Raw genomic sequence first — 144179 nt, forward strand, 5'->3', positions numbered from 1 at the left:
AGAGAGAGAGAGAGAGAGAGAGAGAGAGAGTGCTGTGCAGAGAGCCCAGGGAGGGAGGCGAGGGCTGATGTCGGAGTTCCCCCGCCCCCTACCTCAGGACTGGCTTCTTCCTGCTGCTGCCTGAATTTACAAGACAGCATGCTGACACACACTCTGTCCCCCAAAACACAGTCTCTCCCCCCCTCATACATACATACGCACACCTGTCACACAACCTTCCCTCCACCCCCACCCCTTCAGTTGAAAAGCAGCTGGCAATGTAGTAGAATGCCCCTGGAACAACGGGATTGGGAAACCTGCATCATGTGATACTGTGCCTGCCCTATGAGGCCTTGCAAACCCTTCCCAAAGCGCCCTGCGTCCAGTTGCACAGTGGGATAGCTACCACAATGCACTGCTGTCTTTGCCGTTGCAAGAGCTGCTAATGTGGCTGTGCTCCAACATCACACAGAGCACAGTGTGGACATGAACAACGGTTTAATTCCAGCGTTTTAATAAAAGTGGTATAATTTGTGGCGCAGAAACTTGCCAGTGTAGACATACCCTCAGAGATCTTCTGACACCTCAATGTGACTGGAACCACACATGCTTCTTTCTGTGCTAGAACAACTCTGAGTACAGTCTGCACTTCACTTTCTCCCCTTCTGGATTGAGATATTGAAGCTACGTTTCATTTGAGCATGCTGCCCCTTTTGGAAAGGTTGTACATAGGATCACAACATGGAATATACCATTTTTCCACACGATTTTTTTCTCTCAATCTCCTAAACTTTGAGCCTTAAAGATTCACAAGTGTCTTCAGGCCTCCTGGTGTAATTATGCCTGTGACACTTGGGGGTCAACCCAGACTAGTAAGGGGTTCTGTCACTCCCTTACTGTGCAACTCTGGGTGCCTTCAATATGCTATGCTGATGTGGCTCAGCACTAACAGCCAGAAAACAAGCATGCAGGTCATACCCTGGCTTTCACCACCTGGTTACTTTTTCAGAGTGACCCCAAAACCTTCAGAGTCCTGAATTTCCCCCAAACCACCTGCCCATGTGACCATCTGCTGAGGTTCCCAGAATTGTGAACTAGTCTCAGCCTCAGCAAGTAAGAGTTTTGCTGTGTAGCAACTCCCTGCCACATCAACTTCTCTGCCTTGTCAGTAAACCCTTCAGGACTCTGCCCATCCAAACCTTGCCTTGCAGGTAACAAACAGTGAACCCCAACTCCCGAGTGTCCCAGAGATGTCTCCTTGTAGTGGCCAGCCCTCTCCTGGAAAACTCACAGAAATTAAGTTTGTTGCCCCTTAAATTAATGATCTTCAGTGTGTAGTCTATTTAAACTGGGGTTTGACAAACACTCATTTCAATTACAGCATTGAACTGGTTTATGGTAAAAGTAAAACAAGTGTATTTAACAAAAGGACATAGGATTAAGTGATACCAAGTATAAGGAATAAAGATAGAAAGGATTACAAGCAAACAAAAGTAACAAAATATGCTTCTAAGACTAAAACATAATTTCAGCAAGTTACAATCTTTGCCTAAGAAGATTTCTCATCTAAACTCAGTATCCAGAGACTTCAATCCCCTGGGTTGAAAGATCAAAGGTTCTGTGATTTCACAAGCTCTTGTCCCTTCCACTTTTTGCCTCTTTGATATCGCTCCAACGTTCATTGTCTCTGTTTCAAGAGGAAAGGAAGCTTCCTGCTGTTCTTCCTTTCCTATGGACCTTAATCCCCCTGCTGATTCATATGAAAATTGGGCTTCCGTTGTTTTGATTCCACACGGATTAATTTACATTGGAGACAGGTAGATAGCTGCCTTCTCTCCTGTCTGAGAGAGAACCTGTTTCTCCCTGTGTATGGTCAGCCTTTAAAGCGTAATATCGGTGAGTAGCCACAATTCCTCCTATCGTGTTAATGCAGACATTTCACAATTATCTCAATCAGCAGTGTGTCACTAGCTTTCATAAAAGACCATACTTGATACACATCTATATGGCAATGTTGCTTCAATTGCTTATCATTTGAAGTTCTACCCTCTGCATTTACAGTTAAGAGGCTATCTCCCCCCAGTTACTAGTCTGATGGTTTTGTTTACCTTTTATGTAAATGTACCTTTATTGTCTCTGCCTGTTGACCAGGCTGGTCAGACAAGCCAAAACCCATTCCTTTGCCAAAGCAGATTGTGCTTATGTATTGCTTGCCAAACACATTTTAAGAACATAATTCTTTGTACACATCACATATATACAGCACATAAGAATATTAATGATCAATGAGTTATTAGTTTTCTAATGATATATTACATGCAACTTTTTGAGTGTAAGGAGTATGTCAGACCTGACAAGAATTGTTGTCAGAGTAATGAACCACAAATGAGTCTCTGTGTCACAATACCCTTAAACGCTCCAAGAATAGGGTCTTCCCCTTCTTTGAATTACTGCCTAGATTATCCAGGATTTTCCACTCTCCTCCTGTTGAGCTGCCAGCCAAGGCACCTCAACCTCATTTGTCTGATCTTCACTCAAAATCAAGTGCCAACCAGCTGGCCATAAAGTACTCTAAAATTCTCCAAATGTCATCTGCCTTTCAACCTGAGCAGCCTCCAAACCCATTGGTGCCCCAGCCTTCAAGTCCGAGCAGCCCTTAAAGGGCCACAGCCATCCAGCCAGCAGCAGCCATTTGTTCTAGGCAAAAGTTTTAGATGAAAGGTGTTTACCCCATATTCTGAGCATTGTAAAATTGTCTAAAAATAGTGGTAGAGGATGAGGGACTCGCCTTTCATCTCTGGAGAATGGTTCAATTCTTGGCTCAGATCACAAAAGAAGTGAGTTTGGGGGAGGGGGGTCTCATCCTTGTGTCTACAGTACATTAATCCAGATCACCCTACTGCCTAGTTTGAATGGCAGTCCGCTCAATAGAGTCCATGGACTGGGTTATCCGGGAGGGCTGCAGATGAGGATTGACAGGTATTGGCAGAATGCAGAAGGGCCCCAAGACTGGAATAGCAGGAGTCTGTGGTTTAGGATTGAAGGGCATTGGCTAAGTTGTTTGCAGAGGGAGATATGGGCTAAAATAGGGAACCTGGATAGAGGGGCATTGGCAAAGGTATGTGTCTGGGGAGGCTGAGAGTCAGTATTGAAGGACATCAGCAGAACTGGGGCACAATACTTGTCTAAACTCTTTCTCATAGTGTAGTACAAAATGTAGAGGTTTACACTAGGTTCTCTGCGGTTATACTTCAGTGATAGCTCTCTGGCATTGCTATACAAAAACGGTTTCATTTGTTCTTTTTTTGATTATTGGGTATATTTTGAACAGAATGAACCTTTGTCCCTTTGTGGTGTTTTTTTTTTTTTGGCAAATTGCATGGGTCACTAATCACAAAAGAGCACTATGAAATGCAGTCTGGCGTTTTGTTAATGATACACCATATATTTGTTCACTCTCTTTAATCACATGATCTGTTGCTCTATAGAATATCCTGTCTGTCCGGCCTAAACCAGTTTGGAGGGGAAGGTATTTTGGACTCAATCCAGATATATACTGTATGTTTTGGTTTGGAAATTGTTTGTCAGTTCTAAACCGGTTGGTACAGTTCATTTTAACTTTTATTTACTGTATTCTCAACATTGTCTTCACTGCAATAATATTTCATCCCCAAATTTATGTTAAATAGACCACTGAGTGGCATAACTTGAGCTATACACCCAGGATATATGGTTTGGGGGTATTTCTGGCTACTAAAAATTTGTTCTAAACCTCTCAGATTTATAATACACAATATTTGAGAGGGGTGGAACATGTTATGAGAAAAATTAACACCAATTTACTAATGCTGCAAATGGCTCGCATAAGGTAATGTTGCCAAATGAACTGATAACTGTCACATCAATGATGGGCCTTATTATCCATACACCTATATCTGGTCATTGTACACACTGTACGCTACTGCAGTGAGAGAAGGGAGTATTCAGAATAATATAGGATCACCTATGTGTTTTCCTCCAGCTCATTCATGTTTTCACAAACTACCGCAGATCATTATTCATCTTGGTCATTCCCTTTCTTTGATATTTTTTTTTACATCCAAAAATTCCTTAGCATCATAATTAAGTAAGACATATTAGTACAGAAGGAGTGTATCACAAAGATTGGAATTGAGCCCATCGAGTTAACATTTTTCCTCCTAACCTGTGTAGTCCATAGATAATGAAAAATGTGTACCTGCATATATGATACCAAATTTTCTCTAGATTTCCAAATCTCAGCCATGCCTCATGATTCCCCAGGAACTCAAAAGTTCGATTTTTTAAAAAAACTAAGAAGGATCATTACTGGGAATTCTAAAGATGTTAACAACATTTGGCAGTTAAGATTTCTGAGCAGTCGCAATTCTGTTAATAGTCTAAGAAAATTTGGTTCCAATTTCCAAGTCTCTTGTGAAGTCTCATTGTGCAGCCCATCCAGGATCTCCGTAGAGGTGTTCCGTGCTAGAGTTATTTCAGTTGGCAGCATGACATTCAAGGGCACTTCACAGAACCCAGGGGCTCTTTCGGAGATTACTGTTGAGATTCTGTGCTGCACTTGTAAAAGACTTAGCACAGAACGCGCAGTTCAGGAGGAGGGGAAGAGTGGGGTTGAAGTAGCTTTAAACCACCTTTGTAACCTCCCTTCCAGTTCTGGGCTGCTCTGGGGACTCGCACAGCCCCGAGCAAAACTTAGGGCTGCCAAAGTTATCCAGCCTGTTCCTGGCTGTCTATAGGACACAGTATTGCACAGAGTCTCCACAGGACTATCTGCAGACCCTCCCACAGATGTAACCCTCTCCCCTCAGACATGTTCCCTGCATACCACCTGTGCTGGGGAAGGGTGGAGTCCTTGAAAGACATCCTGCAGCTGTCTTCTCAGTTCCTATGCTGGGGGAACTCTTTCCTGGTGTATCAAAGGCTTTTCTACCCCCTTTACATCTCTCCAGCTGTCTTACCCAGCACACAGATACACAGTGAGGTTGAGAATCTCACCCCAACTCTGATTTTGCAAACTCCAATTTTACAAACAATAATAATTTTTTAAAATGCCTCAGTCACTTTGCCCTATAATCTGCCACTGCCAAAGGAAGCCCGGAGCCTGGGCTGCCAGGTGGACGGGGGAAGCAGTGCTGGGTGGGGGAAGTCCCCTCTCCCCAGCGGCCCCTGACCAGCAGCCATGGGATGGGGGAAGCCCCCTTCCTCTACAGCGCTCCCCAACCCTGACCCCGTCCCCCGCCACAGCCGTGGGACAGGGGAAGCCTCCCTCCCCCAGCAGCGCCTGACTCCATCCCCAGCAGCAGCCGTGGGATGAGGGGCTCCAGCGGCCCCCAACCCCATCCCTGGCAGACAGTGCGGGACAGGGGAAGCCCCCCAGCAGTGGCCCCCAACCCTATCCCTGGCAGAATCTGCAGGGGGGCAGAGCAAGCCCGCGTGCCCCAACTGCTCTCCAGCAGAAGCATGAAGTGGGCAAGGCGGGAGAAGCCCCAGCGCCCCAACCCTGGTCCCCCGCAGAAGCACGGGGGTGACAGGGGAAGCTCCAGTATCTGGACCCCGCTGCGGCCCTAGGACTGGAAGAGCTCTCACTCCCCACTGAAGTCCCGGGGCCGGGGCATGAGGAGAGAGCTTCTCTGGTCTTGGGGCTGCAGTGGGGTGGGTGGGGGCGTGGAATGGGGAAGACCCTGGGTGGAACAGGGGCGGGCCCTGGGGAAGGGGCAGAAAGGGGTGCGGCTGTAGGCACTTGAAAGACCATGGACAAAACTACCAGTTTCAAGGACTTTACCTCCTGTCTCCAAGGAAGCAGCAAGCTGTTTTCCCAGGAGACTAAAGAGTTCAAAGCCTCTGAGGATGGAGAGTTACATGTCCAAAGCTGTCTAGTGGGACATGCTGACACAGAGGGAGACTCTGCAAAGAAATTGGGCCTTCCCAGATCCAGAGAATGGTAAGCCTTAGGATAAAGCTAGATATTCATACAGTCTGTTTTATTGTGTTTAAGAGATATTTTGTCTTAAATGCTTTTGTCCTAAATAAATGGTACTTTGATTACTACCATCATTGCCCCAAAAGGAACAGAACTGCAGCTTCTGAGCCTAAGTCAAACCTGCTGAGACTTTCGTGGTTCGTACCAGGGGAGTGCCAGGCATGGTCAGTCTGAAAGTGAGGGAATCACATGATTCCATGCTGAGCCAGGTGATGGTTTGAGTCATGAGACCGGAAAAGGTGGTGCTCTCGATCGGACCCCCAGAAGGAGTCAGAGCTACAGGTACAGTTATCCCAATAACTGTGACAGCACATTTTTAGGGCTGAAGTCTAACTGCTTCCACAGTTTACTCTGGAGTCAAACCTCGTGGTAATGTTGGTGACTTAAAAATTCACTCATAATACTCTATATTGAAAATTAAGTAAGTACTTGAGAGTCCTTCTGCTCTCTGACTGTGAGAGATCTGCACATCCCATGTAACAATTCTACTTCGTACAGGACATTACCAGGGACCCAACAACACGCTACTTGTGTTTCTGACTAGATGCAGGTCTTGCCCTCTGCAGGGCATGGCTTTCTTCTGCAGCAGATCCATTAGCATTGCCAGTGAAGAGGATTTATGCAGGGAGAGACGAGACTAGCATTCATCCCACAATAAGGCCGATTGTCCCAGGCTACCACATTCAGTTAAATGTTTACTTTTTTGTTTCACAACTGAACAGGAAGTGAAAGGTCAGAGAGGCCCAAATGCAGTGCAATGCCTTTTTCATTCATCTATTCACCTCTGGCCAAGACTCCAGCAGGAGACCATTGCTTTCCAGTCTTTTCCAGGAGGCTGACGCACCAGATAGTAAATTAACACTCAGACAGTTATTCCAGCCTAGTTTTGCACTCCTGTAGAAATCTCAGAAATCTGAAACTATTCTGACAAGATTATATAAAGAGGAATTATGGGAATATTTTTTCAATCCTTCCCCTTTTTAGCCGGGCCTCAGGGTTTGTTAATGGAGAAACTCTGACCTCTTGGAATTGCCCCTCAGGGCTGACCTTTTGGCCACACTTGAAAAAACTTTTTTAGCAAAGATAAAAGCTATTAACATGCAAAGCTTTCCACAACCCGAGATAAAACTTTCCCCTGGCCAGTCACAATGGTTAAAATTGTACCCACAGAAATTCAGACTCCTTCCCAGTGGAATTTACAAACATCTACCAAGTGCAAGTGAGACCAGCAATAGAGGCTCAATGGGAATGGGACTCCATGGCCTACCCACTGGTTATGAGATAATTAATTGCTTTTTGCTCCTGCAGAACTTGAAACATTCATCAAGCTGCCTATTTGTTTGTGAGCAAAGCCAAACTGCTTGGACAACTAGTCTAGTCACATGGATCAGAAAGAGCACTCTCTCTCTCTCTCTCTCTCCCAACTGAACTCAGATAAGAGAGAAAATAATTTAATTTAGTTTACTGATGACCTCCCAGCATGGTTGGTAAGGTGTTTCCGAGGGAGGATATACAGTATACCTCTACCTCGATATAACACTGTCTTCGGGAGCCAAAAAATCTTACCGTGTCATAGGTGAAACCGCGTTATATTGAACTTGCTTTGATCCACCGGAGTGTGCAGCCCCGCCCCCCTGGAGCACTGCTTTACCGCGTTATATCTGAATTCGTGTTCTATCGGGTTGCGTTATATCGAGGTAGCGGTGTATGTAGTTATTAGACAGACTGGGACTGTGTAATTTCTAGTAGTGATTCTCCAGCAATTTGAAAACACATGGTTCAGCATGGTGGTGAGAACCCAGACTGTATAGTGTGGCTGTGAATGACTGTATGGGGTAGACAGGAGGAAGAAAAATATAATTTATCATTTGTAAATGTGCTGTACAAAAGAGAGTATCAGTAAAAATTTAAATGTGATGATTAACTTGCAGCTGGGCTCTACAGAGACCAAAAGGAACCTTCCATTCACCTTCAGTTAACTTAGTTTAGCTGAAGTACAGGAGACAACTTTCAGATTTTGCCAGTGTGTGGAATGTCCTGAATCACAAAGAGGCAGCAAGGGAGAAGTACCAGTCCCAGTCTTCTGCATCTGTCATCATTAAGTTATGCAATATACTTTTTTTTTGGCCGGGGGGGGGGGGGGGCGTGTTATTAAAAATCTCAACTGAGCCATCTGTCTGGAGTAATAAACAGAAGCAGGAACTGATTTTTGAGGATCCCAAACCTTCTGTGTTAGGCAGGACAAGAAATTTGTTCTTTGCTCTGTGATGCTCTCAGTAGGGAGTTCAACTCTGGTGAAACCTGGACTAATTCCTTGATCATAGTCTGAGTGGGGCATTGCCTCAGGATAGAGGTTGCTATAATCTATTATAACTAGAATGTATTAGTGCCGTCATTTGCACTCTTCTCCAAGGGCCCACTTGTGTCTCACTGAAGCTGGGTATTAACCGGGGCAGGGCCAACCCTATGGGTGGGTGATGTGTGTGACTGCCCAGAGCGCCATGGTCAGGGGATGCTGTTGAGTGCCGCAAGCTGGTGGGCCTATGAATGCAAGTGAGCTTAGGGCTGGAGCACCTGGCCAGCTAGGTGGGGGGCTGGTGATACCACCTGGAGCTGCCAGCCTGGTGGGGAAGTGCAGGCAGCAGGGCTTGCCCTGGCGGAGCCAGCAGCCCAGTCCCTGGTCCCCCCTTCCTGTGGGCATGGGTGGTGGCCATGCATCTGCTTTCCTCCAGGTAGGTGGTCAAGGGGTATATGGATGGGGAGCAGAAATTCTTCCCTGTGCAGCCTGGCCAGGCTCTGAGGCCAGGTGCTGGTCCTCCCTGTGCTGCACGCTGCTGTTCTCAAACTCGCAGGAAGGCACCAAAATACAAGTTCACCCGTAAGGCCGACCAGGAGCGTGAGAACTAAGGGTGCTTTGAAGCTTCCACCCATTGACATTCCAGACAGGAGGAACAGGAATTGAAAGTCTCCTGTACATCCCCTGGCCAATAAAGCTGTCCTTCCTCAGACATCCAGTGCAAGGCAGTTCAGGAATCAGTCAGTTGCAGGATCCCAAGAAATCAGGATGCCAGTAACTGATATCAGACCTCTCCAGTTTGGGGAATTTGATCTATTTGACAGAGCATATCCCTTCACCGCTCAAAGTGGGGTTATTGCTGTATACATAAAGAGAAATTCTGAAATTGGAAGATGAAAACTCTCACTCACATGATAGAACCATAATGGAACCATTGTTTTTGTTTGTTCTGTGACAGATTTAAGTCTTGGAGGCCACACACATGCAGGGAAATGACCAGTGCATAATTCTGAGTCTACAGACATAGTCGGATCCTGGTCCCATTGAAGTTGGTGAAAGAATTACAGGTCTGTCTCATCTTACACTGGGGTTATATTCCGCAGTCAGCGCCTAAAGCGAAAATCACATATAGTCAAAATTACATTGAGTGTAATGGCGGGCGAAATCACCCACACTACAGAAACAGTATTTAAATTGTTATTTTTCTCTTTGTTTTTTGTTTTGTTTTTGCCGACCATGTAAAGCTGAAATCGCACATGTTAAATGCGCCTAAGATGCGACAGACCTGTACCATTAACTTCCATGTCGTCAGGATTTGGCACACAACTGGTAAAATTACAAGCTTCTTGAGGGTTGTGTTCAGGGATTGCTCAGTTCTGAAATAGGCAAGATGTGCAAATTAAGCATATGTACAAAACTACTTGGTTTGGGAGTTAGGGGCATCTCCCTCTTGCAGGTTTGTATCTAATGGCTCCTGGCCAGTCATGCTGGGTTCCTCCAGCTTTCATGTTCCTCTCCAAGCCCTCAGCCCCTGTCTCTTGTTAGAATTTGTAAGCAGACTGTTTCTCTGCAGAGAGACCTGACTCCTCTCCAGTATGCTGGGCTCAGCTCAGCTCAGGTCCTTCCCACTTTCCTCAGAAAGGAAATGATGATGAGCCAGGCTAGGCTACCATGCACACCTGCAGCTTACTCAGGGCTGGTGCTTCCACTAGGCGACCCTAGGCGGTCGCCTAGGGCGGCAGGATTTGGGGGGCGGCATTTAGCCATCCTCGGCGGAAATTTGGCGGCGGGGGATCCTTCTGCTCCGGGTCTTCAGCGGAAATTCGGCGGCGGGTCCTTCACTCGCTCTGGGACCCACCACTGAATGCTCAGAGGAGGAGTGCTGCCGCCTAGGGCGGCAAAAACCCTGGCGCTCCTCCTGAGCTTACTGCAAAATAAGCTTTGCTGCTCAGTTCAGTGGGGAAGAAAATCATCTTTGACCTTCTATAAATATTTTGGCAAAGCAGCTCTCCTGAGACAAGATTTGTCTTTCCAAGTCAATATTACCATGTGGGCAAAGACAACACCTCTTCCTTTATTCATAAAGTTTTTATGTTCTGTGTGCTAAGCTGTCTTTGAGGCCTGAAAAGAACAACGCTGCATTTTTATAACACTTTTCATTTGAGGATATCAAAGTGGTTTAAAAACATATTAATGAACCATTTCAACCCCACTATATCACTCCCATTGTACAGACTGGGAAACTGAGATGCAGAGGCGTTAAGTGACCTGCATGAATGGTTTTTACATGATTGAATTTTTAGTCTTCCATTACTTAAAAAGGAACTAAGCTCATGTCACAAAGATGAAGCAATTGGGTTTGGAATTTACATTTTGCATCAAGGAGGTTATTGTCTCAGACTTGTTAAGTCTCTAAAGTTTGTGCACAACATGAAGTGTACATCTCAACTTTTCTCCAGCTGACTCAGAGAACCACCTGCCTGTGCCACAGTTAAACCATTCTCAGACAGCCAGTCCTAACTGATGACATAGGGATTTTACTAAACTAATCAAGAGATTTGGAAGGGACGCAGCCTTTCAGCTAGTACAGAATTTAAATGGAAATCTACATATTGCTCTTTAAAATATGCTCCCAGTAGTTTGTGCAAAAATTAGAAGGCCAAGCCCTCTGCTTTATGTACAGGGGTATGTTCAGTGTGACTGGCTGTATGTATAACAGTGCAGTGTAAATAATACATCAGAACTGAGTCACTTACAGCTCAGTGACACTGAATGAAAAAGGAATGCCTCTCAGGCTGGTCACGTTGCCTAATATGGATGGGCAGGTAGATGTTACTGCAAAAGGCAGCATCAATGACCCAGATGAGCTCCTCCCCATCAGGAAATTGTTCCTGATCTTCTGGACAAGACAAGAAAGGGGATTTGGGAATAATTTTCTCTGCAGAGTCATCTGTAGTAGAACAGAACAAGTATAAATTCAACTTTGTGAAGGATCTGCAGAAACCCCAAAGCGATCTAGCACAGGAATTCTCAAACTCATTTGAGATATTGTAAGGATTTTTCTCTCTCTAAGTGTGGTCCTCTATCTGAATCTATTTCTGATGGGATACCAAATCGAGAAAAGGTTTGTTCCAGTAAAACACGAGTGGTGGTCAAAGCCGTTGAATTTCTCGTAGGATAGGCCTCCATCCACCGTGTAAAGACATCTACCACTACTAGACAATACAGGTTACCCTTTTTGGACCGAGGGAGTGGCCCTATGAAATCAATTTGAAGGCGGTACCAGGGACTGTCCGCCAGATGGTGATACATGAGATGCTTGATGGGCCTGGTATCGATGTTGTTCTCCGCACACCGAAGACATGATCTAATATGATGAATTATTTCCTCCTTCATGTTAGGCTACCACGCCACTCTGGAAACCTATTCCAAAGTTTCGGATGCCGCATAGTGTCCCTGGCTATGAGCTAAAGTTACTAGTTCTTTTCGTAGACTTACTGGCATAACCAGTACAGGTAATTCACAGTTCGGTGATGTTGCTATAATCAGTCCATTTTTGTCCTTACATATATTATATTCTTGATGTTTCCCTGCTGTTAAAAGAGCTTGGAGATCTTTATCCTGTTTTTGCAGGATCAAGATGTCATGGCCTGCTGACACATCTGGGAACGGCATCTTAACTACAGCAGCTGCAATAGGGGTCTTATCCCATGTATATTCTGATCCTAGCCTAGCAGCTTGTTTTGCTAGCTGATCAGCCTGATTGTTAAGCATGGCCAGAACCGACCCCCCCTTTCGTATGGGCTTTTACTTTCAACAAGTAGGTATGACCCTCTCTTGATGAAGCTAACTGCCAAGCATGGTTTAAATAAGATGCATATTTGACAGACTTCCTATCTGTGGTGTTCATTCCTCTATTCTTCCAGATGGGAAGCCAGCTAGTAAGGGCTTGAACCACCCAACTAGAATCAGAACACAGACAGATATTTTCCTCATGTGCTACCTCAGACAATACTGCCAGTACCGCAATTAATTCTGCAGCTTGTGCTGACGGCGGCCTAACTGTACCCTGCAACACTTGCTGTGTCCCCTCCTTGATTGCAGCATACCCTGCAACAGGATGCCCTTCATGGTAATAAGCACTCCCATCAACTGCCCAGAGAGTTAACCCTTCTCCTTGTACTTCTTCCCAGGATGTTGCTAATAAGAATGGAGATAGTAAGTCTAAATCAGGATCTGGCAACGGACATTCATGCTCATCTCCTTCGGTAATCAGAGCATAGGGAAGAATTCCCATATGGGGGACCTTCTCAGTACGTATATCCCGACTGATCAGACTTAGAGTCCATCCCGCCAGCCGGGGTGAGGATACCCTGTCCTCATTAATTCTTCCAGAGATGACATATTTTACTGGAGTTTGGCATGTCCTCACCACAATGGGAGCTGTGCCAGTTAGATACTCCCAATGTGTTAGGGACCATACCAGGGTGAATACCTCGCGTTCACAAGCTGAAAACCTCGCTTCCACCTCACTGAGAGTTTTGGAACCATAGGCCACTAGTCTCAACTGGCCAGCTTGTTTTTGCAGCAAAACAGCTCCAATGCTTGCCGGAGTAGTTGCCAGGTGCAAGTAAAACGGCAGGCCTTGTTTTGGATAGGCTAGCGCTGGTGCAGCCGCTAGAGCCTTTTTAAGATCATTAAAAGCATTTTGTTCTTCTGTTTCCCACCACCAAGAGGCACCCTTTTTAAGGAGCTGATTTAAGGGCTTAGCAATTCCCGCATAGTTCTCGATGAATTCACGAGAAAACCCAGTTAATCCCAGAAACAACCGGAGAGCGGAAACATCTCTAGGGACTGGCAGTTTGGTAATAAGCTCTACTCTGTTCTTATTCGGGGACTTCCCTTCTTGACCCAAGATAATACCCAAATACGACACCGTTTGTTGGACCAGTTGTGCTTTTTCAGGGTTCACTTTAAATCTGGTGTTTTGAATCGCCTTTATAACTTCTTCAAGGGCAGATAGATTTTGTTCCCAAGTCTCTGTGGCTATTAGAATATCATCGGCGTAACTTAAGACGCTCCTACAACACTCCAATGCCTGACACATAGCATGCACCCGCTGGTGACAGATAGTGGGGCTGTTCTGAAACCCTTGGGGAATACGTGTGAATGTTAGTTTCTTCCCTTCAAAGGTAAAGGAGAATTTATGTTGGTCAGCCTCCCTGACCGGTATGCTAAAGAAAGCATTTGCAAAGTCCAGGACACTGAACCAGCGAGCACCTCCATCGATGGTTGCCATCAGCTCTTGGTATTTGGCTACCACTGGTGCTAAACATGGGGTTACCCTGTTTAATTCTCGATAATCTACAGTAAGCCTCCACGTATGGCCATCTGCTTTTCTTACTGGCCACATTGGGGAGTTACAGGGACTATTTACAACTTTTAACACACCTTGGTTTTCCAGTGACACTACTATCTTTTTGACACTGGGAATGGCTTCCTCTGGGAACTTATACTGTTTTAATGATCGGGGACCTGGTCCTGGAATACTGACCTCCCCTTTTACCAAACCACAGTGAAGCTTGTGCCTGGCGAAAGCATCTGGGTATTTAAGTAGAAGCTTTTCTACTTCAGGTTCTTGGGGCGGTGCACTATACCTCTCTGGGGCTTTTATAGCTGCTACTCGATGTGAAGCAGGAACAGTTGTTCCCACTTGGTCAGGACATTTTGAAGGTAGCAACTGGCAATTGGGCAAGTCAGTTATCACTTGTAACTGTTTTAAAAGATCATTGCCCAATATGCCAGTGCCCCCTAAATGGTGGATGCCAAACGAAGCTGTGACAGTGAAAGGTCCCACTGCACAACTAATTGGTACAGTAAATGGGATGGTGGTGGAATCCCCTCCTGCATACCCTTCCACAGTCTGTGAAAAGGCCACAGGATTTCGTCCCACCATGTTGTTTCCATCTTTGCAAAGAATGGACACCGCTGCCCCAGTGTCCACCAGAGCTTCTTGTTTTAGACTGCCAAATTCCCCTTTTGACAACTAGCGAAGTGACCGGTCTACCTCAGTGGTCGTTGTAAATACGGGCAGTATTAGGGGTGGCTAGGGAATTGGGCAAGCATCCTAATAGATCGGGCGGCCCATCCCCCTGTGGTTTCATGGCCCGCTGCTGATGGTTTACGAGCCGTCTCGTTAGCTCTGGAGTGGGAAGGCCATTGATATCCTGCTTGCGCTCGAACGCCAATAGTTGTCCCCACACCAGCCTATGAAAGGCCTTCCGATCATTTTCAGGTTGTCTTTGTGTTTGATATCGGGGTTGTTCCTTACGGAAACCCCTGTTGGACGGATATCCTTTCTGTTGGACGGATAGCTGGCCCTTTCTTTCCCATCTTTGGGCTACCACCCCCCTCCTGTTTGCCACTAATAACAGCTGCTATCCTTTTTCCTTTTGGATTAGAGAATGCACCCCTCTGCAACTCATAATCCTCCCTCAGTTTATTTTCTATTTCACGGATGGTAAGAGGGTAGTGATCAAAGGATCCTACCGCAATCCGAAGGGCTGGTGCTAACCCCTGGACCACGGAATCCTTGAATTCATGTGTAACCCAACCATTACCGCCCACTAATAGATATAAAAGTTTTTTCCTCCCCAAGTAGTGCTCCGGCCGTTCTTCTACCCTCTGTTGTTCTGAATAGAACTGACCTATTACACTACTTCTGGGATAAAAGAACTGGTACAGCCCCATGTACATTTGGATTGGAGTTTGCACGTTGGCTGCCTGGATCTCTATTGGGAGGCCCAAATACTCCTCTGGATGAATGCATTCTCTTATTAGAGCGGCTATGTCTCCCACTACCAGATTAGGGATGGCCGCTGCTCTGGCCATCCAATCCAAAACTGTTTCCCTAGTTAACAGGCCCAGTGATTTTCCCAGAGCACGCGCTTGTTCAGGGGAAAACACTTTGCTCTGTTGTCTCGTTTCTCCACCTTGGCCCTGCTGACCGTCTCAAGTCACCACAGTAGTGGTGATCGGAGCCAAGGGGAGTGGTGTGTCCATTGCCATAGGGCCTGATGGTACAGCCTCCCTCTTTGTAATATCTTTGTCTCGATGAAACTCGGGCATCCACCTGGGATTTCCATGGCTCTCCCTTTCACACTCATTCTCTGAGGAACTAAGCCTTTGAGGGAGAGGATCAGCTTGGAGGGCCCTGATAGTTCCCTTAGAGCGGGCCAATCGAGCCCTCAGACGCGCCTCACGTCTCTGGCAACTCGAATGATTTGCTGCCTCACTCATGCCTTCCTGCATAGTCTTAGTTAACTGACGCAGAGCAGCCTGAGTTTCCTCGAGCTGCGTATTAAGGATTGTAACCTCCTGTGCTTTTCTAGATAAACAATTGGCCAGGTCTTGAATTTGACCGGTTAATCTGCCTACTTGTGTCACTCCCACGGAGGCCTGATCGTTTAGCGTCTCAATTCGGGAGGACAGCCTACCTACTTCAGCTTCCTGTGCTGATGTCTGAGCTTTAGCATCTGCTATTTGTTCGTCCTGCGCAGCCACCGTGACTAACAACTCCTCAGTCACCGCTAAGAGTCCAAACAGCAGTGCTTGTTTCTGTTTCTTGTGAGATGGTTTTGGTCGTCCATCGACAAAACCCACCAACAGTTGTTGTAAAGTATTCCAGGCTTCCCACCCCTGGAACACTCCTAGCCTCCAGGGATCATTTCCCTTCACTAGTCTTTTTACTGCCGCCCTAATAGGTGTGTCTCCCTCTGATGTTACCCGCGACCCAAAACAGTTTACCCAAGTGCACATCTTAGTTAATGATCAGGTAAACTCTGGTGAAGTGTTTAACAACCCCCTTAAAGGAACCTTGGTTCCTTCCCAGCAGGTTTTGTTGTTACTGCGGCTATATGAGAGAGGTTCTCCTCCTCTCAGGCCTTTGGGATTGCTTAGCGCAGTGGGGAATGCCCACTCACACCCAAACTAAGCGACAGCAATGCTGTGCTGCCCTTGAGCGCCCCCTACTGGACCCTGCGCTAGTATCGCACTGTGTAATGAGGTGTCACCCTCACCACCCCTCCTTGGGAGCGAGAGACCTCTCCCGGTTCCCCGCCAGAGAGTACACATGCTCCTGAGGATACGCTCACTCAAACCTCCAACAGTCAACCGCTATTTAGCTATTTGTCGCTGCAGAGAAGCTGCGTCCTGGGTAGCTAATCTGATCAGCAGTACCTCACACAGCGTCCCATCTCCTGGGCGCCTCAACCCAGCTGAGAAGTTGAGACCTTAAGTCTCAAAATGGTGTCGCTGCGCCAGATCTACTCTCCCAGCCCTGTTTCAGAGGGGAAGATCCCAAGGTGGAATCACCTCAATGGGGTCTCAACAGTACAGCGATTCCCTGCGGCCAAGCTGCTTACTGCCCCTCCGTACTGCCACCCACTGTGGCCTACCCCGAGCAGATTCAACAGCCACTGCCACCAGCTGCCTTGCCACTTCCACTCACTCCCAAATTCCACGTGCGCTGCGGAATGGGACTCTCACTCTCCTCGCACTCACTAACTCACACAGCCCAAGGGGGTCTCGAATCTCCAGTGATAAAATAAAATGAACAGGGACAACTGAAATAAGGGGAAGGGAGTCCTATTGACTGATGGAAAACAAGGAATCCCAAAACAAATGTATTAGGGATCCCTTCGTGGTCGCCAAATCTGTAAGGATTTTTATCTCTCTAGGCCGATCTGATCAGAAGATCTCGGGGAGCCTTACAATTTACCTCCCGCTGAGTCCCCCTTTTAAGCCCATCTATCAGAGCTGACTCCAAATGAATAACACACGCACAAATGTAAAACAACCAACAACACTTTATTTGCTAAGGGGAGAGGAAGGAAGGGAAAGGGGAATGTATTAATGATTTTGGAGATTCGGAATAATACACAGGCACACACATGCACTTATAATACAAGCTGTTCTTCTACCTTTACAGACGTCTGCGATAAAGGGGCTGCAGGATCCAGATGACAGAAGCCAGCGATGAACACCGACTGTGGACAACAGATGAAATAGATAGGTACATATCCCTATTTTAACTCCCACCCTAACCCGATTTGCATCGTCCTGAGTGCACGATTGATCTAACTAATCAGACCAGATCCGTGTATGCAAGTTTGCTTTCCCAAAACAACAAACAAACAACCCCAACTTAACTAGTAAGTAACTATTGCAGGCCAATAGCCAGTGCCAAGATTGTACTGCACTATGAGAGCGAGCTAGACACCTGAACCTCTGACAGCTCAAAATCTCGGAGCCAGGGCCCCTGGCCCCTCCCCTCACTGGTCTTTATAGGGAGCTGTTGCTGGGCAAGGTCAGATTCCTGCTCTTTCCATTTTCCCGCCTTTTCCGAGGAACAAGAACCTGACCCAAAATGGAGGTCGCCTTATCCTTTTACCAAAACAAAATGGCCTTTTGATTTACAGAACTTATTTTAACTTTTATACATAATAATTTGGCAAACATGTAAACTGAAATTAACAATATGGACCACATCCCAACTGAGAGCTTGTTATGGAGTAACAGCCCCTCCCATTTGGGACACCACAGACTCAGCTACCTCCCACTGATAGTTACATCACTGTAGCACCTGCATCAATTGCTTTCATGGAAAACTCACATTCGGGAAACATATAATCTATTTTTAGCTTTTAATGCAATTTAGCATCTGGAAATATCCTCCAGGATCAATGGGTTTATCTCATGAGAGTGTTTCTAATTAAGCCAATCACCTGTGACAATCTAGTTAATTGCTCTTGAAGTCAAAATGGCCAAGAGTTTGTTTCTGCAACTGAGGGAGAAATGACCACTGAAAACTTGTGAAAAGGCTATCTTGGTATTCTGTATGTTAGCGGTAAATGTAAAATTGGTGCCTGGCATGTCCAAACATTGTCCAAAATTGCTTAAGCTATCCTCCTCATCAGGCAGTTGAAAACCCTGAACATCAATATCTGTGCCTTATCTGAGCTGCACTGGCCAGGAAGTGTAGAAAACAAAGTTGAGTACTATACATTTTTGTTCTCAGGCAACCCTGCTAGATTCCTTGAGCAAGTGTAGATTGTGGTACTCTCACCCAGTGGCAGAGAAGAATTGTAGGATTGGCACATGATTAATGAGCAATTTATCAGTGTCTGATTCTGTACTGGCTGCAGGCATCATACCATCATCTCTGTTTATGGTCCCACCAACACCAAGATCAAAGATACAGCTGCAAATAATTATCAGCAATTGCTGACAATTGATAATGAAATCTTGATAAAAGACATTGTCACAACAGTGAGCAACATTAATGCACAAATAAGAAAGGATAATGCCACCTGGGCAAATACGCTCAGGAAGTTTAGTATGGGACAGAAGAACAGGAATAGGCAGGTATTGCACTGTTGTTGGTCCTAGGGAAAACCTTTATTTCTGAGATAATGTCTCAAATCAGTATTGCACTTCATGGCAAAGTGTGGCTTAGGGCACCTTTAGACATGGCCATTCCACTATCAACCAAATCTTTTCTTTGAGAGAGCTTTTTGAGAAGAAGGGTGAATTTAATAAGCCGTACAAAGCACTCATAGACTTTCCTCAGGCCTTTGAGTCACTGCATGGAGCAAGTTTATTGGATCCAATGTGGCAACTTGGCATCCATCCGAAGATAGTGTCCTTGATAAACGAGCTCTATAATGGAACAGAAAGCAGTGTTCAAGTCAATGGTACATGGCATGGTTTCTGGCCGCACAGGAGTTCCTCAAGTCTGCGTTTCAGCTCCACTGTTGTTCAATATTGGCATGTATTGGTTGATGAATAATTTTGAGGAGGCAGCTGCTGGTGGCAATGAACTGAACACCATTTTACTCTGAGCCCTGAAATGCATTAATGACCTTGCCTTGTTGGCTCAGGTGGGTGACTGCTGGAGCTGATGGCTGATCTGGTCAGGAAAGAAGTAGCATGCATTGGTCAGGTTATTAATCTGGACAAAACTAAGTCCCTGACCATTACCATCAAGCAGCATCCAATGCTAGATTACAACCTGTTCAGTAGTAACCTGTCCAAAGAGGATATCGCACAGGTAGCAGCTGTTAAGTACTTGGGTAGCATCATAGACAGGGCTGGGATATGTTCAAAAGATGTGGATATTCATATAGCAGCTTCTGCACCATATTCTGCAGCTTCTGTGGAGATGTCAGAACATCAGGTTTACTACAGTGCTGTGGATATATAGAACCACGATTATACCAATTCTCTTGGAAGGCAGTGAAACATGGGTGCTAAGAAACACTAAAGAACAACAAATTGACATTTTCAGTTTGTATTGTTTTTGTCAGCTGCTCCATATTAAGTGGTAGGACAAGATCAGCAATGAGGATATTCATAGCCAAACCCAGCAACCATCTCCATTAGCACTGGTTTAATTTTTACCAACTTTCTTGGTATGGATATATTACTAGACCAATGAATTATGAAGTGCATTTGCCAAGGAAAGCCGCTATGCAGTCAACAATCATACTATTGCCAAAAGTCTTGAAGGTGTGCTAAGCTCACTAATGACTGAGGTAGACTGAAAAGCCAGACAGACCATTTTAAGGACCTAGCTAGAGATCAATTCAGGTGATGCTTGATCTGCAAGGAGGTTACGTCCCTTTTGGGTTTGTCTTGATGATGATGTGCATTTGGAACTGAAGAGGAGGAGACAGCAGAGTGTGACCAGCCAGCTTTCTCCATGGAGCAGTTTGAGAACCTCTGCTCTAGCAAACACTTCAGAGTCACAGGGGTTTGATGCTTGATGCATAGAAAAGTAAATTCCAAATCCTCCAATGACTTCCAGGAGCTCACCAAGCGTTTCTGCAGTTGCCTAGTTTTTTTAAGCTCTTCCACACCACCTTCATATACTCCCTTTTCCCATGCTCCCTATGCCCTGATCTAGGTTTCTTAATTTGTCCCATGGTCCTCTATCTCTGTTTGACTCCCCAGTACCATTCCCTTGATCTTCCATGCTCCTCTTTCCATGATACTTCCACCCTCTGTACCTTTCTTCAACACCCAGTGCTCCGACAGATGTTTTTGTAAATGCACCTTTCCCTCATTCATGATTCATTAACATCCAGTCATGGGCTACAGAAAAGATGCTGGCTCCTTTCCTTCATGTGATTAAAAAAGAGCTGCTAGAAATTGGAAAGTGGTTCATTTACTGGAGATGGGCAGTCAGAAGATTGGGACATGACTCACTTAGATGACTCCAACCATTTGGACTTTCCAGGACATCTTCTAGTCACTGGGCTTCATACCAAGGCCAATGCTGTTTCTAAACCTTATTTCTTTGTTAAATTTAAAAATTTGTTTTGTAAAATGCAAACAAATGGAAAAGAAAATATATAGAGATAAATATGTTATGTAATGAGAGAAGGTGGGGTGGGGCTGGTTCACACATGTGCTGCATAAATATCCATATTTGGTTTTATAGATTTATGTAAAATACCAAGTGTTAATTGCTTATTTATTTTAATTAAAGTAATAATTCACTGATGTCAGGATACTAAGTGAAGGCTCCAGTTTGTTTGTAAACATAAATCCTCTCAAAATTGTATATTACAAGGATGGAAAGTATCCAGTGTTTCATAAGTAATTGAGAAGTGCTTGGTAAAATAACTTTACAGATATATTGTTAATAGATATTAAAAGTTTCCTCATGTTCTTAGTTTGTTTTTTACTGTAACTGATCTGTGTATTAATAAAGAAATATTCAGTGTTAGATTGTTTTCTCCGTGTTGAGCATTGCAATAGTAGGTTGAGTATCATCCCTTCTACGTAGAAGTCATAGACAGCACATACTTTGCTAGTATTTTACAGTACATAATCAGTTCACGATCAATAAACAAGTTCTACGTAAACTGCATTTCTCCCTGAGAGTTTGACTGCCTGGTCAGAGAGTTGAACAACCAGACCAGTTATGGCCTCTGGAACATCATAACCCATGGATGGAATCTGGACAGGAAAGGCAGTCTCTTAGTCATGGGGACACAGTGTGTTGTGCAATTCATTTAATCATTCATGCATGCCCGGAAGCAGCTGGATGAGCATGGGCATGACTGTAAAATAGACTTTCTTTTATAATTTTCAGATAGGGTTATTTCCTGCCAGCAGGAAGGAGGAGCCAAGTGCAGCTGTCAAAGCCCATCAGAAGCTGACATAGGAGTGAACCTCCATCTAGCCAAATAAGAGCAGGAGTATTCATGAATGATTCATAAACTGGTTTTCAAATGATAAAAGACAGTTATGACTCATGGAGGAAAAGCTTTAGTGCCCTAAATTCTGACGTTTCTGGGATCTAGACTAGAGTCTTACTGTACTAACTCACGTATGCCACTAATTAGCATATTTTTACTCATCTTGCTTCTAGTAACCACAATGTGGTATTGATGTAATATGACACATTTTTCAAAACCTCGTGTTTGACAATATTTGTTAAACTGCCAAGTTTGGCTACACTTTTCAGCATGAATCACCAGAAAACATCTGGTTTAAAAGTAGATGCTACAATTATAGCCACAGCTGATATACTGAGCAATGCTCTTGAGATGGCTTCCTTGTTCTAATGGGTGTGTTTGCTGCTGAAGGCAAACGGACGTGAAATTGAACAATATAGGCACAAGTGCAAATTGACACAGAAAATGCCACCAATAATCTTGTCAGTCTGCTCTCCCGACACAAAACAAATGCTGAAATAGTATTTCCCAGCATTTGTGATTTGGTACATTGTCAAATAATCCAGAGGAGCAGGATTCACCTAGAAAAAAACACTGCATGTTAACAAGTCTCAGAGGGCTCCTGTCTCTGGACGGTCCCACAGGGAGACACCAAGGCCTGCATGTCACTGGGCTGTGCTAGAGCCCAAGCCCTGTCTGAGATTTACCCTGTGGAAGATCAGCAATACCTGCCGCCAGGACCTAAGGGACACGGCACCTTTTATTTAGATTTTCCTTATATCAGTCTGTGGAAGGAATATTCTCAAGCCATTTTTCACTCACATTTAACCACTAGTGCAAACAAACATGGTCAGTGTATTTAACAGGGCAGCTGCCATAACCTTTCACTTTGTAGCATGCCACCTCCCCTTAATGAATCCTATACCTTACTCCTAACAACATCAATGGTAGTGACACACACACACACACACCCTACCTGATGTCTTTAAGATAATCAAATGTCTTCATACTGTCTTTTTCCACAGCAGCAGCTCTTGAATGGATAGGACAAGCAATTCAAAATCTCTCTGAAGTATTTGATTTTCCCCAGTAATGCAGTATTATTTTCCCCCATCTATCAGAATCTGTGCGGTTGCTACATGCTGAGGAATAGATTAATAGATTCTAGGACTGGAAGGGACCTCGAGAGGTCATCGAGTCCAGTCCCCTGCCCGCATGGCAGGACCAAATACTGTCTAGACCATCCCTGATAGACATTTATCTAACCTACTCTTAAATATCTCCAGAGATGGAGATTCCACAACCTCCCTAGGCAATTTATTCCAGTGTTTAACCACCCTGACAGTTAGGAATTTTTTCCTAATGTCCAACCCAGACCTCCCTTGCTGCAGTTTAAGCCCATTGCTTCTTGTTCTATCCTTAGAGGCTAAGATGAACAAGTTTTCTCCCTCCTCCTTATGACACCCTTTTAGATACCTGAAAACTGCTATCATGTCCCCTCTCAGTCTTCTCTTTTCCAAACTAAACAAACCCAATTCCTTCAGCCTTCCTTCATAGGTCATGTTCTCAAGACCTTTAATCATTCTTGTTGCTCTTCTCTGGACTCTTTCCAATTTCTCCACATCTTTCTTGAAATGCGGTGCCCAGAACTGGACACAATACTCCAGCTGAGGCCCAACCAGAGCAGAGTAGAGCGGAAGAATGACTTCTCGTGTCTTGCTCACAACACACCTGTTAATACATCCCAGAATCATGTTTGCTTTTTTTGCAATAGCATCACACTGTTGACTCATATTTAGCTTGTGGTCCACTATAACCCCTAGATCCCTTTCTGTCGTACTCCTTCCTAGACAGTCTCTTCCCATTCTGTATGTGTGAAACTGATTTTTTCTTCCTAAGTGGAGCACTTTGCATTTGTCTTTGTTAAACTTCATCCTGTTTAACTCAGACCATTTCTCCAATTTGTCCAGATCATTTTGAATTATGACCCTGACCTCCAAAGCAGTTGCAATCCCTCCTAGTTTGGTATCATCCGCAAACTTAATAAGTGTACTTTCTATGCCAATATCTAAGTCGTTAATGAAGATATTGAACAGAGCCGGTCCCAAAACAGACCCCTGCAGAACCCCACTCATTATGCCTTTCCAGCAGGATTGGGAACCATTAATAACAACTCTCTGAGTACACTTATGCACCCTGAGTACAGCCAGTTATGCACCCACCTTATAGTAGCCCCATCTAAATTGTATTTGCCTAGTTTATCGATAAGAATATCATGCGAGACCATATCAAATGCCTTACTAAAGTCTAGGTATACCACATCCACAGCTTCTCCCTTATCCACAAGACTCATTATCCTATCGAAGAAAGCTATCAGATTGGTTTGACATGATTTGTTCTTTACAAATCCATGCTGGCTGTTCCCTATCACCTTACCACCTTCCAAGTGTTTGCAGATGATTTCCTTAATTACTTGCTCCATTATCTTCCCTGGCACAGAAGTTAAACTAACTAACTGGTCTGTAGTTTCCTGGGTTCTTTTTATTTCCCTTTTTATAGATGAGCACTATATTTGCCCTTTTCCAGTCTTCTGGAATCTCTCCCGTCTCCCATGATTTTCCAAAGATAATAGCTAGAGGCTCAGATACCTCTTCTATTAGCTCCTTGAGTATTCTAGGATGCATTTCATCAGGTCCTAGTGACTTGCAGGCATCTAACTTTTCTAAGTGACTTTTTAACTTGTTCTTTTTTTATTTTATCTGCTAAACCTACCCCCTTCTCATTAGCATTCACTATGTTAGGCATTCCTTCAGACTTCTTGGGGAAGACCGAAACAAAGAAGTCATTAGCATCTCTGCCATTTCCAAGTTTCCTGTTACTGTTTCTCCCTCTTCACTGAGCAGTGGGCCTACCCTGTCTTTTGGTCTTCCTCTTGCTTCTAATGTATTGATAAAAAGTCTTCTTGTTTCCCTTTATTCCTGTAGCTAGTTTGAACTCATTTTGTGCCTTTGCCTTTCTATCTTGCCCCTGCATTCCTGTGTTGTTTGCCTATATTCATCCTTTGTAATCTGTCCTAGTTTCCATTTTTTATATGACTCCTTTTTATTTTTTAGATCATGCAAGATCTCGTGGTTAAGCCAAGGTGGTCTTTTGCCACATTTTCTATCTTTCCTAACCAGTGGAATAGCTTGCTTTTGGGCCCTTAATAGTGTCCCTTTGAAAAACTGCCAACTCTCCTCAGTTGTTTTTCATTGGCACCCTGACAGCAGGATTGTCTGGCTATGTAGACTCTCTCCTCAGGCCCTACGCTACCAGCACTCCCAGCTATCTTCGAGACACCACTGACTTCCTGAGGAAACTACAATCCATTGGTGATCTTCCAGAAACACCATCCTGGCCACTATGGATGTAGAAGCCCTCTACATCTAAATGATCAATTTTAATTTGCAGTGTAGTGTTGGCTTTTTTTTAATGGGTAAGAGGTTACTGCAGTCAACTGCTTGTATGGCTCTGCCAGAATGTTCATAGGCGAGGAGCCCTCAACTCTGATGCAATAGCAGGCCTTGTCCAGGGAAATTTTTCATTCTAACCCTGGAGTATAATTATTGTGTAAGACAAATAGTAATGGATAGTGCCAATAACTGGGAGAACTACAGAAGATATTATCATGTACAAGGCCAATAACTTGCCAAAGACAAGGCTGGCAAAGGGTCAAGAGAAAATGTCTATTCTGACTTTTCCACCTGCATCTGGGAGCTCAGTTAAAATGCACTATCACTATCACTCTCTCTGATAACCCAGTTCATCTGGGTTCTGTTGAGCTGCACTGATTCTTCACTGTATGGACAAGACCAGTGATTCTCAAACTTTTGTAGTGGTGACTCCTTTCACACAGCAAGCCTCTGAGTGCGACCCCCCCCCCCCTTGCAGCTCTCTAACACCACATTCTACAGGCCTTTACCCTCTGATCCCACTGAGGGTTACCAAAAGAAACTACACCATCTGCTCAAGAAACTCCCTGAAAAAGCACAAGAACAAATCTGCACAGAAATACCCCTAGAACCGCAACCAGGGGGTATTCTATCTGCTACCCAAGATCCATAAACCTGGAAATCCTGGATGCCCCATCATCTCAGGCATTGGCACCCTGACAGCAGGATTGTCTGGCTATGTAGACTCTCTCCTCAGGCCCTACGCTACCAGCACTCCCAGCTATCTTCGAGACACCACTGACTTCCTGAGGAAACTACAATCCATTGGTGATCTTCCAGAAAACACCATCCTGCCACTATGGATGTAGAAGCCCTCTACACCAAAATTCCACACAAAGATGGACTACAAGCCGTCAGGAACAGTATCCCCAATAATGTCACAGCAAACCTGGTGACTAAACTTTGTGACTTTGTCCTCACCCACAACTATTTCACATTTGGGGACAATGTATACCTTCAAGTCAGTGGCACTGCTATGGGTACCCGCATGGCCCCACAGTATGCCAACATTTTTATGACTGACTTAGAACAACACTTCCTCAGCTCTCGTCCCCTAACGCCCCTAATATACTTGCGCTACATTGATGACATCTTCATCATCTGGACCCATGGAAAAGAAGCCCTTGAGGGAATTCCACCATGATTTCAACAATTTCCGTCCCCACCATCAACCTCAGCCTGGACCAGTCCACACAAGAGATCCACTTCCTGGACAACTACTATGCTAATAAGCGATGGTCACATAAACACCACCCTATACGGAAACCTTCTGACCGCTATACTTACCTACATGCCTCCAGGTTTCATTCAGACCACACCACACGATCCATTGTCTACAGCCAAACTCTAAGATACAACCGCATTTGCTCCAACCCCTCAGACAGAGACAAACACCTACAAGATCTCTATCAAGCATTCTTACAACTACAATACCCACCTGCTGAAGTGAAGAAATGGATTAACAGAGCCAGAAGAGTACCCAGAAGTCACCTACTACAGGACAGGCCCAACAAAGAAAGTAACAACACCATTAGCCATTACCTACAGCTCCCAACTAAAACCTCTCCAGCGCATCATCAAGGATCTACAACCTATCCTGAAGGACGATCCCTCACTCTCACAGAACTTGAGAGACAGGCCAGTCCTCGCTTACAGAAATCCCCCAACCGGAAGCAAATACTCACCAGCAACTACACACCAAAAACACTAACCCAGGAACCTATCCTTGCAACAAAGCCCGTTGCCAACTCTGTCCACATATCTATTCAGGGGACACCATCATAGGACCTAATCACATCAGCCACACTATCAGAGGCTCATTCACCTGCACATCTACTAATGTGATATATGCCATCATTTGCCAGCAATGCCCCTCTGCCATGTACGTTGGCCAAATCGGACAGTCTCTACGTAAAAGAATAAATGGACACAAATCAAACATCAAGAATTTTAACATTCAAAAACCAGTCGGAGAACAATTCAACCTCCCTGGTCACTCGATTACAGACCTCAAAGTGGCAATACTCCAACAAAAAAACTTCAAAACCAGACTCCAGCGAGAAACTGCAGAATTGGAATGAATTTGCAAACTGGACACCATTAAATTAGGTTTTACTTTGTGTAATGACCCATCTACTCCCAGTCTTTATTCAAGCCTATTTCCCCATGCTAATTTTTCCCCTACTGTTACTCACACCTTCTTGTCAAATGTTGGAAATGGGCCATCCTGCTTATCACTAAAAAAGTTTTTTTTCCTCCTGCTGATGATAGCCCACCTTAACTGACTACTCTCGTTATAGTTAGTATGGCAACACCCATTTTTTCATGTCCTCTGTGTATATATATCTTCCTACTGTATTTTCCACTGCATGCATCCGATGAAGTGGGTTTTAACCCATGAAAGCTTATGCCCAAATAAATTTGTCAGTCTCTAAGGTGCCACAAGTACTCCTCGTTCTTCTTCGAGTGCTTGCTCATATCGATTCCAATTAGGTGTGCGCGCGTTTCAGAGAGGTTCCAGTTCTGTCAACTGTTTTTGAACCCTGCCCTTTAAACTACTACAGACTAAGTTACTGAGGACTAGATTTGAATTGCATTTAAACAAATTTGCAAACAAGGTTCTCCCATACTGAAGTAGGTCACAGTGAACCCAGAAGGGAAAATCCTGCCTTGGCGAATAGATGTTTCAAGACTTAAACTTGTCTGCAAGAAAATATTTTCTGCATGTATTAAAAGAATGTATTGCAAAATTGCTAAGGAATGCTCCACATTTAGTGTAGATTTTTCCTTTTGTTTAAAAGTATAAAGGATTTTTTCCCCTCGAAATCACAAACTTGCAGCAGCTCTGGGATTCAGCAGAAGCAGCATAGCCCAGATGTGTATCATTGCTGTGCTTGACTCAGAAATTCTGGAAGCATGCCTCTAATTAGCTGGGTTAGGAAACAGGCTCAGACTGAGAGTCAAACAGGAACCAGTTTCTTCATTTTCCCCCTACTCTCCAGGCAGCCAGTGTGGGTGCTTAATAGTCACTTGATCCAATGAACCCACCCTTTATAGAAAGGAAATGACCAATCCTCCTCCAGTGAGAGACTGCTAGGTCTTTGGGATGCTATAAAAAATCCCCCTGCCTGCTAAATAGAAAGCTGCTAATGGGATATAAATGCTTCAGCCAACAGAGAGAGAGAGAAAAGATTGAAGAGCAATAAATAGTCCCTGTAAATTACACAGCTACTCAGAACACTGATCATAACAATAATTGTTAAAGTCTCACATCCCTACCCCAAATACCTGCACCTTAAATACAGTAACTGTCAGAGTATAGCTGAAGCCAAAACATTTTCAAGAACACGCAAAAGGAAGACTGCATCTCCACTCTGATGCCTTTCTGTTGTGCCTAGCTACTGTAGCCCATATGTTCCTTTGTCAGTGCCTCATACATAACACATGAGGAACAAAGTCCTGGCACAATCCGGTTTCTCTTAATGTAACAACCAATAGCAATGCTTCTCTGTGTTATTTCCTTTACTGTGATTCTTCTGTGCGTGCTTTTTTCAGTGGTCCAGTCCAGATTCTTCACACTACATACACATATTCTCACTGAAACCCAAAGAGCTTTTCTAATGAACTCCAAATAGAGGCACCCATGTGCACCCTGTAGGGCAGGCATCCCATTCACATGATTGGGATGTGGTAAAAATAGGGTTGCCAATTTTGGTTGGATGTATTCCTGGAGGTTTCATCAGATGACATAATCTTTAATTAAAGATTATATCTTTAATTCCTGGAGACTCCTGGACAATCCTGGAGGGTTGGCAACTCTAAGCCAAACAAATCCAGAGAACAAAGATCCTACTATTCATAGACCAATGCGCTCCCCAGTTACTGTGAGTCATGTGCATGCCTGAAAATGCACAGAGTCAAATGCTGAAGTTCTTACTCACAGAAAATTTCCATTCACTTCCAAGAGACTCTGACCAGGGTAAGGACTTAACGATATGGTCCTCACTCACACATTCACAGCATGTACTCTCTCTCTCTCTCTCACACACACACACACACACACACACACACACACGTGAACATACATACACACACAGAGCACAGAATTTCTCTCTGGGAAGATATTCAACCTTATTAATTTCCCACTGCATTTGATGATCATTCTTGCCATGCAAGTAGGATTTATAAGCAGTACCAGGACAATGGTGCCAAGGGGGCCGTGCCCACATGGGGGCTGGGGGGCCTGGACTATGGCCCCGCCCCACCCTATTGCTCTGCCCACAGTCTGCCCCAAGGCCCTGTCCCCACTCGGTCTCTTCTCCCCGAGGTCTGCCCACTGCTCGGTCCTCTCTGCCCCCTTCCGTTCTCACTCCCTGCTCACTTCTCTCCTCCCCCTTCCCCCATGCAAGCAGCAGGCAGAGCCTTGGGGGAAAGAGGGCCAAGTGGGGTGGGGCCACGGTCCAGGTGCCAGGGCCCGCAAAAGATTAATCTGGCCTTGTTCATATGATGGGACAGTTCAGGCTTCAGGGGCTTAAATGGTACTTCAGAAGATGTGAATTTTTTCATAGATCTTGCCCCTGTTGAGGCCCACTTTACTTTTCACTCAGCAGCACTGCTAAGAGAACATCCTCTTTCTAAAATGTAAGGAAACATTGCTGTGAACTAACTTGTTCACGTGGTAGCAGAAAAAGGGTCATAACTCCTTTATTGCGCTTTGAAAATTAATAGCTAAAGGCAGGACTGAGACTGTTTCGAAAACAGGCTAGTGTCTAGGAGTGCAAGGGTAGGGTAGGGCAGGCAGCAGAGGAAAAATTTTGCCTGCATTGTCTGCATGGATTCAGAGTGCAAAAGGTAGAGAGATTAATGTAAATGGATCATCAGTGCCGTCCCTTTGGGGTTGGCAGGCAGCAGGCTCTTGTTCAACAACATTTCTCTCCCCGATCAAAAGAAAGACACTGTGTCTGACAAAGACACAGGCACATTGTGTTAGAATTAGGAGGGGGGTGTAGTTTTCTCTAGTGTCTTTTATTGTGTGGGACCCAAAAGCATGTAATACAGTAGGAAAGAGAATGAAATCCTGGCTTCAGTGGCGTTAATGATACAACTCCTATTGACTTAAATGGGGCCAGGATTTCATGCAGAGGGTGGAGCCTCCCAGCTCTCAGCCAAGAGACTGAACCAGGTTGATGTTGTTCCAGCTGACCACAATCAGCCCTATTAGACAGGAGACTTTATCCTCCAACTGTAGAGAGGCCCAGTGAGTATCTGGCCTTGGCTACACTGGCGCCGTACAGCGCTGCAACTTGCTGCGCTCAGGGGTGTGAAAAAACACACCCCTGAGCGCAGCGAGTGCAGCGCTGTAAAGCACCAGTGTAATCAGCGCCTGCAACGCTCAGGGCCGGCTCCAGGCATCAGCTTGCCAAGCAGGTGCTTAGGACGGCCACTCTGGAGAGGGGCGGCACCTCCAGCTATTCGGCGGCAATTTGGCGGATGGTCCCTCACTCCCACTCGGAGCGAAGGACCTCCCGCCGAATTGCCGCCACAGATCGCGATCGCGGCTTTTTTTTTTTTTCCCCCCACTTAGGGTGGCAAAAACCCTGGAGCCGGCCCTGGCAGCACTGCACGCTTGCTCACAGCACTGCAAGCTCTTCCCTTCGGAGAGGTGGAGTACATAGAGTGCTGCGAGAGCTCTCTCGCAGTGCTGACGGCACGTGTGAAGTCCCGAGTGTAGCCAAGGCCTCAGTTTCCTATGGGGTGTGGAGGTGAAGGTAGCTTCATTGCCAGCTGTAGAAGTCACTTAGTGCTGGGGAAATGGAAATGTCCTGCCACCCAGCTATTGGGAGCTGGAGAGATGCAGGGAAAGGGTGTTCAGTTCAGAATGGGACGAAGAATGAGTTTTATTTGCTCAGAATTAACTCAGTCTGTGTATTGCTAGTCAAAATTCAAAAGGAAAGTATATTATCTTTGTCTCAGGAGTGAGCATCCCTCCCATGATTTTGCAGACATGTGTGTTATGATGGGTGGCATAAGCTATGTTCAGTTGTAAGCCGTGTGAGGACCTGCTTTCTCAGGCTGGTAACCTCAAGTGACCAGGCTCTTTAAAGCTGTCTGCTATTTAAAGACACGGTGTCAGCTATGCCATAATAATCGAGCTCAAAGAGGGACCCACTTTTGAACAAACATCTCAAGGTGCACCTGCCAGTTTGGTGCTGTCACCCTTTTGTGATTGTAAAATGGACATTTGTACATCTTGTAACTCAGTTTCTACCTACAGAGTGCTGTGAAATATATAAATTGCTCTATGGGAGTAGGATTGTTATTAAATTATTCTGCATAAAGGTCTATATGAAAATTTGGCCCTAAAACTTCAGCTTAATTGTGTAGCTGTATTGTATTTATCTGATATTGCACTGGGCTTTTCTATTGTGATGCCTATGCATATGCCAACTACACATCTCTTCAAATATGTACCCCCTAAAATAACTGCCCCTCTTATGATATGTGTGTTTATTACTATTACAGACTGCGATCTGTTTCTGAAAAGACTCAGTTGTGACAGAAATGCCTAGAAGAGACCAAGTAGTTGTGTGAAACTCCGTGATGACTAGAATTATTTGCTACTGGTGAGTGATTCCAATAAAGAGCATGTAGTGCACACAGAAGAATGAAGCATTCTGAAACAGTAAAAAAGACTGCAGGATACGTGCCCTTATACTTAGAGACAAGCCAATGCGAGAAAGTCATTTTCCTGTTTGGTACCCACAGCATGTTGCTTTGCAGATATTCAAGGGTTTACTGCACAAACAGTCACTCAAAATAAGATTCTAAACGATAATGTGTTTTCTGATCCATAAAAATACAATCTCTTTCTTTAAAATGTTTTTGGTAACATCTTCTCTATCCTTGCATACCCAGTTCTCCTTTCTATTGAATCTGGAGGGTGCTAGTGGGGTCTGTAAGGACTCTCCAAACCATTCACATACAATTACAGACATAGGCAGGGCGTGGGGGCTCAATGATTAAGGCTAAGATTTTGTCAGGGATATTTTTAGTAAAAGTCACGGACAGGTCACAGGCAATAAAGAAAAATTCACGGAATGGGGAGCCCAGTTGCGGGGTCCCCACACCACCTGCAGAGATTGGGCAGCTATGGGGGCCACTCCAAGGTCTGGGGACCCCCACCGGCTGTGGGGGCTTGGAGCTCCAGGGTACCCCCGCCACCCACGGTGGCCGGGAGCTTTGAAGGACCTCAGGGACCCGCAGCGGCTTGGAACTCCAGGGGCCTTACTGCCCTTGGCGGCTCAGAGCTCCGGGGTACCACTGCTACCCAGAAGCTTCAGGGTACCCCTGCTGCCCATGGCAACTTGTGAGCTTCAGGGTACCCCCACCGCCCACAGCGGCTTAGAGCTCCCGGGTCCCCCTGCTGCCCACTCCTGGCCTACAGGGCTGAATTCATGGAAATTGCTGGAAGTCAGGGAGTCTGTGACTTCTGCAACCTCTGTGAAAAAATCATAGCCTTATCAATGACCCACGAGTTCACTGCACCTGACTGCATTATCTGAAGTGAGGAGGTAACTCACAAATGAAAGGAGTATAGTGAGTTCAATATCTCCTCCAATGGCTTTTCATATACATCAGAAAACTATCTCTGGTATCAGGTACAACTGCCAGTGATTAGTGCAGTGGAAGTGGAACAGAAGGGGTTTTGTTGGGCAGGGTTAAAGTGCTTTGGCAGAACTGGGCATCAGGGTCAGGAATGGAGTTGTAGCCGGTCAGGAGAAAGATGCAATAGCAAAGTTTAGGGATAGGAGTGGATAGGCTCAGGACCAGTGCAAAGTTCATATAAAGCCTGCTGCCTTCACATCCAAGTTCATTCGATTATATTATTCATTATTACTTAGATGGTAAGCTCTTTGGGGCAGTGTAGTGGGGTGGTCACCTGCTCCTGCCCTGAAGGGCTTGAAATCAGCCCTGGGAGAGGGCTGAGGCTGCGAGAAGGCTGCTGCTAGGAAAAGCAGCAAGGCTTGGCTGATTGGGGAACCAGACACAGATGCGGCCACACCCCAATCAGGTCCCAGCTGGCCTTATAAGAGGGCAGTGGGCAGGAACACATAAAGACTCTCTCTAGATATGGAGAGGTTTGGCTGCTAGGAGCTGAGCAGGGTACAGAGACTGGAGTAGGGCTGGGGGGAGGCCAGAGGAGCTGGGGAAGCTCTGGCCTAGAAACCCCCCAGGCTACAGGCCTTGTTAAAGGCCAGAAAGGGTACTGGGGTTGCAGAGGGGGCAGCCCAAGGGTAGGCAGAGGCAGCAAGTCCAAACCCCCCTTGCCAATGATGAGTGGCACTTACACTGTAGTTTGCCCCAGTGAGCGGGGGCTAGGTGATGACTGGCAGTGGCCATAGACTGAGGTGAGGTGGGGATAGAGGGTGGGGGTTCCCCAGGGAGGGGAGACCCAGATCTGTGGGGGTACTGCCAGGGGGCAGCACCCCAGCCTGAAAGAGGCACTGGGGTCCAGGAGGGACTCGGGCCCAGCGGCAAGCGGGACACCGGCCTGCAGTGGGCGCTCCAGAGGCTGGAATCGCTAATTCCCTGGATGACCAGGAGGAGGCACCGCAGGGGTGAGTCCCGTCCTGTGACAGGCAGCGACCATCTCTTTTGCTCTGTATGTACAGCACTGAGCACAACGGCATCTTGAGCCCTGATGGGGGGCTTCTAGGTACAGTACTACCATAATACAAATAAATAATCATTATAGTAATAAAGGTTACAGACTTTTAAAGTCTCCCTGTCTCTGGCAGTGGAGATAAATGTGTCAGGTGCTGATTAGAAAAGGGAGTAGGCTGTGCTGTTGCCTGGGCTGGTGTAGCTGATACAGTTTCCTCATTTAATATTGTTTAATTGCTAAATAAACTGATCTAATGAGTCAGTTGCTGCAATAAAATGATGTAATGTGTAATAAATATGAACTAGTAACTTCTGGTGTTCTGTCTGAATGCACAGCAGTAACCTTCATGTTTGCTTCATGTCTTCCTTGTAGACTCAGAAGCAAGAGAAGTGGCTCTGTGCCTTCAATAGATTCATATACTACTGATATAGCCTAGATGTTAGAGAGACAATGTGGATGAGGGGTTCTTTTATTGGACCAACTTTTGTTGATGAGATTGACAAATTTTTGAGCTTATACAGAGCTCTTCTAACAACAGCATCCTGGATGATCATTCTGAAAGCTGCAGACTCCCTCTTCTGAGAGGGGAAGCATATAGGGTGTACAGACCGTGCTGGTTTGGGGGAGAGGGGTCAGTCCTGGTTTCTAGAGCTCTTCTAAATGTAGTCTATGGATATACTCATTGAAGGGTTTGGGTGTTAGGGGAACACACCCACCCTTTTCTTTCTGTCTCCTACAGAAGAATGCCAACTGTGAACATATTTAAAGTGTTCTATACAAAGTTCAAACCCCACATCCAACTTTCACTTTGCTCTGGCTTTCTTTACTTTGTGCTTAAACGCCTCAGTCAGAGAATTTCTAGCAGAAGCAAAACTCCATGACCTGGTGCAATTTGCAGGCAATCTGCTGCAGTTAGAAGTAACTGACTGACACTTAAGCCATTGAAAAATATACACAGAGGTGTCTTCTATTTTATCTCTCTAGACAGAAATGGTTTCAGCCAATACTTATATAAGGGTTGATATGTTTGAAGGGTAGAGGTCAATAAAACTGCACAGGCTGTATATGGTACCCACCAGTGAGATGAGAGCATGAGGGAATTTAATTTCCAAGAATAAGTGGCCTGATGCCCTGAGTGCAGTCTCTGAGCCAAGCAACTATTTTACACAAACTAAGTATTTACCAAGCACTGGGTTGAAAATTATTCCAGATAGAATCACTGAGCAGTTCTGCCAGTTGAGCACTATTCAGTTTATAATTAGCATATCCAACCCACTGCACATGGCATATGTCATTTGATATGCCAAAGGAGTATGAAACTATGGAACACAAATTCAGTAATAAAATTGCATCTCAGCAACCATTATAGGAAATGATCAGATGGCTCTGCCAGTTTTACTGGGGCTGTGTCAGATCCTAATTTGATAATGAGCATGTGAAACCAGAGGCAATCAGGAAACAGAGGTGAGCCTACAGCAAATTCCCATGCAGATAGGAGCAGTCCTGTCCTTTTTTTTTTTTTTTTTAAATAATGGAGATAGGATATCTCCTAGACCTGGAAGAGACCTTGAAAGGTAATATTGAGTCCTGCCCCTGCCTTCACTAGCAGGACCAAGTACTGATTTTGCCCCAGATCTCTAAGTGCCCCCCTTAAGGATTGAACTCATAAGTCTGGGTTTAGCAGGCCAGTGCTCAAACCACTGAGCTATCCCTCCCCCCCTCCAATGTGCATCCTGCCACAAAGGCTCTAGTATAAGGTAACTCTGTGCAAATGGGGTCATACACATAAGGCAGAATGGAGAAGGACGTGTAACATGTAATCAGGACAAACAGAATCCTCAGCTATGTGACCTGCATTGCATGGATCTGATTCTTTGTGAATTGAACTCCAATATTCCTCTTCAAATTCCAATATAAATTAAGAGAGTTAAGGCACTGGCTTTAATGAGGATTTCCTGTTACACTGTTTGCAATGCAGTAATATGCCTAGGTAGACAGTTTAGCTGTGCCTCTGAGAGCTCACATTGGTACTTGCGATCAGCATATACCAATGATCATAATCACACTCCAGTTGTGATAATTTGCTTCTCTCTCACACACTTTTCTAATCATTCACCTAAGGAGCTGCATGTGGCTAAAGAAGAAGACCAGGGCAGAAGTCCCATGGCTTCTTGTCCTCCCATCCCTTTCCAGGATTAGTAAGGAATTAAGTGGCACTTCCCATGGGCCAAGCACTGGAATACTCATCTATATAAGCTTTCTAATGCCTCAATGTGACATGTAGGGACACTTAACTTCACCCTCTTATTGGGGAAGTGGAATCAGAATCTGCTTCTGCCCACTCCCTTGTTCTCTCTGGCTCCTCACAGCTTCAGGAACAGAGATGCTAGAAGAGAAATGCTATTTTCCCCCCTCTATTCTGCCCAGTCTTTGCCATGCTGTTTCTGTCCTAAACTGCACATTGTTACTGAGAGTCTCCATAGTGTTAGTGAATTACTCTTTGCATTCTGTGCTCAGAACTGAAGAATCATCATTTGCTGCTCAGGACCATGGTTACAGTCTAAAGAAACGGAGAAAAATCTGCTTGAGCACCTACAGCTCCATATGCCCCATTTTGAGAACAGCAAGGAAGACAAATGGGTCCCACAGGCCCTTCACGTTGAGTGGCTGCTGCCTTTCCCTTCATTAATAGTGGGCCATTCTTCAGGGAAATAGCTGGGGTCTCTTGACCAACCTGTGCACAGCCTCAAAGATGCTGGAAAACTCATTTATGGAATATAACTGAAGCTCATCACATGAACAAGCAAGGAATCCCTGTACCTGGGCTGCTTAAGCTTTAAAGGGACTTGGTGAGAATAACAGGGGATTCCTCCTGTCTATATAAACCTAAAGCTCCCAGAGTCCCAGCGGAGTAATCATAGAAATGTAGAGCTGGTGCTGACATGAGGCAAGTTCTCACCACATAAACTGCTCACCTTGAAAAGGGATGGAAAGAAAAGTCTCAGCATTAGCTAAATTCCTGCTTCCTTCTTGTTTTTAGTTATTTCCTAAAAGCTGCCAAGTGCAGAAGTGTGACACAAACTGTGCTTTTCCCTGGCCCCACAAATTGGCCTGTGAAGTCCCACTCTTCCAGAGATTTAATCCTACATGCTGATGCTTGTGATGTGGAGATAAGGACATTTAGAGAAGGCTCCTGCTAGTATATTACTAATTATGTAGTTGAGAGTTTGCCTCTGTGAGGGCTTAAGTTTTGTGCTGATGGTTTTCTAATGTTTGTACAGTGAATTAAAAACATCTTAAGAAAACAAAGAACAACCATTCCTCATGGGTTTAAAATGCAAACTCTAGGCTCATGAAGGCAGCAGGCAGTTTGTTTTGCTTCTGAATAACTAAATGGCATTTAGACCCAGTTTATGCTCTGTAGCTCTTTGCAGTGACATCTGGCCAGCTGTTACAGTAGGTGGTTTGCAGTATCCTGTGAGTCACACATGAGTAAAGCTGCAGTTCCTTCACAGTACTGTAGGCGCTAAGATCCGGTATTTGCTACAGAACCGTGGGAGAAAAAACTAACAAGGGAGAATAGAAAACAGATGGGAAATGAATTCCCTTCTGATCAGTATCCAAAGGACTACATCCATCACCTCCTACCCTGGAAAGAAAGGAGGCCCTGTGAATACTGTGGCTTCCTCCTTCACCTGGAGTCTGCTCTTCTTTGGTTTATATTTCTCTTTTACATGTCTCTCAATTTATTTTCCGCACTGGTGACTTTAAAGACTTGGTCTTTCTTTCCTGGGGGCCCATTTTGTTAACTTAATTCCTATTGATGTTCAACTTTACAGATCAATCCATGCAGTCTGGTCTCTAGGGCTTTGTATTTTCCTTTCTTGATGCAGATGTACGGGAGAAACTTTCCCAGAATCCTCCATTTCTTAGATTCTTAGGGGCTGGAGGAACCTGATATTAGTATAGTGCTTCACTGTCATTAAATTCTGATAAAGCAACAAAGCATTTAGCAGCCTCCCTGTCTGTTTCTTGCATAAAATACCATTTCCCCAGCCTTAGAGGTTGTTGGCATGTAAACAGAAAATTGAAATTATTTGTTCAAAGTATCTTGAATAGCTAAATAAATGCTTCCAATTTTCCTTTGATCCCATTAGCTCATTTCATATCCCACAGGATTTGGACTCTGCTTTTCTAGGCTGGTGCAGATTACTTTCTTGATGAAGAACAAAATTCTGTATGTTCTAAAGTTACTCAGAATGCTAAAAGAAGCAATCAGACACAGTAAGGGACTTTCTTGCTTCTGCAGATTAAAGAAGTATTTATTCAGAAAGCAACATACAGGAAGTGTCTCCCTTTGTGGGTGTCATCTACATTGTTACTGATAAGGCCTCTCCTTGAGCAACTGCTTCCTCTTTCATGGTGTAGTCAGAGTCTGGAGCCAAGGAAATTATTTTAATGTCAGTTTCATCATCAATTCTCAAAGATCAAATGAAAAGAGAGACTGAGCTGTGGGGAAGAAACTTGCAGATTAAAACACAAATATCTGTGATAATCAATGCAAGCAGCAAAGAGAACTTTTGTTGGATTCTTCCCCACTTTGAAAGCCCTGAAGTGCATATACTCAGTTCTAACTACACACAGCAGATACCTGCACCAATTTTCTATAAGAGGCATGTTAAAAAATGTCAGTTACTGTCTAAAGCACAGACAGAGAAGAAAAGTTCATTACTGGTAGACGAAATATAGGAATTGTGATTCTGGACCAAAGCATGGTTCCATCTAATCCAGCAGCCCTGGGTGAGCACTCAGCCAGTTTAGCACAGATTTGAGTGACCGTCTGTCTGCAAAGAAGTGACAAATAGAGAGTCACGACCAACTGTGGCCCCTTTGCCAGTAAAGCGACTCACTGGAGCACAAATCTGCAGGAAGTTTTCTGAACTGATGTCACCACTTAGATCACCTGCAGCACACTGCATTTTCAAAGCTCTGCACAGGCAATAACTGTTCTTTACAATGTATCTGTGAAATAGGAAAGGAATTACAGAGTCCTCGTAAACTCCCAATCCTGTTCTCAGACCACCAGACAATGCTGTGTCAAATATTCAATCCTCCAGGTCTCAATCCTGCTGAAGGAGTAATGGACTCTTTTATATAATGTAATGGGTGCAAGCCACTGTCAGCTTTGCAATTAGTACACCCTCTGTACTATGTAGGGTTACCATACGTCCGGATTTTCCCAGACATGTCCGGGAGGAAATTCCAAAAAGCCGGACATGTCCAGGAAAATAGGGAGGGGTCATGGGGCTTGGGTCCAGGCTGGAGCCACTGGGAATGGAGCCGGAGCCGCTGGGGCCAGCGCTGCTTGGCCGCCGACCGGTGCCGCTCAGCCAGGGCCGGGGCCCGAGCCAAGCCAAGCCGGGCTGGAGCCGCTGGGATCGGGGTTGGAGGTGCTCAGCAACCAGCCAGCGCCACTCACCCAGGGCCGGGCCCGGGCCGGAGCCGTTCGGCCAGAACCGGGGCCGGAGCCGAGCCGGGCCGGAGCCGCTGGGACCTGGGCTGGGGGTGCTCGGCCGCCGGCTGGCGCTGCTCACCCAGGGCCGGGGCTGGGCCGGAGCCGCTCGGCCAGAACCAGGGCCCGAGCCGAGCCGGAGCCTCTGGGACCTGGGTTGGGGGTGCTCGGCCGCCGGCTGGCACCCCTCGGCCGGCGCTGCTTGGACGGGGCCAGGGCTGGGCCGGCGCCGCTCGGCCGGGGCCGGGCCGGAGCCGCTGGGACCAGGGCTGGGGGTGCTCGGCCGCCGACCGGCGCCGCTCGGCCGGGGCCGGGGCCCGAGACGAGCCGGGCCGGAGCCGCTGGGACCAGGGCTGGGGGTGCTCGGCCGCCGGCCGGCGCCGCTTGGCCAGGGCCGGGGCCGGAGCTGCTGGGACCGAGGCTGGGGGTGCTCAGCCGGGGCTGGTGCCCTGGGGCCTGAGCCGAGCTGGAGTTGCTAGGGCCAGGGCTGGGGCTGGAGCCGCCGGGGTGGGCCGCCGCCGCTTGGGCCCCAGGGCCCGAGCCAGGCCGGAGACGCCGGGGCCAGCCACTGGAGGGAGCCGCTCGGCCGGGGGGGGCGGATTAGGCCGCGCCCCCGCCCCAGCCTACCTGCTGCCTGCCTGTTTCAGGCTTCCTGCGAACATTTGACTCGCGGGAAGCAGGGGAGGGGGAGGAGCCTGGGGCGGAGCGTTCAGGGGAGGGGGCAGAGTTGGGGCGGGGACTTTGGGGAAGGGGCGGAGTTGGGGCGGGGTCGGGGGCGGGACCCCGTGGTGTGTCCTCTTTTTGGAGTATTAAAATATGGTAACCCTGATACTATGGGAAGCTCACTCCTGCAGTGCATTCACTACAGACATCGGTAAAGCAGACTGGGCTGTTGCCTCAGACTTTCTTAAGCTGAAAACATTACCTCTGAATCTTCCAAGGAAGGTGCTGAATCAGCTGCAGTGAGCAGCACCATAGAAAAGGCCAGAAGCATTCTCCCAATGCCCTTCCCAACCCAGAAAAAGTTCATTTGACTGTCACCTTTCCTCCTATAAGCCTTTGCAAGAGTCTGGGCAGCTGACACAAGCAGTGCCGTGGCTGGGTAAGGACAAGTTTCCAAAGCAGGAGAATCTCTGTGAATGAGTTGGGAGAGCTGATTGGTGGGAGGGAAAGTAGCCTAAGGAAGTGCCAAAGCCTGAATAACAATATTTTAGATTACACTCTGTCATTATGCGTGTCAGACAGGATTTTAACTGATTGGAATACTGATTTGCAAACCAGTTTGTTCTCCTATCTGTAAGGCAGGAAATTCCTCCAGGAACTCTGGTGCCTAGATACCATGGTGACTGATGCACTAATTATACATACAGATCTGTCGCATCTTAGGCGCATTTAACATGCGCGATTTCAGCTTTACACGGTCGGCAAAAACAAAAAACAAAACAAAACAAAAGAGAAAAATAGCAATTTAAATACTGTTTCTGTAGTGCGGGCGATTTCGCCCACCATTACACTCAATGTAATTTTGACTATACGCGATTTTTACTTTAGGCGCTGACTGCGGAACGTAACCCCAGCGTAAGATGAGACAGACCTGTATGTATTATGATCCTGGTCTGGAAAGGTGGAACTATACAAAGTATCAAGTAGGGATTAGGTCTAGTACTCATCCTTCTGGAAGAAAAACCTGTGGGAGTGGTAATATGCAAAGAGACCTTTGTATGGTCATCAGCACAGAGAGCAAAGCAGATTCTCACCTCTGGGGCGGGTTGGCAGCCAAACAGGGCAATGAGAGCCTTTGTACCTTTGTAAATACCCTGGGTCTGTCCACAGCACAAATGCAATAACATCTGGGAATATGATTACACCACAGTTTCCCCTAACCCAGTTATAGCATGGGTCCAACCTTAAGTATAGACTGGACCTCAACTATTTCACGGCCAGGCTACTGTATGGGTCATGGCCAGGCCATCGAGTTCACTCTCTTTCATACACACATTTGTTTTCCAAAAGGGCCTCTTCTGGAGGGAGGGCAGCCTAGATCTAAAGTACTTTAAAAAAGAAGCAGCCTCCCCGGATTCCAGCCCAACCTGAAATACAGGATCTGCTGGCAGAGGCCTGCTTGAGGTTGCACTTGTAACTGTCATACCACATGCAGCGCCTTCACTTAACCACTTCACTTCCTCTTGTGCTGCCAGAATTAATTGCACAGGTTTGAAATCTTAGCAACAAAGAATTAATATTTTCCTCCCTAGCTGACCACAGCTCACATAATGCTTTCCAGCCAATGCAGTCAATAGAATCCTTGCCAAGCTCTGAGTTCTGAGTAAGACAATGGGACATGCTGCACACTTCTCTGGTCACCCAGGACTATGCCAGCTTCCTTTGAGGAGGATCCCTGCAGTTTCCTCACCTTTGACCAAATGCTCAGTCTGTTATTTCTCTCCTGACTCAACCTCCTCCAAGGCCGGAGATCAGGTTCTTTGCCTCAGGAGCATCCAAACATCCAGTGCAAAGCTCAGTTGCCATGGGACTGAAAATAGAGAGCAAAAAGGCAATTTAAAAATTAGCAGAATAAAATCAAAGCTGGAGTGCCAGTATGGGCAGCTAGCTGGGCCTGACCTGAATTACCATCAGTTCAGCAAGATGGACCCTTACACTGCACTGAGTTTTCTGTCTCTTTCTACAGCAGCATCACTTGTTCCTCCCCACTCCTCTGTGTCTAGACCAGTTGCTGTGTAACTGGAGATCCTCTGGTTATAACGCTGTGAGATTGTCAGCCAAGGTATTAAACTTCCTAATCAGTATGTTAGACTTTACCTCACTTTTCATTTCAATACAATAGGTCAAGGGCCGGCAACCTTTCAGAAGTGGTGTGCCGAGTCTTCATTTATTCACTCTAATTTAAGGTTTCGCGTGCTGGTAATACATTTTAACTTTTTAGAAGGTCTCTTTCTATAAGGCTAGGTCTACACTACGGGGGGGGGGGGTGTCGACCTAAGATACGCAACTTCAGCTACGTGAATAGCGTAGCTGAAGTTGCGTATTTTAGGTCGACTTACCTGGCTGTGAGGACGGCGGCGAGTCGACCACTGCCGCGCCGCTGTCGACTCCGCTTCCGCCTCTTGCCGCGGTGGATTTCTGGAGTCAACGGCAGAGCCATCGGGGATCGATTTTATTGCGTCTTCACTAGACGTGATAAGTCGATCCCCAATAGATCGATTGCTACCCGCCGATCCGGCAGGTAGTGAAGACATGCCCTAAGTCTATAATATATAACTAAACTATTGTTTTATGTAAAGTAAATAAGGTTTTTAAAATGTTTAAGAAGCTTCATTTAAAATTAAATTAAAATGCAGAGCCCCCTGGACCGGTGGCCAGGACCCGGGCAGTGTGAGTGCCACTGAAAATCAGCTCGTGTGCCGCCTTCAGCATGCGTGCCATAGGTTGCCTACCCCTGCAATAGGTTTTGGTCCCGGATTGAAATCCCCAGAATTCTTCTTTCAATCTGTGACTGAGTCCCCAGTGAAGTGATCAGACATCAGAGTGGATTACAGGACGTCGTTGTGGGAAGCAGGTACAGTAAAATGCAATGGGCCGAGCATATAACTAGCCTCGCTGACAATCAATGAACTACAGCTGCCGCCAAGTGGTACCCACGGGAACTGAAACGACCACTCGACCGACCTCCAAAGAGATGGCCGCACATGGAGAAGAATGGCCAGGATAAGAGAAGAATGGAAGATGTGTTGTGATCAGTGCAATCTATATGAGGGTTGAAGGACCAGATGGATCAAGGTGACAATAGCTTTCAATATAAAACTAAAATAATTTGTAAGTTGTGACCTATTTGATTGAATTCAGACACCATAACTCTGTTATTTTCTCTCTTATTAGACTGGTGCATAGTGTTGCATTTCAAAAACTATTTGCAGTGTTGTCAGCTTTCATGATTTCATCACAAGTCTCCTTTGATGAAAAAATATTTGATGTTTTTCTTTCAGTCAGAGCACCTGGAATTCTGTGCTTTTGTGAGAATATCAGATTTTATTTTTAATATATTAAGTTTCCAGCCCTCAAAGCTCAAAACTAAAGGCAACTAGGGAACCTAATATATTAATTATATTATGGTGGTTTTTTTTAATCTGATGATATTTAAGTCAATCTAATGATTTTGGAGTGCCTGACTGATATTTTTTGTACACTTTTTAAGTTCACCCATCCTAGAGAACGTTTTTGAATCTGTGTAAGTGGATGGTTGAAAACACAAACGGCCAAAAACAAAGTCAGCCCCACAGCGAAGGACTTAATGGTTATCTTTAATATCTTGGCTCTTTGGAAAGGGTCTCCACACCCCATTCTGTGTCTGAGTAAACATCCTCCCTTAGGAGTGCCTCTCTGCTATCTGCAAAAACACTTTCAGGCACAATATTAAACTTGCTAACATTTATATAACAAATTCAGTTCATACTAAAAATGATAATCATATGAGCCAAGTCCTGCAGTCTTTATTCAACCAAGTCCCTGTGAGCAATCCTCTGAACTCAGCTACACTAGTACAACTCCATTGACTTAGTGGGATTCTAGCCTCAATAAGAATGAAAACAGACTGCAGTATTTGTACATAAATCTGATAAATGTTTTCCTGACAGGCTTATTCTTATACTGCAATTTGTGATTGCAGATATTTATATAAAAGTACACATCTCCCTAACCATCCTGATAGCTTGCCAACTAGAAAATTCTAGGGTTCTATGTCTTGAATTCTCCTGGTAGCAAGTGTTATTTGTGGCAGCTAATTCTGTATTTACTCGCTTTCAAAGGATATTTTGAAATTTGCAAATAGCAAATAAAAATGAACACTGCAATTCTACCCACACACTTGCTCTGAGCTAAGTTGTTAGCATCACACCCCGCTCTCCAGAAATCAGGATCTGCAAACATGTCTTGTGGCAGAATAAAAAGGGACCCAGATCAGTGGAAGAAATGGCAACAATTGCAGTATTCCACTGATTTGCAAAAGACAGTGTTGGTAAGAGCTAAATGGCTGTTCTGTTTGACTGTGTCCATGAACCCTTGTTATTACAAATGTATGTGAATGGAGTTTTGTTCACATGAATGTTTGGGAAGGCTCATGTTTATACAAATATCTGTTTGAACAACAGTATTCACTGTATATATGTGTATGCTATTTACTATTCATTATTATGCTTTTAATATTTCAGCCCTCCAGTCAGGGAGCAGAAATAATATATCATTTAGTGAACTAAACATCCAGTGTGAATGAATCTAGTGAAGCAAACTGTCTGAACAATTATCAGGCTATGAGCTATAGTCATACACATCAAGATCCTTAAGTAACTGAATAAAATGCAACCAGTAGTAACAGCATCAGCAATCAACTCTCCCACATTTTTTATAAGACAGTGGTTTACTGTGATCTTCTGTGAACTGTTATTTTACAAACTTATCTTAGAAGCAGCAACAGTCTGTCACGCTTAGTTCCCTCAGGACAGAGACTGTTTCAGAGAAGCAGAGCACGGACGATACATATCGCCTGTCTCTGAATGATCCCAACAACTTGTCCTGGCAGTAGTGAGATCCCTTGTCTATAAATCCCAGACCTTACTGAATCCTTGTCCTTTGCTCTCTGTTAAGTCAGTTGCTTGTTTCTGAAATAAAATAATTACTTTACTCATGCTGAGGAAACTGGTTGTGTCAGTTTTAATTGCACAGCTCTTCACTTTTAGGCCTGGTCTACACTAGGAGGTTATGTCGAATTTAGCAGCGTTAAATCGAATTAACTCTGCACCCGTCCAGACAACAAAGCTATTTAGTTCGACATAGAGGTCTCTTAAATTCGACTTCCCCAACGAGAGGAGTAGCGCTAAATTCGACATGGCCATGTCGAATTACGGTAGGTGTGGATGGAAATCGACGCTAATAGCTCCGGGAGCTATCCCACAGTGCACCACTCTGTTGACGCTCTGGACAGCAGTCCGAGCTCGGATGCTCTGACCAGCCACACAGGAAAAGCCCCAGGAAAATTTGAATTCCTTTTCCTGTCTGGGCAGTTTGAATCTCATTTCCTGTTTGGACATCGTGGCGAGCTCAGCAGCACTGGCAACGATGCAGAGCTCTCCAGCAGAGATGGCCATGCAATCTCAGAACAGAAAGAGGGCCCCAGCATGGACTGATCGGGAAGTCTTGGATCTGATCGCTGTGTGGGGCGATGAGTCCGTGCTTTCCGAGCTGCGATCGAAAAGACGTAATGCAAAGATCTACGAGAAGATCTACGAGAAGATCTCCAAAGCCATGACAGAGAGAGGATACAGCCGGGATGCAACGCAGTGCCGCATGAAAATCAAGGAGCTGAGACAAGGCTACCAGAAGACCAAGGAGGCAAACGGACGTTCCGGATCCCAGCCCCAAACATGCCGTTTCTACGAGGCACTGCATTCCATCCTAGGTGCAGCCGCCACCACTATCCCACCACTGACCGTGGACTCTGAGAATGGGATATTGTCGACGCTCGCTTCCTCTGAGATGGTAGTGGACGGGGAAAATGAGGAAGGAGATGAGGAGGACGAGGCAGTTGACAGCGTTTACAACGCTGATTTCCCAGACAGCCAGGATCTCTTCATCACCCTCACAGAGATCCCCTACCAACCGTCCCCAGCCGTTAACCCGGACCCAGAATCAGGGGAAGGATCAGCCGGTAAGTGTTTTAAACATGTAAACATTTATTTTAAACAGAACATTAATATTAACTGTGGGTTTTTCATGATTAGATTGTCCTAGGCACTTAAAGGTTTAGTCTGTGGCAGTACAACTGCTGCAAAAAAATCTAACAATGTCCGGTATATCTTGATTGGTTTGCCCTAGGCGTTCTACTGTTTAGTCCTTGCAAGTGCAGCTACAGTAAAATTCGGTCTATATGTCCGGGGATAGAGCAGAAATCCTCATGGGACATCTCCATGAAGCTCTCCTGGAGGTAATTGCAAAGCCTTTGCATGAGGTTCCTTGGGAGAGCGGCCTTGTTGTGTCCTCCGTAGTATGAAACGTTTCCGCGCCAGGCTATCTTCAAGTACTCAGGTATCATTGCCTTGCACAGCATGGCGGCATAGGGCCCTGGTCTTTGCAGGCTTTTCCGAAGCATGCGTTCCTTGTCGCTGTCTGAAATCTGCATCAGAGTGATGTCGCTCATGGTGACCTGCTTTGAATTACGGGAATGTTAGTATTGGGACTGCTTGCCTGTTCCTTTACAGAACTGTAACCGGAGGTTTACAGCCATGCGGTGGAGGCGGGAGAGGGGCAGCATAGAGGGATCTTTCCCGGGGACAGCCGCGAGGGGGTGGGTCAGGGGCATAGTTCATGCTTGCCGGATTGCTGGCAGCAGGAACTGGGCAATGCTAGGAGCATTGCTTTGAACGTGAAAGTAGGGCAGTGCTTTTATTAAAGTTTTAAGCTGCCACAAGTCTACGGCTTACCATGTCAGCCCGCTACCCAAATTCCGCTGTCCTGTTCCGCTTCTGTGATCTGCACTGCAAGACTCCAGGGACTGAATGCGAAGGCCGAAAATTCGACCTTGTCCTGAGTGCGCATGTGGTAGGTGCTGTGCATGGTCTTGTTCACAGAGAGAGACTATTTTCTTTGTTCACCAAAAAATTTATCTTTCTGAGGAATTCACTCCCTTTTTCTCATCCCACAGCTGTGACTGTCTCCCAACCTACCCGGTCATCAGACTCCCAGAGGCTGGCGCAGATTAGGCATAGAAAGAAAAGGACACGGGACGACATGTTCTCAGAACTTATGGGCTGCTCCCGAGCCGAGGCAACCCTGCAGACTCAGTGGAGGGAGAACATGTCCCAATACCAGCGAGCACACAGCGAACGGGAGGAGAGGTGGCGGCAGGAAGACCAGCAGGCGACTCAAACGCTGCTTGGACTAATGAGGGAGCAAACGGACACGCTCCGGCACCTTGTGGATGTTCTGCAGGACCGGAGGCAGGAGGACAGAGCCCCGCTGCAGTCTATCAGTAACCACCGTCCCCCGCCACAAAGTCCCATACCCCCCTCACCCAAAGTACCAAGAAGGAGGGGCTCCAGAGTCCGTGAAAACTGTCACTCTATCCCTGTAGACTGCTCAAGTGGCAGAAGGCTGTCATTCCCCAAAATTTGATAATTCCTTTCCTTCCCGCCTCACCCAAGCCCCCATCCCAGTTTCATCCCCTAACTGTCCAGTTGCTAATAAAAAATATGTTTCTGTTAATTACTGTTTCCATCATGTTTTTTTAGAGGACAGTCTGTTTGAAGCGGGGGGAAGGGGGTTGGTACAGACATGGGGGCAGGTTCAGCAGCAGGTCACACACACAGTGCAGTCACTAGGCACCCTGGTCAGTCTGGGAGGTGGTTTTCATTGTCTGTGGGGGGGGGCTATGTGACTTTGTGGCGCGGGAGGGCGGTTAGAGATCTTATGCAGCGGTCCTTATCCTGGATCACAGAGCCACGCAGCAGCGGATCTGTAACCGTCCTCCCCCTGCCACAAAGTCACATAGCCCCCACAGACAGAGTCCCGAACAGGAGGGGTGGCAGGCTCCGTTGAAACAATCAGTCCACCAGTGCGGACCACTGTAGAAGCAGGAGCCTGTCATTCCTCGAGTTTAGAAGCGTCCTTTGCATCACTACACTACACCCGCTCCCCACCGCAGTCTGCGTCCCAGTTTCAACACTTTACCGCAAAAACAGTAATAAAGAAAACGTTGTTCATTAACAAATTTTCAGTGATTTTATTATTAAACGTGGGTTGGAAGGGGGTGAACGGGGTATGAAACTGGAGAGGATAGTGAACATTCACTGGGTAAAGAAACGGGGCAGGTTCAGCTTCTCTGTAAACAAACTAAATAGTCACAGGCTACCCTGCTCACTGAGGAACCTGGCTTTCAAAGCCTCCCGGATGCACAGCGCGTCCCGCTGGGCTCTTCTAATCGCACGGCTGTCTAGCTGGGTGTAATCAGCAGCCAGGCGACTTGCCTCAACCTCCCACCCCGCCATAAACGTCTCCCCCTTGCTCTCACAGAGATTGTGGAGCACACAGCAAGCTGCAATAACAATGGGGATATTGGTTTCGCTGAGATCAGAGCGAATCAGTAAGCTTCTCCATCTCCCCTTGAGACGTCCAAAAGCACACTCCACCACCATTCTGCACTTGCTCAGACGGTAGTTGAAGAGTTCCTTTTCACTGTCCAGGGCGCCTGTATAGGGCTTCATGAGCCAGGGCATTAGCGGGTAGGCTGGGTCCCCGAGGGTCACTGTAGGCATCTCCACATCCCCAACAGTTATTTTGTGGTCCGGGAAGTAAATACCTTCCTGCAGCCATCTAAACAGACCAGAGTTCCTGAAAACATGAGCATCATGAACCTTGCCCGGCCATCCGACGTTGATGTTGGTAAAACGTCCCCTATGGTCCACCAGTGCTTGCAGCACCATTGAAAAGTAGCCCTTTCGGTTAATGTACTGGCTGGCCTGGTGGTCCGGTCCCAGGATAGGGATGTGAGTTCCATCTATAGCCCCACCACAGTTTGGGAATCCCATCGCGGCAAAGCCATCTATGATGACCTGCACATTTCCAAGGGTCACTACCTTTGACAGCAGTACATCAACGATTGCGTTGGCTACTTGCATCACAACAACCCCCACGGTAGATTTGCCCACGCCAAAGTGGTTCGCAACTGACCGGTAGGTGTCTGGCGTTGCAAGCTTCCAGAGGGCTATGGCCACTCGCTTCTGGACAGTCAGGGCTGCTCACATCCGGGTGTCCTTGCGCTTCAGTGCAGGGGACAGCAACTCACAAAGTTCAAGGAAAGTTCCCTTCTGCATGCGAAAGTTTCGCAGCCACTGGGATTCATCCCAGACCTGCAGCACTATGCGGTCCCACCAGTCCGTGCTTGTTTCATGTGCCCAAAATCGCCGTTCCATGGCATCAGCATGACCCAGTGCCACCATGATGTTCACGGCGCAGGGTCCCGTGCTTTGCGAGAGGTCTGTGCCACTCTCAGACGTCATGTCCTCATCGCGCTGCCGTTGCCTCCTCTCCCGATTTCTCAGAATCTGCCTCTGGAAAAGGTGGCTGATAAGGTGCAAGGTGTTGACAACGGCCATAACTGCAGCGATGGTCGCAGCGGGCTCCATGCTCACAGTGCTGTGGCGTCCGCGCTGTCACTCAGCAGAAAAGTGTGCGAACTGATTGCCCGCCGGCGCTTTCAGGGAGGGAGGGCGGGAGTGACGGTTGGATGACGACAGTTACCCAAAACCACCCTCGACACATTTTTTCCCCCAGCAGGCATTGGGGGCTCGACCCAGAATTCCAATGGGCAGCGGGGACTGCGGGACTGTGGGATAGCTGCCCACAGTGCACCGTTTCCAATGTCGACGCTTGCCCCCGTTAGTGTGGACTCTCACAGTCGAATTACTGTCCTTAGTGTGGATACACATGTTCGACTTTGTAATATCGATTCCACGTATTCGATTTAAGTGAAATCGAAGTACTCTCGTAGTGTAGACATACCCTTAGACAGGGCCGGCTCCAGGGTTTTGGCCGCCCCAAGCAGCCAAAAAAACAAACAAAAAAAAAGCCATGATTGCTATCTGCAGCAGCAATTTGGCAGAAGGTCCTTCGCTCCGAGCCGGAGTGAGGGACCGTCCGCCGAATTGCCACCGACTAGCTGGACCTGCCGCCCCTCTCCGGAATGGCCACCCCAAGCACCTGCTTGCCAAGCTGGTGCCTGAAGCCGGCCCTGCTTTTAGAAGAGACCTTTCTAAAAGTAATAGTGCAGTTTGTTTACAGATATTTAAACAGAGGACGTGTCCTACCCAAAACCACATATGCACATGCTGTACTGGGTCTCCTGAATAGACGGAATTCAGGTCCCTTGGTAGATGAGAGGCTGAGCTGGGATTTGAAATTAATTTCCAGCGGGATATCTGGAATTTGCAGCAGAGAGCTGGCTTCTGCAGAAATCTTTGTCAATGTCCTGATCATCTCTACCGTCATATCTATAAGTTTGAACCTGCTCCTCCCTGCCTCCTCCTATGCCCCTCCAGCCTACACAAAATCCACTGTAAAAGTAATCCTCCTCTCCCACTTCTCTGTCTGTCTTTCCACTTCCTTGATTTCCTGTCTTTTACAACAGTGGATCCAAACTTCCCCAACCGCATCTTCAAGGCTACACAAAGCCTCATCACTTCTACATCTATTCTGCTTTCATCTTCCTCCTCCCTTCACTTGCCCAGTCCTCTCTCCTTTTACTGCACCTTTCATCTGCCTTCAACTCTTGGTTTTGCACATTCCTCCATGATACCTCCTACACTTGAAGCAGTCTCCCATTTCCTATCCAGTAAGATCCCTCTCTCTTCTCCAGGACGCCTCTCTATGGTACCCTACACTTCCCACCAGTAAACTCTCCAAATTCTTACTGAGCTAAGCTGCTGTTCTGAGCCTTGTGTGTATTCCAGTCTGTAAGCTTCTCATAGCAGGGAACATGCCCAGTTGTATGTAAATAATAATAACAATAACTGATTATACAAGTGACACACACAGGTGATTTTACAAGACTAGCTCTCAGTTATACTCTGATCCCACAGGTTGCAATGATCCTACAGGGGAGAGTGTGCAATGTACAGACCTAGTCTGACAGTTCTGCACTACACCATGTAGGGAGATTACTGATGAACCCAGGAAGCTAAGCAGCACATACCTCCTTCTCAGCTGCCCCGGAACCTGCATGGCGCGTAATAAGCAAAAACTTCCCCTGTAAACCCCACAACTGGCATCTGGCGGCCGCAGGTGCACTAGGGGAGGCTTAGCCTGCCCTGGCCTATTATACCCGCCATCTATGGCAGACAGGAGGGATTTTACTCTTCATGCTAAACAGTCTCATTCTGTTTTGAACATGGAGTTTTTGTAGGTATTTGGAACTCCCATATTTGTCACTAACTAGAACTGAACTGAGCAGATGAAAAGGAATGACCATGTCCCTGCACTGCTGAGAGAGATATTTGGAGGTGTGGAGAAGAAAGACTAAGACCCCACTAGTGTGGAAATGGGGAGACAGGTTTCCCTCTGGCAAATGAATGCTGAAAAGCTAAAGTTCAGAAAAGTGATTAAAAGAAAGCCAAGATTAAAAATCAGAGCAAGTCAAACAGCCTCTTTCAGGGGAAGGTGCCTTTATGGATACTGTGTGGGGAGCACAACCCCAGATTATTTAGACTGAGGAAAGATACAAAACAAGCTTAATGATATCTGTATAATACTGGATACCAGCCAGGTGGGTCATCATGGATATTATAGATGAACAAGTCTATTGGGTTGCCTTGAGTTGAAGAATTGTTGTCTACAGTATGTTCACAAGGATCCAATTGTCACTACATGAAATTGGTGATCTTTCCTGACTAGTTCCTTTTGAAAAGACAACTGTCACAGGAATATTTGGTCCCTATGTCTGCATTGGCGCTAATGGTAAGAAGGCGCTAGTGAGCTGTTGTCCATAATCCCATGCATATACACAAAGAGGAAGAAACTTTTAAATACTTAAGTACAACTGGAATCACAAGAAGTTCCTGCCCCAGTTCCACATTGGGTATTATTTATGCAGTTCCATAGGTGTAGGTAGCACTTTACAGATATATAAAAAGAGGCAATCCCTGCCCTGAGGAATGTACAATCTAACTTGGATTGTTATAGACAACATGGGAGTTGGAGAGAAGGAAGGAACTGAAGGGTATGTAATTTAGATTGTTAGGTTAGGCTCACTTATTATTGCAAGGGTTTTCTAAGAAGTTCATGAAAGAAGATCTTGGAAAATTTATAATTCTGATGTAGGATAGGAGCAGAAGCATGGGCAGCATTAGGCAGCATGCTCAGTTGATTTTCTCATGTTGTTTCAACTAGACTTTTCCACTTCCTCCCTGAATCTGATGTCATTTTTCTACATGCTGTTAAACAGTTGCTACCTTTGTCTCCAGGGGAGGCTGCATATCAGTGTGGGTGAAACAGTTCCTTTATGTCTTGTTAGTAAAGCATTTTGGGCTCCTTCTGGATGAAAGGCACTATAGAAATGTTAGATATTATTTTTATTTTAGGTGATTGAACTACAGATGGTGGGTGTGACAAAGAAATAAGAGTAAATACATAATTTAGAAATGATGCAGAATCCATCTTAGCTGAAAAGCTGTTCCTGAGATATGAAAAGAGAGTCTATGGGTAAAGTTTGGCAGAAGTGGAGATTTCCTGCTTGAGCCCTTAGGTCCTTGCTTTTTGACGTAACTTCTAATTTTTTAGTCTGAAGTCTTCTGTGTCACAGAGATTTCTGTCTGGTGCAAAGATAGTTATGGGGATTTCAGAGATATCCAAAATTTAAGAAATTACTGGGCAATTTAAAATGGGGAAAGAAGAAAATATAAATAAACTAAAGTTCAGCAGTTGCTCAATTTTCCCCTGGAAATTTTCTGTGGTGACCATACTGACAGACCAGTGAACAGTGTAACTCTGCAGAGTGCTTTTTCGTGATTGGGATGGTGACTGCAGGGATGGAAACTAAGGCTATGCCTACACTGCGCACCTTACAGCGGCACAACTGTGCTGCTACAGCAGTGCCACTATAAGGTACGCAGTGTAGCCACTCTTTGTTGGCAGGAACTGAAGCTCTCCTGCTGACAAAATAAAATCACTCCCAACGAGGGGCAGAAGCTTTGTTGGCAGGAGAGCCTCCCACCGACAAAACACGGTATACACTGGCATGTTTCATCAGTAAAGCTTTTGTGGGTCTGGGGTGTGTGTTTTTTTCACTCCCCTGACCGACAAAAGTTTTACCGAAGACAATGCAGTATAGACGTAGCCTAAAACACTCCAGTTTTCTCCTGGAAGGACAAACTCTGCTGGTCAAAGCAGAAGTCCTAATCTAGGGCCATATTCAGTAACTAGTTAGTATGCACTTTTATAATGATCTTCCACTGTCAATGAGGCACTTTGTTGTTCCTTAGAGATTTCTTTTCACAGAGGAAAGCTAAACAATTTTTAAAATAAAAGTACAGTAGAACCTCAGAGTTATGAACACCCTGGGAATGGAGTTTGTTCGTAATTTTGAACAAAACATTACGGTTGTTCTTTCAAAAGTTTACAACTGAATATTGACTTAATACAGCTTTGAAGCTTTACTATGCAGAAGAAAAATGCTGCTTTCCTTTTTTTTGTTAGTAGTTTACGTTTAACACAGAACTGTACTGTATTTGCTTTTTCTTTTTTTTTTTTTTGATCTATGTTGCTCCTTGATTGTGTACTTCTGGTTCCAAATGAGGTGTGTTGTTGACTGGTCAGTTCATAACTCTGAGATTCTACTGTACAGCAGTTTGAAAGGGGCAGGGTTTGCTTCCTTCCAGATGAGCAACTTAGAAATCATAACCAACCAATGTAGATAATTGGGGAAATTATGGAAACATTCACAAGCAACTTTAATAGTTGGAAAAATTACTCCTATAACTATGGAAAGTTTAGTTCTATATTTACTTTAAATTTAATGCTTATTTTCCACATAAAAAAAATCTTTCCTAATTTTGGTCTAAGGTTGCTAAATTGCACAGCTCACCAACCCAAACCATAAAAATCAAGAAGATAAGCAGTTAAGTCATTCAACACTACATTGCACTCCACTAACGAGTCCTCTTCTCAACCACCTTGTAGTGAGGTGGACACCTGCTCCTGCCCTGAAAGGCTTAAAACAGCTCTGGGAGAAGGCTGTTGCAGGGGGAAGCAGCTATTAGGTTGATTGGGGAAGCAGCTGCAGCTGGGCCATGCCCCAATCAGGCCTCAGCTGGTCCTATATAAGAGGCTGGGAACCAGGAGCTTGACAGTGTCTCTCTGCATTCAGAGAGAGAAGGGCCTGACTGCAGGGAGCTAGAGACAGGGTACCTGAGTGGAGTAGGGCTGGGGAGCTCCAGCCTGGAAAGCCCCAGGCTGTGGCCTAGCATAAGGCCAACAGGTACTGGAGGTTGCAGAGGGCAGCCTAGGGTAGGCCAAGGCAGCGGGTCCAAACCCAACCTCTGCCTGTGATGCATGGCTGATACTGCTGTCTGCTCTACTGAATGGGGCTAGATGGAGACTAGGCAGTAGCCAAGACTGAGGCAAAGTGGGGGTAGTGGGTGGGGATTCCCCAGGGAGGGGAGACCCTAAGACTGAGGGGTTACTGCCAGGGGGCAGCACCCTAGGTACAAGGGCACTGGGGTCCTGGGAAGGACATGGGGCTACAGGTAAGGCAGATAACCAGCCTGCAGGGGTTGCTTTGGATGCTGGAAGAGCTAATTCCTGGAAGTAACCAGCAGGAGGCGCTGCAGGGGTGAGTCAGCTCTTCCTCACACCCATAGTTCATCCTCCACAGATCTCCAGGCCTCTCCCAAACAACAAACTCATAGATTTAACTCTGGCCATGTTTACTAGTTAGACATTCATTTGTTTTGATAATTAATTTTCTGTTGAAAGAAGAACAGGAGGACTTGTGGCACCTTGGAGACAAACAAATTTATTTGAGCATAAGCTTTCGTGGGCTACAGCCCACTTCTTTGGATGAAAGCCCACAAAAGCTTATGCTCACATAAATTTGTTAGTCTCTAAGGTGCCACAAGTCCTTCTGTTCTTCTTTCAAGAAGTAGTCCTGTTCTTTTAGCGGATACAGACTAACACGGTTGCTACTCTGAAGCCTGCCAATATTGGGTTGGTGTCACTTTTGTTGTAGATAGCTCTGTTCCTGCTTTTGTTTTCAGATTAAACATGGGTTCTAGTCAAACTAATAGATAGCACTCCAGTTACTCCTCAGTAATGATGAGCACTGTGACGTGCACCATTTGAATGGGCAGTATAGCCTTATGTATATATACTAGCCAGCTCACCTTAGCCCTGCCCTAAACACAGCAGAAATATTTTCAGAGGTCTGTTCTGTGTGTGCATAAGGTTATTGTTAAAATTATACCAGCTGGATTTAAGAGAAGAGGGGAGGGGGGGTTCCCTGTCATGTGAGAGCCTAGTCTTGAGGTAACCTTAAAACACTTATCCAACTCACTTCTGCTGCATAGAAGATAATGTGTTTCTAGGCCTTATATCACAGCACATAGTTTCCTGGAAGTATTAGTGCTGAGCCTGGTGATCTCAGGAAGAACAAGAATGAAGGTACTTGGCACCAAGAATAGAAATAGCCAATGCACCAATTTATTAGACTTATTTATTCACCTCAGTTCCCCTGACTATTTCAATAGTGGACTCTCAGTTCAACTTATTTTCAGGGTTTTTTTAGCTTGTCCAAACACAAGTCTGGCATTTGTGGAGCGGACAGCTTATCTGAGTAATTTCTGAAAATAACACATAGAAATAAGCATTTAATACAGATGATTATTTAATTTAAATTATTATCACTTATGCTTTGATTCTAGCTTCACACTAATAATATCTCTGCATCACTGTTCTTAATTACACTCTGTATTTCCTTCATGATTCACCATTGCATAACAAACTAAGATAGAAGCTTTATGGATGTACTGCAGGTTTGCACAATCAACTGAGTTTGTTGGACTGTAAATGATGATTTGTACTAACTGAAAGGGCCATTTGGCTGCATAATATGTGGGTGTTGGTTTATTAGAATAGAGAGTGCCAATCAGATAGGGGAAAACAAATATAAACGAATTATGTTTTAAAGAGAAATATCCAAGACTGCTTGGAAATCAGTCACTCAGGGAGAGAATTCCTCATTGTTAACCTATAAGGAAATAAGTACCAAGTTGCTCCTCCAGTGTCTATACATGCTCAAGAGAGGAGGAGGAAACATGGAGGGCAAAGGAGAGGACACAAAGGAGATAATGAGGAAGGGATAGGAAATGGATGCTCAGCAAGTTAGTATACTCTGCAAGGTCAAAACTGGCCCCTCTGCATTTAAGGACAGCATCATTCTTCATGCCTAGGCACAAAAATGCCACTATGCCACCCCTGATAGTTTGCTTCACTTCATTAATAATCTGTTCTGTTCCTCACTGCAGAATATGAAATGCCCGGAGACAATCTCAATAGACTCAGTCCAGGAGGGAGCCAATGGGCTTCACCAGACAAATTCTAGCACTCAAACTTCTATTGTCCCTCTGACTGTTAATTAATTAAGGAAGGGCATGTGGTCTAGTGATTAGAATAGGGAACAGGAGTCAGGACTCCTGGGATCTATTATTGTCTGTGCCACTGTCCTTTAGTAAATCACTTAACTACTTCTGTATAAAACAATGAGAATTATCTTGACCTCCTCTCCTCTGACACCTTCTCCTGCTTACTATACTCCCCCCATGCTGCTCACCTGTCCATGTTTTTTGGCTCCTTCATCCATTCCCAACTTCATGTCGTCTTTCATGCTGCTCTATGCACCTGCACCATTCTCCCAATTAATGTCTGCCATGCTCCATTCCTTCCTTCTTTCAAACAGCTTTTTTAAATCCCCCATAATCCATGACACGGTCTGGTTATAATGCCCATTGAGCATCCTGTGTTTATACTGGTTTATTGTTTATCATACCCTTGCAGCTGCTGTTCAGTTAGGCTATAAACTCTATCTGCTCATAGTTTATCATGCCATGTGCATTGATGGCACTTTATAAATGAACAACACAAGTTGCATGGAGTAGATCTGGCTAACACCATCAATCCACTTTCAGTCAAGTCTGCTCTCCAGTTATGAAAATAGTTTGCAACTCTGGGGTCCTCCTGGACTCATGCTAATGTGCGATGCTGCCCTGGAGCTGATACACCCCATAACCCTTTGGGGGCAATGGAGAGGTGCATTACAGCACCACCGTTAGTCGGTAGAACTGCCCCGAGTCTCGGGGCTGAGTGGCCCTGTGGGTTTAGTCAGTAGCCCGGCCCTTGCTATTGGGGCAGTATGGCCTAGTGGCCAGAGTCTATAACCCAGCCCCTGCTATCAGGGCAGTATAGACTAGTGGCCAGTGAGTAGTACTGAGGTACTCACCCAGGGCAGGTGGTGACCAGGATAGTGGGACCCAGGCACAGCCTTCCCCTGCCTATTACGGGCGCTGCTCATGCCCGTCACAGATGCCCAAACTGAAAATGCTCTTTTCCTTTATAGCTAGCCAGGAGTCTGTGCCCCATGCTGACAGCCATGGACATGGCCACAGTGTAATACACAGATCTGAGACTCCTAGGCTTGGCTATTGCAATACACTGCCTCCAGATTAATTCAATGGATTTTGGGCTTCTCCTAGTGCACCATACTGCAGTGCACTTGCTAAGCATCAGATTATTTTGGTCATCTGCTTGCTCCACTGGCTTCCCATCCAATATCTGACCAAATTCATAGTCCTTGTGCTGAAAAATGTTCATGGTTCTCTGTGGGATGGGCCTAGGTTACTGCAGGGATTGACTCCTTACAGCCATGACCTACTACAACAGCTTCACTTTTTGAGAGACGAAAACTATTGAGACTTGAGCGATCAGGGAACAGAGGCAGAGTCTGGACCATGACTGCAAAATTCTCTCCTAGAAGAGATTAAAACGATTGTGAAGCTCTCTCCTTTCAGATCACATGCAAGAGCCATCTTTTTGCAACAGGTTGCAGATAATTTATAAAGCTTCATTCTGGTCTAGGCTGTTCACTGAATCTAAATCTTGCTCTGTGTCCTTTTTCATTCTGTTGCTTTGAGTTAATGCTCATGCCAGGACTGAAAAAGTCTGAGTCTGTGATTACCAAGCCAGGCAGCATATCTTTAGAATTACTTTTTAATCAAGATTCTCCACTCCCTGACATGGACTGGCTTTTAGAGTGTGTCTGTATTTGTTGTCTAGACAATTGCATACGCTGCTCTCTAATTTAACCTTCTTCCTTGACCCAGGTATTGCCTTTGTTTTGTGGGTTTTCTGGATAGACAGACTGGAAATGCAGCATGCTGATTCTGCCCAATGCATGTCAGATTCTTGTGGATGCAATTACACCGGGCCAGTGAAGTATACATGTTCCTTAAATACAGAGACGGTGACTCCTAATCCTAAAAGGAAACTGTCATCAGTGCCACTTTCTGCTGATCCTGCCCACTTACTTGTTAAAATATTGGCTCTCTAATCTGTGAAACAAGCAGGGTCCGCTTTAGGCAAGCAAACACCTGGTTTAGACAGAGGCCTGACCTGCATCATATATAAGGGGTCGGCCAGATCTGTATCTTGTGATAAAACCCGAAGATGATGGGAGGATGTGTGGGGAGAGAGATTGTCAGCTGTAGCAGAATACTAATGAGCATCAAACACCTGAGATGTAATCAAGGTGCATAGTATGAGGGAGCTCACACAAACCAGGTAGCCTTTGGGCAGCAAGCTTGTACTGTATCAGAAATCAATTCTGTGGACCAACTACTGAATATGATGTCAGTTGATCCAGATTATCTGAACACCTTCAACACCATTATGGGGAAATATTAGTCATACATGCAAAGCCTGACTTGTGGGCTCTGTGTGAAGGTACGTTTCAGCAGCACACTGGCACAGCCAGTCCATTGCCATTGCTACAGGCTCTGGGCACAGCCAGGGGCACCTGCACTCTCCCTCTGCCAGGTTATTGGTCCATGGATGTGCATAGTTCAGACCAATTGGCTAGGTCCACAGTCCCTCTTGCATGGCTACAGTAACTTCCTCCACCCACCACTGCTCCATGGTGTTCAAAGCCCCCCCTCATGGCACACCATGGCCTGCCACCACTACAGCTGTTCTATTGAGATGTATTTTCCCGTGTTTGTACGTCATGATTTCAATATAATACTGGTGCCCCTGTTTGATCTCCCTTACTTCAGAGCAGTATAAGCTTGGACCTGTATGTGATTAGGGAGTGTATCTTACTATCTGTATACTCTGTTCTATTCAGGTTCTTAATACGGCTCCCATCACCATGGTACCTAAAGGCCAAATACATCTCTCCATCTTCAATGTCCATGAGCAGATCCGCTATGCTGGACTCCCTTCTGTGTGCCTGGGAGCTCTGCTCTAGAAAGAAAGGCATTCTTTGGATTTTATGAAATGTGGAGATCGTTGGCATTAGGATATTCCACTGAAACATGCAGTATAGGAACCTAAATAGAATAATCATCATCATCGTGTTCCTATTACGCCTCTGGCGTTTAGGGCAGTGACGAAGCTCCTCCACTCCTGTCTTTCTGGCAAGTCTTTCAATGGTTCCCCAGCTGTGCCCCAGGTTTTTCAGGTCAGCTTCCACAGCTCTTTGCCATGTTTTCAGGCGATCTAGTTTTCGCTTGCCTTCAGGTGTCCATTTTATTGCTACTCTGGCAATGATGGTGCTCAGATCCTCTTGGCTGCACTGTGTCAACAGATCTTGGTTTGAGATTGTTCTGGGGCAAAAGATACGGAGGATTTTTCTAAGGCAAGTTATATAGAATGAAGACAGTTTGGACATGTCATACTTTCTCATTCCCCGGCATGCTGCACCATAAAGTGGTGTTGAAAGTACGCAGCTCTGATAAATATTGAGTTTGGTTTTGGTGTTGTATTTTGATGATTTCCAGACTGTATTTAAGCTCCTGAAGGTGTTCCTGGCTTTATTGATTTTGTTCCGGATGTCCTGGCTTGTTCCACCATCCTGGCTGATGGTGCTGTCCAAGTATGTGACTAGAATAGAATCCCTGAATTGGGTACAGACAATCATCCTCTGTATTATAACAGTCTTATTTTGTTATTTATGGTAGAGGTATGTGAGCTGGCTCATTTTCTTTTCCTTTGGGGTCTGAGGCTAAGACGAATGGGCGTGGTTTCAGGCTGATGAACAATAAAAAAGGTGGGTTTCAGAGTTGGGCCAGTATTACCTATTAGATGATGGGAAAGGTTTTGTGCTATATTGTCCCATATTGGGTTTGATTCTGTTCTTGTTAAAAAAACCTATAAAGGGAGCATATCAAATAACTAAAAAGACATGTTTACTTTGCAAAAGGATCTTCAAATGAAATCAGACTCTCAGGGTTGGATGGGACCTCAGGAGGTCATCTAGTCCAACCCCCTGCTCAAAGCAGGACTAATTCCCAGACAGATTTTTGCCCCAGATCCTTAAATGGCCCCCTCAAGTTGAACTCACAACCCTGGGTTTTAGTAGGCCAGTTCTCAAGCCACTGAACTATCCCTCCCCCTAATGTAAATGTGAAAGTGTCTGTGTACATGGTTGGTAATAAAGATAAAGGTGCCAAGGGTTGCAGCATAACTGTACTCAGGGAACAACTTGTATCCATTTCTTATCATTTGGGCAATTTCTCATTAGTTTTCTTCACTGATGACTTATCATGGGCAGCCTTTCTTGTCATTAAGAAGGTGGTGAAGAAAGAGTAAAGAATGGCTAAGCTGCTTATCCTTGCTTAAATAAGTAACCAGCCATAATTCACACTCACCAAGATTCCGAAATAAAGCCCCAAGCCCCTGTTCAAGGACAACATCTCCCATGAACAAACCATGCAAGGCTCAGAAATGTTATAGCAGCCAGTATTGCAAAACAAGGAGATTACTATTGATAGAGGCTTGATCACAAAGGAAATTGTCATCCACAGAATTAATGTGCAATAAGGTATATGTGACATCCTATATTTTTAAAAAGAGAAATGAGGTCAGAAATATAAAGCTTTCTACTTCCCATGTTAAAGAACTGTAATCTGGTAGAAAAATTGGCTTTGATTCATCATGTTGCAATCTTAAAAGAGATTTTAGCATTTATTTTCAAACACTCTTAAGAGTGCTGTTCAGATTCATGAGGCATCAGAAATGACTAGAAGTGGCACATGAAAATTCTGCTTACAGCCAGCACTTAGAAAATGGAAAAGATCTGCCCCGTTAGTGAGTCAGGAAAGTAAAAATTAGGGAATAAACAGCAAGGATTTGACTGTGATGAAATGAATCTGGAGCATGGCTAATCAAAGTAGAGGGTCAGAAACAGTGTTTCTACTATCTTCAGCAATTACAACACTTAGGGTCAGGGACATTATCATCCTCTTCAGCAGAAATGGGAGTCCAGGATATTGCCAGGTTTTGTAATAATAAAATGCCTGTGAATTTTAACTAAAAGGCAAGTAACTGCAAAATAACCCAGATATGGGACTTAAAGCTTCCTTCTACACTATCAAACTGCTAATCAGAAACTGTCATTAACAGCATTAACAAACCATGCTGTTCACATACTTAATGCAGAGTTCAAGAGACAGGGAAATTATAGAAATATGGAGTAGTTATAACCATTGGGTTTGCCCCTAACATAATTTGATAATATGGTGATAAGTGGTTTATAAATATGTATAGAGTTATGAGGAAGATAAGAGTCTTGAAGTATTTTTACATTGCAAAAATGCAGTAGAGACAACAGTTCTTAACTTTGTCATCTGAACATGCAAATTCTTAAGCATCACAATAACCATGGTGACTCAGAAAGAGTGGACATCTCTTGTATGAGGGTTACCATATTTAAAAAATAAAAAAAGAGGACACTCCATGGGGACCTATTCCCTGCCCCAACTCTGCCCATTCCCGTCCCTTCCCCAAAGTCCCCGCCCTAACTCCGCCCTCTCCCCTGAGCACCCCGCATTCCCCCTCCTCCCTCCCAGCCACGCAAAAAGGGCTGCCCGAGCGCTACCGGCTTCACGGTTTGCCGGGCAGCCCCCAGACCCTGCGCCCCCGGCCGGTGCTTCCCCTCCCGGGCTCCAGCTGCTGTGCTCCTCCCCTGACTCTTTGGCTCTGTTTAAGAGCCGAGCTGCCCGAGCGCTACCGGCTTCGGGCAGCCCCCATGCCTCTGGACCCTGCGCCCCCGGAGCCTGGGAGGGGAAGTGCCTGGCCGACGGCTCAGGTTCCGGAGGCATGGGGGCTGCCCGAAGCCGGTAGCGCTCGGGCAGCTCGGCTCTTAAACAGAGCAGAAGAGTCAGGGGAGGAGCACAGCAGCCGTGGGAGGGGAAGTGCCCAGCCAGCGGTATTTTTCCAGGACATGTTCAGCTTTTTGGCAATTCCCCCCGGACAGGGGTTTGATTACCAAAAAGCCGGACATGTCCGGGAAAAACCGGACATATGGTAACCCTACTTGTATGTTCCAACAATAAGTGGTGTCATCACTAAATGTCATAATCCAGTAAAATGGAAAAAAGCCCCCAAAGCCCATTGCCACAAACCTGTAATCAGGACTTTGTTAAAGATATTGAGGGCCCAAAGCAGAGAAATTTAAGGCCATACCCAGTTGGCTCCTAACTATCCTAGGGTTACCGTATTTTGAGTGTCCAAAAAGAGGACACTCCACGGGGCCCCGGCCCCGCCCCTACCCCCGCCCCAACTCCGCTCCCTCCCCTGCTACCCGCGAACATTTGATTCGCGGGAAGCCTGAAGCAGGTAAGGGGTGGGGTGGGGGGAGGAGGCGTGGCCCAGTCTGGGCCCCTCTCCCCCCCCCCCCCCCCGGCATCTCCAGCCTGGGTCGGCTCAGGTCCTGGGGTGCCGGCCCCGGCCCAGCACTGCCGCCCCGGCCCCTGGCTCAGCACCGCCGGCCCCGCATGTCCCGATTTTCCCGGACATGTCCGGCTTTTTGGGATTTCCCCCTGGACGGGGATTTGAAGCCCAAAAAGCCGGACATGTCCGGGAAAATCCGGACGTATGGTAACCCTAAACTATCCTCTAAAATGGCTTAGAAAGGGGAGTGGACCCACTGAAAAAGGTATGGAGACCTTGCAGGGATGTATCCAGGAGAAAGTCCTATCAGGGTAAAATCAGCACTCTGAAGTTCTAAGATGTTCTATTTGCACTGATCCCTGATAATAGTACTCTAGCCATTAGCACCATATGCAAGCAAGTACACATTACAACTCTTTGCCTAATGCATATATGCAGACTGGGGGTTGGGTGGGGTTAATTCCTAGTAGTGAATTTCAGATTACTCAAATCCCCCTCAACAGAAACATGTAGTCACCTGACAGCCCCCAGTGTAGTGCACCACACCTTAGTGCAATGCTCCATTCATAACAGAATTATTTGCAATCCAAGTGCAGTGCACCAGCAGTAAATAGAATACAATTCCTGCAGTGCACCAAACCTTGCTGCAATGTACTATCACTAACTACATTCCCTGTAATACAACTGACCCCCATGCAATGCAGTGCACTGCAGAATCTCAACCCAGTGCAGTGGACCAACCCCCACTGCACCTCACCATAGTGCAGTGCACAAACACAACTGAATGCCTTGCCTCACCGTTCTTTTTCTCTGTTAGGTCCCATCTTTCATTTTTCATAAAGTAAAACCAGTTCGCTTGCTCGTGCACACACCCAGCTTTAGAGAAATTCTTCATTATTTCTCACATGCATCCAACTAACTTGAAGAAAAACCCTCCCGCACCCCCCCCCCTTCTCATTAATAACTTTATTTTTATGGTGCCATAGCAGCAGATCTATGTGATAAGGACTATAACAGAGCCATCCACCAATAAAAATGAGAGTCTAAGCAGGACGTCTGTTTCCATTGAAGGGAAGCTATATAGCAGGGGTAGGCAACCTATGGCACGTGTGCCGAAGGCAGCACGCAAGCTGATTTTCAGTGGCACTCTCATGCCTGGGTTCTGGCCACCAGTCTGGGGGGCTCTGCATTTTAATTTAATTTTAAATTAAGCTTCTTAAACATTTAAAAACCCTTATTTACTTTACATACAACAATAGTTTAGTTATATATTATAGACTTATAGAAAGAGACCTTCTAAAAATGTTAATGTATTACTGACACACACAACCTTAAATTAGAGTGGTTAAATGAAGACTCGGCACACCACGTCTGAACAGTTGCCAACCCCTGCTATATAAGATGCCCCAAAAGGAAGATGATAAAAGAGAAACCAACTGCAGATTTGCACAGTAAAGTTGGTTTCATTGTTCCTCTTGCCTTTATATTACAAAAGGAGATCAGGCAGTCTTACCTCCAGGGGGTATTTATTACCATTTGGAGTTTTCTCTGGATCAAATAGAAGCTAGCAGCACTTGCTGGTGGATACCATTTTGTGAGTGCTACCTTTTATACCCTCACATACATTTGGCTTTATACAAGGAAATGGCCAACCTGTTATTTGCTGAAATGCTTTCCAAATGCCATCACTACTAATATCCAATTCATTAATATTTGTAAAGCACTTTGAGGTCCTCAGATGAAAGTTGCTGTAGAAACGCAATGTGTTGTCATTAATCATTGTTCCACTGGGTCTGTCTACACAGACATCCTAATGTGCCATATAAGAATGTTGACACAACATTCTTGAGAATTCCTGTAGGATTCTCAATACAAAGAATTCCAACAAAACTTTCCATGTCAGTATGGATTAATCATTGCATGAAACTTTGGGAAGTGGTGTCCAAGCAAGCCACTACAATGATTGTGGAAGGCTCCCAAGGGTAGCCTCTACATGGCAGTGAAGCCAGAACTCTCAAAAATCCAGGAACAGATGGGATCCGGCGACATGCATTTTCCTTTTCAGGAACTTATATGGTACCATTAAAAACAAATAGTGTTTTCTGTTATGGCAACACTCAGGGTATGGCAAATTAACAAAAGAAACAGTTTAGGATGGTTTCCTCCCTTAGCTCACTTTCTGCATGTACAAAAGGTATGCTCAAATTAATTGTTAAATGTAAAATTAGGCAGCATACCACTCATTCAAAAAATAGATAGATATGTATGAAACAAATAGCAGGGTGTACCAGCCAAAACTAGTTCAGTTTTCAGCAAGTTACTATGTAGGTAAAGTCCAGGAGGTGTTGAGTGCTCAAGATTCCTAACTCCTCCCAAAAATAAAATCCCTTTTACATACTGTGGCCCCAACACAGTTAAGATTTACATTCCTGGTCGGTAAGTGTTATGATGCTGGTTAGTTAACTAGACATTTTAAGCCTTGGATTTCTTCCAATTCCTTAATAAGGAGCTCATTCCATGGACAAAAGAAACACAATACGGGGAAGTTTAATTGATTAAACCTTTATGAGCACACAGTTTCAGAAAATTAGTTGAGAATAAAACCCTTTGGTTTTCTTTAACTGTAAGAAGAAATAACCTAAGCTTTCCTCACTATCACTGAAAGAGGGAGAAAGGAGACAGACATTGAGAGCATCCTCAACATACTTCAGTCCCATGAGTTTAGGCCCTTGTTGGTTTAGTAACCACAGTTTAAACTTCTCATTTTCAGTGTCTCAGTAGCATGAAGAAAACAGAGGACCCTTCAGAATTATATTTTATTGCATAGAGAAAAAAGCAAATTATTCTAAATGAACAAAATCAGTTTTTCCAAAGATAAAGCAACTGTTACTGTGAACAAAGCATATGAAATTCACAAATGTCCCATCCCTTTTGTGATGAGGTCAGTAAAGAGAAATATAACATTCCCCTCTAGATTGGATGGACAGACAGATTACATTGTGTATATATTCCATTGCATTGTGGGCCTTGAGATTGGAATTTTTGGAATCTCCTAGTGAAGGGTTTGCCATTACTTAGGGAGAGTGAGCACACCCTGGTGGCTTAACTAATGAGTCACAATACAGGTTTCTGAATAGTCTTCAGGAAAGATGCTGAGTAAATAGGTTAAGTATTTTTAGAGGGCAGAAATACTAACTGTTTTTGCAATGAGACTTACAGAAATTACTTTCTTGGATTTTTGGGGGTAATATGAATCTACAGAGCCATCAATAAATAATCTCTGCATTTCCCCATAATAACTAATAATGGTTATTAAGTTTAACACAGGAAAAAAACAGTTCTGGAAGTGAAATTAGGAACTAGAGAGAATTCCAGGAAATATGTGTTTGGTATCTGGCAATATTCACTAGGAAGAAGTCAGGAATTGGATTTGAGTAAAGAAATAAGCCTCAAAGGAAAACCAGAGAACTGAAGCTACAGTGGAAGCAAATGATAAAGACAATTGAGAAACACAAGGAGAAATATCAAACAAATGATTAATCCAGTTCCAAATTGCTTTCTGTCTGTTGGGACAGACTTCACTGAACAGAGGATTCAAGGACAGATCATGAGAGAGGAGCAGCCGGGTTTGGAGGTAGCAAAATAGTTACACATATGTCTTTGGTGATGCCTTCTAATTTAGGTGACAGTTGTCATCTCAGTTAAGCATATAGCTGTGGCACAGAAACAGTGAAGGGGGATTTTTAACACAATTTAACAAGTTGGGAGGTAGGGCACTGTCCCTTCCCACAGCCTTATGAATGAAAGAGATAAGCACATAAACTTAAAATCATATTTGTGGCTCTCCATACTTTTATAAAAAAAAAATCCTGTAGAATTTAGTAGGGTTTAACAAATAGGATTCTATAAAAATGTAATAGGTGCTACAGAAACAACTTTAGAACTTCCTACAGAACTTAATATAAAATGCTAACCTTGATTTAGGTTTGTTAATTATTTCATAGAAATCTGTAGAAGGGATATAATTTTCTGTGTAATATAGTTCATTAAATTCCAGAGGACTTTTCTGTAAGTGTGTGTATTCATGTGTGTATATATACTCAAAAACCAGCTGGAAACACACAAACTAGTTCATAATTAAAAGTGTTAACTCAAACAACCTGCAAGAAGTTTGAGAATTATTTGACCTATTTCTTTAATAACCTCTTTAAACATTTACTGTAGCATCTTTCTCTAGCATTGTTGATTAATGTGGATTCAGTTGCAGTGAATAGTAATTATAAATGTCAAAATATTTCAGAACACCCCACTGCAATATTAAAAACCCTTTAACAGTGTTTCTTAGATGAGACATAAAACTTAGGTCCTGGCCACCTGGGGTCATTAAAACTGATGTACTTTTTTGTAAAGTAAAAAAAAAGTTGTTTAACCAAGCTTATTTTGCCCATCTGAAATTCTCTGTGAATTTCAACTGGATATTGTGTTGTCCTTCATTCCCTACCCTACCATGTTATGTAGTGTTGCTGTGTTTCCTACAGTGATAGAGAAGTGATTCCTAAATATGGTGCCTTTCAACAGGAAATTTTCCTGAGTAAGGACTGCAGGATCACACCCAGATTTGTAAAGTACTTTGGGATCCTAGTGGATGAAAGGAGCTATTGAAATAGAAGAGCGTTATTACTAAACTTGACATTTAGAAGCTTTAATCATTTTAGTTCTTATGTTCAGAAAAGACGCAGCTAATGTTGCCCTAGGGGACAATTCTCAGGACATTAGCAGCTATTGAAGGCTGCTGACTGTAAAATATGACTGTATAAAGTGCAGCTGAGTAGAGGAAATTGTAAACCAAGGTCAATACAAGAAATTGAAGATGTTTTCTTAAAATATCCAGGCTCTCTCAACGTACCCCTGAGTTGCATGCATGCCAGTCTGCTAGGAGACCAACAGTTTATCTAGTCTAAAGCAGGATTAACTACCTTTATTAGTATCAATGGACAATCAAGGTGTGCTAGGCACATCAAGGGGATAGCGTAAATGAAGAAAAATCCTCAAAGTGGAACAATGAGGCTTCTGTTCCCTGGGTTTCATGGAACATTCCCTTCTCATGCAGGTTTTCCTGAAATGAGCTTGCACAGTAGTTCAAGCGTTCAGTGTGTATATATATCTCCTCAATATATGTTCCATTCTATATGCATCCGAAGAAGTGGGCTGTAGTCCACGAAAGCTTATGCTCTAATAAATTTGTTAGTCTCTAAGGTGCCACAAGTACTCCTGTTCTTTTTGCGGATACAGACTAACACGGCTGCTACTCTGAAACCTGTCACAGTAGTTCAGTCAGCTACTCACTTGTCTCTACAGAAAAAAGAAAAACAAAACCTAGATTCAAGGCCTGGTCTAATAAACCATTACCTGCTGCAACAAATGATGCAGTTACCCCTTGGAACTTAGACAGCTGACTTCCCAAAGGAAGAAAATTAAAAATGATAGCCAAGACTATTAAATTAGAAAGTCTCTACTTTGTTCTTGTGGCTCTATCCATTGTTCCTGCGTATATTTTTTGCTAATGTGATACTAGTTCTCTTCAGTGATAAGCTCCCAAAATCCTAAGAAACGGTTGCCTACTGGGTCCTCGGTGGCGGGAGGGGGAGAGGTCTTCACTTGCTCCGGGTTTTCGGTGGCATTTCGGCGGCAGGTACTTCACCCAGAGCGAGTGAAGACCCACCACCCCCCGCCGCCAAAGACCTGGTAGGGAACTGCGCGGTGAGTACAAGTTCCACATGCCTGTCTCTCACACACCCATCCGACCCCAACCCACGTCCTGCCCTTGACTGCCCCCCTCAGAACCCGCAACCCATCAACCCTTCCGCTCCTTGTCCCCGACCACCCCTTCCTGAGACTCCCCATCCTAACTGCCTCCCTGTTCCCTGTCCCCTGACTGCCTCCCTCAGAGCCTCTGCCCCCTCCAACTGCTCCCTGCACCTTATCCAACCCCTCCTCCCAGCCCCGGCCTGGCCCCCTTACCATGCTGCTATGTAAGGATGCCGCGCAGCAACTGGAGCTCGCAGCCCTACCCCCTTACCATGACGCTCAAAGCAGCAGGAGCTGCTGAGCTGCCTAGAGCGCTGGCACCTGCAGCACGGCATGCTGTGGCTCTGCAAGGAGAGGGGCCAGGGGAGCCTCCCCAGCTGGGAGCTCAGGTGGGCCGGGCAGGACGGCCCGCGGGCCAGATGTGGCCTGCGGATCGGAGTTTGCTCACCCACCCACCCCTTTAGGAACCGGTTCTACACCTGCTTCTAAATTTAACAACCGGTTCTTGTGAACCGGCTCCAGCTCACCACTGGTTATCTTTCTATTTCTAACATTCCCATTGCCATGGCTTGTAGTAACTGAATAAAGGGTATGCCATGATATCTAGAAGCTAAAGTTGTCCAAAGAGACCTGACCCTCTCCAATCCTCCATGCTTCTTTCATTTTGTTTTTCTCTATTCATCATCTTCTTCCTAATTTTTTCCCACCTTATTCTCCGTATCTGGTCATGTGAAAAAAAAAAAGTAGTTTAAAGGACAGCGGGGCATTTTCTCCAAAAATTGCATTGTGTTCTGAAAACACTGTTTGGTCTCCTGCAGTTATGAGTTCCATTGTCAGGAATCTTCTTACTACTTATTATTTATATTACAGTGCTATTGCCCCAGTTAGGATTGGGGCCACATTGTGCTGCCACTATACAAACATAAAATAAAAAAATCCCTGCCCTACAGAGATTGCAGTCTAAATGACCATCAAGAAAACTCTGTCCCAGGGTCCCAAGAGTCTCATCTTGGCTCTGTCAATTGCAAAGTTCTTCCAGAATGCAATGTTCTCAGTGGGTAGCACTGGAGAGGCAATCTCTAATAACCATGGCCTACTTTGCCCCCTTATTCACAGTAAGTAGTGCCACTGAAAGCAATACTAAGGTACTACACAGTGTGAGGATAGCAAAATGTGTTTTAGGGGATTTCTAGATTGGGATGAGGATTTCAATTTGGTATGACATTAATAGAAAGTGGACCCAGAAATAAATAGGAAGCCAGTGGATCATGTGGTGCTTAGAGTGATGTGCTCTCAGTCTCTTAATGTGCCAGTGGCTATATGTTATACATGTTGAATGTCCATAATGCCTTTTCACCACCAGAAATCTAAACTGGAACTGAGGAAAGACATTGATCATGATGGAAAGGTCATTGTCTCAAAGGGCAGAATATTCTGGCCACCTGGAGATGGGAGAAGGTCATCCTCACCGCTGTTGCAGTCTGTGTTGTCCAGCAACAGAGAAGAGTACAGTATGATGCACACCTACTTGATGGGCAGATGACTTAGAATGTTATCCTCTATTGAGGACAAGGTTTCAGTCACCTCTCCAGAATGTCTGTCTCTTCCTACCAATATCAATTCTGTCTTACCTGGTTTAGGCTTGAGTCAGCTGTTTTTCATCCATTTATTTAAGTCTTTTAATCAAGACTAGAGAGCTTTCTAAAAGATATGCTAGCTGTAGCTCAAGCAGAAATTATGGGACTGATGCAGATTTTTGGGGCGTTAGGTACTACGGTCTGTGTTATGCAGGAGTTCAGATGGAATTATCCTAATGGTCCCTTCTAGACTTAAAATCTATTAATCTATTTTTCTTCAAGGCATTATGAGATCTTGGTCATATCTGTAGAAAGACAGATGTTAAGATGGGAATTATCAACATACTATTGATTCTGAATTTGTCCACAAAAATTATTAGAAAATATGAGGGAAGATTGAAAAAATTGGGTTTCTTCAGTCTGGAGAAGAGAAGACCAAGAGGGGACATAACAAATTTTTAAATACAGGAGGAAAACTGTTCTCCTTAACCTCTGACAGGACAAGAAGCAATGGGCTTAAATTGCAGCAAGGGAAGTTCAGGTTGGACATTCGGAAAAACTTGCACTCAGGGTGGTTAAGCACTGGAATAAGTTGCCAAAGGAGATTGTGGAATCTCCGTCAGTGGAGATTTTTAAAAGCAGGTTAGACAAACATCTGTAAAGGATAGTCTAGATAATACTTAGTCCTGCCATGAGTGCAGGGGACTGGGACTAGATGACCTGTCTAAGTCCCTTCCAGTGCTACAATTCTGTGTGTTAACAGGGTCAAATTTATGAAATTCTATCCATGTCTTTATCCTCACTAATGCTGTAGCTGAGCATTCCACAGGCTACCGTAGGGTCACTCAACACCTGTCCGATTGGGCACTGCTGTTAACCCTGTTCCTCAGATGGGGAACGGAGGCACAGAGAGGCTAAGTGACTTGCCCAAGGTCACCTGGCTTCTGTGGCAAAGCAGAGCATTGAACCCCACTCTTCTCCCCTACCCACTAGGCCATCCTGCCTCTAGCCCCATAGGCACGGAGCACGGGGGCAGCGCTCTGAGCATTAATCCCTTGCACAGCAGTAGCACCCACGGGCCGGCTGTGCAGGGCGCTGCACAGAGGCAGTCCATGCCAGCAGCCCTGGCGCCGAGCAGGACAGGGCTGTAGCGGAGGAAGACGGCCAGAGGAGGAGGCAGCCTGCACGCCAGGCGCCGTTGCCAGCGCAACCCTCCGCCCGCGCAGCTGCACGTGCCACTGGCCGACCACGCACCGACGTGACCCTGTCTCGCGCACGTCAGCTCGCCTCGGAATCGCACCCCCGCGCGGCGCCCGCCATCGCCCCTTTAAGGCTTATCTTATCTCCGAGCCGTGACGGCGGGGGGCGCGGCCCGGCCGGGGGCGTGGTCTGCAGCGTTGGGCCAGTATAAGAAGCGGCAGCGAGCCGCGGGCGGGCAGGACTGACTTGGAACTTGCTAGCGGGGTCTGAGTGCGGCGCACGCGCAGTGTCCCCCAAGGCGGGCAGGGATATGCGGAGCCGGGGCCCCGTCTGGGTGAGTGATTCCCGTGGCCGCCGGGCTGCGGCGGGAGGAGCCGAGCCCCCCCTCGCCCCCCGCGCGGGGCGCTCCAGGGCTGCCCCACCAGCGACCCCGGGCTCGGCCCCCACTGGCGGGAGCGCTCGTTGCCATGGCAGCCGGGCCCTCTTGCGAGGCGCGGGGGCCTCTGGCGCCTCGAGCCTGCGGCCGCCGGGACTGAGCAGTGGCGGCTCGGGGAGAGGCCGCTCCCGCAGCGCGGCGGGCCTGGAGCGAAGGCGCGTCGCGCCCCGCGGCTGGCAGGGGCTGCGCGCCTTGGCCGGGCGATGCCAGCGCTTGGGGTGGGCGAGCCGCGGCGCCGGCCGAGCAGCTCCCGGGGCCGGCAGGCCCGTGACTGGCGGGTTAGTCACGCACCCGTGGCTCGGGCTGGGGCCGGAGCTGTGCGGAGGCGTTTGGGTGTTTTCAGGTGCACCTGCCAGCCCGGTGGGGCGGGACTGGTGACCAGGCGGCTGTCGGGGGAGGGGAGGCTGAAGCCCGAAGTGCCCAGCGGCTTCCGGGCCCCCCGAGACAGGCGGCGCTCGGCGCTGCGGGTCAGGGGCCGTTTAACGCGGGGGCTCTTCAGCGTCGGTTTTGATCCAGGCTCTAGCAGAGCCTTCTGGCTTCCCGCAGGCTGGACTGCGTCCTAGGGCTGAGAGTCTAGAGATGCCGGAGCTCGTGACTTTTTGTTTAAGTTGTACTTTAAGTCACTGGTTCTCAAATGTCATTGCACCGAGACCCCCTTCTGACAACACTAATGACCTCAGGAGGGAGGACTGGAGCCCGAGCCCCACCGCCCTGGGCTGAGGGGCCAAAGCTGAAGCCCAAAGGCTTCAGCCTTGGGCAGGGGGCATGTAACTTTAGCCTCCTGCCCAGGGCTGAAGCCCTCAGGCCTTGGCCTTAGACCCCAGCAAATCTAACACCAGCCCCAGGGACCCCATTAAAGTGGGTTCATGATGCACTTTAGGGTCCTGACCCACAGTTTGGGAACCTCTGCTTTAAGTGCTTCCCTAAGTTCAATTACAGATACTGGGCTCATAGCACAGCTTGCGGCCTGTGACTAAAACTTTAGCTCCAAGTTCTCTGGAAGGCAAGGGAAGTTTTTTAGTCAGTCTTAACCATTAATTGTTTACCTTATTTCAGACTAGTCACAGTGGTCCTGAAAGAGAAAAAATAAGTTTGTAATGATAGGTTATAGGACAAACTAAGTTACAAAATTACCTAACTTTTGAGTCACCTGCCAGTATTTGAAGACAAGATGATTTGGGTCCAAAAATTAGTGATTTTTACTTTTGTTGATCCAAAAAAGATGACGCTTGTCTCCTTTCTACCCTTGCTTCTCTTGGTCATAATTATTACTCTAACTTATTATTTAATAAGGTATTCAAGTGCAATGGTTAACTAAATTATTTGGATTTTAGAATGGGATGGGGAGACATTTTCCTGAAAATGTTTATTATTTAACCTGGCCTCATACTGGATGTTTTAGTGCTATTTGAGCAACTGCAGGCAATTTAATTACATTAATTTTGCCAAGTAGTAAAATTCACAATATATAAAAGTTGCAATTTTAAGCCATGATCTTATATCACCTAGGCATATGTGTAACTTTACTCACATCAGTACTCAGTGACTTCAATGTGCTTAAGTATTGCACCAGCATTGAGGCCCCCATTCTTCATCCTAAAATGTTGTTGGCACATTAACAAAACCTTTTCTTCTGAATGAAGAAACTGAGACAGAAAAAGATAATTTATTTTTGTTTCTTTGAAAGCTAGTAATTGAAATTGCAGATACAGCTTTACATGAAGAAGAATAGGAGTACTTTTGTGGCACCTTAGAGACTAACAAATTTATTAGAGCATAAGCTTTCGTGGACTACAGCCCACTTCTTCGGATGCGGGCTGTAGTCCACGAAAGCTTATGCTCTAATAAATTTGTTAGTCTCTAAGGTGCCACAAGTACTCCTATTCTTCTTTTTGCGGATACAGACTAACACGGCTGTTACTCTGAAACCTAGCTTTACATGAATTTGCAATTGACCACTCGATCACCAAGCTGTAGGAGTTGCAGAGCAAACCAATGTATAGTTTAAAAGTCTGCACCAATATGTACACTTTGTAATCACCATAGAAAGGACGTTGTTTTGGAATTTAGTTTTATAAAAACTAGTTACACTTCACACTTTTACTGTCTAACTTATTGCAACATACTTTAATGTGGCTAGTTATAGGTCTAGTATTTCCATTACACACTTCTGTTTTCAGGAGTTATAACTCTGCCATAATTTTTTCCCCCTGGAGTGAACCATCGGAGTGGGTAGTAGCAACTTTTTCCTTCTAGTTGATTTGTTAACGTTTAAATAAACTGAAAGCATTTTGTGGGTTCAGATGCGTCTTTTTGCATACTAATTTAAGATGACTTAAATTTTCTTAATCACTCTAGCTCTTAACATGGGCTCATGGCTTTGTTTTTGTTTTTTCAAAATAGCCCGTTTGTAATGTTCAGAACCAAAGACAGCACTGTACACTTTGTGTATAACATATATCTTCATTCTGTACACTTCCTGTGAATGCACGCTACTCTAATTGCACAATATGAATGGTGTATAGTGGCTTTGAAACTTCAGTGGTCTCATGGAACTTATCCACAGCTCGAGGGTTCTTATTTTTTAACCATGATCTGTTATTCCTGGTCTGCAGGTAAGGCTAGTATATTGGATGGCAAAGGCCCTGAGGGACAAGGTCACTGGCAGACTTTTGAATCTTTGTCATTCCAAGGTACAATGCTGGAAGGATGCAAACCAGTGTTCAGAGGCACTCTTTCCACCAGCTCTGAGTGTTCTTCTCATCTGTGCTGCTACAGCTGCGCCACTAAAAGGCGCGCAGTGTAGCTGCTGATTGTTGGCAGGAGAGAGCTCTCCCACCCATAGGCGCAGACTCCATGGGTGCTCTGGAGCACTGACGGGGGGGAAAAAATGGTGGGTGCTGAGCACCTACCGGCAGTCCCCCTATCGGCACCTTCCCCTCCCCTCCCTCCCACTGGCAGGCACCATGGATCAGCACCTCCCCCTCTCTCCCTGTGCCTTCTGCCCACCACAATCAGCTGTTTGGGAGGGGAGGGGAAAAGAGGGAGAACATGGTCCCCTCAGGAGAGGGGGTTGGAAGAGGTGGGGTGTGGCCGTGAGGAAAGGGTGAGAGTGGGGGCGGGGCCAGGGTAGAGCTGGGGGGGGGGTCGAGCACCACCACCACTCCCCCCCCACCCCCGGCACAGTGAAAAGTCTGTGTTTCTGCTGACAAAACTCGCACCCCTGTCAGCAGGAGAGTTCTCCTGTGGGTAAAGCGCTATTCGTTGGCAAAACTTTTGTCTTTCGAGGGGTGTTTTTTTTTTTTTTTAACACTATTTTGTCCTTCAGTTGCCAATGTAGACGGCCTTTACCTTTTGAAAAGATTGGAAATGCTGGATCTGACTTTCCTAATCTTGGCACAGGGAGGCAGGGGAGTGGGGGCTTGCCTCCGGTACTTGTTGTGAGCTCATACACATTAATTGAAGGGGCGGGGGAAAAAGGAGGAAGAGGAGAGTGTGAATCTTTAACAAAGACAGCCTTTGTCCCAAATACTGAATAGACACAGGAGTTAAAATAGGTAGTAGCAAAAACAAACCTACATTTTAAATAGCCAAACTGAAGTCTCCCCACTTTTAGTCTCTTTTGATGTTATTTTAGTAGTTCTACCACCACCATAGAGTTCTCCAGGGCAGATGTGGTCTGCATTTCTCGTGTAGAAAACAAGCAGAATATTTTAACCAAGCCTCTTAGGCTGCCTTTATGTACCATAAAGAAGCTAAAAAGGCCACAAAACCCATTTGTCTGTCCTTTGCAAGTTGCCTTTAAAATTCAAATAATCTAATAGGCTTTCATCAAGTGTGCCCTGGACAGAAAGCTGACAGGTTTCTTTAGGGCTTAGTTAACACCTTTCTTTTGGAGAGAGAAATTAAAGTTTTGATTCAAGACCCTCACCTTCCCTCCTTCCCAGCACATAAGGTATTGTAGAAGTGAAAACTCTTAATTCTGAATTTCTGGTACAGTAATGTGGAATTTATCAAATTTAGTATAGTTATTTAGGTGTTAAGTTGTGGTGGTTTTTTTTGTTTGTTTTGTTTTTGTTTTGTTTTGTTTTTTTTAAATGTGAGCTGGCTATATCCACTGTAAGACTTCATGATACTATATAGCAGTGGTTGTCAACCAGGGGTACACATAACCCTAGTAGTGGAGTGGGGGGCAGCAATAGAGATCTTCCAGGAGGTATGTCAACTCATCTAGATATTTGCCTAGTTTTACAACGGGCTACATAAAAAGCATTCGCGAAGTCAGTACAAGCTAAAAATTCATATAGGCAATGACTTCTTTATATTACTCTATCTACAGTATCAATGTTTCTCAACCAGAGGATGGGTTTAGGGTGGCTGCAAATGCAGGGCCTGCATTAGGGGGTGGCAAGAAAGGGCCCCGTGAAGCTAAGATACATGCTGAAGTCCAAGCCCTGCCTCCTGGAGCTCCAGCGAAAGCCCTGCCGAAAGCAGAGCTGAAATCAGACTCCTGAAAGGGATAGAGTAGTTGAGAAAGGTTGGGAACCACTGCTGTATATCAAGGCTGAGCACGAGACTGAAATCTGACAAGCAGAGGCAGGGCAGTCATTTGACTACTTAATTGTTAGTTTTTAGTCTACAATTTAGAAGTTCCCCACAATACTGTTTTTGGATCACCAAATTAAGTACAGTTAAACCTGGGCTAAGTCCCCTGTAGATGGCGAATAGAAAAGTCCCTTCAATCTATCCAAAAATCACTTTCTCCCACAGCTGTTCTAGTTGCTTTAGCTGTTCTTCTGCCACAACTTTAAGCTTCGGCACAACTCCACTTCTGCCCATCTCTGCTTTTATTTCTACCTATTGTCCATCATTTTCCAAGCTATTTGTTCCTTTGTCATCTTCACCCTACTTGCTGCCCTTTATGCTTTGATCAGTCTTCCTGTCTGTGTGCACCAAGCTACCACTCTCTTCACTCAAATCTCTCCCTAAAACATGATTCGTCCATGAAGCTTTTCAAGATTGATGAGACAAAGCAGGTGCTTGAGAGATCAGTTTGTCCAAGGGTTATCCAATATATTTTAAGTCTGTTTTGTTTATATAATGTTCCTAAAGATTGATGCTCAGAGTTGAAAAATCCAAATAAAGGCTTGAATTTTTAGTCTGTGAGTTAGATCACAGCTGTGGATTAGAGACTGTCCTGTTATTCTGAAAAGCACTGAGGACACTTATGGTGCTCTACAAATAAGATACAATTATGTATAAAACAAATAGTTTTAAATAAGCTATGTTATTAGGATTGTTTGCCGGATGTGGGTTTCTTGGCATTATATAATGACCACTGGAGAAACTAGACTTTCAAAGCCTAATTACAGTCTGCCATGAGTTTCAGGAAGTAGATTAAATAGTAACAGCAATAGGCTTTCTAATTAGGATCTGAAATGGTTAAATGTTAAAAACAGCACAAAGGCTTAGCTATCATTCCAAATTAACAGAAATCTCCTTCTAAAAGTATATTATAGGAGGAAATTACATCATATTGTCAAATAAGGAAGAGCTAAGCTGAACGAATGACTTGTATGACAAAAATGTGCCCCTCCTATGAATTGCTTCTGAGATTCGTTAATGATACGTGGTGGCAAGGTGAGCAAAATTAGGTTAAGAACATGTGTTCTTACTGCTTTTAAAGGAGCAATTTTTTTCCTTCTGAGAATGTATAATAGATTGATGCAGCTTTTAACTCCTTATGTCATAGAGCATGATCAGCAGGTAGCATCACAGAGTGTAATCACTGTCCAGTTTTTTTGTAGGCATTCAACAATTTTCACTGCAAATTGCATCCAATTCCATTACGTGTGGTGCATTCTTAAGGCACAGTTTGACCTCTTGTGCATATCAGAATAATTTGATACTCTTGAGGGAATTCTGTGATAACAAAATTAATAATTCTGTGCACAATATTTTAAAATTCTACCAGTTTTATTTGTCAATAAATAAATGCAGAGGCTCCAGCATGGCAGTGAGGAGCAAGGCCACTGGCTGCAGGAAGGTGGAAGATTACCCTGCAGCCGTCCCACTCCTGGGACACGACTCAGCGGTGAGGCTGCATCTGACCCTGACACAGCACAAGGCCTGGGCTTGCCCCAGAAACACCCAGGGACATGCCCTTCTGTGCCAGGTGTGGGGCAGGTAGGCTCAATCAGGCAGGATCCAAGTGTGGAGGGATTCAGTGTGGGGTGAGGATTCCGTATGGGACAATCTGGGTGCAGGCAGTTCAGTGGGGGGTCTAGGTGTGGGGGGATCTGGATGCACAGAGGCTCATGGGGGAGGGGGTTCCAGGTGCAGGGGCAATGGGACTGTGCTGGGGCTTCCAGATGAAGGTTGTTGGGGCTCAGCGGAGGAGTCTGGGTGTGGGGGTCTCAGCGGTGGGAGGGGGGGGGCGATCTGAGTGCTGGAGAAATGGGGCTTGGTGGGGTGGGGTCTGGATGTGGGGGCTCAGGTTGATGGTTTAAGTGCAGGGAGCTCAGTGTGGGATGATCTGGGTGCAGGGGTGCGGGTCTGGAGGCTGGAAGTCTGGGATCAGGGAGGCTCCAGATGCAGGGGTTGAGGTTCAGTGGGGTGGGGTTTGGGCATGGAGGGCCAGCGGGGTTCTGGATGTACCGGGTGAGGCTTGGCAGGGGAGTCTGAGTATGGGAGGTCTGGATGCACAGGGGTTGAGTGGATGTGGGAGCAGTTCCCTGTACAGTGACCCCTCCCCCACAGCTGAGGAGTGATGGGGGCAGGAAGCAGGGGAGGATGTTGAGTTTCCTGCAGCTGGGGGAGGTTTCTGGGGGTTGGTCTGACACAGCCCTAGCTACTTCTTGCAAGGGAAGAGAAAGTCCTGTCCTCTCCTGCCTCCATCCAAGCTAGGACTAGCAGCTGATCCTGGCTCAGGGTAGGAGCCACTGGGTGGGGTGCCCCAGTCCCGCGGTGATTTACCTCTCAGCCGGCTGCTCTGGGTGCCTGAAATGTTGTACCTGTGCTGCTAAGGAGTGGTGCATGACTGCTCTTGCAGCTTCCTTTTGCTTCCCTGTCTGAAAGTCATTTTTCTGTGGGGAAGCAAAGAAATCTGTGGGGGTCATGAATTCTGTGCACTCACAGTGACACAGAATTCACCCAGGAGTAATTTGAGTACTGTGATGATGATTGCCTGACAGTAATGCCAGTAAATAAATAACTGAGGTATCTAAATATTCTATAGCTTTCAGAAAAAATGGCTGATAAAACATTGCTGCAAGATCACAACAGTAGATTGAGTTGGAGCTGAGAAATGGAAATTCACATTTTAATTTCTGTTCAGATATGAAAAACAAATTGTAGCTGCAATATAATTGTAGTATGTGCATAGATATATTTTTTTCAGAAGGAGAGTTGCTAAAAAAATCTACATAGGGCATGCCATATATTGTATGCTATCGTAACATCCAAATATTTATACTTGTGGCAATATGGTCTGGGAAGAATGTTTTTAAATTTAATTCTCTCCTTGTACAGTTACATTGCTAACCAAACTGCCACAAACTCATTATTTTGCATTGCTTTAGCTTGGGTCTGCCGAGTTTAGTGATTGAAGCAAGAACTAATTTGTAGTTTTCCTTTATAGTAATTTAGCTTCTTGACTAGATAAAAGCCTGGGAGGACCTGAAAATTATTATAATTTGTGTATCTTTCTAATCACTTTAGTCTATGCAAGTAGGGTTTATCCGCATAACTGGGAAACCCATTGTGAAAACCAAACTTCCTAACTCATTCATTTGCACAACAAACATCATAAACCAAGGAAATGGTAGTTTGGTTACTTTGATAAGTGCAGTTTAGCTTTATTTATGGTCTGGATAGCATATCCTATTATATTTTGTAAAAATGAATTAAATTGTCATGTGATTTCATGACAGTACAATACTTTATTAAATCTTTGCTAATCCACAAACTCAGTAACTGTCACATGATAACCCACCTTCTCTGTAAAATGAGTTTCTGCTGCAAATTGATGATGTTCATAAATCCATGAACAATACTGACTTTCAAATGTATTCCTCAGTAACCTTATTGAGAGTGTACCATCCAAAACCAAGAGTTAATGCAGCTGTCTTTCATAGATTCTCAGGGCTTGCTCTTTACTAAGCTTCAAGTTCACAATGCTAAACAGTTTGCTACGTATTTTAAAATACATAGCAAACTAAAATATATGCATCCGAAGAAGTGGGCTGTAGTCCACAAAAGCTTATGCTCTAATAAATTTGTTAGTCTCTAAGGTGCCACAAGTACTCCTGTTCTTCTTTTTGCGGATACAGACTAACACGGCTACTACTCTGAAACCTATTTTAAAATAGTAGCACAAACTCTTTAAACCCAGGGTGCAAAAAGGTAAAACTGACTTGGTAGTTAGTAAAGAAGAACATGCAGTTATATTGCCCTTTGCTTCCCCTCCTACTCCCACTTCAAGAACGTAGGAAGCTGGGACAGTTTCATAACAGTCCATTCACATTTCCCTATTGAAATGTAGAGGCAGGTCACCTTCTGTGAATTCACAAAGAGATTATTGTTAGAAGTGAGTAGGCTATATGAACGCACAAATTGTCTGAATTTTTTTAATTCAGAAAACTAGGTGATGGAAACAATGAGAAGTACCTTTTTGAGTGTAATATTTAAGTGTCTATTGAAATGGAAGCTTAGAACTCCAAGGGGATTTCAGAGCTGGCAATAGTTGCACAATCACTCTGAAAGCTGAGATTTAGACAGCATTTTAGGAGGTTGACACACACACACTAATTACTACTAGTGGTTTTGGCATGGGAGCAGGTGGAGGCTGGTCCTCTTACAATCCCTGCAGGCTTTTTCATGTAATCGGAGCAAGCACTCTACTCTACATGTGCTTTCAAACTATTTAAACACCAGTCTCCTTCCTATTTCATCTTTTTTTTTTTTAATACTGCAACAGACACTTTCTCTGTGGTCTTGCCGGTTGTTGTAAGCACAATAAGGTGAAAACACTGGGGTAAATCAAATCTAGTGTGAATGCTTGGACCCATTCTTAGTATTTTAGCCTACGGATTATTTTTAAACTGCATTTTCTAATTCTTGCCACTTCTAACAACTTAACAAGTGTGAAGTAGCTAGTAAATTGAGCCCTTACCTGTCCTCTAGGCAACAAGTGAAGACTTAAAATGTTGACACATCTACATGACATAAGCAGCCAAACTCCAATTGGAACAAACATTTCTAGTTTAGGACACTTGCCCAATGTGATATAAATTGGCCTGGATTGATGTCTGTCTTTAATGCTACATGAAACTGAGTTTGAGGATCAGTGTCCTACTTCAGTCTCAGCCCCGTAGTGGATAGCCCTGTCTGTCCTTGTACAACTGAAAGAATGAGAGGTTAATACTTTAACTGGGGTCTCATCTATCTTCAACTCATTTGCTAGTTATCGGCTAATAGAATGGCTTTAATCACTTTCTGGAATTACATATCCATGTATTTCTTAAAGAAAATTTTAATCTTATTGGTTGGTAACCATTCAAACATGTTGATTTGGAACTAAATATAGCCTTTATGCTAAATTTGGTACTTTTTGCTAACCAGGAGGATACACTGTAGCAATGCAAGTTTATTTAAGCAGCGTAACTCATTTTATTCAGGTTGTTAATAGCTTTTACTTTTTTTAATATATGCCTTAATGTAAGTTATCATAATTTCAAATTTAATTTTAAATTGGTTTACTTTTAAAAACAAAAATGTATTTAAATAAATCATTTTTGTTTATTTTTAAATCATAGATTTTTATCCACTCTAGCTTCCATTGTTTGAGGAGTGTGTCTAACTTGATTTAGTGGTGTAAGAATTAACTAGATAAAGTTAAAAATAAATGCTGCTTTGTAGTGTCTCGTAGTTAAGAAGTGTATAGTCTATTTCAATAGAGTATCTATGAAAAGGGAAAAGCTGAAATAAAGATTTTTTTTTTTTTTTTTTTTTAAGACCATGGTGCGATCCTGTCATAGAAAAAATGGCAGAGTTTGAGTCTTGCACAATTCCAGCAAAGCTGATGTTCTCCCTTCTAAATTCTGGCAACATGTCTGACTAAGAAACGCTTGGGTTGAGAGAGAAAGAGAGAAACAACCTGCACTGATTGCATTGATGCAAATGTGTGCATGGCTATTCATGGTTTGTAAAAACTTGTGCACAAACTGGCTTTCTCTAGACAGAGAACAGGCAGGTTCCTTACTTATTCTTGAACACGCTTTCTAGGGGATGGAATAATGAAAGGTAGAGGAGGTGGGAGAGAACCAAACTAATCAACAGTACAGGGTATTCATTGTGTATCCCTTAAAAAGCATGCCAGAACATGATCTGGTCCCTAACCCATGTCTGGTTTTACTTTTTGGAGAGAATTTCCTTTCAAGTACCCAGTGATGTGGAGTGTAACAGATAGATCATGTTCAGTAAACATCTATCTCTTCATGATCATGTAAATGTCATCTTTATCTTTCCCTAAACAGTACACTGTACTCCTTGAGCAGGTAAAGGGTCTGTTCTAAAGTGATTTTTTAGGGCATTTAGTGTCTGTATACAGGTGAGGAGACTGAGGTTCTCCTGCCTTGTTATATTTAATCCTCCTCACTTTATGCAGTCTTGTTCCACTGAGTTGCAGTTTCTCCACTGTCCAGAATGTACAGCTGTTCTTTCAGCAATTGGGGGGGAGAGTCGGTGGGTTCACACAAGCAAAACCTTGTAAAGCAGCATATTCGATATATTACAGTTTCTAATTGAATTTCAAGTGTTTGCCAGAACATCTGTTTCCCAATGTGAATGTGTCTACTAAACTATTGTGCACACATTCAAAACAGGCTTCATAGAAAAGGATGACTCTACTTTGTTTAGATTTGCTCAACCCCATAGCTTGGAACTGTTGTGGGATACATGCTAGCAGGAAACCTTGTGAGACCGACAAATGAATTTCTAGTAGCTAACACTTAAAGTGATTATTCAATATAATGATCTTATCTGAAACACTTGTGAATTGATCAAACCTTTGATTTAAGCAGTCACTTTATATTCAGTCTATTAGAATGAGTCTTTGACAAGATTACATTTGAAGTCAGGCTATTGTGCTTTGGCTTCCTTTTAGGTTAAAACCCTTGGCAAAGTGACTCCTTATCACAATAATACAGAGGGAGGTTTGTCTAATACAATGTTATACAAAGATTTGTATGTTTTGGCAAAATTGGTGTGTCTGAGTAACTGTCGGTATGTGTACAAGGTCTGAATTTGCTGGCATAAAACTTCTATTCATCACCTGTTTTACTGAAACTTGAAAATCTTTGGATTGATGTTTCCCCAAAAATGAACTCTTACAGAACTTATTCTAATTGTTGGATTTGTTTTTACAGTCGAAAGTGTTTGCCCTTCTGTTTCTGTGATGTGTGAAATATTTCCTTCTTTTCAGCAGGTGTTTGGGCCAGAGGGGCCCTCGCACAAAGGAGTCACTGTAATTCAGAGAGTTGGGTGGCATTTAAAATGGGAGACTCACTCATGTTTGCTTAGTGGTACTTACACCCTCCTTTCCTCTAAAGGGAATGAAAGCTGCAGGATACCTGGCGAGAACTGTGGATTTTTAAAGTTTGGCAACATTGCAGAGCAAGGCACAATGTCAACAGCAGGAATTGCTGCTCAGGAGATGAGCGGTCCATTAAAGACTGGATTTCTTCACAATGGCCAAGGCATAGGGAGTCTGAAAACCTGCTGGAGTGGCCACAATGGGTTTGAAAAGTAAGTGGGGAGAATTAACCTTGCAGATGGATTTGAGAGTTCTTACCAAGCATGTGACATAGGTGGACCAATAACTGGTTCACTTACTCAGAATATTTTTTCTTTTCTTTTCAGGACTTATTTTAATGTGGAACCTGTAGCAATGGCATATAATCTGAATCCATCAGCACAGCAAAATTGTACATCTGTTGGTATGTACACTGAAGATTTTGAGATGTATTGATATAAACTGTTTAGTGGAAGTGGTTTTGGAGACAATCTGTCCCTTTTAATATCTACAGTAGGGGAGACTTTCTGAATTTAGACACCAGGCTGCCCTCTAGTGACAGAATTTAAACACTACTTTGACTCTTTCCAATGTATTTCTGACTTTTTGCCTAGTATCTTAATAGTATACTTTTATTTGTTCTGAGGAAAATATTTAGTGTAAGTGTGTAAGAAGCTGAGTGTTGTTAGATATTTAGCTAAACTTGCTCACAAGGATAGAACTCTGTGGAAATAGTTGCAAAGTGGTTGGGGCAAATCAACTGCATGTTAAAACACCTATCCTGGAGACAGCCCTGTTTTAATGTAAGTTGTGCCCTGGGTCTCTAATTGTCTTACTTAACTGGAGCACTGCTATAATACAAGTCTTATATATATTACATAGTGTTGAATATTCTCCCTTTGATACTCCTGAGGGAATTCTGTGCCTAAAAATTATGGACACAATATTTTAAAATTCTGCAAAATTCAGCAAATTTTTATTTGTCAATAAATAAATGTGGCTCTGGCATGGCAGTGGGGTGCACAGGAGGAGCATTGAAGTGGGAGATCACCCTGAAGCCCCCACCACCCCCCAGTACAGAAACTCGGCAGTGAGAGGCTGCACCTGACCCTGACACAGTGCAAGGACTGGTCCTGCCCCAGAAATGCCCCAGGGCCCTTTCCCTTGTGACAGGTGCACCAGGTGTGGATGGGCAGGCTCAGCCCAGCAGGAGCCAAGTGTGGAGGGACTTAATGTGGGGGGGGATCCAGGTGATGTTTCTGTGGGGCAATATGGGTGCAGGTGGCTTAGTGGAAGAACTGAATGCACAGGCTTGTTGAGATGTTCCAGTTGCAGGGGCAATGGGACTCTGCAGGAGATCCAGGTGAAGGTAGTTGGGGCTCAGTGGGGGGTTTGGGTGTAGGGAGATGGGGCTTGATGGAGTGGAGGTCCAGGTGCAGCTGGTGGGGGATCAGTGGGGTGGAGGTCTGGGTGTGGGGGACTCATTGGAGGGATCTGAGTGTAGGGAGGTAGGGCTTGTCAGGGTGAGGGTTTGATGGGCCTGCTTAACGGGGGAGCCCCAGCTGCTGCTGAGGGGACACCGCATGTCGTTGCACATAATAGAAAGCAGGAAGGCTCCCAGCACACAGAAGGGGAGCACGACTGGCAGTAGGACACTGGAGGCAGCATTCAGCTGCAGAGTCCTCAGAGCCGAGACACAGCCTCCTTCAGCTGGGCAGCTCTGCGCTTGCAGAACAAGGGGTGGGGCAGTGGCATGTAACCCTGTGTGCCCCCATGCCTCGCCTCTGTTTGGAGGGGGGCAATCCCCCCCCCAAAACTGTGACCATTGTCACCCTCCCTCCCCCCCGCTTCCCTGCCGTTTTCTGTAGGGAAACACAGGAAATCTGCGGGGGGAGGAAGGTCACTTTCTGTGGGTGCACAGTCTTGCAGAATCCCTCCAGGAGTACTCTGAGGATGCATGCTGTGAAGCTTGCTTAGGAATGATGCATTGTGCTGTGTAAGGCAAGCTATATGTAGGGGACAACAGCTGGCTGTTCATAAATGTATTGTTATGCAGGTGTGTTTCAGGATTACTGTAGTTAATACCTTAATTAACAAAACTCTTAAGGGTGCATTTTTCCTACTGCTGAATTGTGGGCAAATGAATGGCTAGATCGTCTGCCATAAATTCGTGGTGGGTATGTAGATGGACATTCTTAACTTTATTTTCCCATCCTAGGGCACATTTCAAACCCTGTACCAACAAATGGCTACTGCTTTACTGAAAGCTGTGTCAGGGTCCCACCTCAGAAATCCAGCCCATCTTCTCTTAGTCCCAAAAGTGAGAAGCTTAGTTCAAAGCATGAAGATCATCTTGTTCCTAGTTTCAGCAAACTGTCGGTAACTGTGGGCTGTGTTTCTGACGAGATCCCTCCTCATACACCAACAAAGAGTGGGCCACCTCAGTTTTCTTCTGCATCTTCCAGTGACCGCAGCTCTAGACCACTACCTCCACTGCCCATTTCTGAGGACCTCTCTCCAGATGATGTCGATAGAGAGGTGGAATTCTTAACGAGTTCAGACACTGACTTTTTGTTAGATGATTATGGACTTCCTCCTTTTAAATCCAGTGCTCCAAGTAGGCGGAGCTTTAGGGGCTGCGGACAGATCAATTATGCCTATTTTGATGCCCCAGCAGGACCGAAATCAGAAGATGCCAACTCTACAACTAACCTAAATGGATGTACACAAACCCCATGTCCTCCTCCACAACAGCAGCATCGGCGTTTACGAAGGTCTCATTCAGGGCCAGCTGGATCATTTAATAAACCAGTAGTGAGACTATCTAGCCACTTAAATAGGGCTTCTCCCAATTCTGATGAAGACAAACCAGAGGTCCCCCCTAGGGTTCCCATACCTCCTAGGGCGCTCAAACCGGATTATAGAAGGTGGTCAGCAGAAGTCGCTTCTAGTGCATACAGTGATGAAGACAGGCCTCCCAAAGTGCCTCCGAGAGAACCTTTATCACGGAGCAATTCCCGTACACCGAGCCCTAAAAGTCTGCCATTGTACCTCAATGGGGTCATGCCTCCCACACAGAGCTTTGCCCCAGATCCTAAGTATGTCAGCAGCAAAGCTCTACAAAGACAAAACAGTGATGGATCTGCGAACAGGGTCCCTTGCATTCTTCCCATTATTGAAAATGGTAAGAAGGCCAGTTCAACACACTACTATCTGCTGCCTGAAAGGCCTTCATATCTGGACAAGTATGAGAAGTTTTTCAGAGAAGCAGAAGAAATCAGCTCAAACGCAGAAGTGAAGTCCTGGTCTGGTGACTGCACCACAGCTATTGCCACAGCAAAGCAGGACTCAGAAGCTAGAATGGACATGGTTGGCCCCGTGAAACAAAAACACCTGTCTTATGTGGTTTCTCCATAGATTCTTGGAACATGATTCACAATAGTTGCTTAGGATGGAGTAGATCTTAACCATGTTGCTAAGTTTGAGATCCAAGGAAAGGTTCTCAAATAATGAAGTAATAGAATTCTTCCCGTTTCAGCAGAAAAGTGGGGTATTAATGGTAAAGTCATCTTATGCTGCATATCTCTCTGAATTGTTTGTCTGGACTAAGCCTGTCTTGGTCTGTATAATGAAGACTGTAAAGTGTTTATACAAACATATGGAGTAACCATAGCCACATTGGCCAGTTATACACTATCCTAGAGTAATATATTTTGTAAAGGCATATTAAGAAAAAATCCAGTTTTGATGTCTAAAACCGAAATCAGGGAAGAAAGTGCAGTACAGTATTTTTGTTATATCACAGGCATTTCCAAAATGATAGGCTTGGCATTTTAAAATCTCTTGCAGAAGATGGCATTGCTGGGAACAAACCCTGTTCTCTTTAGCTAGGATGTGCTAACCTGGCTAGAAGGAAATTGACATCTACTTAAAGACTTGGAAGTGTATTGGAAAGTGTTTAGACTTGTTTTTTAATATCTCCAATATTTTGAAAACTTAGTAGGATATAAGTAGAATTTAGTGAAGTAGCTTCCAACAGGGGTTAGACTTCTGCTTTTTTTTATGGTGCCTCTTGGATTCTTTCACCCACTAACAGGCACGTGGCAGAATTCGGCAGATTTACCTAGCAGAGACTTGGACCAGCTACTGCTAACCTTCACCCATTGTTATCTCCTTAAGAGGTCCAAGGAATGCATGTTAGTGTCCTAAAATTGACAGGGGAAAGAGATCTATCCATAATTGCTAGTAAATGGACAGCAATGACTACATCCTTATCTAGTATACAAATTCCTGACTGTATTATAAACAGAAACACAACACAAGCTGGTCTTGTGTTCTGGTTTCTATTCAGTATTTTCTGGTTGTGTGGTCTTTTTGTTTTGTTTTGTTTTTGGTAAATTAAACATGATTCCATTTACAAACCGTGTCAGTCACATCTACCTTTGCTTCAAATACTGCTTCTTTCTGTTTCCGTTTCCCCCATCCCCCCATAGTCTGCCTCACTGTTCCATTTAGGTCCGGGGAGATGCAACACTTGTGCATTAGCTGTTTCTTGTGCATACTTCCACATATTTATCCTTTTATAGATAAGCACAGGAGAAGAGGTGCTCATTAATGGAGGTCCATTACTATAATGTTCTCCTCCTCACAGAAATGAACAAGCTGTTTACAGTTTAAACTGCTGAATGAGCTATTTGAGCTATTTTAAAGCTTACTTATGTTTTAGTACAAACTAAATGAAGGTGAAATACATGCTATAGAAAATGCACTGATATTTCTGCATCATGTGTACAGTATTGAACAAAAGGATTTTATTCACTTTGTTTTATTTTGAATATTGTCATGTCTTGAATTTAATAAAGTTATAATATACTTATTTATGATACATGTAATGTTTCTTGATTTATTTGTGGTTTATATAAGTCTCATGCATTTTAGTTTTCAGTGTGTTTTTTTTCTAAAATTTGCATAAATGCAGACAATGTTAATACAACATTTTAAGGCTTCACAGTTAACTTTTGCAATTCTTGATCTAATCTTAAGGTTCCTACAGCAGTGTTTACTCATTCACGTTGCATACCATCTTCTGTTCTGGTTTCATTTCATTGTGTAGCTTTGCCAGCCTATTTTAGGGTGTGTCTAACTTATGTTGGCCAATAAGATGTGCCATAAATTCATGATACACAGACTATCAAGATCAGTAAACCTATTATTATTGATTGTTTCCGGTAGCACCCACAATGTGCTACCCACTGTAGCGAACACAAAAGAGCTCAGCAGTGTTCCTGACCTGAAAAGCTCCGAGGCTAAAAAGCTCAAAAGTGGACAGAGGGAAGGTAGGGGAAGGGATGTTTTTTCTAGGTGAAATAAAGTATAACTCTATAATCGAACTAATTTTTCTGTTCAATAGGAAAGAAGCTGGCAGCATTGTTTATACAACACAATACTTACCTGGTGCATGAGCCCTGAAAAGATATTCGAGAAAGTACATAGCAAGTAGTGAATAGACAAGCATGCAGATAGTCCCTGACTTAATGATCTTGTAATCTAAGCACTTTAGCTATTAAATCCAAATAACCCTGTGAAGTAGGCTAGTGATATTTCAAGATAAGTAGGGCCCGTGTTTATAGGGGTTCCATATCCACTGAATTTCCACACCTAGGGCTTTTTATTTTTGCAACAAAAGCTAATTATTTAGCTCTTATGGTTAGAGAGACCTCTAGGGTACACCTGCATGAAGAACAGGAGTACTTGTGGCACCTTAGAGACTAACAAATTTATTAGAGCATAAGCTTTCGTGGACTACAGCCCACTTCTTCGGATACAGAAATGGGCTGTAGTCCACAAAAGCTTATGCTCTAATAAATTTGTTAGTCTCTAAGATGCCACAAGTACTCCTGTTCTTTTTGCGGATACAGACTAACATGGCTGCTACTCTGAAACCTGCATGAAGCTCTCTTAAAAATCCCCACCATTGCTGTAGCTCTGGTGGCATAGTGATTTTACCACAATCTCCTCTAACCTGTTCAGAGCTGTTGGTGCCATCATCAGGCTAGTCGCATATGTACTTGCAGGATCACTGAGTACCAGTGGAGCAGTGAAGAGAAATGTGGGTCGCTGGGCTTGTGCTGTCCTTAGAGCCCTCTGCAGTGAGGGTTGCTGTGGAAGCCCAGAGGAAAGATAAGTGGCTTTCAGGTAACCACTTGCCTCTTTTTCCAGTCCTATTGTTGTCTGCTCTGGACCCACCCAGGTGAGCCTGTTTCCCCGCTAGTTTGAGATCTACTGGAATACATCATCTCAGCAGTATTCCTGTGCTTGGTTTTCATACAGTCTATAAGAGCACTGGGGCTTTTGTGAATTCCTCTTAGGTAGAGTATGAATTTAGGAATTGCCGCTACAGCCTGTCATTAAAGTGGAGCTGTATTTAATCACATGCCTGAACACACCACACGTTCTCACGTATCTTCTTGCAGTAGCTGACAAACCAGCTGCAACACTAAATTGCAGCCGGTTTTCAGTGCTGATTATCAGCCATGCTGTAGCCTAATGGGTGTCTCTTCACTAGAAATGTTTCTCCTTTTGCTTCACCCCCTCACCCTGTCTGCTCCACCCAAGCTGCATGACTAACCACCCCCTTCATGTCCTCCTCCCACTCTTGTCTCCAGGCCTTGTTCCATGTGGCCCCAGGTGCCTGGAAACCCCTCCCTAACCCAGTCCGTCATGCCTTCACCTTTTCTTTCAAGTCTCTCCTTTAAAGCTCTCTGCTCCTGAAAGATTTGAGAGCCTTAGCTCTGCCTTCAGCAGAGGTTTATCAGATGAACAAAATACAAAACTAAGGTAAAACTCAAATTAAGAAGCAGATATCTCTGTTCACTCATAATACTACTGCGGTTTGTCATACCAGTCTTTGGCTGTGCTATCTCTTTTGACTTATGAGTTCCGCAGGACAGAGACTTGGTCTTAATACTGACCTAAAGTGTCCAGCACACTAACAGAGTGACCTTAACTTACTTTATGAGAGGGATAGCCTAGGCATCAATAATTCTATTTTATAAGGGGTAAGAGAAATAACTTCTGCTAAGAAGGATGCTGAATTTTAATCAAGCAATTAAAGTGTGGACTCAGAGGCCAACATTATAATGTTATGTGGTGTCCTTCATGGTAGTCATAAACTTTTTATTATGGTGACAGAAGCATATTCATTTTCAGGTGCTTATAACTTTGTTTTTTGGGGGTGAGGGAAAGGATGGGGAAGGCAGAGAAGTCCTTTATCCTCTGGGCTGAAATGTCTTCTGTTCATGTAGCCATGTCAATTTTCCTCCTCAAGCTGGAGGCTTTGTGTATGGGCCTGTTACACTTGCTTAGTAATGAAGTTGGGAAAGTTCCTGATTTTTGTGCATCTAAACTCTCTAATCTTCCTTTCACTTTCCTTTTCTCCCTCCCTCCCCCAAATTTCCAAAATTTTGCATGGTTTTAGTCACCTAATACCTCTTGGCTTTAACAGGAATTGCACACTACAAGCCTGTGTGACTCTAAATTTACGATCACTGGTGTCTTTCCATGATAGTGCAAACCCTTTCTCTCCTGAACTGCTACCATTCTTGTTTGTCAACTGAAGCATAGACATTGGAGCTGAACTGCGTGAGCTAATGGGCTTTTTTTAATTTCATCAAGGACAGTGCAGGATTGTTCTATACGGGATGCTTTCCAGTGCTGACCACTTTCCTGCTAAAAAGCCTTATGGTGGGTGTGGTGGGGCCAGGCTACCCCACCTTAACCCGGAAGGAGTTAAGCCCCAGGGACTGGTAGCGGAAGTCCCGCCTCCCTGGGCGGACTGAGCATGCTCCAAGTGCTATAGGAGTATAAAGGGAGGGAGACCAGCTCATTCTGGGTTGGAGCCTGTAGGAGAAGGACCTGCCAGGGAAGCTCCTGCGGCGGACCAGCCACAGCCGTTGGCTGCACCGGGAAGAGGCACCGTCCACAGCCCGGCAGTTGGAGGAGACCCAGGGGACGACCGAATTCGCCGAGTACCAAGGACCCAACGACTCCTGGGAGACCCCAATGGAGAGCCTGGTAGGAAGGGACCCTGGGAGGGTGACAGAGTGGTACCTCCCCCCCCCCGGGAGAAACTCAGCGTGTTTTGGTCGGATCCCCCTGCTGAGTTGGTGGAAAAGCACTACGCTACTGTTAGGGCCCCGGGTCGGGGTCCCCCTACTGGGGCAGTCACACCCCAATGACATGGCCTCTGGCCGCTAGGCCACGCTACCGTCCACCCAAGGGTTGCTTCTGGGACTCTGGCCGATAGGTCCTACTGCCCGGTAACCGAGGGCTGTGTTACAGACTCCTGCCGTCAGGCCACGTCCCCTTGAGGTAAAGGGGACGTCATAGACACTGGCTGCTAGGCCATACTGCCCTGGACTGAAGGGCTATTTGACGGATGGTGGCGGATAGTCCACGCCGCTCGCAACTGTAGGGGCGTGGACCGTCACAGCGGGGTTTCCCCAAGTACCCTGAACCTATTCCATGGCTTAATGCTTCTCCCTAGCAGCAAATTTAGGAGGGCACTGGCCAAGGAAGCAGGGAAATCTTGTGTACATCCCCAGACTGTTTAGGATTCCTCTATATTTTCAGGGATAAATCCTGGGTGGGTCGCAAGTCATGTTTCCAGCTACCCCGATGAGTAATCAGCCTCTCTGCTACATGGGCAGCTCTGCAGGCTCCAGCCAGCAGAGGTTCTTCTGTTCATCCACTGGCACATAAGACTTGCACAAGCAAGATGTGATGCCTTGATAAGAGTTTCTGATCATATGTTTGAATGTGCAGGGGTTGGACAGCATGTGTTCACCAGGGCAGAGATTGGCAGAGGTCAGTACTGTGTAAAAGGAAGCCCCTTGCTAGACGGGAGGTCTGGTCAGGACAAGCAGATTGCAAAGTAGACATGCCTAGAAATAGAGTCCTCTTAACAGTTCAGGAGTATGCAGATTAGAGCAAGGTGCATTTTAGAATGGAAGGAGGGGGATATATGAGTATGTATCAATACCACTGACAGCTTCTTCAATAGCTGGGGTAACCTTATAAAAGGTCTTCTCTATGGATACATACTTAAGTGCTATACAATAATCTCCCAGTGGAAGTTTTGGAAGCCCCACTGCTTGATGGATTTGAAATCAGAAAAGGGAACTCTCCTGCACTGGCCCCTCTGATGGATTAGATGTGATTTAACATTTCTAGACTCCATGTCTATAGTTGAGGGATAATAAATGCTTCTGCCATTCCTCCAGAATCCCTGCCTCATCCATGAGGGAGACTGGGTTGCCTACCAGGTGACATATTGCTCTCACTTAACTATGAGCCCTTTCCCAACTGTATAATTTGTCATAAAGCAGATGACGCTGTGAATTCTCGGCTCTCTGTGAGCTGAGGGGTGAAAACATTATCTACTACCTGGTCACAATGTTAGGCACCTTCTACCAATGGTTTTAGAGGTTTTTTTAAACATCCTGAAACTGAACCAAAGCAGAAAGTAAATCAGATTTTGGGAGTGCCGACTGACATTGTTCTAAACTTTCTTTAACATCTTAAAAATTTACAGCACCATTAACAATTAGCAATAACCTAGTGTTCCCAAGAAACAACAGAGGGTCCTGTGGCACCTTTCAGACTAACAGAAGTATTGGGAGCATAAGCTTTCGTGGGTAAGAACCTCACTTCTTCAGATGCAAGTAATGGAAATCTCCAGAGGCAGGTATAAATCAGTATGGAGATAACGAGGGTAGTTCAATCAGGGAGGGTGAGGTGCTCTGCTAGCAGTTGAAGTGTGAACACCAAGGGAGGAGAAACTGCTTCTGTAGTTGAAAAGCCATTCACAGTCTTTGTTTAATCCTGATCTGATGATGTCAAATTTGCAAATGAACTGGAGCTCAGCAGTTTCTCTTTGGAGTCTGGTCCTGAAGTTTTTTTTGCTGTAAGATGGCTACCTTTACAATTGCTATTGTGCGGCCAGGGAGGTTGAAGTGTTCTCCTACAGGTTTTTGTATATTGCCATTCCTGATATCTGACTTGTGTCCATTTATCCTCTTGTGTAGTGACTGTCCAGTTTGGCCAATGTACATAGCAGAGGGGTATTGCTGGCATATGATGGCATATATAACATTGGTGGACGTGCAGGTGAATGAGCTGGTGATGTTGTAGCTGATCTGGTTAGGTCCTGTGATGGTGTTGCTGGTGTAGATATGTGGGCAGAGTTGGCATCGAGGTTTGTTGCATGGGTTGGTTCCTGAGTTAGAGTTATGGTGCGGTGCGTGGTTGCTGGTGAGAATATGCTTAAGGTTGGCGGGTTGTCTGTGGGCGAGGACTGGCCTGCCTCCCAAGGTCTGTGAAAGTGAGGGATCATTGTCCAGGATGGGTTGTAGATCACTGATGATGCGTTGGAGAGGTTTAAGCTGAGAATTGTAGGTGATGGCCAGTGGAGTTCTGTTGGTTTCTTTTTTGGGCCTGTCTTGTAGCAGGAGGCTTCTGGGTACACGTCTGGCTCTGTTAATTTGTTTCTTTATTTCCTTGTGTGGGTATCGTAGTTTTGAGAATGCTTGGTGAAGATCCTGTAGGTGTTGGGCCTCTGTCTGAGGGGTTGGAGCAGATGCGATTGTACCTCAATGCTTGGCTGTAGACGATGGATCGTGTGGTGTGACCAGGGTGGAAGCTGGAAGCATGAAGGTAAGCGTAGCGGTTAGTGGGTTTTCGGTATAGGGTGGTGTTAATGTGATTTATACCTGCCTCTGGAGATTTCCATTACGTGCATCTGAAGAAGTGAGGTTCTTACCCACGAAAGCTTATGCTCCCAATACTTCTGTTAGTCTGAAAGGTGCCACAGGACCCTCTGTTGCTTTTTACAGATTCAGACTAACACGGCTACCCCTCTGATACTAGTGTTCCCAGGAATTCCTAGGTGGCAACAGGCACTGGTCCCATGGAAGTGCAATTACTGCAGGCCTCCATACCTGGAGTTCACATTTTCTTGTAGTATCAACCTCGGTTGTATTTCTGTGTAAAGATTTGGTGATGCAAATCCAGGTTGGAAATGAGAGAGAAATGACACCTTGCACAAAGATGCCATTTTGGATGGGCACATAGCCTAATTGGTGGCAGATTCCTGTGGTATATGTATCAAGGCAGCCTTGTCAAGAACTCGGGGTTATGCACAGGCTAAAAGCTTGGTCATGGTGTGTTTCTTTCTAGTGGAGTAATAATTATATTACCAGAGTGCATAAAAGTCCTGGTCCTAGACCACAACCCCCTCCCATGCTAGATTATGCACAAACACAGAACAAAAAGACTGTTCCTGCCCCCAAAGAGTTTATAAACTAAATATAAGAGAAGAGACAACAGGTGGCTACACACAGACAACTGGGAGTACAAGGATCATGTTCCTTTGGAGCTTGCAGCACAACATGAATGCTTATCTCCCTCAGGCAAATGTCAAGAGGAAAAAGCTTAAACAGAGGATAGCAAAAGATGATGTGGCATGTTCTATGTAAAACTGACTCATTTTCTGGAAGCATTGTGTTCAGTTCTTGATAACATTTTCTAAGTGGCAGTATTAACAAAACATAGTATTGAACTATTGTTTTTGGCAGCTGTTTTTCAGCTGTCATTTCCACAGGAAATTTAGTGCATGGTTTTAATTCTATCATATGTACTTAATATTGGTCAACTATAATTGCAAAGAATTCTAACTAGTAACATTGTGATTAGCCTTTGTATAGACTGAAAAAGGTGTTAACCTTCCCCCGCCACACACACCCATCCGGCATTGTAATTCTGGCCTTGCTTAATCCCTGCCCAAAATGCCTATTTTCATCCACACACAACTTTTTTTTTTTTGTGAGTCATACATGAAAGCCACACCTGTGGTTGCTCATAAAATGTTGTTGGATGACTTAAACACTGGGATGCACTAAATCTAGCTGTGGTTAATTTTGCAAAGGTGTTAGCTGCTTCAAATCTCAGATAGCAACTGTCATCAAAACTCTGGAAGCACTGACACTATTCATTTTTACACAGAATGATTCAGGCAATGTGAGGCGCTTCTTTGCTTAAAGTCTGCAGCTTCCCTTTGAGCCCCAAACATGTTATTACCACCTACACATTGTTACCAATCTTTCATTCTTGGCTCTAACAGTGTCCTATGGCCTTGGCTACACTTGCAGATGTACAGCGCTGTGAGTTAAACCTGACTTAGTACAGCTGAGTAGGGAAAGTGCTGCAGTCTGTCCACACTGACAGCTGCCCAGCGCGCTGTCATGGCTACATTTGCGGCAATTGCAGCGCTATTGGGAGTGGTGCATTATGGGCAGCTATCCCACAGAGCACCTCTTCCCATTCTGGCGCCGTGGGTTGTGGGAAGGGGGCAGTAGGTGCGGGGCATTCTGGGTCCTGTCCCGATGCATCGTTTCTCATCCCAGAAATCCCTTTGTTTCTGTCCACCTTTGGCACCATCTTTCAACGGTTTCTGTGCAGCGCGATCTGTCTGTGGGAAATGGAGCCCAAACTGCTGAGGCGTATGCTGACGAATCTCGCCAGCACGTCACGTTTGGCTGTCGAACTATTCCTTAAGATCCAAAGTGACAGTGAGGAGTCCGACAATGCTATCGAGCCGCGTACGACACAAAATTGCTTGTGGCATTCACGGACATGCTCAGCACTGTGGAACGCCGCTTTTGGGCTCGGGAAACAAGCACCGAGTGGTGGGATCACATTGTCATGGAAGTCTGGGATGATGAGCAGTGGCTGCAGAACTTTCGGATGAGAGAAGCCACTTTCATGGGACTGTGTGAGGAGCTCACCCCAACCCTGCGGCGCAAGGACACGAGATTGAGAGCTGCCCTGTCAGTGGAGAAGCGGGTGGCTATTGCAATCTGGAAGCTGGCAACTCCAGACAGCTACCGGTCGGTCGCAAACCAGTTTGGAGTGAGAAAGTCGACCGTTGGAATCGTGTTGATGCAAGTTTGCAAGGCCATTAATCGCATCCTACTCAGAAGAACCGTGACTCTGGGTAACGTGCAGGAAATAGTGGATGGCTTTGCACAAATGGGGTTCCCTAACTGTGGAGGGGCGATAGATGGGACGCACATTCCTATTCTGGCACCACCCCACCTAGGATCCGAGTATGTTAATCGGAAGGGGTATTTCTCTATGGTTCTCCAGGCGCTTGTGGATCACCGTGGGCATTTCATTGACATTAACACAGGCTGGCCCGGAAAGGTGCATGACGCACGCATCGGAACATTTGGCTGTTCAGGAAGATGCAGACCGGGACTTTTTTCCCAGAGCAGAAGATCACGGTAGGGGAAGTTGAAATGCCCATTGTGATCCTTGGCGATCCCGCTTACCCATTAATGCCGTGGCTCATGAAACCCTACACAGGGAGCCTTGACAGCAGCAAGGAATGGTTCAACTACAGGCTGAGCCGGTGCCGAATGACTGTGGAGTGTGCCTTTGGCCGTTTAAAGGCCCGCTGGCGATCTCTGTATGGGAAGCTGGACTTGGCTGAAAACAGCATCCCTGCGGTTATATCCGCGTGCTGTGCCCTCCATAATTGTGAAGGGAAGGGTGAAAGCTTCACTCAGGCATGGACCTCTGAGGTTAAACACCTGGAGGCTGAATTTGCACAGCCACAGAGCAGGGCTATTACAGGGCCCAGCGTGGGGCTGCAAGGATTAGGGATGCCTTGAGGGAGCAATTTGAGGCTGAAAACCAGCAGTGATATCTGATGCCCTGCACGGGAGTGAAGTGCAGTAGTTCCAATCTTTAGGCATCAGTGTTTGCTAAGCAGACTTGCAGTGCCTGTTTATTTCCTGTGCTAAGGAGTCTTTTACTTTATGCAATAATAAAGAATGTTTTCAAAGTCAATTTTCCCCCTTTTCAATAAATGGATTTTTTTATTTATTGAAAAGAAACAAGGGGTTGGAGTGGGGAACAGTACAATCACAGATTCGCGTCTGTCCTGTCTGGTGTGCTGTGCAGTGAGTGCTGCACTTCAGGGCAGCTATACTGCATGGTGATGGGGGTTGAGTGCAGAGGGTAAGGGTTGTGGTTTTCAGGGCTGGGTGGTGAAGATACTGGTGTTGGAGGCAGCGGGTGGCAGGAAGAACACGGAAGTTGGGGAAAGTGGGTTGGAGATGACAGTGGGGCACAACAGAGAGTTTTGGGACAAGGCCGTAGGGGGGGTGGTGTTTGCGGTCCTGCTCCCCTTTTCTGCATGGCTACGAGCTCCTGGATAGCGTCTGCTTGGCGCTCCAGGATGCTTATGAGCCAATCAGTGCTTTGCTGCTGGTGCGCTACATTTTCCTAGCGGATCCTGCTTTCTCTCTCCCTCCAGTTCTGTGTTTTCTCTTTAATAGATTGCCACATCACTTCTTGCAGCATGTCTTCTTTGCTTTTTCGTGGTCTCTTCCTGAGTCTTTGCAGTCTCTGAACAGGCGATAAGAGGGACGGCTGAGGTCTCAAGGTTGATGCAGGTATATAGGCAAAATGCAACATTTAACAGAGGCAGCATTGTTTATACCAGACAGAGTAATGATTCCCCCCGCACTTAAGGAATAGAAAACACACAGGGTCTACACAATAGCATAATTTTCCCGTCCGAAACAGAGCGCACATAACTCACGGGAGCCTCAAAATGGTGAGTAAGGGGGACTGATTGTTTCAGGGCTGCACTGTCCTCTGGGTTTCTGTGCCTTGGGGAGAGCCAACAGCTTCAGGGGCCACCTACACTAAACACTGTCCCAATATTTTCCACAGGAGTTCGTCCTGGACGATGTCTCGCTGCTGAGGGTGACCTGGGAAGCAAGGGAGGGTCTTTGACTGCAATGCGGCTTCCGCCCTGGCCCGTGTGCAGCAATGGTCCCCCCGCCCCTCGCGGCACAGTGGCGCAGACACATTAGTCTGGCTGGGACAAGGACCACGGTGGCTCTCCCGCTAAACCTGCGCAAGTGCATTGCACACATTCTGGATGAGACATTCGAGGAGATTACTGAGGTCTATTACCGCAATGTGATAAACCACATCAATGCACTATTCCGCATCTAGGCATGCACGCTTAACCCTTCTCTTCCAAAGTGCCCGCATAGAAAAAATTCCTTCCCGGAAAAAAAAACCCTTACTGGGAACCCGCTCTTCTGTTTGTCCTCCACCAAGCACCGGCTGCTGCCACTAGCTACCTTCCTCCTGGCTGCATGGCTTCAGGGATTCCAGGGTGTCTCCATCTAGCCCACCACCATCACTCCCGTTTTCCTCCTCCTCCTCTCTTTCCCCCCCCCCCACCCCCCCACTGGCTCTGAAGTGTTCATGGTGGTGCTCGGAGTGGCGGTGGGGTTAACTCCAAGTATCACATCCAGCTCTTTGTAGAATCGGCAGGTCGCGGGGGGAGCACCCGAGTGGCCATTTGCGTCGCGGGCTTTGTGGTGGGCACTCCGCAGCTCCTTGACTTTAATCCTGCACTGCAGGGCGTCCCGGTCATGGCCCCTTTCCATCATGTCCTTTGATACCTTCCCGAAGGTATCGTAGTTCCTACGGCTGGAGCGCAGCTGGGACTGGACACCTTCCTCCCCCCCCCCCAAACACTGATGAGGTCCAGCAACTCGCCATTGCTCCATGCTGGGGCTCGCTTGGCGCGTGGAGGCAAGGTCACCTGGAAAGATTTGCTGATAGCACTCCACGCCACGCCGGGCTGAGCAAACAGGAAAAGGATTTTTAAAATTCCCGGGGAATGTAAAGGGTCGGTCACATGGTTGGTTACCCAAGGCCAGGGCAGTAGAGTTTGAACTGATGACCAGAGTGGCTAGAACAGGCATTGTGGGATACTGGCAAATAATTCTGGAGGCCATTCACAGCGCATTGGGCGGTCACGCTGGCGCTGCAGCGCTAGCGCGATACTCGCTATTCCTAGCGGGGAGGTGGAGTATGTGCAGCGCTGCAACCACGGAGATGCAGTGGTGCAAATGCCTTGCCAGTGTGGATGAGGAGTGAGTTACAGCTGGGGGTGGCTTTACAGTGTTGTAACTCGCAAGTGGAGCAAGCCTCAGTATTGCTCTTTTCTGGACCATCTTTCTTTCACGGCACCCTTCCTCCTCTCACACATACGAGGGATGGTCTATGCATCTCTCTCACGCGGGGGTGAGGAGTACATCCTAATATACATGGGATATGCTCAGAAAAATTAAAGGTAGCGCCACATTTTCTCCACATCTTTTTTTCACAAAACCCTGATAGATGGGACATGTCGCATCCTTGCCGATAGTCCCCTTGCCACTTCAAGCATTCTTCTTTGCATACTAAGGCATAAGGAGTAGAGTAGTGTGAGTGACCCCAGCAGTTGGCCTATAAATTACATTGCCCTGTAATTTGGGCATGGTTGTTTAGTGGCTGTTGTGACAGTTTAGAGAACGCACAAGGCTATAAGCATAATAGGTGACACCTGGTGATTTATCATCCTTTTGCTGTCTATCATGTTGACAAGTTAGTCAAGAAAATGTTGCCTGTGTCCTGGTCACACAGCTAAGCATGTGTTCACCTGGGCAGAGACTGACAGTGTTCAGTACTGCATAAGAGGAATCCTTACTCTGTAAGCAGCTGCATCCAAGCTTAAGCAATACGAATGGACAATGTTCTATTATGCCATAAAATCTGCATAATTCCAGTGCATTGACAGAGGCCTTTCCACTGCCACAGGCCTAATGACCCAGGGCGGAGATGATGCTGGAGGAGCACACCCTCATGGATTCTGTTGTATTTACAAGAGGATTAAAATAGCCTACACTTCTTTCATTTGCAGAAAACCCCTTTTCTCTCTGGTAAATATTTTGCCCAGTATTTTCCAGGCTCTCTGCAAAACCAGTCAGAGCAAAGGTTCTGCCGTTACAGTTAGATGGGGTTTTATTGTTCAGAACCCCCTACTCCAGAAACATTCTGAGCTTGTGGTGCGTGCATGTGCCACAAACATGCTGCCTTAAATCCTCAGGAGAAGCCAGGGACTTTTGTCATGACTCTATCAAAGTTCTGCCTGGGACATACAGGCTGACCCAGATCCTGAGTCATAGGCAGGGTGCACTGTGCATCTTGTATGGGAGGGGTACAAAACTGGTTTAAAATCACCTCTGCATTTCCCCCCAATCCTTGGGCTGTCTGGCCACGGGGCTCTGCCCAGCATAAATTAGAGTACCCTCAGGGCTGTTCTGTGTTAGGCTAGCAGCCAATGGGCCATTTCAGTGATGCCCTGGCTGTGCTAACCTTCCCCAGGCAACACCCCAGTGCCAATGATTTCTCTCCATCCATGAATAAACCCAGCTGCAGTAAAGCTAGTCAGTGTAGGGAACCTAAGAAAAAGCCCAGCTGAAGAAAGATGTGAGGCTGTTGTTGGAGCAGCAGTGGGGCTGGATCTGGGAGATGGTCTGATGCATTTTCTAGCCCATCTTACTTCCAGTTGGAAGCTGTGAGTTCAAACAGTTATCCACAGGTTAAAACACTTTATTTGATTCTGATCACTCATGTGGCTCTGTTTTAATCAGGTAATGGAATTACGCACTTTTAAGCACTGAATGTTGTTTTTAATTTAAACGTTAGCCTGCCCTGCACAGAGCATTCTAATACTGCAGCATTCAAGACTACTTTGAAATAAATGTGCTAGTTACCTATACTCTGTGTAAGCTGATCCCCAAGTTGCAAGCCCTCCCACCCTTTCAGGGAGCTAGGGCAATGACTAGCTATTTATTGTACTTATTTTTAAAATACAGTACTTTGTTTTATAAAGATCAAACATTAACACATACGCCTTCTGCACTGGAAAGTGTAGGATTCCAATTAAGTCCTGCAGGGCCAGTTGGGTGTACCACAGTTATGCTAACATTTCACTGGGGATGCATCCTGAAGGTCATTTATGCTAGTGCAATGTTGCTGTAACTATCATATCCCACAAGGTGGCGTAACACTATCAGCATCTACACGTTGTTACCAATTTGAGTTTCATTCTTGGCTCTAACAGTGTTCTGAGTATTACTTACAAGGCAAACCCAAGAGTTGATGCAGGCAAAGCTTGTTACTAGGGCGTTCTATATAAGATGGGGAATAAAATATTTCCAAAGCATAGTTTACATCGTAGGTTTGGAAAAGTCCTAGCAAAAGAGGCGAGGCCAGGCCAGGGGCGTAACAAAAAAACCTAGAGGATTCACCAACCATTGAAAACTGGGACAAAAAGAGCTGACATTTTGCATAAGTAATTTAGAAAAAATTTCTAGGGTCAATGTAGTGCTGGGGAGATGCCACAGGCCTGTCACTGTCAGTCCCTAGCGCAAAGCGTACTTGACAGGCAGCAGCCTAGTGCTGCCCCAGGCCTGAACCCTGCCCATAGGAGCGGTCAATCTCTCATCCACGTAATCTGGTCAGCAAGAAGGGACTCGTTGTGGTTTCTGTGAGAACAAACAGGGCTGGCCTTGAGGAAAATGGGTCCCTGACCAAACTTATATTTTGGTGCCCTGGTCCTTACGGGCGTGGTGCCTCCCCCCATTGTCCCTGGCTTCTCAGGCATCCCATCCCCCTCTTGTGCCCCATGCCCTGCACTTTACTTCTTTGCCTAACCCCTGCACTGTGCCCCCTTCACCCACATAGGGCAACTGACATGGATGCACACAGCAGCCGGCATTGCTACTCACTCCCCCACTCACAGCCCCCTAGGTGCTCACTCCTCCCCCGCACCCCCTGCTGGGAGGAAGCAGGGAGAAATCTGGGTGCCTCCCACACACCGTGTGCCCCTGCCAGCTGGGAGCAGTTTCTGACTGCACCAACAGTGCTCACTCTCCACTGCTGCACAGCACCTCCTTGCCCCTGGTGCTCCTGAGTTGGGCGACCCACCCTGGAGGAGAATATCTGACTCTATGAACTGGAATTGGCTCAACAGTGCATTTCATAAAACCAAAAACAGTGCAAATTCAGTCCAGGTCAGTATTGTTATTTCATGGCCTTTCAGTTTTATGTCAAGAGGGTTGCTGGTTCTTGCAGCCTTAAAACAAGCCCCTCCTGCTCCTTGCCAGGAGAATCATCTTTTAGACACAGCACTTGGCGAGATTAATGGATGGTATCTGTTCGTTGCACTCCAGCAAAAGGGTCTTTCCACCTCTCTTCAATCTCCTAAATCAGCCAAGCCCCTTTAGCTCTTCGCCTCTGCAAATGGTACAAGTGCTACAAGGCTTTCAATTCTAGCATTATATAGTTACAGGCCCACGGATGGAAGAGACCTCCAGACATGGCGTGAATTTCCATTTCCTTAGGTGCAACAACACAAGGGACTGATGCAGTACAGTAGAACTTCAGAGTTAGACACCTTGGCAATGGAGGTTGTCCATAACTGTGAAATGTTTGTAACTGAACAAAAGGCAATTCCGGCTCCAGCAGTTCACACTCGGGACCAGGTTCCAGAGGCAGCGGCCTTGCTGGCAGCTTCTTTCCCTGGCGCAGGCAAGCCTGTGTTCACTTCCGGCCAGGGTGGAGGGGGTTGGAGGAGTGAAAACAGTTTGTCCCTCTTACCGGTGGAGCTGGGGTGTGTGAAAACAGCACCCTCCGTTCCCCCGGCCAGGGGTGGTGGTGAAAATAGTACCCACAGCTTATCGGAAAGCAGTGCAGACACCAGTGCTGTTCCTGCTCCAGCTGCCTTGGGCTGGCAGCAGGGACACAGCTTTGCCTGGGAATCGCAGCAGCTTCACTTCCTAGCTGTGAGTGGGTGCTCTGTGCAGAGGGGGAGGGTTAAGGGTGGGGACAGGCAGCCCAGCTGTGCCTACCTTTCAGATGCAATACAGGCACAGTACAATATTTGCTTTTTTTGTCTCTGCTGCTGCCTGATTGGTTACTTCTGGTTTCGCATGGTGTCTGGTTGACTGGTCAATCCATAACTTTGGTATTCATATCTTTAAGGCTCTATTGTATAACCTCACTTTTCAAGGTGTTTGTCACTCTAGGTCACATCTTCAGGCTATTGGTGCTAATGTCTTGGGCTATTTATTCAAAAACAAAGGAGCAAGAAGGCAACTAAAATGGCTTTTAAACAAATTATATGACAGTGACAAATGTTCAGTATCCCTGATTGAAAGTAGCAGGAAAAAGCCCAGCAATACTTGCTAATGTTGGTTTCTTCTGACTATTCAAAATTCTGGTGTTTCCACTACCTTCAAACTGTGAAATGCTCCTGGATACCCACTCAATGCATCTGTGCCGAACAAAAGCTGTTATGAGACGTGGTTTCATTTAAAAAAAAAAAAAATCTCTGTAGCTATTCAAACTGCTCAACAGTAGCCAACAGGGTTGGCATTTTAACCATCCTTGACCCATTCACATTTAGGAACGTAGTGATTGCATACCAAATAGGAAACTGACCTACATGGACCTCCTGGGCTTGTGTCTGATAATGGCGAGGTCAGAGGAAGGTGCAAGAAACTTCATCATGGACAATTAAGGAATAACCTCTTGATTGGGGGGAGGGGCGGCGCGTTTCTAACCCCTGTTAGTGGCTGGCTTGTGTCCTGAAGCGGAAGCAGTGGCTCTCAATCTTTCCAGACTACTGTACCCCTTTCAGGAGTCTGATTTGTCTTGTGTACTACCTCCACCCCAGTTTCACCTCACTTAAAAACAACTTGCTTACCATATAATTATAAAATAAACCAATTGGAATACAAATACTGTACTTACATTTCAGTGTATAGTATATAGAGCGGTATAAATCAGTGGCTCTCAACTTTTCCAGACTACTGTACCCCTCTCAGGAATCTGATACATTTCGCCTTTAAAACTACTTGCTTACAAAATCAGATATAAAAATATGAAAGTGTCCCAGCACACTATTACTGAAAATTTAGTTACTTTCTAATTTTTACCATATAGTTATAAAATAAATCAATTGGAATATAAATATTGTATGTACATTTCAATATATTGTATATAGAGCAGCATAAATAAGTTATTGTCTGTATGAAATTTTAGTTTGTATTGAATTTGCTAGCGCTTTTTATGTAACAGTGTAAAACTAGGCAAATATCTAGATGAGCTGATGTACCCCTGCATACACCGCAGGATGCATGTACCCCTGGTTGCAAACCACTGCCCTGATGTACAATAACATTGAGTCCTATAGTCCATAGGCCTACGGTATAAATAGCCCATGCCCTCTAACCACCCTATAGTTCTTCTCTAGTTCTAAAAGCAGCATTTGGAGCTGGACTCTAAACTAGATGGGTGAAGGGAGGGTCACTGTGGCTGTGTGGCAGTAATACTTTCAGCACACAAGAGTTAACTGCTGGTAAGTAACTATATGGTGCCAAAGAGCCGATGGCTCCAGAGACAACTGCTCAGGAAATGTTCCCTGCCATGGGGCAGCAGAATACTAGTCTGGCCTTGCCACTGCTGATGATGCTAATATCCTTCTCACCATTGCTTAGCAGGTATTGGCTGCGAGTAGTTTGGCCAGACAGAACAGCTGCCCAGCCTGGATAAGCAATCTGAATGGGTAGCACTGGTGGTTCTGACTCACAGCAAGCACTAGCTCTTGAATAAGTAAATAGCCTTTATAGACCCACAACTTGTCATCGTATATAGTGAACAACTCTTCTTTAGAAGGACTTAGGCGGTTTCTAACAAACATCAGTCCCGTTTCTATGCAAGCTGACCACTGCTTCCATTATCTCATTGCTCACTCCCCAGAGTTTACTTTTTCCTCCTGAAACACATTCTGTTACATGTACTTTGTATTGTCTAGCTTCTTGAAAAGTTGGAAGAGAGGTGACCTTTTCTCGGGAGCACAACTCACTTTCCTTCAATACACAAGAAGACTGTTCTCTTGGCTATGACAGTGTCACATGGAACTGAAATAATGGCACTTACCATTATAGGAAAACTGAAAGTTGATGATACCCAAATTCAGTGAACAAGACCAGATCACAAGGTAGAACACAATGATGTTTCAGAATGACTATAACAGATCAAAGTGAATTTGTTAACTTCACAGTAAAATGCCTTCTTTGAATATTAATGCTAGGAATTCAGTGATTGTTTTAACTCCTTTCTTGACCAGAGTAATGTCATTACATTGCAAAATGGTAAGTCTGAACTTCACTTTTTAAATTAATTATGTGTCAGTGATTTAGAAATTAATCAGATGTGACCTCATGGTTCATGTGTTGATTTTAATTTCTGCTTTACAGTAGTCCAGATCTAGGAGTCTATTCCCATACTACAGTAATGCAGACACTCTCAGCATGAATGTAACTTTCATTCCCGATCTTTTATTTACTTTGTCATTTTAAAGTGCTAGTGATGGTCTGACAACAGCTTTCTTAAGCTGAAAAGCCCAAACGCCTTTTATATTTAAAGTATTAGAGGTTTAGTGAAAAAATTAAGGATGAACTATTTGTTGTGCTTCCAATTAATACCACTGTTGATAAGAAATGCTTCTGCCCTTGTGACCATTTTCAATGGAATAGCAAATTGTATCAAGAATAGTCAGTGGCATGAAAGGGGCATAGTTGTTAAACATGGCTGATACGCTGTGTTCTGCACAGAGAGGTCAAGGGTCTCACTACCCAACCATCTGAGCCTCCATGGTGCTATAAATTATTCTTTTAAAGGTTACCCAATTTTACACAGAGACTAAGCACATCTGGTTCAGATACACCACTGATGTTTAGCTGATGTTTTAACCAATGCTGGCATTATTATTTATGCAGGGAAGTAGCATGACACTAACTTAACCATAAATTCCTTTATTAAAGCCGAAGGCTGAATGCTATTTATACAATTACAAATCAGACCCAAACTGGTAAGATGTAGCCTGACTGTCAGTGCTCATATTGATTTTTAGCCTCACTGGCAGTCAGTAGTGTAGACACTCACAGAGCTTGTCACAGGAAGCACAGCATGCTGGACGTGCTTCCCCTCCTTGCAGAAAAATCCCATTTTAAAATGTCAGTTTGACTTGTCTACTGTCTATACTTAGATTATTATTAATGTTTGGATCCTACAAAGATATTTCCCCGTATTTGCCATTTAAAAAAAAACTGGATTGGATGCTAGCCAGAGTTAGGGTTTAGGACCTTTAGCACGGAAAGCTGTAAATCACCAGAGACTCTGAACACAGAGCCAAAGCTAACGCCTAAGAACAGCAAGTGTGGCCTTGCACAATTGTTGTTAATTTGATTCCAGTGCATGCCCCTTACTGACAAACGGAAAGAAATATAAACATTCAATGAGACATAACTATCTACAAGAATCTGACATGTGTAAGCCACCATGAGGGAGCAAAATTATTTAGGGGAATACAATGAGGTATAACTAGGAATAATTGTCTGGTGGTAAGCAAAAGAACAAGCATGTTGAGGCCAAGGGAGTATAGGACTGCGCTCTATAACTACGTTGGGGGGTAAAGACATGGGAGAATCTGATCTAGGTCTCTTTGTGCACATTGTTCAGAAACATTGCACAAAACATTTCTGACAAATTTTATTTTAACATTTCATTAACTAAGTCACTATGATTGAATAGCACACGTGAAAGGATCATTTAGCTGCAACCTTACAAATATGACAAGTGTAGGGGGTTCTTAATTAATTGGTTTTGCCATTGCTACTTTCACCAAGAAGAGTGACAAGAAGAGTATGTATTAGAGAACACTAGAACTACCATATAAGCATTGATTCTAAAAACCAAACTCTCAGCCTCAGCAAGAGACTTCAGTATTTGTAGAGCCTGCAGCTTTCTTGATTTTACTGAATTTGATCAGGTACATAGTTTAAGCATTAAACAAATATATTCTTCTACAGTACAGAAGTTGTTTGAATGAATTTGTTTCTCATTTAAAAGCAAAAGATTATAAGGCAGCCCTCTTCGGGGTAACCATTTCTACACAGCTCTGCCATTGCATGTTGGACCTAGGACCCTATTATGCATTCAATTATATTAGTGTGTATCAGAAGCAATGTCCCTGGAGTCAGGGAGTTATAGGCATGAAAGAAAGAAAGAATCAAGTCCCTAATCTACAAAACTCCTCCCCACACATGCTGTCACCAGGCTATGTGTTGCCAGCTAGATAAGGCAGACATTCAATTGGGACTAGAATGGTAGCCAGCAAAGGTTTCTGACAAAAGCAAGACTGAATCTCGCCAACAGTGGTGCAAGGTCTGAGCATTAACCCCCTTATTTTTATTGCTTTATTAATAAATATGATTTTAGCAGCTGTCAGTATAAATGCAGCATTGTGATAAATTAGTCTGCAATAACTTTTTTTGTTTTTTATAAAGAAAGTGAAGTCTTGGGCAGATGCAAACAGCATCCCAAATAAGCCACTATCTGAAAGAACTCAGGGATGCCATGAAAGTGAGATATTTCTGATTGTTGGTAGGCACCTGCTGTCTTTTACAAATTAAGAAAAAAAAAAATTATAGTTCGCATGGGGTTTGATTTAACTAAGGCTTCCTTATTTATTCAATATATTGTCAAAAATATAAACGTAAGTTGTGTTTTATTGTAAAAGTGCCCAACATGGAGATAAACAATTTAATCTGGCATTTATCAGGATGTCACAAGAACTGTGACACAAGAAAGATGTCACATGTAATGTCACAAGGATGCCCACATTTCTAGGTTTAAATTTCTATGGAAATTAAGATCACAACATTGCTAACCAAACTGGTAATAGAAATTCTGGCATAGTTTCAAAAATGAAACAAAACACAAGCAGCAATCCACTTTTTAACAGATTTCCTTTCCTTTTTATTTAAGCAAGCAAACAAGCTTCAGAATCAGATGAACAAAAACTATTAAACAGATAACACTATTGTTTACATTCACAGATCTTTCTAGGGCAGAAGATTCATTAGCTACCAGATCCATTTAAGTCAGCTTCTTTAAGAACAAAAACCATTGGCCTGTGAATTATTCCAGTTCCTAATATAAGTGTGACTGCTAGTCACATCAATGTTGTGCTAAACGAGTTCACCTCACAAATATATTTGATGCAGAACATAGCTTTTTGGTTATTCTTAAGAAGAGAAACAAGAAACTTTCCATCTCAGTTTGTGTTCTCCCTCTTCTCCCCTTCATCAAGATTTTTGTACTAATCTTTCAATATAAGAGGAGCCTTCACTTGATCAGCCACTTCCTTCCCCATCAGTATTTCAACAATAGCCAGGCCAAACTCAAAGCTGGTGCCAGGACCACGGCTGGTCAGAAAGTTCCCGTCCTTTTCCACACGGCTTTCAGAGTACTTGTAGTGTTCTTAAAGAGGAAAACAGAACACAGAAAACGTTCACGTTGATGCAGCTCATGCACAACTCCAGTAGCAATTTGGCAAATGCTTCCAGACCTGCTATACTACACAGTACTGTTAGCCCCAAGTGTTCAAAAATCATGAGTCAGGTCCACCAAAATCATGAGATTTTTTTAAAATACATTTTGTGTTCTCTCTAACTTCTGGCTTTCAAATCTTTAAAGCTTTTGTTTATTAGCATGAGGCTAGGATTTTTTTTTTTTAAATAAAAGCTGCGAATCTCTCCCAATCACATGCTTATGGTTAGTGCTTTAAGAAAAACCCACAATAAAAACCTCACAGTACCCTTCTCCTTCTCCCCCAAGAGTGGACAACACTTGTACTGCTCATTAAGACAGTATGTGCTTCATTAATTAATGCCTGTGGCTTGCAAACCTATCAGCTTTTTGTGAAAGCTCTGATGTATTACACTATGCGTTTAGATAGGGTCTTGGAAATTCATCATATTACACAATAGAATCTGCTACAGTGATTTCCATTTAAATCTGCAATCCCTCACAAAGGTTCACATATCCACTTCATACTGTCTGTGAAGGGAATGGCTTTGATACTGCAAGGCAATGAGGTGAAAGGGATGTACATCTTGTATGTGGCCCTTAGCAATAGTAGTGCTAGCTCCAGTTCAAAGTCCATATTGAATGTTGGCATAAAGCAGGTCATCTTTCCAGCATAGGCCATTATTCTTAAGAGTTTAGGAATTAGTGGCCATTATTGGCTCCAGGTGAAAACGTGCCATTAAGCCTCACCTTGGAAACGAATCCCAGGTTGGAGAAGCCAACAGCTAGTGCCAGATGGAAGACTATGACCTTACCTGGACCCCATTGTAGGAGGAGGAAGGGACATGGTTCAAATTGACCAGGACTATAACTTATTGTACTTAGACAGGACACCAGGTAATATTTTAATCAGCGCTATAGTGATGTATGGATTTGCAACACTAGTCAATAAGGAAAATAAAACAAAAGACTATCCCAGAGTGACAAAGTCTAATAAGTATCAGAGGGGTAGCCGTGTTAGTCTGGATCTGTAAAAGGCGACAAAGAGTCCTGTGGCACCTTATAGACTAACAGACGTATTGGAGCATAAGCTTTCATGGGTGAATACCCACTTCGTCAGATGCATGTGACGAAGAGGGTATTCACCCACGAAAGCTTATGCTCCAATATGTCTGTTAGTCTATAAGGTGCCACAGGACTCTGTCACTTTTTAAAGTCTAATAAGTTTATACTTACCCCAAACCAACATATATCCTGATAACAAAAACCATCAGCTCTGAGAAAGATTTAGTGTGCCTCTTAATTCTCAGGGTATTTCTAGAAATCACAGAATGCCTCTATAAACTTGCTGTTAGGAGATTTTCAAGCTCCCTCTGGGAGGGAAGTGGTAGATACCCTTCCCACCTCCATATTTCCCCTTTTCTGCTATACTCTCTCCCACTCCTTCCATTTCATGGTGAGAAAGTGAAATGAGAAATGTGCATGACATGCTTTCCCCAAATCCCAGCACTTTGCTATATGAGAAAAATATCAACCTTTGACAGCTAGGGTTTCTGGAAGGTGTCGCGGAGTATTGGGGGACTCAGGGCCCTGCACCCCCGGCTTCCTGCGATTCACCATGACTCTCAGCCAGCCAGTAAAGCAGAAGGTTTATTTGGATGACAGGAATACAGTCCAAGACAGGTCTTGCAGGCACAGACAACAGGACCCCCTCAGTTAAGTCCAGCTTGGGGTCCCAGGGCATTCCAGCCCACCCCCCTTCGGGGGGGGGGGTCAGAGCCATCTCTGTCTCCCAGCCATCTCTCCAGCTCGCTTCCAGCACTCTGCCTTCAGCGACCCCTCCCACAGCCTTTGTTCAGTTTCCCGGGCTCAGGAGTCACCTGGCCTTCAACCCCTTCCTGGGTTCTCATGTTACACACTCAGGTATGCGCCCTCGGGCAGATCCCATCCTCCAATGCAGACTATCCCAGCCACACTCGCCTGTCAGCATTCACACACCCCAGTAAGAACAGACCCAGTTCGTCACAGAAGGTAAGAAGGGTACCATTTCAGTTTGGTTGCTGGGTTTTTTTAGGTAAGAATTCAGAAAGGGGAAAGCTGGCAGGCCTCAAGTAGCAGAGGAAAATGCTCCTAGAAGTATTTTGTTAAGGTTCTCCTCCCCCCACCACCCTTCTTTCTGGCCAGTGTTAATACTGAGGGGCATGGGTCTGTAGATCCATTTCCTCCACAGTATTCAGGACAGACAAATGCTAAGTTTAACACCTCCATTTGCCTTTTAATAATTATACCTACCTCCTTTCATCATTTTATCTTTGGCCAAAGGGTGTGTTGTAACTTTCCTCCCAAACCCGATCCCATGTGCCATCAGGGCAGTGGGACCTGCAAGTAATACAAAGTGAGCCTGTCACTAGTGTAAACTCCATTGGAGACAAGTACTTGTCAACAAACATTCAAAGAACAAGCCTCACAAAATCCCAGGAGAGGCCTAGCATGGATTCATACACAGTCTAGGCCCACATGAGAACTACAAGAGTAAATGCAAGGCCCCAACAGAGAGATACAGGTACATGGTGTCCTACGTTTCCTTTAAACAAAAATCAATCCCCCCATGGGAGAGAACGTATATCAAAAACCAGAAAGTTATTTAGTTCTAAATCTCTGAATAAAAACTATTGTCTTGCAGATTAAGTGATCACTGTATTTGACTCCCATCTTCTACAACAAGTCAGTCATACTGATAGGATATCTGCTTAACTTGGGGAAAAGAGGCAGAATGTGACACTGAACAGAGACCTGCTAATAAGGATTAATTACAAATATTCTGGGGAAAACCTCACAGTTGACAGTCATCTGTGTGCCAAGTGCCCAAGGAAGGGTATTAACATACAATATCTTAGCCAAATCATGGGCTAGCAGCTGTAACTTTTTTATTTGTAATAACAGCATTTAGAGGAGATAACACTTCCCATTTGAACTGAATTGAGGAAGGAATGTGGCAGAGTTATATAACAAATGACCTGGAAAAAACCATTATGGGAATTCCAGAAAATAATATTTGCCTAATTTACCAGTTTCTGTTAGTTGTTCAAGTTTGACTCATTCATGGGCCAGTTCCAGGAAAGAAACAACTTTTGTGTTATTCAGCTAGAAATTTGCTTTGCAAACAGTTATAATTAAATCAGTGACTCTTTTCAAGTGAACTTCCATTATTATGAAAGGTTTCCTTTACAGAACTGTTGAAAGTTCATATTGATTGTTTGTAGCAAAAGCAGGAGGATAAATAGAAAACTACTATCCCTCAAGTGTGAGGAAATTCAGAACTCTGCAGGTCCCTGGGCTAAGCCATCAGAAAAATCTAGTGATAGCAAATTAAATGAGCAAAGACGTATCAGACGTATACTTCCACAGCACTCAAAAGAGCAAAGACGTATCAGAAAGAAAAGTGAAAGAGGCATTCCAAAAATGCCTATGACACAACTAAATAAATACATTTTATACAAGTCAATGGGCAGAAGGAAATCACTTATCAAAGCCTTCTCCCGACCACTTCGGCTAGAGTCCAGCTGGTAGAGCTGGCTTTTTATATCTCAGACACCTCAAAGCACTTTATAAAGCAATGAATAAGATACCTGATCATGCAGTCTGTCTAGGCGGCCAGGCCAGGCCAGAACAATGATCGTTACCATTGCCATGTGGATGAGGAATGGTGAACCTGTAATCTTATATTTACAATTTTTCTTCCAAAACTAAAGGGCAACAGAGGGGGTTATTTTATGTCTAAGAAATTTATATCGACTGTGTACTGCCAGCACATAGCTCCTAGCAGAGAGACTCCTAGCGTAAGCACATATTTTATAGAACACCCTAATATACTGCTAGCACCTTACCAAATTCACGGTCCATTTTGGTCAATTTCATGGTCATAGGATTTTTTAAAAAATCATAAATTTCACAATTTCAGATATTTAAATCTGAAAGTTCATGGTGTTGTAACTGGAGAGGTCCCAAAAAGGTCCCAACACCCAAAAAGGTGTTGTGGGGAGGTTACAAGGTTATTGTAGGGGTGTCATGGTATTGCCATCCTTACTTCTGCGCTGCTGCTGGTGGCAGTGCTTTCTTCAGAGCTTGGCAGCTGGACAGCAGCTACTCTTGGCTGGGAGCCCAGCTCTGAAGGCAGAGCCACCGCCAGCAGCAGCGCAGAAGTAATGGCATGGTATGGTATTGCCACCCTTACTTCTGTGCTTCTGCTGGCACGGCACAGCCTTCAGAGCTGGGTGCCTGGCCAATAGCTGCCGCTCTCCAACCACCCAACTCTGAAGGCAGTGCAAAAGTAAGGTCGACAATACAATGACCCCCCTACAATAACCTTGTGACTCCCCCGTGACCCGCTTTTGGGTTGGGACCCCCAGTTTGAGAAACACTGGTTTCCCCCATGAAATCTGTATAGTAGAGGCTAAAAAATACATAGAAGACCAGATTTCATGGCTGTGATGTGTTTTTCATGGCCGTGGATTTGGTAGGGCCCTATATATTGCATTTCACAGCAGCTAACCCCACACCAGTAACTTTGACAAGAAGAGGCGGAATCAGGAGTGCTGGCAACTTGTAGTTAAGCTTCACGCTGTTTTACAGAGTGCCTCGTGTTAGATTATAGCTCCTCTCCCCCTTCATTTGAACTTTATGCATGTTACATTTACTCTTGCTACTGAGCTATTGAGACACAACAGTACTGAAAGAGTTTGCTAAAGGACGTAGCTGCCCAGACAATCCTTTAAAGCAGCCAAGTAGGTTACAATACAAGATAGTTCATTACTGTACCTGCACAAATAGCAGCAATTAGGCCTTTTCTGTTCTCCTGGTCCACTAAAATGTCTTTCACAGCAGGAGACTGCACAAAGAAATAATATAACATTAAGTAATTATTTAAAAAAACAAAACAAAAAAAATCCACCCACAACTCATGCTGCACTGTCGGTAATAAATACAGAAAATAGTTAATTATGTAGGGAAAGTAGATCAGGAATTTTTGTTTTAGTTTATGAGACAAGAAACAGTCAATCAAAAGGTGGAAAATTCAAAACCAATAAAGGAAATACTTTTTCCCACAACATGTGATTGAACTTTTGCCACAGGAAGTAGCTGAAGCCAAGAACTCAACATGATTCAAAATGAGACTGGATATTAAGAATATCCAGCGTTATCAACATAAGTAACATTTTGGAAGTTATATTAAACTTCATGCTTCCGGGCTTAAGCCAATTGTTACCTATGAGAGACAACGAGATCAATTTGCTAGGTTAAATTATTCCACATCTGCTTAATGAGGGTTTTTTATTAGGGCCGTCAAGTGATTAAAAAAATTAATTGCTATTAATTGTACTGTTAAATAATAATAGAATACCATTTAAATATTTTTGGATGTTTTCTACATTTTCAAATATACTGATTTCAATTACAACACAGAACACAGGGCTCACTTTATATTTATTTTTTATTACAAATATTTTTGCTGTAAAAAAAAACAAAAATAGTATTTTTGAATTCACCTCATACAAGTACTGTAGTGCAATCTCTTTATCATGAAAGCTGAACGTACAAATGTAGAATTATGTACAAAAAATAATTGCATTCAAAAATAAAACAATGTAAAACTTTAGAGCCTACAAGTGCACTCAGTTCTACTTCTTGTTCAGCCAATTGCTCAGACAAACAAGTTTATTTACATTTGTAGGAGATAATGCTGCCCGCTTCTAGTTTACAATGTCACCTGAAAGTGAGAACAGGCATTTGCATGGCACTGTTGTAGTCAGTGTTGCAAGATATTTATATGCCAGATGCGCTAAAGATTCATATCTCCCTTCATGCTTCAACCACCATTCCAGAGGACATGCGTCCATGCTGATGATGAGTTCTGCTCGATAACAATCCAAAGCAGTGCAGATTGACGTATGTTCACTTTCATCATCTGAGTCAGATGCCAGTAGTTGTAATAAAAATAATAATAGAAAGTGAGCGCTGTACACTTTGTATTCTGTGTTGTAATTGAAATCAATATATTTGGAAATGTAGAAAAACATCCAACATATTTCAATTGGTATTCTGTTATTTAACAGTGCAATTAAAACTGATTAATCGCGATTAATATTTTTTTTTAGTTAAATCGCGTGAGTTAACTGTGATTAATCGACAGCCCTAGTTTTTATATCTTCCACTAAAGGAGATGTTACTGGCCACTGCTAGACAGGATACCAGACTAGATGAACCTTAAATTGGATCCAGTACGGCAATTCCTAATTTCTTATGGCATCAAAATACTTCATATCCTGTTCAATAATCATTTACAAGAACCTGTTGCGTCTCCACACGACAAGTCCTGCACCACGTTACACGGGAGAATTCCAGTTAAGACTGCAGCTGCACAGCTTACTTTTTTGTTTTTTGTTTTAAATGTTGGATTGAATTTGCTGCAGTAGCAGGAGAATATAAGCAACACGTACAGATAGATGGGCAGGCCTTTGAATTATCTTCAGGTTTTATGATTTTACCTCGGACAAATTTTGAGCTCCTAGGTTACCACCTGGCAGGACCACCACATCATAAGGCCCCTAAACAAAGAAAGAAATGCTTACTTAGCAGAATTCTACAGGAGAAGAGCATACAAGTTCACTCAGGAGTTTGTCTTTATGACTGTTAAAACATACTAAAATGAGAAGCAGAGGAATTCTAACTTTTCTGCTTCTAAAAGGCTCTTTACTCAAAAGGAGGTCTGATGAGCGACCAAAATATTTCACCTAATGGAGCTACTAGAAAAACACTGTTTCGTTTTCCGTACACCAGGCCAAGAACTGCTGGAGAAACTTGTTTTGAAGCAAACTTTGCCTACACAATAAGTCTTTGTGGATGGGGGAGTTGAAGTGCTCCAGAGTGTGATTGACAGCTCTGCATTGTGCTGATAGGTGCTATGCTGCAAAGCTCCCTAAGCAGCACTTCCTTCCTGAACAGAAACTTTCTGTTGTTCCCAATTATGCTATTTTGTCAGAGAGTCTGGGTAACATGCACAGTAAAGCTCGGAGTTAAACATTTTACCAAGTCAAATACCTGGACAGAATGTTAAAAATTGTGCAAAACTAAGATACTGTGTTGCAGGACAACACTAGAAGGGAGAGAATTAAATTATGTATCTCTGGGTTCGTGCAATGCTGCTGCAATCAGTCAAACTGGGTGTTACTAATAACCTTCCAAGTCCACTGTGAACCTGTGAAGAAGGTCCTGTAAAGCATTATGCTAAGTCAGTATGACAAACCTCTTTTCTGGCATCTTCTAAACTGGCATCAGGACAAATGAAGACATCTCGGCTACACTGCACTGGATCTTTTCCTGTTAGACCTGCAATAGTCACCTTGATCTGACAGAAAAACAGAAACCATTACAACAGGAAAATGCACTGCTTTAAGGGATGCAGATGACAATTCTGAAATAGTAAGCAGAAGTGTATTTTGTTTAAAAGATTATTTAAACCAAGCAATAGTAGAAGCTGTAGAGAATCAGACTAAAACCAAAAGTTTCCCACCTCAAAAGTAAAATTAAATGAAAAGTACCTGCAGTAAGATTAGTTATTTGAATCTGGAAGGTCTAACAGATGTATCACATAATCCAGCATTCCACAGGTTTCTAGATTAAAGTAGTGTCAGATTAAGGAGGCTGCTAAATGATCCATTATCAATTTGGGCCTGGTGCACAGGACACTCTCTAAATCTGTTTATTCAGCTCCAGACTCCTTACTCTCAGCTACTACTTGGTCACAGTTCCATAGATATGCACAGAACTCTGTAGGTATAAAATAAGGAAAGACCTGTGCCCCAAGGAGCACCAGGACAAGAGAGTGAACAAAGTAATGGAATGAAAAAGAAGGGGAAAGGTAGGATTTTATTTTGGCTGTTTCATGTGCACAGATTTGGGGTTCTGATCATTTAAATTCTCACTTTGCAGTTTTTATTTTTAAATCTTATTTATCACTCTTGCACCTGATCAAGATCGGATTATTGCCTATACTTGCAGGTGCACAGGTGATAAATAGGGAGCACTCTAAGGGTAGTAAGTGACAGACTGCTAGATGAAAGCAGAGCTTCAAGGAGAGATTTGAGTGAGATGATCAAGGTCATTAGCTTGATGTGTACAAAGGGGTCTAGTCTTCCCAAGAAAAAAAGAAAACTCTCCCCACTAACACAGGAGTTGCACATATTTTGAGGGGATGATAAACACCTAAAAACCTGCCCTAGTCACTGCTAGGTTCACAACTTAAATGTCTTTACATTGTTTGGAACACATTCATTTTAATATGGCTAAATGTAAATGAATACATCTAGGAACAAAGAATGTGGCCATACTTACACAATGGGAGACTCCAACCTGGGGAGCAGCGACTCTGAAAAAGATATTGGGGCAGTGGTGGATAATCCCACCCAGTGCAACGCTGCGGTCAAAAGGGTTAATGCAATCTCTGATTGCACAAACAGGGGAATCTTGAGTAGGAGCAGAGAGGTGATTTTACATCTGTATTTGGCACTGCTGTGACTATTCCTGGAATACTGTGTCCAGTTCTAGTGTCCACAATTCACGAGGATGTTGATAAATTGGAGAGGGCTCAGAGTAGACCCACAAGAACAATTAAAGGATTAGAAAAGATGCCTTATAACAATAAATAGATTGAGCTACTTGAATCTATCTTAACAAAGAGAAGGTTAAGATGTGACTTGATTGCAATCTGTAAGTACCTACTTGGGAAAAAATATTTGATAATGGGCTCCTCGATCTATCAGAAAAAGATGTAACACAATCCAATATCTGGAAAATGGAGCTAGCCAGATTCAGATTGATATAAATTTACGCCTTACTTCCAATGAGAGTAATTCACCACAACCCTTGGTAAATTGTTCCAATGGTTGAATCTCCATCACTGACAATTTCTAAATCAAGATTGGATGCTTTTTCTAAAAGGTGCATTTTATGGCCTATTGAATCTATGAATTCATATTCTGCAGCAATGAGTACTTGTGGATGAGTGAGCATTTGTCTTTCACGCCACAAATAAAAGGGCCCAGGTGCATGTTCATCCAGGAGGCCACTGAATAAAACAATCTCTCCATCACTGATTCAAGGTGAGAATACTTTTGGTTTCAACAAATGGTCATAAAAAGTTCTAGTGGTTTTCATACTCACTCCAGCCCTTCTCATGACATCAGTGGGGATAACCGTTTCCATCTCCTCTGCTCCTTTAGCCAGAATCACTAAGGCTCTTTTTGAGGCCATGTTTTAATAGCTTTAAGGTGTACTTCTGATTTTCACTGGGCCCCACCGCTACGCTGAAGCTTCCAGAGTCCACAGAGCAAATAGTCTGCTCAAGGAACAGAAAGAGACTGTTAGAAGGCAACTCCTCTAGAGCAGAGGTTCTCAACCTTTCTCTTTCTGAGCCCCCCACCCCGCGCATAACTGCTATAAAAACTCCACGGCACACCTTTGCCACAATAACTGGTTTTCTGCATGTAAAAGCCAGGGCCAGTGTTAGGGGGTAACAAGCAGGGGCCCCCACAAAGCTACATTGTTCAGGCTTCAGCTCCCACTCTGGGTGGCGGGGATCAGGGACCTGGGCTTCAGCCCCATGCAGTGGGGCTTTGGCTTTCTCCCCTGGGCCCCAGCGAGTCTAATGCTGGCCCTGCTTGGAGGCCCCCCTGAAACCTGCTCGAGGACCCCTAGGGGGTCCCGGATCCCTGGTTGAGAACCACTGCCCTAGACTTCATCATGAGGTGGTGATTGAGTTTTGTAAGAAGCCATTATTTCTACCATACTGCATCATAAGAAATTTATGAAGGACCTAGATCATTTTGTTTCAAACAGATTATTTACAATAAAAGCCTCTTCTTAAAGAGGCAATTCTTGTGCCTTATTCAAATGTTGCCCAATAGCAAAATGCACCACAGAATAATACTGTTTTGCACTTCTATACCATGTTTAATCAAAAGGATCTCAAAACAGTCACAATTCTGTGAATTATGCCACCACTATTTTACACAGAGAAACTAAGGCACAGAAAGGTTAAACAACTTGTCCAACAGGATACAGTGCATCAGTCCAGAGATAGGAAGAGAAGCCTGGTCTAATCAAGAATGTTACATAATATATATTTGCCAGTGTAAATGTTTAAGGTGAACATCAGATTTGCTTTCAGAGTGCACACCCACAGAGATGGGGAGAGAGATTATGACTCCCACCTGAGGTCTTGTTTACAACTCTCATTAGAAGGGTTTAACTAGATTTTAAACCCATATTTGGTATTTAATTTCTGCAGGAGGAGTTTCCTGTGATTTGTAACGATTCTACCTATGTCTTCACATGTCTGATTAATATGTTTTCTGGCATTTCCCAATCTCTGTGGGGAGGAGAGTGGGGAAACTGCCCTGAAGTGACTGAACAGAACAAAGGAAGATTCTTTTAAAAAGTTAGGCTCCAAAATAGAAATTTAAGACTAAATGGGCAGCCAGATTTTCAAGAGACTCTAAATGAAGAATATTAAGTGGCACATAAAGTACATATTAAATTCATGTTTTTGTGACAAATCTTTTGTTAAACACAACTTTCTGATGACCCAAAAGTCACTTGTAAGATGGTAACATTGATGACCACTGGGAATGGAGGCATTTCACAACTCACCCACTCTGTTTAACAGGGATTTTTTTCCAGTAAGGGGGTTTCCACCCAAAAATGCACATACAGTCTGGGCATTCTTTATAAGAAAAAAAATGTTACACACAGTCACCTAGACAAATTTGGAGGCTGGGGGAATAGGATTTGTTAATCTTAATTTTATTGTTCTCTGCTTTGCTATTTCTTCAGGAGTAGCAGCAATTAGTGAGCAACAAGCCATTTTCTGTACACATTCACAAAAGACGTGGCCAAAGAACTGTCTCTTCCTCTAGTCTGCTATGGACTTAACTACCATTACCTCTTTGCACAGGAGCCTATAAAAATACTTTTTAAAATACACATTGCATACTTCTGCTATGGAATTCACTATCACAAGATACCACTGAGGCCAACAGTTTAGTAGAATATTTTTTAGATTAGTTTATATGCATAAGAATGGTCAGTTACAATAGACAGAATAGGAGGGATATAAAACCTTCCTGTTTCAGGGCATAAACCAGCCACCAGTTGATGGGATTAAGAAAAAGCTTCCCCTATAGGCAGATTTAGGGAATAACTGTCCACTGCACCTTCCTCTGAAGTACAGTATGTGGTATCCAGCCACTGTCAAGAGACACGATACTAAACTACAGTAAATGGACCTCTGGTCTAATCTAGTATAGTAACTCCTAATTTGTTACGGAGTTTTATTTTCTGCCAATTAAATACCAAATCCACTGAGCAAGTAAATTGACTCATGTAGTCATAGCAAGAACTTCCAGGCACGGTGTGACTAAGGGAGTACTAAAGTAAAAGAGTTGATACTTTTCTTCAAAAGATCCATAAGAATCTGCAAAACTCATTTTCACAAGAAATTGGCTAACTAATAGGTTGAAGCATGATTCATGTATATATACACATGACTTAAATATAGAAGCTGTACACATTTTGTTTGTATTCCTCCTCTCTGCCCTTTATAAATTTATCTTCAGAGATTGTAAATTCTTTGGAGTAAGCTCTATGTCCTCCTCTGTGGGCATTTGTGTACAGTGCCTAGCACATTGTGGGTGCTACCAGAATAAAAATAATCATTATTCATGGAGATTGCAGAGTCAAGTTACTCAGAACAAGTCCTTGATTTAGCAGATGACTATGCATGGCAAATAAATCTCCTATTATCCAGCTCCCTCTGTAGTCTTATGGTACCAATTTTGTGCAGGCACATCCTACTATTCCAGTGGCAGCCAGTAAATTAAGATCATCCTCCCTATATGGGTAAATGCACATTTCTGGCATCAATGACTGCTGACAGATGCAAATAGGAAAGATAGCCCCTAGAAAGCTGGGGACAAGATGGTGTCCCTTTAAGGCACGAACCCAAATGCAGATGGGAAAAATACTATACGTGAGCCAGAAAATAAATACATTTTAGTGGCTTATGAACTCAGCCAAGCTAGACAGAATATCTATGTCCCAACAGCTATTTTTAAACTTAGGGGATGGGCCATTTGAATGCACAAGATTATTTTTCAGAATTTATAAACAAAAGATAGGAAGAGGAATAGCACAAAATATACTGCAGAGTGATCAAGACCACAGTGCCAGAAAGAAGAGATATTCACGAGATTGGACGCCACAGGCATGCGGATGAAACGACAGAGGGTCAGGCCCTGAACCTGCCAGGTCGCAGGCGAGGCGCCTCCCCCCTCACTCGGAGCCCAGCCACATCCCCGCTGGTTCAGGCTCCAGACCCCCTCGCAGCGCAGCCGGGATTCGGGCTCACATCCTGGCGTCCCACGGGCTACGTGCCGCCCGCCTCGCTCCCGGCCTGCCTGGCCGCGGGGCCGGCAGCGGCTCGGGACAGTCCGGGCGGCCAGAACGCGGCTAGTGGTGGGGAAGGAGCCCAAGAGACCCTCCGGCCCAGCCTGGGAGCCCGCCGCCCCCGCAGCCCCTTACCTGTGGGGCGGGCGGGCAGGAGCTGCTGCCCTCCGGAGGGGCCTTTCTTGCCGCAGGAAGCACGCCGCTGTCACGGGGTTGGCAGGCCGCCTGTTGCTAGTGCCTGTGCGTTCAGACCTTCCCCTTCCTCGCCGTGCTCTGGCAGATGCCTTGGTATTTCAGCATTTTGCTTTAAAATAATACAATATCGATAATTTCTGCTGGAAGTTCTCTGTCCTCCCTCCAGGCTAAATGGAACAGCCCCACACCACCCCCTAAAGCCCAGGCTCTTCTTGTTAACCCATTTCTTGCCAAAACACAGCAGAAAGGAAGGTACGTACTGTCATAAGGAAACCTGACTAAGTACTAAAGGCTTCCAAATCACCAATATTTCCATGTAAAAGAATCAAAACGAGTGCCCGAAGAAAAGTAGAAGATTACACCTAGAGATGAAACACTGGGAAGAGGAGAAAGGACAAATTAAGACAAATTTGGCACGAGGAATGAAAATGTTTCACTCCTTTGCTCAGAAGTGAGGAGGCATTTTACTGATGCTTATATCAGTCATAATTATGTCAGGGTTTGGAAATACTCTTTCCCTAATGACGATAACATTTATTTTATTTAATACAATGTAAAGGTACCTATGAACAGACATCTCAGCACAGCACAATAAAATAAATGCGAAGAATAAAGCACTTACCAGGCTAAATATTAACTACAACTATTATTATTATATTTCATGTATATGTAGACAGAAATTAGGGGAAATGGGAAACAACATATAGTAGTATTTTCTCTTTTTAACTGGTCAACATACAGCTAATCTTTATCAGAGAATGTGCCAAAAAGACAAACGCCCCAGCCATCAAGCCAATCACACAAAAGAACTCCTTTCCCAGTTAGAATTAAAAATGAGAAACCCAACGAGACAGTAAACACAGAGGTATTGGAGCATAAGCTTTCGTGGGTGACGTCTGACGAAGTGGGCATTCACCCACGAAAGCTTATGCTCCAATACATCTGTTAGTCCTAAAGGTGCCACAGGACCCTCTGTTGCTTTTCACAGATCCAGACTAACACGGCTACCCCTCTGATACTAAACACTGAGGAGGATGCACAAAGAACCACCAAGGCTAAGTCTATCTAAATAAGTAGAACTGTATCTGACAATGCCTACCTTTCCTAATATGAACTCCCTCAGGGAACTGATGGGTGGAATCCCCTGGGAGAATAACATGACGGGGAAAGGAGTCCAGGAGAGATGTATTTTAAAGAATCCTTATTGAGGTTGCAGGAACAAACCATCCTGATGTATAGAAAGAATAGTAAATATGGCAGGCGACCAGCTTGGCTTAACAGTGAAATCCTTGCTGATCTTAAACACAAAAAAGAAGCTTACAAGAAGTGGAAGCCTGGACAAATGACCAGGGAGGAGTATAAAAATATTGCTCAGGCGTGCAGGAGTGAAATCAGGAAGGCCAAATCATACTTGGAGTTGCAGCTAGCAAGGGACGTTATGAGTAACAAGAAGGGTTTCTTCAGGTATGTTAGCAACAAGAAGAAAGTCAAGGAAAGTGTGGGGCCCTTACTGAATGAGGATGTGGGAAAAGCTAATGTACTCAATGATTTTTTTGCCTCTGTCTTCACGAACAAGGTCAGTTCCCAGACTGCTGCACTGGGCAGCACAGTATGGGGAGAAGGTGACCAGCCCTCTGTGGAGAAAGAAGTGGTTCAGGACTATTTCGAAAAGCTGGACGAGCACAAGTCCATGGGGCCGGATGTGCTGCGTCCGAGGGTGCTAAAGGAGTTGGCGGATGTGATTGCAGAGCCACTGGCCATTATCTTTGAAAACTCATGGTGATTGGGGGAGGTCCCGGATGACTGGAAAAAGGCTAATGTAGTGCCCATCTTTAAAAAAGGGAAGGAGGAAGATCTGGGGAACTACAGGCCAGTCAGCCTCACCTCAGTTCCTGGAAAAATCATGGAGCAGGTCCTCAAGGAATCAATTCTGAAGCACTTAGAGGAGAGGAAAGTGATCAGGAACAGTCAGCATGGATTCACCAAGGACAAGTCATGCCTGACTAATATAATTGCCTTCTATAATGAGATAACTGGCTCTGTGGATGAGGGGAAAGAAGCGAACGTGTTATTCCTTGACTTTAGCAAAGCTTTTGATACTGTCTCCCACAGTATTCTTGCCAGCAAGTTAAAGAAGTATGGGCTGGATGAATGGACTATAAGGTGAATGGAAAGCTGGCTAGATTGTTGGGCTCAACGGGTAGTGATCAATGGCTCCATGTCTAATTGGCAGCTGGTATCAAGCAGAGTGCCCCAAGGGTTGGTCCTGGGGCTGGTTTTGTTCAATATCTTCATTAATGATCTGGAGGATGGCGTGGACTGCACCCTCAGCAAGTTTGCAGATGATACTAAACTGGGAGGAGTGATAGATATGCTGGAGGGTAGGGATAGGATACAGAGGGACCTAGACAAATTAGAGGATTGGGCCCAAAGAAACCTGATGAGGTTCAACAAGGACAAGTGCAGAGTCCTGCACTTAGGATGGAAGAATCCCATGCACTGCTACAGACTAGGGACCGAATGGCTAGGCAGCAGTTCTGCAGAAAAGGACCTAGGGGTTACAGTGGACGAGAAGCTGGATATGAGTCAACAGTGTGCTCTTGTTGCCAAGAAGGCTAATGGCATTTTGGGCTGTATAAATAGGGGCATTGCCAGCAGATTGAGGGACGTGATCATTCCCCTCTATCGGACATTGCTGAGGCCTCATCTGGAGTACTGTGTCCAGTTTTGGGCCCCACACTACAAGAAGGATGTAGTGTGGAAGAAGGAAAATTTGGAAAGAGTCCAGCGGAGGGCAACAAAAATGCTTAGGGGGCTGGAGCACATGACTTATGAGGAGAGGCTGAGGGAACTGGGATTGTTTAGTCTGCAGAAGAGAAGAATGAGGGGGGATTTGATAGCTGCTTTCAGCTACCTGAAAGGGGGATCCAAAGAGGATGGATCTAGACCAGTGGTTCCCAAACTGGGGTTCGTGAACCTCTAGGGGCTCATGAAATGTTACAGGAGGTTCTCAGGAAAAAATTCCCCAATGGCGGACAGAACTGTCCTTAGGGATCCCTGGCAGCCCGAAGCCCCTGGACTTCCAAGAGCTAAGCAGATCATAGCAAGCATATCTATCACACTGAGGAGATTTAAATGTCAAGACTCCTTATAAGAAATGGAAAGGTAGGTGGATATTTTTTGCTCTTTTTAAAATTAAATAGGCAGCTAGTATTGTTTTTAAAATTATGATGAAGAACAAGTTGAAGCTTTGTTGTAATGTGCGTTGTTTGCCTGGACTGCTCAAGACCTGAATGCTTATGTAGGAGGAACTCTTTGAGTTGGCTTCTTAAATACCTTCATGCTGTTTCACATCTGATACTCCTTGATGAAACATAGGAGTCTTGTATTGTAACAGGCTTATTCAAAGTGATACAAGCTACAAAAGTGAGATCTTGGAAGAGTGTTACTGTTTTCATAATGTAATAAAAATACTGTAATGATTAATACACCTCTACCTCGATATAACGCTGTCTTCGGGAGCCAAAAAATCTTACCGTGTTATAGGTGAAACCGCATTGTATCGAACTTGCTTTGATCCGCCAGAGTGTGCAGCCCCGCCCCCCACAGAGCACTGCTTTACCACGTTCTATCCGAATTTGTGTTATATCAGGTTGTGTTATATCGGGGTAGAGGTGTAATAATAATAAATAATGTGTAATAAGCATGTCATAAAAACAAATGTTATATTTCCAAGATCATTGCTTTTATAATTTATACTCAGGTAAAGGAGAAAATCCCTGGAAATATTCATTTTTAGGAGGGGGTTTGTGAGAATTGACATTTTAGTGAAAGGGGTTCACAAGTTGTTAAAGTTTGGGAACCACTGAGCTAGACTGTTCTCAGTGGTAGCAGATGACAGAAGAAGGCGTAATGGTCTCAAGTTGCAGTGGGGGAGGTTTAGGTTGGATATTAGGAAAAACTTTTTCACTAGGAGGGTGGTGAAGCACTGGAATGCGTTACCTAGGGAGGTGGTGGAATCTCCTTCCTTAGAGGTTTTTAAGGTCAGGCTTGACAAAACCCTGGCTGGGATGATTTAGTTGGGGTTGGTCCTGCTTTGAGCAGGGGGTTGGACAAGATGACTTCCTGAGGTCCCTTCCAACCCTGATAGTCTATGATTCTATGAATTGTATCTGGTGTATAAGTATAGATTTTAATATTTCATATTTCATAGATATGCTTTGTGACTGATGTATTTCTAATAGGCTTCCTGAAAAGGGGCTATTTCTATTTGCACGGTAATGAAACAGTCTCCAAAAGTTGTGGAAGGCCTTCAAAGAGACTAATAAGACATTACATAAAACTCCTAAAACACTAAGCTCCTCAAACCCGTATCAAAAGTGTTCCATGGAAATGGTGAAAACCTTGTATTAAATGCATACCAGCTTCCATGCCAACATGAAAAGAAATGAGAATTTAACATAACCTGGCATAAGGGGGAGAAATGTTACCGGCGCTGTTAGCCATTACCCTGGTAAAGGCGGGTGGTACCCGTGCCCACGATGCGTGGCTCTAACCAGCACTATTTGGATTGCCAACCAGGGCCTAGTGTCGATAGTGGGCACGCCTAAGGGTCAAATCCTGATTTATTGCTCCACACGCTGGGTGTAGTGTCCCTTTCCACAGGCCCCGATGCCTCCAGCCAAGAGAGCCGCACCAGCGAGGGGCGCTACCCCCGGGCACGGGCTGCCAGGGAGGGACCTACGACAGATACGGGCGGGGGGGGGGCGCCCCCGGCCTGGGCCTCACCCTCAGCTGGCGCGGGGGGGGCAGACTGAGGGGCTTTGCGAGCTATGCCTCAGGCGGACGCGTGAGCCCGGGGCTCGCGCGTGACGCGGTGCTGCTGGCTCGTGACCTTTACGGATGCGGGCGATAACGGCGGGCTTCTGGGCGGGAAGGGCGTGACCTTTAGGAGGGGAGGGGGCGCTGACAAGTCGCGCTGCGAGCCTCTCCCCCAGGCCGCCCCGCGGCTGAGGCACGGGGGGGCGGCGGTGACGTCACGCGCGGCGGGAGTCACGCCACCTCCGCAGCAGCAGGCCCGCCCCCTGCTAATGGTCAGCGCTGAGTCAGGGCGGGCGCTGCTCGGCCCCGCCCACGGCCCGAGAGCCAATGGGGGCTGCAACGGGCGGGCCGCCTCGCGCGGGGCTGATGGCGGCCTCTTCTTCCCTGAGGGGCGGGGCATGGAGAGGCGCTCGCTCACCAGCGGAGAGCGGGGGCGCAACCCCTCCCGCTGGGCGGTGAGCACGGGCCCTAACCTCCCCCCCCCCGGACCCATAGAGGACCGGGCCGAACGGCCTCCGAGTTGGCATCAATAGTGTACTAGCCCCCCGCCCGCCCCCCGAATCCATAGGGGACCAGTACACACCGCCCCCGAGTCGGCATCATTACGGGTCAGCACTACCCCTGCCCCCAATCCACAAAGGATCGGTATGCCCTGCCCCCAAGTTGGCATCAATGAGCACCAACCCCTCCAGGATCCATAGGGGATCAGTCCACAGTGCCCACCAGTTGGCATCAGTATCAGCACGACCCCCCCCAATCCATAGGGGATCCGTATGTACTGCCCCCAAGTTGGCATCATTTTCGGTTAGCACCCCCCCAATCCATAGGGGATCGGTATGCACCACCCTGGAGTTGGCATTAATAGGGTCGATATTAACCCATCCCTCCACACACACTCCAGCAGGGGATTAATAGGAGACAGAACTAATCTCCCCCCCAGGGGAATTAATATAGGGGCAGTGCCAATCCTCTCTTCCAGAGAAGGTATCAATATAGCATTATCCAGCCCCCTCCGGGAACCTGATGCTAATCTTTCTTCTGTTCTGAAGCAGACTTTCTCCTCTCTTCAGTTAAAGTATTTCTGTAAGCATTCCCTTATTACCCTGTATCATCCCTTTCATCTTCCAATTGATCAATAGTCTGAAAACCATTAATTGAGCTCAGAATAAGAGCTGAAAACAAACAACATGATGGATCCAAATTTTTCTGTGTGTAATCAGGTGCTTGTTTTATGAGAGAGAAGACTTGCTAAATAATTTTTTTACTTTAGCTCCGAAATTCTAAGGAGCATCCCCTTTCTCGGTTCCTTAAAAGAAGAGTGAACTTGCTAAAAAGCTTCCTAGAAAATCAATTACTTGACATTTTTTAAGTTAGTTAATATTTATACAGCACTTTCAAGTTTTCCTTTCAGTTGGCTAATGCTTAGGACTTTCAAGATATAGGATCAAGTTCTGCACAGACTTACACCACATTGATTGAAGCAAGATAGGTGAGAGATCTTTTATTGGACCAACACCATTGAAAATAAGGGCAGAATTTAACCTAAAGAGCACTATGTAATTGGAAAGTATTATTGCTCAGAATAAATTCTGACAAAGCGCACTAGTAAGTGTAAATTATTATTAGTATTCATATTAAGCTATACAAAATCTGTAAATCTAAACATGATGAACAGTGATGGTTCTGTAATAACTATCTTTAGTTAATATGTAAATATAATTAATAAAATTAATCTTATTAGATTTTCTTTTGCTGTCACAGTGCACTTAAGTCTGCCATACTGTTGCCTTGCATAGAAAAATGTGCTAAATCTAGTGATGGGAAATCAGCTGCTTCACTTCTGCGTGAAGGGTCACATTGCAGCCCACAAAATGTCATTCAGAAATTGAGATCAGTAGTAGTTAAATGTATCATAGTTCTGACGTATTCACTTTTTTTCATTTGAGGACAGATTAGAATTCATGGTGATAATTTTAATGTTATGGGGGCTGTTAACAACCTATACAGTGATTAACACTCCCACAGCTGAATTTCTGTGATGCAGTTCATGGGATTTCCCAGTCTGCACAATCTGCTAAACACTCATAGCAAAACACTGCCCTGTATTAACTATAAGCGATGTGTATTGTATCGTACCTTGTTCTTGCCTGGAAGCTACTTTATTTTGGCAGTACCCTATATATAATACCGATAGGCAGGTTATACATGCATCTGGTTACTAAAAATGTGTATTTTCAAAGCCACCCAATGAATTTGGATGCCCAATTACTGGGAAACTGATTGTCCAAATGCCCTGAGTCTTTGAAAAATCTCAACATAAAGTTTACTAATGTTATACTTTTGTGCCTGATTTGTCATTGTAAATGACATAATAAGAAGGGCATTTACAAACAGGTTCAAATTATAGAAAATATTTACATCCTTAGCACAATAGTATGCTTCACTGGACAAAGGAAGGATTGACATTTCACCATCAAAAGTATCATACACTTGGATAATTTCATTAAGAAAGAATGGCTAATTCTTTTTGGGTCACACCAGGTAGTGCCTGGAAATGAATAATAATAAAAAGTCCCCCGTTATATTTATATTGATATTTAAGAGCATGTAAAGTACAGAGAATATGAAGCAACAGAAATCCACTGTGAAAATTAGAAAAACCCTGTTTGACTTTATCACAAAAATCAAGAGATGGTATAAAGCCACCTTCCATGAAACACTTCAACATCATTAAAGTGCTATGTAATCTATGATCATTTATCACTTCTTCCTATTTCCTGCAAATATTTTGAGGAGGGGTATTCTTCTGGTTAAGATACTGAGCTGATACTCAAGAGATGGATTCTATTCTTGGCTGTTCTACAGCTACAATTGGCTATTTAATTTTGGACAAACCACATAAACCTGGATTCAGAAAAGCACTTATCCTTAACTATAACTATAAGATTTAAGGATGTGCTTAAGAACTCCTTTCTGGTTAACAGGTGACTTCTAAGTGCTCTAAAATCCACATTTCCCTCAGATATCCTTAAAAGTTGCTGTGACTCCTGTGGGGTATGGGGTAGGGTTAGTATACAAACATAAGAATGGTCATACTGGGTCAGCCCAATGGTCCATCTAGCCCAGTATCCTGTCTTCCAAAAATGGCCAGTGCTACATGCTTCAGAGGGAGTGAACAGAACAGGGCACTTTATCGAGAGAGCCAAACTCTGTCGTCCAGTCACAATTTCTAGCAATCAGAGGTTTAGGGACACCCAGAGCTTGGGGTTTCGTTCCTGACCATTTTAGCTAATAGCCATTGATGGACCTATCCGCCATGAACTTATCTAATTCACTTTTAAACCCTGTTATAGTCTTGGCCTTCACAACATCCTTTGGTGAGGAATTCCACAGGTTGACTATGTGTTGTGTGAAGAAATATTTTTGTTTTAAAACTGCTGCCTATTCATTTAATTGGATGACCCCTGGTTTGCATGTTATGTGAAGGGGTAAATAACACTTCCTTATTCACTTTCTCCACACCATTCATGATTTTATAGACCTCTATCATATTCCTCCCCCCATCATCTCTTTTCTAAAATAAAAATTCCCCGTCTTATTAATCTCTCCTCATTTGGAAGTTGTTCCATATCCCTAATAATTTCTGTTGCCCTTCTCTGTAATTTTTCTAATTCTAGGACATCTTTTTTGAGATGGGGTGACCAAAACCAGGTCTGGCCTTAGGAAAAAATGGTGCCCTGGCCAAATTTGTATTTTGGCACCCTTTCTTTGAGTTTGCGAACAGCAGTGTGGGGTGCAGGGTGTGAGGACCAGCTCCTGGCCCTGGAGCCAGCCAGGCTGCATGGTGAGGAGTTTCTGAGCCTGGGGACTCCCCTGGTCATACATCCCCAAACACCAAGCAGGACAGCAGGTGTGCTGCCAGTACCTGTGCCCGCAAGAAAGGGCAAGCTCTGCTGGCTGTACATCCCCGCCAGGCCGGCAGCTCCAAGAGGCATTACCCACGCCCGGCCCAGCTGGCCAAGGGCTCCAGCCCTTGGCTCGCTTGCACTCACCCCTGGCTCTGGCAGCCCAGGCCCGACAGCTTAGCGCACTCAGACAGTGCCCCCTGACCACGGCACCCACCTGTAAGGCCATCCCTGACCAGAACTGCATGCAGTATTTAAGTCATGGGCACACCATGGATTGATATAGTGACATTATGATATTTTCTATCTTATTATCTGTTCCTTTCCTAATGGTTCCTAACATTGTTAGCTTTTTTGACTGCCGCTGCACATTGAGCGGATGTTTTCAGAGAACTATCCATAATGACTTCAAGATCTCTTTATTGAGCAAAAACAACGAGGAGTCTGGTGGCACCTTAAAGACTAACAGATTATTTATTGAGCAGTAACAGCTAATTTAGACCCCATCATTTTGTACGTATAGTTGCGATTATGTTTTCCAGTGTGCATTACTTTGCTTTTATCAACGATGAATTTCATTGGCCCATTCTTGGCCAGTCATCCACTTTTGTGAGATCCCTTTATAACTCTTCACGGTCATCTTTAGACTGAATGATCTGTTTGACCTTGTATTTAGCTGTTACACTCTAAGTACCTTTCCCAAACCTGAGGTTCAGCTCTGGGTAGCTCAAAAGCTCATCTCTCTCACCAACAGAAGTTGGTCCAATAAAAGATATTACCTTACCCACCTTGTCTCTTAACTATTTTGAGTAATTTTGTATTGTGTGCTAACTTTGTCACCTCACTGCTTACCCCTTTTTCGAGATTATTTTTGAATATGTTGAACAGCACTGGTCCCAGTACAAATCTTTGGAGACCCCGTTATTTACCTCTCTCCATTCTGAAAACTGACCGTTAATTCCTACCCTTTGTTTCCTATCTTTTAACCAGTTACTGGTCCATGAAAGGACCTTCTCTCTTATCCCATGACTGCATAATCTGCTTAAGAGCCTTTGGAGAGGGACCTTGTCAAAGGCTTTCCCAAAAGTCCAAGTACACTGTATCCAATGGATCATCCTTGTCCACATTATCCCTTTACAAAAGCCATTTTGGCTCTTCCCCAACATAGTGATCCAAATTTGGGATTGGGGGCTCTTGTCAGAGGAAGTGCAGAGGTGGGACACTGGGGGGAGTGACATGGAGGTGAGTGGCAGGAAGAGCAGAAGGGTTTGGGGCAAATGGTGCCTGTCAGCCTCATATTCTCCCCTCCTGTATGTATGCTGGGATCTTGGGGAACCTTGCCCCTCTGGAGTGTTTGAGCCTCTCTCCCTATCCTCTCAGGTGATTAGGATCTGGGGAGTTCCCTGCCTCTCTGGAGCTGTCTGAGCTCCTCTTCCTGCCCCTCACCATGCAATAGCAAGTATCTGGGGGGCTCCATCCCGCTCGGGGTCAGAGCCCCTTTCTCTGGTCCCCCATGTGATAATCAGGAGCTGGGGGCCCTTTTTGCTCTAAAGGGCTCTGAGCCCCTCTCCCTGTCCCCTTATGTGAGCTGGTATCCAGGGACGCTCTGCCTCCAGGTAAGAACAGGCATGCTGGGAGCATGCGCCACGAACACATTGCTGAGACTGGGGTGAGTAGTTGAGAATGGGCACACTTGATGCATTCACAGGTTCTCAAGCACTGGCATGGGGGAGTAGATATGAGAACACCACTGAGATAAGTGGAACAGCTCACATTTTTCAGAGCTATTGTTTCGGGCTGCATTTATCTACCTGGAGCGTTCTCATCACATTGAGATGAATGAGCAACTTCACATCTCTATGAGCTTCCTATGCTGCAGATGGCTATGTAGAGCCCTTTCATCTCTCTCTACCTCAGTTTTTCTATCTGTACAATGGTGATAATGAGGTTTCCCTCCTTGGTAAAATGCTTTGAGACGTATTGATGAAAAGAGCTATGAAAGAGCTAGGTATTTTAATTATTATTATTACTACTGTTACTTGGCCACAGTAGTGACTGAACTGCACACCTACATAATTACAACTGCCTAAATGACCACTAACTCCTACCAACGTTTCTCTTTCTGTTAAAAAAAAACAAACTAGAAATTCATTGACAAAAAATGTAACTAATGCTGAGTTAAGGTTGCCTGGTGGTCTCTCATGCCCTTCCAGATCATCGAGTTCAGCAGAACTCTATCTTAAAGTTTTGAAAACCAGAAAATACAAAGTTTAACACCCATGCAACTTTAACTCTGCCATCTCTGAGCGATGCTACACTAAATCGATAATACACATACACATACTCACATACATTGTACAGGAGCTATCTATACCTGCCCTACCCTCAAACACTTAACCTACTCCATTGAAAGATCAACACATCTGGTGCATTTTACAACACTTTCACCCTTACCTATAATGCCATCTAACACTATATTCACTTACCCTTCATTAAAATCACAGACCTCACTTATCTCTCATTCAACTGCTGACAGTTCCCCAGCACAGAGACCCCTGTGCCCTGCTGCTAACCTACACAACACAGCTGAAGTAAGGCATACTGAATCTCTCAGGGTACACATGCACTTCTTTCCATTGATCACACAGACATGGATCAGGAAAGGGGCTCAAACACACACCCTCCCAGATCACTTCATATAACATTCACAACTAATCCTTCCACTAGTCAATACAACTATCCCTACTATAGCAAATGCAGCGGTCATGTACACAGATGATTTCCAGGAGCTATTGCCAGCTCCAGGGAGGCAGAGATAAGGTTATGGGCACATACCTTAACTCTGCATTTCCTTGTTTTCAGAAGTTTTGAGTTTTGCTGAACTTGATGTTGTAGAAGGCACACGATACCACCAGGCACCCTTAAAGCTGCATTAATTAATTTTTACATCAATGAATTATTGAATATGTATTTAGGAACCTATCTTTAGGAACAGATTTGTAATTGGCTGATATATGTAAATGCATCTGGGCAAGTACTTCAGAGTGGGGCAAGGTTGCAGCTTTTAGTTAACCCAGGATACCTCCTGTTCTCAATTACGTTTAGGGAAGCTTCCTAGGGGCCCAGTGTATGGGAGGGCCAGTTTGTCAAGGCAAAGATTACAAAACAAAATAAAAAAGGCACAGTACCTAGCACAATGGGGACTTGCTCTACGACTGAGACGCCTAGGTGCTCTGAAGTTGAGGTGTGGTAAGCTGAAGCCCGAGGACATGGTGTCTGAGCCTCCTGCCATTGGGCCCTTCCTCTGTGTAGACGGGCTACTCTAGGGAATTTTACAAAAAAACCATTGGGGCTGAGGCTGGTTCATCTGAAAACCCCCTGGGGAGGCCAGACTGCTGTGTGTGCCGGAGTGCCAGGAAGGCGAGCGGGACCGGAGCGCTTTGAGATCTGCGGGTGGACAGCGGAGGGGCGCAGACGGGCCCCCGAGACCCTCCCTAGACCCGGGAGCGCGCGGCCTCGCGTGGGCGTGGTGCGACCCCGGCCTCGCGCTCAGGGGCGCGTGGGGGTTTCCCGCGAGCCGCCCCCGCTGACCGGTGACTCAGCGCGCCGGGGGCGGTCAGACAAGGGCCGCTCCGGGCCCGGCGCAGGCAGAGTCCGCGAGGCGCTCGGCCGGGAAGCAGACGCGGCAGTTTCGCAGGTAAGGCCGTGGCCGCGGCGCGGAGGGCGGCTGGCTCCATCCGGGGTCAGTGCGGGCTTCCGGCTGGTCCGGGCTCTCCCGGCGGTTCGCCTAGGGCCGGGCCGGGCCGGGGTGCGGCCTGGCTCCAGCCGGTGTGTTGCCTTTCAGACGCAGGGAGACGCGCCGCGCCGCGCCCGGAGCAGCCTCTCGCCTCGAGCCCATGGGACGCGGCCACTCGCCGCTCGTGACGGCGGCGCTGCTGCTGCTGCTGAGCCTGGGGCCGGCCGCCCTAACGCCCGCGCTGCCCGCGCGCTGCCCGCCCGGTGAGTGCCCTGGGGCCGGGGGGGACCGAGCGGGCCGGGGGAGGGACCGGGCGGGCGGGGCCGGGGCCGGCCCGGGCTGCAGCAGCCGGGCCCCGCTTGAACTAGCCGATCTCTCTGGCTCCTTCGCAGGCAAGTTCCTCAGCTGCGCGGACTGTGGGACGAGCCCCGAGGAGGTTTGTCTCGCCTGCCCCAGGGGCACTTTCTCCGCCACGGCCAGTGCCCAGGAGACGTGCACCAGGTGCCGCAGGTGTGAAGGTGAGTGCTGCCGGGATTACTGCCCAGACGGGGGCACACCTGGGTATGGAAACTGTATGGCGGGCCATGAAGGCTCACGACATTGGGGGGGGGGCAGAAATGAGGAGTTCGGGGTGCGGGAGGGGGCTCTGGGCTGGGGCAGGAGGGGTGGGGTGCAGTGCAGGGGGTGAAGGGTTTGGGGCATAGAAGGGTGCTTTGGGCTGGGACTGAGGGGTTCAGAGGGAGGGAGGGAGGGAGGGAGGAGGATCAGGGATGGAGCAGGGGCACGGGGAAGGTGAGGGCTCCAGGTCGGGGTGCAGGCTCTGGGGTGGGGCTGACAGGTTTTGGGTGCAGGAGGGTGCTCTGGGCTGGGACTGAGGGGTTCGGAGGGTGGGAGGGGGAATCAGGGATGGAGCAGGGGCACGGGGAAGGTGAGGGCTCCAGGTCGGGGTGCAGGCTCTGGGGTGGGGCTGACAGGTTTTGGGTGCAGGAGGGTGCTCTGGGCTGGGACTGAGGGGTTCGGAGGGTGGGAGGGTGGTTCAGGAGGTGTAGGCTCCAGGCGGCGCTTACAGGGCGATCCGTAGCTATTATGGGGTCCTACACAGCCCCCTTCAGCACTCCCTGGCAACACAGCTGGGGCCAGGTCCCTGCACTTCCCCTGTTGGTGAGTGCAACCCTGGCCCTGCTGCAGTCTTAAGGGGCGGGGCAGGGGTGGAGCAGGGTAGGGGCTTTGGGGAAGGGGTGGACTGGGGGCTGGACTGGGGCAGAGTAGGAGTGGGAAGAGGTGGGGCAGGGGCTGGAGCAGTATGCAGCTGTGCAGGGCACCAGGAAATTTGGTGCCCTGTGCAGCTACATACTTTGCATATGGGTAAGGTCGGCCCTGGGAGCTTACCTCAAGCGGCTCCCAGAAGCAGCAGCATGTTCCCCCTCCACTTCCTACACAGAGGTGTGGCCAAGAGGCTCTGCTGCATGCTGCCCCTGCAACTCCCATTGGCCGCAGTTCCCGGCCAATGAGAGCTGCAGGGTGGTACTTGGGGCGGGGGCAGCATGTGGAGTAGAGCCCCCTGGCTGCCCCTACATGTAGGAGCCGGGGTGGGGGAAACATGTCGCTGCTTCCGGGAGTCATGTGGAGCAGCCCCTGACCCTGCTCCCCCGCTGGAGTGGGGCAAGCCCCACACCCCGTTCCCCTGCTGGCAGGCCGGATGCGACCCATAGGCCGTAGTTTGCCCATCCCTGATCTAGTAGGTGTGTTAGCATAGCAGGGTGTAGTGTACACAGACGTTGAGCTGTAAATGGAATTGTTCAGCCTTGGAAGCTAAGGTAAGCGCACTGTTGGTACATGATTTAATAATCTCTAGATCCATGGGCCTTTTAAACAGCATATCTCTGTATGCTGTGTCTTTCTCCCCTCCCCCCCCATCCAAAGTTTCGCTTGGAAATAAAATTGTGCAAAGGTAGATATGTTAATATACCCCAACTCCTGTTTTGTGTGTGTGTCAGCAGTGCATGGCTGTATTTTTGTGACTGTATTCAGTATGTAAGCAAAAATTTGATCCCTAGCTGTCATAAGGGCTTTTGTAATAAGGCCCTCAGCTGGCCTCAGTTTGGATACCCTTGTATTACCAAAAAGGAAAAAGCAACAGAGGGTCCTGTGGCACCTTTAAGACTAACAGAAGTATTGGAGCATAAGCTTTCGTGGGTGCATGCCCACTTCATCAGATGCAAGTAAAGGGACCCTCTGTTGCTTTTTACAGATTCAGACTAACACGGCTACCCCTCTGAAACAAAAAGGAAAAAAAGTTCACTTTTTAAAAAAAATTTAATTGCCAAAGTGAAAATCTGTTTGGTGCATCCATTGCACTTTTCTGGCCTGCACTCTCAGCTTGAATCCTCTGAAGAAAATCAGGCAGGAGGTCCCTCTACTCATCACAGCCCTGTTATGATGTTTTACTAGGATGAGCTCACTTCTGTCCCGGATTCTTTGAGGAATGAGTGCCAATATGGGATATCTGTTTTTGCTCTACAGGAAAATTCAAATATAAAAGGGAGTGTTCTCCAACAATGGATGCAGAATGTGCATGTAAGGATGGGCATCGCTGTATTGGAAAAGACTGTTCTAAATGTGTAGAAAACTGTGGAGTAGGTCAGGAACCTCTTGAAGAAGGTAAGGCTGCCTTTGTCTCGTTACTCTCTGTAAAACTCTTAGGAGCCAATAACAGTAGAAAAGTCCAAGTGACTGTTTGCAGAATAGGGGCCTTATTGTAGTACTTGCTGGTTCATTAGCTCAGTAAAATTCCATTAACATAGGTAGGGCCCTACCAAATTCACAGTCCAAGTTGGTCAATTTCATGGTCATAGGATTTTAAAAATCATAAATTTCATAATTTCAGCTATTTAAATCTGAAATTTCAGGGTGTTGTAGGGGTCCTGACTGAAAATGGAGTTGTTGTGGTGGTGGGTCGCAAGATTATTGTAGGTGGGGGGTGGGGTTTACACATGTGCTGCTGCTGGAGAGCTGCGGTTGCTGGCCATGAGCTTAGCGCTGAAGGCACAGCTGCCGCCAACATCAGTGCAGAAGTAAGAATGGCATGGTATGGCATTGCCACCCTTACTTCTGCACTGCTGCTGGCAGGTGCGCTGCCTTCAGAGCTGGGCGCCAACCAACAGCTGCTGCTCTCCAGCTGCCCAGCTCTGAAGGCAGCACAGAAGTGAAGGTGGCAATACCACAACCCCCCTGCAACTCCCTTTTCGGTTAGGATCCCCAGTTTGAGAAAGGCTGGTCTCCCCTGTGAAATCTGTATAGTATAGGGTAAAAGTACACAAAAGACCAGATTTCACGGTCCATGACATATTTTTCATGGCTGTGAATTTGGTAGGGCCCTAAACATAGGCCTTGTTCCTTTGGGATACGAGTGACAAAGAAAAGATACCTGCAGAACTCTGGAATAATAAGAACAGAGACATTCTGGCCTTGGGGCACAGTTCATAGGAGGACAGTTGACTCTTCAGTATCTGGAAATACATTAACAGAATTAGTCCTGTCAGCTGAAGTTCAGGGGCCTCAAGCAACTTGTTTACAATGAAAGCCACTTATTAAAATATTCACTTAGTTAATGCAAGACCTTTACTGATCCTTGTTACAAGCCACTGATGATGAAAATTGATATATAAATGCTAAATTATTTTTGCTCAGCTGTACAGTAATGTCTCTTGCACCATTTTAAACTTCAATTTATATAAATGGTAAAACTCTTTGTATTTTTCAAAGCTTGCCAGACTTGTCCCAGTGGGACATTTAACAATCAGACCAATGGTCCCTGCAGACAATGGACAAAGTAAGTACTTTTTAAAAAAACAAGTGATATAGCTTTTTGGGTCTGGGTTTAATTCATTTTCATACATCTTTTTTTTTTTTTTTTTTTTTTTTTTTTAACATATTTAAGATGCCTTCCAGATAAGGTCCTGGTGAATGGGACTAATAGGAGTGATGTGGTTTGTGGACAAGCTTCAGAAACTATGACTCCATCCACCATTTCCATCATAGTCTCTACCCATGTACAAGGTGAGTTATTGCCTAATAATTCCTCGCTAGAGTGAAATAGTTACAGCTTGCCTTGCAATTAAATAAACTAAGGCTCTCGTGCTTATAACTGAACTTAAGGGTCCTTTTATTTGTCTCCAGTCTCACAGATTGGTGCAGCAGCAGCAACTCTGAGCAGTAAAAGCAAAAAGAAAAGTAGCTTTTGTTGTTTAGGGACAAATAATCCAGCTGCTTCCATTGCAGGGGAGCTTTGCTCTACAATCATTTTTAAGGAATGTTTTTGCTTCTTAGGGAAGGATCTTCAGGTGGTCACCGTCGGGATCGCTGTTACTGTGGCCGTGGTGGTATGCATAATGTTTCTGCTGCCTTTGTATGTGTGCTTCAGCATCTGCGACAAAAAGAAACTACCTGCTATGTTCAAGAAAAGTAAGACATGCAACCTACAAACTTCCTTTTCCTAGTGGTGGGCAAGCAGGCAAGAATCCAGGTTTCAGAGTTTCCTTGAAAGCTAGCAGCATAGTTGAACTTAAAAATGTGTTCTTTGAAAGTCCGTCACTATACTATGAAAAGAAAATCAGGTTTTAGATTTTTATTATTTAAAAAAAAAAATCGGGCTATTGGGAGGAAATTGGCTTTAGAAATGTTACAAAGGAGGTCTCCCGTGGCCCTTTGGAATTTGGTAGTGACTGAAGCTGAGAGAGTAATTTATTTTTTGGGAGTCAGCCAGCAAATTAAAAATCAGAAAAAAAAATTGATTCCGTTCAGAAAATGTTCAGACTTTGTATGAAAATTGGAAGAGTCAATTTTGGATCATCTGTTTCATTTCAGTCATAAAAAGTGTGTGTGTCCATCCATGTCTGTCCCCTTTTAACCTTTATCCCAGTGATTTAGTGCACTTGCCTGGGATGGAGGAGAACCACATTTGAATCCAAACTGTGGAGCAGGGACTCAGACTCACATCTCCTCCCTCCCAAATGAGCATCTGAAGCCCCAGGCTATAGGCTATTCTGTGTGGGTTGCTCTCAATCTCTCCTGTTGAAGTTGTTCCATTTCCGTATTAACTACTTAAATATTAATTGGGCCAAAGAGAGTGCAAATGACTTCATAGCCTGGTGATTAAGGCACTCACTTGGGAGGTAGGCTATGAAAACTTGAATCTTCCCTCCGCATGATTCAAAGTGGTCTGTCAAGTGCCCTAACCACTGGGCAAAAGATTAGGAGGACGACATACAGAGACACATGGGTTTCTGAAGCTGGCGCTGAAAAAGTTTTTCCCAGCCACAACTAATTGGGTCAAATTCGTGAATAGTTGCAGGTTCATCGAAACAGCACTTTTTTGGCCAACTATTTGGCCAAAAAATGTGACCCAGCTCTAGAAGTGACACAATTTTGTAAAGATACAATATTTGACAGGTTCCTACCTTTCTAAGACCGACAACAAATGAAACCTCAGGAAGCTCCCAGGAAATTACACTCTTAGGTGTACCGATGGGACATCACCTGCACAATGGTAGAGAAACCTCCTATCTTCCTCAGTATCTCTGCTTCTGTATGGGGAAGGAAATGTTCACTTAGACAGGCATGAGCTAAGAACACAGTATGTTACATTCCACTTCAATCTGGGTTTTTAACTCCCAACAGAATGCCAGTCACAACATGTTAAGACTACTGCCTCCATGGGTTTAATTAGTATCTCATGGTTCTATGTATTTATGCACCTTGGAGATATTCTGGAGTGTGTCTTGGCTAATCTTTTAATGTGTCTCTCAAGTGACATGAAAGGAAGAAAAGGGAAGGAAACCCATCCTTTTCTCCACACCCTTTCCTGTGGAGCTTCCTGCAGCTGGAACTCCCTCCTTAACTTGGTCTGGCAAGCTTCAGTCCTCCCCTTCATGTCCTTCCTGAAAATGGATTTCCTCCAAAAAGCCTATAAACCCTACCTGCAGAGAGAGGCGTTAACATTTTAGCTGAAAACCCAAAACATTAAATTTAAACAAATTGAAGGGTCACACTCTCCTGCCTCCTCTTGATTCCACAATCTCCCTGTTTTCTGCTCCCTATTCCTTTGTTTATATTTTTTGTCCATTCAAATTGTAAGGTCTTTGGAGTGCAGAACCTGTGTACACTATGTTGGCACTAAACTATGTGTGTGTTTACACACACACACACACACACACACACACACACACACACACACACACACACACACACACACACACACACAGTTTAGAGCCATCAGCTGAAAATAAAATCAGATATTTCAACCATGAGATGTACATGGGATGGGTTAGAAAAGTAGAATTAAGCATGTACATGTTCTGTTGTAGTCAAACAGCAGTTGACTGTGTGTGTATATATTTGTGTATATAACTTGCCAGCAAATTAAAGAAGTATGGGCTGGATGAATGGACTATAAGGTGGATAGAAAGCTGGCTAGATTGTCGGGCTCAATGGGTAGTGATCAATGACTCCATGTCTAGTTGGTAGCTGGTATCAAGCAGAGTGCCCCAAGGGTCGGTCCTGCGGTCGGTTTTGTTCAATAACTTCATTAATGATCTGGAGGATGGCATGGACTCCACTCTCAGCAAGTTTGCAGATGACACTAAACTGGGAGGAGTGGTAGATATGCTGGAGGGTAGGGATCGGATACAGAGGGACCTAGACAAATTAGAGGATTGGGCCAAAAGAAACTTGATGAGGTTCAACAAGGACAAGTGCAGAGTCCTGCACTTAGGATGGAAGAATCCCATGCACTGCTACAGACTAGGGACTGAATGGCTAGGCAGCAGTTCTGCAGAAAAAGACCTAGGAGTTACAGTGGATGAGAAGCTGGATGAGAGTCGACAGTGTGCCCTTGTTGCCAAGAAGGCTAATGGCATTTTAGGCTGTGTAAGTAGAGGCTGGTTATTTCCATTAGTAGAAATTTCATTAAAGAAACTGGTTTACGAGCAGGGCTTTGGAGCTGTGCTCCGGCTCCGCTCCAGCTCCAGGCAAAAACCTGCAGCTCCAGCTCCGGGCTCCGCTCCAAAGCCCTGTTTACGAGTAAAATCAACCTTGCAACTGATACGTGGATTTATTCTAATCCATATATGAAACCTATTTGGTGCCAATAGTGGTATTTCAATCTACAGGGGAAAGCAATATTGTTCTCTGAAGTCTGGAGATTCCATGCTGCCAGCTCTCCTCACCTCAGTGAGAGCCTCCTGTGCGTTGGGGAAAGCAAAGCACAATAGACTAACTTGCCAGGAAATATCTTTAGAGAAAAAGGCAATTTCAGGTCAAATAACTGTACAATTTTGAAGAACTTCCTAACACCATGCAGTCATTGCTGAGGGAAAATGATATGAGTGATAAAAAATGCAATTCAAGTTAATCATCTCTTTCTGTTTAGTGAATGTAACACCTGAGCAATCAACTCAAGAGGAGGATGCCTGCAGCTGCCGCTTTCCAGAGGAAGAACAAGGAGACTGTGATGACTGTAGCAAATCCAAACTATTCAGGGATTCCTTGGTGCATTAGAAACTGGACTTTCTAAGGAAGCCAATTGTGGTTTCCTTTGCTTTGAGAGCACAGGACAGGAGCCTGGTTACATAATTGGGGTGGGGGGGGAGGAGTAGATGCAGGTTAAGTGAATTTTAAAACTTATGGACTGAACAATGCAGTCGGTGGTGGATGAAGCAGGTCTTTCTCAGTACATCACTGTCCTACAGACAGAAGAGTTGGTCCTTTATTTAAAAAACAAACAAAAAAACAAAAAACCTCTTTAAAAATTAACCCTTGCCAACATCTCAAATTCTAACGAAACTCTCTGGGCAGCATCTTTAAAATGAAAGCCAACTTACTAACTTTTTTTCATATGGTGGGACTAATATTTCTAATATATTATGATTTACCCTAGAGACTAAAAAGCATCAATAAGACAGGAACCACAAGCCAGACTGGTCTTATGTTACCTCTGGTAGGAGATGCCTATGCTATAGCTTACTTATTCAAGTTTGGGAGTGAGAATAATGTTCCTGAAGTTACAGACTAAACACTGACTACAGCTAGGTACAGTGCAGGCAGCCAGCATACAAGCTTCCACCACCTTGCTCTTTTCATGTCTGGAACTATAGCCCCTCCTAATTCATGCTCAGCTATCACACTAATGGGTGTGGTATAAAATCCTAGACTGATACTATTTCAACTGCCAGAATGAACTTCTATATCCTGCCCTACAGAATGCTTTCCTATTTCAGTTTAGGTAGAAGTTAAAAGGAATATGGTAACTCAGGGTTGTCAAATGCCTCAGAACACCTTTTCCGTGCTTTCCAATAGCTGTTACATTGATTGGCTTTGTAGTTGGAGTGGCAACACCGGGGCCACCCCAGGTACCGCCCCTGCAACTCCCATTGGCCAATAGGAGCTGCAGGGGCGGCACCTGCGGACGGGGCAGCATGCAGAGCTGCCTGTCTGTGTAGAAGCTGGAGGGGGGACATGCCACTGCTTCTGGAAGCTGCTTGAGGTAAGCACCACCTGGAGCCTGTACCCCTGACCCCCTCCCATGCCCCATCCCCCTGCCCCAGCCCTGATCCCCCTCCTGCCCTCTGAACCCCTTGGTCCAAGCCTGGAGCACCCTCCTGCACCCCAAACTCTCATCCCCAGCCCCACCCCAGGAGCCCTCCTCCCTCCTCTCCCCCAATCCCCTCCCCCCAGCCCAGAGCCCCTTCCCCCACACTGAACGCCTCATTGCTGGACCCACCACAGACCCTGCACCCCCAGCCAGAGCCCTCATCCCCTCCCGCACCCCAGCCCCCAATTTCATGAGCATTCATGGCCCGCCATACAATTTCCATACCCAGATACGGCCCTTGGGCCAAAAAGTTTGCCCACCCTTCGGCTACACTGTGACAAGATAATTTGATCTGAGACCATGTGATTAGTGCAACTGGACTGTATCATCCTTTTGATCTTAAAATATTACCCTCTGATTTTTGGATATGTTAAATACGGTACATACATTGCAGGTACAGTACATGTAAAATATAACTTACTATGTTGCTAATTTCATAGGTAGAACTATGAGGTTAGAAATACACTTTCTGATATGAAAATATCTGCCTTGATCAGTCACTATTGCTTTTAATTTGAATAAGAATGGGAATGTGTATGTTTGAGTCATGGCATTGGCAGTGATAGTTGTACCCTTTTACAGCACTATAAACATATTTTATATTTTATCATTAAGTGTTATTCAAAAATATAATGAAAGTCAACATGTCATGTAAAGACTGGTTTTGGTGGGTGTGTTTTTTAAACTAGGCAAGGTACATTCCATCTAGCAGATGAATGAGAGCCCAGTCTCTCTCTCCATGCAACATAAGCCTTATGTAGCAGTAATTTTTTACCAAACTCATGCTTGCTGGTTTTGATTAAATTTGTATATAATTGATTACAAAGCAAAATGTAAGAAAAGAAGAGTGGGGACTGTAGCCCTGCCTGTAAAGTTACATATTTACACTTATTTAAATAAGATTTTTTTAAAAAATAAAGTAAAACCTTTCCTACATTTTTTTTATCCTCTCAATTAATGTGTTTTCAAACAGGAGAATGAGTGACCCTTACATAACGTAATATTTGCAAGTTTTAAGATGTAATGATCAAGGAGGGTGGTCGGTTTTTTCACTATTTATAAATGAACATTTGGTTCTTGTAAGAAGTTCAGAATGTCACAGATTACCCTGTGATCAGTTTCTAATCTAGAACCTCAGCAGTGGTATTTTCCCTGAAAACACTTGCATCAGTTGGAGTTTCACTCTCAGACAGAATCTGCATATCTTCAGGAACTTGAAATTCTTATTTCTTTTTCCTTTCCTTCCCTGCACACACACTACAGTACTTTTTCCAATCTGTTTGATGGATTGATTTTTGGAGACAAGGTGGGTGGGGTAATATCTTTTATTGGACCAACTTCTGTTGGTGAGAGAGAATCTTTTGGGCTCACGGAGCTCATTTCCACGTATGATTGATTTGGCATTAATGACCTTTACTTCTCACACCTAATTTGTGTCCTGTTATGCTGAGCATTTAAGCTCCATATAAAATTCCATTGAATTGAAATATAAAGTCCTTGGGGCACATCCTCAGCTAGTAAATTGACTGAACAGGGCTATGACAGTTTAGGGGGCAGATTCTAGTAGAAAGTATTTCTAGGAATAAACATTCATAGAAATTACTTATGCTTACTTTATGTGACATAAGTATTCTTCCAGTAAATTAAAGGCTAGTATGTGGGGCATTTAGTCAGTCAATTCTGGTGCTATGGAAAAGAATGAAAGCCAGAGCCAATAAAAGAA

General features: G+C 44.9%; 3 protein-coding genes across 14 annotated transcripts; 2 read left to right on the plus strand and 1 right to left on the minus strand.

The window, feature by feature from the left end:
- The first annotated feature begins 1655 nt into the window (after window positions 1-1655).
- ERRFI1 (ERBB receptor feedback inhibitor 1) lies at window positions 1656-88180 on the plus strand. 5 transcript variants are annotated; one of them, XM_065575141.1, is made up of 7 exons: window positions 1656-1875; window positions 9253-9361; window positions 17284-17367; window positions 31552-31652; window positions 83333-83528; window positions 83643-83719; window positions 85514-88180. In XM_065575141.1, exons 5-7 carry the CDS (start codon window positions 83407-83409, stop codon window positions 86710-86712), a joined length of 1398 nt encoding a protein of 465 aa, XP_065431213.1. In that variant the 5' UTR covers window positions 1656-1875; window positions 9253-9361; window positions 17284-17367; window positions 31552-31652; window positions 83333-83406; the 3' UTR covers window positions 86713-88180. The 5 variants fall into 5 exon arrangements, with proteins under 5 accessions (XP_065431213.1, XP_065431212.1, XP_065431214.1 ...); XM_065575140.1 differs by lacking the exon at window positions 9253-9361; XM_065575142.1 differs by lacking the exons at window positions 1656-1875; window positions 9253-9361 and adding an exon at window positions 5817-5959.
- Window positions 88181-108069: 19889 nt separating this feature from the next.
- Window positions 108070-135267, minus strand: PARK7 (Parkinsonism associated deglycase). 8 transcript variants are annotated; one of them, XM_065574904.1, is made up of 10 exons: window positions 135196-135243; window positions 132906-132997; window positions 121605-121720; window positions 121285-121453; window positions 117868-118042; window positions 115952-116053; window positions 115194-115253; window positions 113467-113536; window positions 110941-111027; window positions 108070-108600 (listed from the first exon to the last, which is right to left on the minus strand). In XM_065574904.1, the coding sequence occupies exons 5-10, from the start codon at window positions 117955-117957 to the stop codon at window positions 108440-108442; spliced, it is 570 nt and encodes a 189-aa protein (XP_065430976.1). In that variant the 5' UTR covers window positions 117958-118042; window positions 121285-121453; window positions 121605-121720; window positions 132906-132997; window positions 135196-135243; the 3' UTR covers window positions 108070-108439. The 8 variants fall into 8 exon arrangements, with proteins under 8 accessions (XP_065430976.1, XP_065430975.1, XP_065430974.1 ...); XM_065574903.1 differs by lacking the exon at window positions 121605-121720; XM_065574902.1 differs by lacking the exons at window positions 121605-121720; window positions 132906-132997 and having other exon boundaries at window positions 135196-135267.
- TNFRSF9 (TNF receptor superfamily member 9) lies at window positions 133626-143392 on the plus strand. The gene is made up of 8 exons (XM_005287050.5): window positions 133626-133767; window positions 133915-134069; window positions 134199-134324; window positions 136330-136467; window positions 137572-137638; window positions 137747-137865; window positions 138136-138270; window positions 141236-143392. Exons 2-8 carry the CDS (start codon window positions 133967-133969, stop codon window positions 141361-141363), a joined length of 816 nt encoding a protein of 271 aa, XP_005287107.1. The 5' UTR covers window positions 133626-133767; window positions 133915-133966; the 3' UTR covers window positions 141364-143392.
- The last annotated feature ends 787 nt before the right edge of the window (window positions 143393-144179 follow it).

The sequence above is a fragment of the Chrysemys picta genome, chromosome 21 (genome assembly GCF_011386835.1).
Source record: "Chrysemys picta bellii isolate R12L10 chromosome 21, ASM1138683v2, whole genome shotgun sequence".
NCBI classification, from domain to species: Eukaryota; Metazoa; Chordata; order Testudines; family Emydidae; genus Chrysemys; species Chrysemys picta.

Excerpts from the sequence above, each read along its gene's own strand:
- ERRFI1 (XM_065575141.1), top strand. The coding sequence starts at position 83,407 with ATGTCAACAGCAGGAATTGCTGCTCAGGAGATGAGCGGTCCATTAAAG. Across the intron at positions 83,529-83,642 it reads GGCCACAATGGGTTTGAAAA|GACTTATTTTAATGTGGAAC; the intron begins GTAAGTGGGGAG and ends TTTTCTTTTCAG. Across the intron at positions 83,720-85,513 it reads GCAAAATTGTACATCTGTTG|GGCACATTTCAAACCCTGTA; the intron begins GTATGTACACTG and ends TTCCCATCCTAG.
- TNFRSF9 (XM_005287050.5), top strand. The coding sequence starts at position 133,967 with ATGGGACGCGGCCACTCGCCGCTCGTGACGGCGGCGCTGCTGCTGCTG. Across the intron at positions 136,468-137,571 it reads TCAGGAACCTCTTGAAGAAG|CTTGCCAGACTTGTCCCAGT; the intron begins GTAAGGCTGCCT and ends TATTTTTCAAAG. Across the intron at positions 137,866-138,135 it reads AGTCTCTACCCATGTACAAG|GGAAGGATCTTCAGGTGGTC; the intron begins GTGAGTTATTGC and ends TTTGCTTCTTAG.
- PARK7 (XM_065574902.1), bottom strand. The coding sequence starts at position 117,957 with ATGGCCTCAAAAAGAGCCTTAGTGATTCTGGCTAAAGGAGCAGAGGAG. Across the intron at positions 115,254-115,951 it reads TAGAAGATGCCAGAAAAGAG|GGGCCTTATGATGTGGTGGT; the intron begins GTTTGTCATACT and ends TTCTTTGTTTAG. Across the intron at positions 113,537-115,193 it reads GAGCTCAAAATTTGTCCGAG|TCTCCTGCTGTGAAAGACAT; the intron begins GTAAAATCATAA and ends TTCTTTGTGCAG.